Source organism: Chiloscyllium plagiosum, unplaced genomic scaffold (assembly GCF_037043375.1).
Source record: "Chiloscyllium plagiosum isolate Xiang-an unplaced genomic scaffold, Cpla_swu_hap1 HiC_scaffold_30, whole genome shotgun sequence".
Taxonomy (NCBI): domain Eukaryota; kingdom Metazoa; phylum Chordata; class Chondrichthyes; order Orectolobiformes; family Hemiscylliidae; genus Chiloscyllium; species Chiloscyllium plagiosum.
Genome location: NW_028270168.1, coordinates 60090969 through 60213852, shown reverse-complemented (window position 1 = coordinate 60213852; position 122884 = coordinate 60090969). Strand labels below are relative to the sequence as shown.

General features: G+C 47.3%; 3 pseudogenes; all 3 read left to right on the top strand.

Moving 5' to 3' along the window:
* The first annotated feature begins 5281 nt into the window (after window positions 1-5281).
* Window positions 5282-5455, top strand: LOC148142218 (U2 spliceosomal RNA; annotated as a pseudogene).
* An 11639-nt stretch (window positions 5456-17094) lies between these two features.
* On the top strand, window positions 17095-17273 carry LOC148142217 (U2 spliceosomal RNA; annotated as a pseudogene).
* An 11568-nt stretch (window positions 17274-28841) lies between these two features.
* On the top strand, window positions 28842-97101 carry LOC148142216 (uncharacterized; annotated as a pseudogene).
* The last annotated feature ends 25783 nt before the right edge of the window (window positions 97102-122884 follow it).

The window sequence follows — 122884 nt, the reverse complement described above, 5'->3', positions numbered from 1 at the left end:
GAAAGAAGTGACCAAGTGTGCGGTTTTGCACTTTGGTAGCAAGAACAATCGGGTAGACGATTTTCTGAACGAGGGAAAGGCTTTGCAAATCTGAAGCGCTGAGGGTCTTGGGAGTCTTAGTTCCAGGTTGTTTCATGATTAACATGCAGGTTCATCCGATGGTTCGGAAGGCAAATGCAGTGTCGGCATTCATTTCAAGCGGGCGAGAAAAAAGGAGCAGAGACGTGCTGCTGAGGCTGCATCAGACTCTGGTCTGACCACAGGTGGAATATCGGGAGCAGTTTTGTGCCCTGTACCAAAGGAAGGGATGCGCTGGTGTTGGAGGGAGTCTAGAGAAGGTTTACAAGCGTGTTCCCCCTGGGGCTGAAGGGTTTGTCACACGAGGTCTCTGGGTCTATACCCGATGGTGTTTCGAAAGGTAAGGCGGGATCTGACTGAACCTTACAGGCTACTGGGAGGCCTGGTCAGAGTGGATGTGAAGAAGATTAGATTAGATTACATTACATTACAGTGTGGAAACAGGCCCTTCGACCCAACAAGTCCACACCGACCCGCCGAAGCGCAACCCACCCATACCCCTACATTTGCCCCTTACCTAACACTACGGGCAATTTAGCATGGCCAATTCACCTGACCTGCACATCTTTGGACTGTGGGAGGAAACCGGAGCACCCGGAGGAAACCCACGCAGGCACGGGGAGAACGTGCAAACTCCACACAGTCAGTCGCCTGAGGCGGGAATTGAACCCGATGATCCCACTAGTAGGCGAGACGAGGACCTGGAAGTACAGCCTCAGGGTGAAGGGTCGTCCCTTCAGGCTGAGATGAGGTTGCATTTAAGACAGAGATAGAGAGGTTCTTGATTATAAGGGGATCAAGGGTTATGGGGAGAGGGCAGGAGAATCGGGGTTGAGAAACCTGTGAGCCACGACCGAATGGCGGAGCGTGGGCCGAATGGCCCGATTCTGCTCCTACGTCTTATGGGCCGTCAGACCTTCCGTGGTCTTGCGGTCATGACAGAAAGCAGTTGTTTCCCAGAGGGTGGCGGCGGTCTGGAATGCACTGCTTGGGAGGGTAGCGAGGCGGGGAACCTCAAAACCTTGAAAAACTACTTGGATGAGCACTGGAAATGTCATAACCTTTCCTGGCTACGGACCAAGTGCTGGAAAGTGGGACTAGAGCAGACTTAGAGTAGCTTTGTCAGTGCGGACTCGGAGGGCCAAAGGGCCTCTTCTGTACTGTGTGACTGTGTGGGGAAGCTTTCTGATTCCCATCTGTTGATTGAGGCCGCCCCATTGATGCTTCCTGATGCGGAGCAGCCGGATGGATCCAAGTGCGCATTGAAGGTGAGAGGGTGGCAGAGAGCTTCGGAGCCTCCGTCTGTTTGGTTCAGGTTTCGTCTCGTCCTGATGCAAGCATCGATGTACGTGCTCAGTGGCTACCAATAGAGTGAAGGTGCAGTTGATCACTGACTCCACGCGTGGTGCTGCAGGTTGTAATGTCTAGACGAAAACAGAACTCGCTGCACCCTTCGGGAGAATGGTCACTGGACTCGAAAAAGCGTTAATTCTGCTTTTTCCCCACAGATGCTGAGGTTTTGCTTACTGGGTGTTTTGCTTTATTTTGCATTTTAGACCTTGCTTTTTGATTGCACAGCCACTATCAAACCATTAGCTTGCTGTTAGCGCTGCAATTAGCACTCTTGAATCTTGATTTGCAATTCTAAGGAAGCAGACCGAATTGGAATGTTTGGAGCCGAACCAATAAAGGCTGATTTGCTGTAAATTGATCTTCACATCCCCGCCCCGTCGTGCTATTCATTTGCACGAGGTGGGTTGGGGGATGGGAGTTCACACTTTCCAAGACAAGATGGATTAGTCTGTAAGAGGTACTGTTCGTAAAGGTGAGCGAGCCGAGATTTCCTGACAGTGAGATTTTTCGGTCAGAATTCGAACCTGCTCCAATCATTTGCCTTGTGGGGAGGCAGGGATTTTTCACATTGGTAACAGCTGAGATTTTTAGAACGTCGAACAGAGCAGCGCAACAACAGGCCCTTCGGCAACTGTGAGAAACAAAACTCACTCACAATTCAGCCTGAGACAAAGCCTTGGAAACAAGAACATTTAATTCTTTACGGCCTTGCAAGAACAGGCGTTTTGCTCAAGCAATCAGGCTAGCAAAAGCGCGCGAAAACAAAACATGTAAGCATTCTTATTCAGTTTGCAAGTTGCGGAATCACGCCTCCCTTTTCCCATCCTATCATAAGCCGATTACCTCACTCGTTTTTCTCTAATTTTCCTTATCTGACTACCCTGCTGTCCTTGTCCTTGTCTGTTACAGCCTGTCTGCTATTTTATCCAGTTCCCCTTCTCATACTATAAGCTTATTGTGAAATGCCCCTACTGCTACTTTTGTGGTCAGCTACAACACTTTAAAGTTATTTCTTAGTTTACAACTATTTCTTAAACAAAAACCTCTATATTCGTTAAAATCTTAGCCTTAGGTATGCTGCAAGAATCCCGCGACCGTTTGTGTAATGTTCCCCTTCCCCTCCCCCCACAACACCCCGTCACCCATCTGCAAAAACAACATCTCTAACTGCATTTCTAATCTCCCACAAACTGTCAGGGACATTTAAGCTACTGCTCGGCGAGCACACGCTGGACGGCAGTAAATTGAGGGGTGTGTAGGTTAGGTTGATCTTAGATTAAGAAAACTGCTCGGCACGACATCGTGGGCCGAAGGGCCTGTACTGTGCAATGTTCTAACTGCAGGCACATCCACACACATCAAAGACATGGAGGGCTCGGCTGAATCTATTGCTTTCTTCTCTACGTGTCACGTTTCATCGAGGTAGCGTCCTAGGCCCAAGCATCTTCAGCGAGTGGTGAGAATATGCAGTGCACTGCCTGAGAGAGAGGGTGCTGGAGGCAGATTCAATGGTGACTTTGGTCGGAGGGTCGGATACTTATCTGAAGAGAGAATATTTGCTGCAGGGCGAGTGGGACTGGGGAAGTTGCTCGTGCAGAGAGCTGATGCAGACATGACAGGCTGAATGTATCATTCAATGCGTGCAGTTCTGCAGTTGGTTACCGCCTCCTCAAAAACGCTGTGCTGGTCACGTGAGAAGTCACGTAAGCTTAGCCCTGACCCACTTGATTGGTGAGATACTGACGATCTCTACATGACCATGAGACAGTGGTTCACTGACAGGGGAAAAAAAGCAACTGCTGTAAACGGACCTGCTGCTCTCGTTAGAAATCCTGGGAGGACTACGGCGACAGGGAAACTGTCAGCAGTGATCTACAAGTCTTTGAACAGAATCAAGCTGATTGAAAACATGGAGGACAAATGGGACTTGAGGCAGTCCGCGGTATTGTAGTTATCGCTTCTCGGCCTTTTGGCTAAGATCAAGTGTCTGTTCTTATCAGGACGGGGGTCGAGTTGCGAGTCATCAGAGCTAGTGGAGATCATCGCTGGATCGTGATTGGACGTTGGAGGATCGTTTGGTTGTGCTGACCTGCTATTGGTGGATCTTCATGCTGGCTTCGGCCTAACGCCAATTCAGGGACCAGCCAACCTCCGAGCTATGGCCTCAACAGCTGCACGCAGCCCTGGCCAGGGGGTTCGAAACACCGTCCGGGTGTCTGTCAAGCAGGTGGAGGGCCGTACACCGGTGGATCGCATCCTGTTTATTAAGAAGGTATTGCTAGGATGCTGTGGGTTCGCTGCAGCAGACGTGTACTGCCTGCAGGATTTCCCTGGGGCAGGCTACTTTGATGTGACCTTCAGGAGTGTGAAGCAGTGCGAACAGCTCCTGAAGGTCTTCAAGGAGAAGGAAGGGGAGCCGCTGTTCTCCATCTTGTCGGCGGTCCCCTTGTGTGTGCTTCCTGCACAGAGGAGTCGGGTTGTTACAATCCATATGTACAACCCCTATGTTCCAGCGGCTGATGTCCTGACCTTCCTGGGAAGGTACGTCCAAGTTGAGGGAGAAGCCACCGACGTGATCGACCCCTTTGGGATCTGGACCAGTAAGCGGCAGGTCAGAGTGACTCTGAGGGTCGATGGCAACGGGAACATTCTTCACCCACCCTCGAGCTTCGCAATTGGAGGGAACAGAGGCTACCTGACATATGCAGGGCAGCCAAAAGTGTGCCGAGCCTGCGGGAAGTCGGGACATGTGCTGGCGGATTGCAAAGTGACCATCTGCAGGAACTGCAAACAGGAGGGTCACCTGACTAAGGACTGTCAGGAAGAAAGGAGCTGCAACCTGTGCGGAGAGGCGGGCCACGTGTACAAGACCTGCCCAAGACGGGGGGGCCCCACTTACGCACAGATGGCTGGAGGTGGCAAGGCGAGCCGTGGACCCCCAAAGACCAGTAACGTCCACCTAGACAGCAGGGAAACAGAGTCTGGTGGCACCCAGAAAGAAGAACAGGCTGGAGTGGAGGAGGGGGCAGCCAGTGGAGAGACACAGCAGCTAATCCTAGCTCTCGCTGGGCAGATGGAAGCAATGGAGGAGGAGGAGGTAATCGAGCAGGCAGAGGAGTGGATACCGGTTATAAACAGGAAGAGAAAGTCCGGCCACGCCCACAAAGCCTCCCAGCAAAGGGGGAAAAGACAGCTGCACGAGGGAGGGACGGCCAGCACTTCGGATGGGGAAGACGGGCACAAAGAACATCATCACCACCAGAAGAAGAGACAGAGCGCCGTAGATAAAGAGGAGGGCATTTCCTCCCAGCCAGGAAACAACGGACCCCCTGAAGTCCACCCTCCACCCAGTGAGAACCAGGGGGTACCCACTGTCCCACAACTACAGGTAACTGAGAGCTGCGATCCTCTGACAGTCCCATTGTCAGACACAGAACTGGACGGTGCGGACCCTTGCCTTGGCTCAATGACACCAGAGCAGGTAAAGGACCCCAGTGAGGGCCTGGATAGCTACCTCAGCCCAGAGAAGGTCCAGCAGTTCGTGCACACCATGGGGATGCAGATAGCTACCCCAGAGACAGGACAGTCAAATGGACAAGGGTAACCCCATAAACTGGGGGTTAAAGAAGTTTTCCTTTGCTCTCATATAACAGGGCACCCACTCAGTAGGTGGGTTCCGCTGAAGCCACAGCTAAATAATAAGAGACTGGATGGTTAATGAAGGGAACTGTATTTAGGATAACTGTAAATTTGAGCAATTCAATCTGTTCTTTACGACATGGAATGTATATATGTATGAACGATATGACAAATTGTACAAGTACCAAAGATTTATTTATATGAATAAAGTATATTTTGAAATTAAAAAAAATCTGTTCTTATCAGTTTAATATCTGATACGTCCCTTATCTGGGGACCATATATTAAATTGATTTTTGGAGCAGGGAGATGGAATAGGGGCTTGCTCCGTCCACTCCACGCATCGACCTGGTATTGCAGTACCTCCGGGAACGGTGCACCCCTCATCTATAAATCTAAAAACAGCTTCATGTTTATAACTCAGGCTTTCGGTGCTTTGTGTCTGCTGGATGGGTTTGAGTACCAAGTGCTTCATTTCTCACACCTCACATCCAACCGGGCGTGAGTCGATTCAAACTCGTCTGTTCTAAGGTGGCTGCTCAGCTCCCGCTCCCTATCCTTCTCTCGCCATCTCTGTCTCTTGCGCACCTTGACACTTGCTCTCAATGTCATCCCCTCGGACCCCTGCTGCGTGCTGCACCTTCCCGCCAACGCCGGGCCCCGATCACACCACATGGTGTCAGAATTTGGGAGTCGCAGCAACCGTAGCTGCCCACCAGCTTTTCATACTCGCGAGCGACATTTCAGAAAAACAAGAGAAGGTCAACTGTGCTACGTTGCTGCATGCTGCTGGGGATGAAGCTATCTCGGGGTTCAGTCGTTTTGATTTTGATGACTTGAAAGAGAGATTTCGAGAACACTGTGAGCTAGGACAAAAATCATCGGGACGTATTTAAGGCACATGCTTTTCATCAGACTGCAAGGGCAGGCGGAATCGATAGGTACGTATGTGACTGACCGGAAAAACGAGGCAAAGGACTGTGAGTTTCAGCCATTTTCCGATTCACGGAGCCGCGACAGAATCGTGTGTGCTATCACGAATGACTGAGTCAGAGGCAGGTTACTCAGAGAGTCAATTCTCACTGGGAAAAGCAAAGAGACAGCACTAACTCGACAACAGCACGTGAGAAAACGTAGAACAAACAAACCAATGTTTGCTGACCGGAACTGGCCTGGAAAGATAATAAGGCAGGTAGGAGCACTGCAGATTATCCGGCACCTGGGCTGTGTACGCAGGGACTGGCACAACACCCCCTTGCCTTCTTTTGCACTTAGAATGCTGCCAGTTCTGGCTGAGGCAGCAAAGTCAGTCTCACACAAGCAGCGTGTGCCAGCTGTCTGTGACAACAAATTCCAAAGACTCACAACCCTCTGAGAGAAGACGTTTCTCCTGATCTCACTCTTAAATTGGTGCCTCTTTATTCTGTTCAGTTCTAGACACTCCCATGAGGGAAAATGTCCTCTCAGCATTTACCCTGTCGAGCCACGTAAGAATCCAATATGTTTCAATAAGATTGTGTCTCATTCATTTAAACTCAGGATCTACACTCATCTGGAGGTAGGGTTTACCGGGCTCAGTTTTACTGAAAAGCTGACCTCCGGCTAGTTCAGCAAATAGGTCGTTGAGCAAAGGGAAAGGAAACCGCCTAGCACACAGCAGCAGGTGAACTGTTGCAGCATGATATTGCGGCTCCGGCACTCAATCCCTCTACGAATGAGACCTAACAGCCTTCTTAACAGCACTATCCACTTGGGTGGCAACTTTCAGGGATCTATGTACATGGGACTCCAAGATCCCTCTGCACATCCACACTACCAAGAATCTTTCCATCGACCCAGTACTCTGCCTTCCTGTTATTCTTCCCAAAGTGCATCACCTCACATTTAGCTGCATTGAACTCCATTTGCCACCTCTCAGCCCAATTCTGCAGTTTATCCAAGTCCCCCTGCAACCTGTAACATTCTTCCACACTGACCACCACTCCACCGACTTTAGCGTCGTCTGCAAATTTACTAATCCATCCACCTATGTTATGCCTGCATCTAAGTCATTTATAAAAATGACAAACAGCAGTGGTCCCAAAACAGACCCTTGTGGCACACCACTAGTAACCGGACTCCAGGCTGAATATTTTCCATCAACCACCACCCGCTGCCTTCTTTCAGAAAGCCAGTTTCTAAGCCAAGCTGCTAAATCACCCTCAGTTCCATGCCTCTGCATTTTCTCCAACAGCCTACCACGTGGAACCTTATCAAAGGCTCCCGGCGTCCTGCTTCTCTATCCCATTGAAAACAATAGCGTGCTTCTTTAGAATTCTTGATCAGTCACTCTCAGAATCTTGACAAGTGATTGCCTTCGGCCCAGTTGAGTTTGATTCTGTCCAACCACATTCTTGCCCATAAAGCTCTAAGATTTCCTTTGTTGACGCGCAGGCTGTGTCTTCAGACTGACCGTATAACTGAACGTTCCCACCGTGAAAGCACCTGTGTGTGTTCCTCGCTCAGTTTCTGAAGGTTGCAGCGCAACGTGACTCAGCCGTATCAATGAAACCGGTGTCCACCTCCATTCTTACCGGTTTGCCGTTCAGTAAGGGAGCGACCGGGGCGTCGGCAGCTATCGCCAGTATCTGTAACAACAACACCTCATTGGTTTGTGCGCCTGGGCTTTTGTCTTCTTGCCCTTTTTGTACCATTTAGGATTTCTTCCTGTACTTTCGCTGCAGGTTATTGGTACTTTCTCCCCCGAGCGCACCCACTTAATATATTCTTTTTTAATGCTGCAGTTTCTGCACACAGCTTCTTTCCAGCAGCAATTTGCTGCTGCCTGACATGTGTTTCCACAGCAGTGGCAGTTTTGTGTCTGCGTTGGTGCTTGTCCCTGGGCCACCATTTTGTGAACTCTCAGCCACCATTTTGTGAGGTGTTGACCTTCCTTGGCTGCGAGTTCCATCACGGTTGCCATTCCCAGCACTTTCATTTAAGTGTAGTCACCTTTGCGTCAGTAATCTCTTCTGGATCGCTTCACATCTTACGGCAGGCTGCTACAAAAGGTAGAGTCTCGTGGGATCTGAGGTGAGTCGGCTAGCTGGATACAAAACCGACTCGGGGCGCATTTTTCGGAAAGGAGATCAGTAACTAGTGGCGTCCCGCAGGGCTCAGTGCTAGGACCTTTGTTGTTTGTGACGTGTAAATAAATGATCTGTACAAAGAGCTGTACAAAACTCCAGTTAGGCTACAATTGGGATATCGCGCGCAATGCTGTTCGGCACACTACCAGAAGGACGTGGATGCTTTGGAGAGGGTGCAGAGAAGGTTTACCAGCACGTTGCCTGCCCTGGAGCGCTTCTGCTGTGAGGAGAGGTTGAATAAACTTGGATTGTCGTCACTGCAAAGACGGAAGCTGAGGGGCGACCTGATAGTGGTCGACAGCATACTGAGAGGCATCGAAAGGGTGGGGTGGCGAGTCAGTGGGTACAGGTTCACGGTGAGAGGGGGAAAGTGAGAAGGGAAAAGTGCGGGGAAAGGTTTTCACACAGAGGATGGTGGGTGCCTGGAACGCGTTGCCAGTCGAAGCGCTGGAAGCAGGCACATTAGGAACGTGGGTTGGTACATTAGGAACTTGCAGCGTGGGTTGGTACCTGGGACTTCGATGTTGTGGCTATTACGGAGACATGGGTAGAACAGGGACAGGATTGGCTGTTGCAGGTTCCAGGGTTTAAATGTTTTAGTAGGGTCAGAGGTGGGGGTAAAAGAGGGGGAGGTGTGGCATTGCTTGTCAAAGATAGTATTACAGCTGTGGAAAAGACGATGGATGAAGACTCGCCGTCTGAGGTAGTTTGGGCTGAGGTTAGGAATAGGAAAGGTGAGCTCACCCTGTTAGTAATTTTTTACAGGCCTCCTAATAGTCCTAGAAACGTAGAAGAAAGGATTGCGAGGATGATTCAAGAGAAGAGTGAAAGTAATAGGGTGGTTGTTATGGGGGACTTTAACTTTCCTGATATTGATTGGGAAAGCTATAGCTCAAGTTCGTTAGATGGGTCAGTGTTTGTCCAATGTGTGCAGGAGGGTTTCCTGACACAATATGTAGATAGGCCAACAAGAGGTGAGGCCATACTGGATTTGGTTCTGGGTAACGAACCAGGCCAGGTGTTAGAATTAGAGGTAGGTGAGCACTTTGGGGACAGTGACCACAATTCGGTGACTTTTACTCTAGCGATGGAGAGGGATAAGTGTGCACTACAGGGCAAGAGTTATAGCTGGGGGCAGGGAAATTATGATGCGGTGAGGCATGACTTAGGATGTGTGGCTTGGAAAAGTAAGCTTCAAGACAAGGGCGTAACTGATATGTGGAGCTTGTTCAAGGAGCAACTATTGAGTGTCCTTGATAAGTATGTACCCGTCAGGCAGGGAGGAAAGGGTCGTGTGAGGGAGCCGTGGTTTAATAAGGAATTGGAATCCCTTGTTAAATGGAAGAGGGCGGCCTATGTAAAGATGAGGCGTGAAGGTTCAATTGGGGCGATTGAGAGTTATACGGTAGCCAGGAAGGACCTGAAGAGAGAGCTAAGAGCAGCAAGGAGGGGACATGAAAGGGCCTTAGTTGGTAGGATTAGGGAAAACCCTAAGGCTTTCTATAGGTATGTCAGGAATAAAAGAATGACTAGGGTAGGAATAGGTCCAGTCAAGGATAGTAGTGGGAAGTTGCGTGTGGAGGCTGAAGAGATTGGGGAGACATTGAATGAATACTTTTCGTCAGTATTCAATCAGGAACAGGACATTGTTGTCAATGTGAGTACTGAGTCACAATTAAGTAGAATGGATGGCTTTGAGGTATGTAGAGAAGAGGTGTTGGAAATTCTGGAAAGGGTGAAAATAGATAGGTCCCCTGGGCCTGATGGCATTTATCCTAGGATTCTCCGGGAAGCAAGGGAGGAGATTGCAGAGCCATTGGCCTTGATTTTTATGTCCTCGTTGTCTACAGGAGTAGTGCCAGAAGATTGGAGGCTAGCAAATGTGGTTCCCTTGTTCAAGAAGGGGAGTAGGGATAACCCTAGTAACTATTGGCTGGTGAGTCTCACTTCTGTTGTGGGCAAAATCTTAGAGAGAATTCTAAGGGATAGGATTTATGAACATCTGGATAGGAATAATGTGATCAAGGATAGTCAGCATGGTTTTGTGAAGGGCAGGTCGTGCCTCACAAACCTTATTGAATTCTTTGAGAAGGTGACTAAGGAGGTGAACGAGGGGAAAGCGGTAGATGTGGTGTATATGGATTTTAGTAAGGCGTTTGATAAGGTTCCTCATGGTGGACTACTGCAAAAAACACGGAGGTATGGCATTGAGGGTGAGTTGGAGGTTTGGATTAGGAGTTGGCTGGCTGGAAGAAGACAGAGGGTAGTAGTTGATGGCAAAGGTTCATCTTGGAGTGCCGTCACTAGCGGTGTTCCGCAAGGATCTGTTTTGGGACCATTGCTGTTTGTCATTTTTATAAATGACCTGGAGGAGGGGTTAGAAGGTTGGGTGAGCAAGTTTGCGGATGATACGAAAGTCGGAGGAGTTGTAGACAGTGAGGAAGGATGTGGCAGGTTACAGCGGGATATAGATAAGCTGCAGAACTGGGCAGAAAGGTGGCAAATGGCATTCAATGTAGCTAAGTGTGAGGTGATTCACTTTGGTAAGAGTAATAAAAAGATGGGGTACTGGGCTAATGGACGGATACTTGGTAGTGTGGATGAGCAGAGGGATCTTGGTGTCCATGTACACAGATCTTTGAAAGTTGCCACCCAGGTAAATAGTGCGGTGAAGAAGGCATATGGCGTACTGGCTTTTATTGGTAGAGGAATTGAGTTCCGGAGTACTGAGGTCATGTTGCAGTTGTATAAGACTCTGGTGCGTCCGCATCTGGAGTATTGTGTGCAGTTTTGGTCGCCATACTATAGGAAGGATGTGGAGGCACTGGAACGGGTGCAGAGGAGGTTTACCAGGATGTTGCCTGGTATGGTAGAAAGATCATATGAGGAAAGGCTGAGGCACTTGGGGTTGTTTTCATTGGAGAAAAGAAGGTTTAGGGGTGACTTGATAGAGGTGTACAAGATGATTAGGGGTTTAGATAGGGTCGACAGTGAGAATCTTTTTCCAAGGGGGCATAGCTTTAAATTAAGGGGGGGTAGGTATAGGACAGATGTTAGGGGTAGGTTCTTTACTCAGCGAGTCGTGAGTTCATGGAATGCCCTGCCAGTAGCAGTGGTGGACTCTCCCTCATTATGGGCATTTAAGCAGGCATTGGATAGGCATATGGAGGATAGTGGGCTAGTGTAGGTTAGGTGGGCTTGGATCGGCGCAACATCGAGGGCCGAAGGGCCTGTACTGCGCTGTATTCTTCTATGTTCTATGTTTAAGGCTCACCTTGTTAGACACGTGAACGGGAGGCGGAACGGCGGGACTGAAACCACGTCTGGGCAACAAGTAGCACGTCCAAACAAGGAGTAGGAATCGGCACAGGCTCGCTGGGCCCTGTGTTATCGACCCGACGTGCCAAAGTCTCCGGCCACGTGTATAACTTTGGTGAATTTCTGCAAATACCTTGTAGACGGGGCTGTGACAGGGACCTTATTGGGGTGTCGACGATAATGAGGGCCACGGCGGGCATTTTTGCTGAGTTTGCAGATGGCACAAAGATAGCGAGAGGGACAGGTAGTTTTGAGGAAACGGGCAGGCTGCAGAAGGGCGTGGAGATGAAGGGCGAGTGGGGAAAGAAGTGACCAAGTGTGCGGTTTTGCACTTTGGTAGCAAGAACAATCGGGTAGACGATTTTCTGAACGAGGGAAAGGCTTTGCAAATCTGAAGCGCTGAGGGTCTTGGGAGTCTTAGTTCCAGGTTGTTTCATGATTAACATGCAGGTTCATCCGATGGTTCGGAAGGCAAATGCAGTGTCGGCATTCATTTCAAGCGGGCGAGAAAAAAGGAGCAGAGACGTGCTGCTGAGGCTGCATCAGACTCTGGTCTGACCACAGGTGGAATATCGGGAGCAGTTTTGTGCCCTGTACCAAAGGAAGGGATGCGCTGGTGTTGGAGGGAGTCTAGAGAAGGTTTACAAGCGTGTTCCCCCTGGGGCTGAAGGGTTTGTCACACGAGGTCTCTGGGTCTATACCCGATGGTGTTTCGAAAGGTAAGGCGGGATCTGACTGAACCTTACAGGCTACTGGGAGGCCTGGTCAGAGTGGATGTGAAGAAGATTAGATTAGATTACATTACATTACAGTGTGGAAACAGGCCCTTCGACCCAACAAGTCCACACCGACCCGCCGAAGCGCAACCCACCCATACCCCTACATTTGCCCCTTACCTAACACTACGGGCAATTTAGCATGGCCAATTCACCTGACCTGCACATCTTTGGACTGTGGGAGGAAACCGGAGCACCCGGAGGAAACCCACGCAGGCACGGGGAGAACGTGCAAACTCCACACAGTCAGTCGCCTGAGGCGGGAATTGAACCCGATGATCCCACTAGTAGGCGAGACGAGGACCTGGAAGTACAGCCTCAGGGTGAAGGGTCGTCCCTTCAGGCTGAGATGAGGTTGCATTTAAGACAGAGATAGAGAGGTTCTTGATTATAAGGGGATCAAGGGTTGTGGGGAGAGGGCAGGAGAATCGGGGTTGAGAAACCTGTGAGCCACGACCGAATGGCGGAGCGTGGGCCGAATGGCCCGATTCTGCTCCTACGTCTTATGGGCCGTCAGACCTTCCGTGGTCTTGCGGTCATGACAGAAAGCAGTTGTTTCCCAGAGGGTGGCGGCGGTCTGGAATGCACTGCTTGGGAGGGTAGCGAGGCGGGGAACCTCAAAACCTTGAAAAACTACTTGGATGAGCACTGGAAATGTCATAACCTTTCCTGGCTACGGACCAAGTGCTGGAAAGTGGGACTAGAGCAGACTTAGAGTAGCTTTGTCAGTGCGGACTCGGAGGGCCAAAGGGCCTCTTCTGTACTGTGTGACTGTGTGGGGAAGCTTTCTGATTCCCATCTGTTGATTGAGGCCGCCCCATTGATGCTTCCTGATGCGGAGCAGCCGGATGGATCCAAGTGCGCATTGAAGGTGAGAGGGTGGCAGAGAGCTTCGGAGCCTCCGTCCGTTTGGTTCAGGTTTCGTCTCGTCCTGATGCAAGCATCGATGTACGTGCTCAGTGGCTACCAATAGAGTGAAGGTGCAGTTGATCACTGACTCCACGCGTGGTGCTGCAGGTTGTAATGTCTAGACGAAAACAGAACTCGCTGCACCCTTCGGGAGAAGGGTCACTGGACTCGAAAAAGCGTTAATTCTGCTTTTTCCCCACAGATGCTGAGGTTTTGCTTACTGGGTGTTTTGCTTTATTTTGCATTTTAGACCTTGCTTTTTGATTGCACAGCCACTATCAAACCATTAGCTTGCTGTTAGCGCTGCAATTAGCACTCTTGAATCTTGATTTGCAATTCTAAGGAAGCAGACCGAATTGGAATGTTTGGAGCCGAACCAATAAAGGCTGATTTGCTGTAAATTGATCTTCACATCCCCGCCCCGTCGTGCTATTCATTTGCACGAGGTGGGTTGGGGGATGGGAGTTCACACTTTCCAAGACAAGATGGATTAGTCTGTAAGAGGTACTGTTCGTAAAGGTGAGCGAGCCGAGATTTCCTGACAGTGAGATTTTTCGGTCAGAATTCGAACCTGCTCCAATCATTTGCCTTGTGGGGAGGCAGGGATTTTTCACATTGGTAACAGCTGAGATTTTTAGAACGTCGAACAGAGCAGCGCAACAACAGGCCCTTCGGCAACTGTGAGAAACAAAACTCACTCACAATTCAGCCTGAGACAAAGCCTTGGAAACAAGAACATTTAATTCTTTACGGCCTTGCAAGAACAGGCGTTTTGCTCAAGCAATCAGGCTAGCAAAAGCGCGCGAAAACAAAACATGTAAGCATTCTTATTCAGTTTGCAAGTTGCGGAATCACGCCTCCCTTTTCCCATCCTATCATAAGCCGATTACCTCACTCGTTTTTCTCTAATTTTCCTTATCTGACTACCCTGCTGTCCTTGTCCTTGTCTGTTACAGCCTGTCTGCTATTTTATCCAGTTCCCCTTCTCATACTATAAGCTTATTGTGAAATGCCCCTACTGCTACTTTTGTGGTCAGCTACAACACTTTAAAGTTATTTCTTAGTTTACAACTATTTCTTAAACAAAAACCTCTATATTCGTTAAAATCTTAGCCTTAGGTATGCTGCAAGAATCCCGCGACCGTTTGTGTAATGTTCCCCTTCCCCTCCCCCCACAACACCCCGTCACCCATCTGCAAAAACAACATCTCTAACTGCATTTCTAATCTCCCACAAACTGTCAGGGACATTTAAGCTACTGCTCGGCGAGCACACGCTGGACGGCAGTAAATTGAGGGGTGTGTAGGTTAGGTTGATCTTAGATTAAGAAAACTGCTCGGCACGACATCGTGGGCCGAAGGGCCTGTACTGTGCAATGTTCTAACTGCAGGCACATCCACACACATCAAAGACATGGAGGGCTCGGCTGAATCTATTGCTTTCTTCTCTACGTGTCACGTTTCATCGAGGTAGCGTCCTAGGCCCAAGCATCTTCAGCGAGTGGTGAGAATATGCAGTGCACTGCCTGAGAGAGAGGGTGCTGGAGGCAGATTCAATGGTGACTTTGGTCGGAGGGTCGGATACTTATCTGAAGAGAGAATATTTGCTGCAGGGCGAGTGGGACTGGGGAAGTTGCTCGTGCAGAGAGCTGATGCAGACATGACAGGCTGAATGTATCATTCAATGCGTGCAGTTCTGCAGTTGGTTACCGCCTCCTCAAAAACGCTGTGCTGGTCACGTGAGAAGTCACGTAAGCTTAGCCCTGACCCACTTGATTGGTGAGATACTGACGATCTCTACATGACCATGAGACAGTGGTTCACTGACAGGGGAAAAAAAGCAACTGCTGTAAACGGACCTGCTGCTCTCGTTAGAAATCCTGGGAGGACTACGGCGACAGGGAAACTGTCAGCAGTGATCTACAAGTCTTTGAACAGAATCAAGCTGATTGAAAACATGGAGGACAAATGGGACTTGAGGCAGTCCGCGGTATTGTAGTTATCGCTTCTCGGCCTTTTGGCTAAGATCAAGTGTCTGTTCTTATCAGGACGGGGGTCGAGTTGCGAGTCATCAGAGCTAGTGGAGATCATCGCTGGATCGTGATTGGACGTTGGAGGATCGTTTGGTTGTGCTGACCTGCTATTGGTGGATCTTCATGCTGGCTTCGGCCTAACGCCAATTCAGGGACCAGCCAACCTCCGAGCTATGGCCTCAACAGCTGCGCGCAGCCCTGGGCAGGGGGTTCGAAACACCGTCCGGGTGTCTGTCAAGCAGGTGGAGGGCCGTACACCGGTGGATCGCATCCTGTTTATTAAGAAGGTATTGCTAGGATGCTGTGGGTTCGCTGCAGCAGACGTGTACTGCCTGCAGGATTTCCCTGGGGCAGGCTACTTTGATGTGACCTTCAGGAGCGTGAAGCAGTGCGAACAGCTCCTGAAGGTCTTCAAGGAGAAGGAAGGGGAGCCGCTGTTCTCCATCTTGTCGGCAACCCCATTGTGTGTGCTTCCTGCACAGAGGAGTCGGGTTGTTACAATCCATATGTACAACCCCTATGTTCCAGCGGCTGATGTCCTGACTTTCCTGGGAAGGTACGTCCAAGTTGAGGGAGAAGCCACCGACGTGATCGACCCCTTTGGGATCTGGACCAGTAAGCGACAGGTCAGAGTGACTCTGAGGGTCGATGGCAATGGGAACATTCTTCACCCACCCTCGAGCTTCGCAATTGGAGGGAACAGAGGCTACCTGACATATGCAGGGCAGCCAAAAGTGTGCCGAGCCTGCGGGAAGTCGGGACATGTGCTGGCGGATTGCAAAGTGACCATCTGCAGGAACTGCAAACAGGAGGGTCACCTGACTAAGGACTGTCAGGAAGAAAAGAGCTGCAACCTGTGCGGAGAGGCGGGCCACGTGTACAAGACCTGCCCAAGACGGGGGGGCCCCACTTACGCACAGATGGCTGGAGGTGGCAAGGCGAGCCGTGGACCCCCAAAGACCAGTAACGTCCACCTAGACAGCAGGGAAACAGAGTCTGGTGGCACCCAGAAAGAAGAACAGGCTGGAGTGGAGGAGGGGGCAGCCAGCGGAGAGACACAGCAGCTGATCCTAGCTCTCGCTGGGCAGATGGAAGCAATGGAGGAGGAGCTAATCGAGCAGGCAGAGGAGTGGATACCGGTTATAAACAGGAAGAGAAAATCCGGCCACGCCCACAAAGCCTCTGAGCAAAGGGGGAAAAGACAGCTGCACGAGGGAGGGACGGCCAGCTCTTCGGATGGGGAAGACGGGCACAAAGAACATCATCACCACCAGAAGAAGAGACAGAGCGCCGTAGATAAAGAGGAGGGCATTTCCTCCCAACCAGGAAACAACGGACCCCCTGAAGTCCACCCTCCACCCAGTGAGAACCAGGGGGTACCCACTGCCCCACAACTACAGGTAACTGAGAGCTGCGATCCTCTGACAGTCCCATTGTCAGACACAGAACTGGACGGTGCGGACCCTTGCCTTGGCTCAATGACACCAGAGCAGGTAAATGACCCCAGTGAGGGCCTGGATAGCTACCTCAGCCCAGCGAAGGTCCAGCAGTTCGTGCACACCATGGGGATGCAGACAGCTACCCCAGAGACAGGACAGTCAAATGGACAATGGTAACCCCATAAACTGGGGGTTAAAGAAGTTTTCCTTTGCTCTCATATAACAGGGCACCCACTCAGTAGGTGGGTTCCGCTGAAGCCACAGCTAAATAATAAGAGACTGGATGGTTAATAAAGGGAACTGTAAATAGGATAACTGTAAATTTGAGTAATTCAATCTGTTCTTTACGACATGGAATGTATATATTTATGAACGATATGACAAATTGTACAAGTACCAAAGATTTATTTTATGAATAAAGTATATTTTGAAATAAAAAAAAAAAAAATCTGTTCTTATCAGTTTAATATCTGATACGTCCCTTATCTGGGGACCATATATTAAATTGATTTTTGGAGCAGGGAGATGGAATAGGGGCTTGCTCCGTCCACTCCACGCATCGACCTGGTATTGCAGTACCTCCGGGAACGGTGCACCCCTCATCTATAAATCTAAAAACAGCTTCATGTTTATAACTCAGGCTTTCGGTGCTTTGTGTCTGCTGGATGGGTTTGAGTACCAAGTGCTTCATTTCTCACACCTCACATCCAACCGGGCGTGAGTCGATTCAAACTCGTCTGTTCTAAGGTGGCTGCTCAGCTCCCGCTCCCTATCCTTCTCTCGCCATCTCTGTCTCTTGCGCACCTTGACACTTGCTCTCAATGTCATCCCCTCGGACCCCTGCTGCGTGCTGCACCTTCCCGCCAACGCCGGGCCCCGATCACACCACATGGTGTCAGAATTTGGGAGTCGCAGCAACCGTAGCTGCCCACCAGCTTTTCATACTCGCGAGCGACATTTCAGAAAAACAAGAGAAGGTCAACTGTGCTACGTTGCTGCATGCTGCTGGGGATGAAGCTATCTCGGGGTTCAGTCGTTTTGATTTTGATGACTTGAAAGAGAGATTTCGAGAACACTGTGAGCTAGGACAAAAATCATCGGGACGTATTTAAGGCACATGCTTTTCATCAGACTGCAAGGGCAGGCGGAATCGATAGGTACGTATGTGACTGACCGGAAAAACGAGGCAAAGGACTGTGAGTTTCAGCCATTTTCCGATTCACGGAGCCGCGACAGAATCGTGTGTGCTATCACGAATGACTGAGTCAGAGGCAGGTTACTCAGAGAGTCAATTCTCACTGGGAAAAGCAAAGAGACAGCACTAACTCGACAACAGCACGTGAGAAAACGTAGAACAAACAAACCAATGTTTGCTGACCGGAACTGGCCTGGAAAGATAATAAGGCAGGTAGGAGCACTGCAGATTATCCGGCACCTGGGCTGTGTACGCAGGGACTGGCACAACACCCCCTTGCCTTCTTTTGCACTTAGAATGCTGCCAGTTCTGGCTGAGGCAGCAAAGTCAGTCTCACACAAGCAGCGTGTGCCAGCTGTCTGTGACAACAAATTCCAAAGACTCACAACCCTCTGAGAGAAGACGTTTCTCCTGATCTCACTCTTAAATTGGTGCCTCTTTATTCTGTTCAGTTCTAGACACTCCCATGAGGGAAAATGTCCTCTCAGCATTTACCCTGTCGAGCCACGTAAGAATCCAATATGTTTCAATAAGATTGTGTCTCATTCATTTAAACTCAGGATCTACACTCATCTGGAGGTAGGGTTTACCGGGCTCAGTTTTACTGAAAAGCTGACCTCCGGCTAGTTCAGCAAATAGGTCGTTGAGCAAAGGGAAAGGAAACCGCCTAGCACACAGCAGCAGGTGAACTGTTGCAGCATGATATTGCGGCTCCGGCACTCAATCCCTCTACGAATGAAACCTAACAGCCTTCTTAACAGCACTATCCACTTGGGTGGCAACTTTCAGGGATCTATGTACATGGGACTCCAAGATCCCTCTGCACATCCACACTACCAAGAATCTTTCCATCGACCCAGTACTCTGCCTTCCTGTTATTCTTCCCAAAGTGCATCACCTCACATTTAGCTGCATTGAACTCCATTTGCCACCTCTCAGCCCAATTCTGCAGTTTATCCAAGTCCCCCTGCAACCTGTAACATTCTTCCACACTGACCACCACTCCACCGACTTTAGCGTCGTCTGCAAATTTACTAATCCATCCACCTATGTTATGCCTGCATCTAAGTCATTTATAAAAATGACAAACAGCAGTGGTCCCAAAACAGACCCTTGTGGCACACCACTAGTAACCGGACTCCAGGCTGAATATTTTCCATCAACCACCACCCGCTGCCTTCTTTCAGAAAGCCAGTTTCTAAGCCAAGCTGCTAAATCACCCTCAGTTCCATGCCTCTGCATTTTCTCCAACAGCCTACCACGTGGAACCTTATCAAAGGCTCCCGGCGTCCTGCTTCTCTATCCCATTGAAAACAATAGCGTGCTTCTTTAGAATTCTTGATCAGTCACTCTCAGAATCTTGACAAGTGATTGCCTTCGGCCCAGTTGAGTTTGATTCTGTCCAACCACATTCTTGCCCATAAAGCTCTAAGATTTCCTTTGTTGACGCGCAGGCTGTGTCTTCAGACTGACCGTATAACTGAACGTTCCCACCGTGAAAGCACCTGTGTGTGTTCCTCGCTCAGTTTCTGAAGGTTGCAGCGCAACGTGACTCAGCCGTATCAATGAAACCGGTGTCCACCTCCATTCTTACCGGTTTGCCGTTCAGTAAGGGAGCGACCGGGGCGTCGGCAGCTATCGCCAGTATCTGTAACAACAACACCTCATTGGTTTGTGCGCCTGGGCTTTTGTCTTCTTGCCCTTTTTGTACCATTTAGGATTTCTTCCTGTACTTTCGCTGCAGGTTATTGGTACTTTCTCCCCCGAGCGCACCCACTTAATATATTCTTTTTTAATGCTGCAGTTTCTGCACACAGCTTCTTTCCAGCAGCAATTTGCTGCTGCCTGACATGTGTTTCCACAGCAGTGGCAGTTTTGTGTCTGCGTTGGTGCTTGTCCCTGGGCCACTATTTTGTGAACTCTCAGCCACCATTTTGTGAGGTGTTGACCTTCCTTCCTTGGCTGCGAGTTCCATCACGGTTGCCATTCCCAGCACTTTCATTTAAGTGTAGTCACCTTTGCGTCAGTAATCTCTTCTGGATCGCTTCACATCTTACGGCAGGCTGCTACAAAAGGTAGAGTCTCGTGGGATCTGAGGTGAGTCGGCTAGCTGGATACAAAACCGACTCGGGGCGCATTTTTCGGAAAGGAGATCAGTAACTAGTGGCGTCCCGCAGGGCTCAGTGCTAGGACCTTTGTTGTTTGTGACGTGTAAATAAATGATCTGTACAAAGAGCTGTACAAAACTCCAGTTAGGCTACAATTGGGATATCGCGCGCAATGCTGTTCGGCACACTACCAGAAGGACGTGGATGCTTTGGAGAGGGTGCAGAGAAGGTTTACCAGCACGTTGCCTGCCCTGGAGCGCTTCTGCTGTGAGGAGAGATTGAATAAACTTGGATTGTCGTCACTGCAAAGACGGAAGCTGAGGGGCGACCTGATAGTGGTCGACAGCATACTGAGAGGCATCGAAAGGGTGGGGTGGCGAGTCAGTGGGTACAGGTTCACGGTGAGAGGGGGAAAGTGAGAAGGGAAAAGTGCGGGGAAAGGTTTTCACACAGAGGATGGTGGGTGCCTGGAACGCGTTGCCAGTCGAAGCGCTGGAAGCAGGCACATTAGGAACGTGGGTTGGTACATTAGGAACTTGCAGCGTGGGTTGGTACCTGGGACTTCGATGTTGTGGCTATTACGGAGACATGGGTAGAACAGGGACAGGATTGGCTGTTGCAGGTTCCAGGGTTTAAATGTTTTAGTAGGGTCAGAGGTGGGGGTAAAAGAGGGGGAGGTGTGGCATTGCTTGTCAAAGATAGTATTACAGCTGTGGAAAGGACGATGGATGAAGACTCGCCGTCTGAGGTAGTTTGGGCTGAGGTTAGGAATAGGAAAGGTGAGCTCACCCTGTTAGTAATTTTTTACAGGCCTCCTAATAGTCCTAGAAACGTAGAAGAAAGGATTGCGAGGATGATTCAAGAGAAGAGTGAAAGTAATAGGGTGGTTGTTATGGGGGACTTTAACTTTCCTGATATTGATTGGGAAAGCTATAGCTCAAGTTCGTTAGATGGGTCAGTGTTTGTCCAATGTGTGCAGGAGGGTTTCCTGACACAATATGTAGATAGGCCAACAAGAGGTGAGGCCATACTGGATTTGGTTCTGGGTAACGAACCAGGCCAGGTGTTAGAATTAGAGGTAGGTGAGCACTTTGGGGACAGTGACCACAATTCGGTGACTTTTACTCTAGCGATGGAGAGGGATAAGTGTGCACTACAGGGCAAGAGTTATAGCTGGGGGCAGGGAAATTATGATGCGGTGAGGCATGACTTAGGATGTGTGGCTTGGAAAAGTAAGCTTCAAGACAAGGGCGTAACTGATATGTGGAGCTTGTTCAAGGAGCAACTATTGAGTGTCCTTGATAAGTATGTACCCGTCAGGCAGGGAGGAAAGGGTCGTGTGAGGGAGCCGTGGTTTAATAAGGAATTGGAATCCCTTGTTAAATGGAAGAGGGCGGCCTATGTAAAGATGAGGCGTGAAGGTTCAATTGGGGCGATTGAGAGTTATACGGTAGCCAGGAAGGACCTGAAGAGAGAGCTAAGAGCAGCAAGGAGGGGACATGAAAGGGCCTTAGTTGGTAGGATTAGGGAAAACCCTAAGGCTTTCTATAGGTATGTCAGGAATAAAAGAATGACTAGGGTAGGAATAGGTCCAGTCAAGGATAGTAGTGGGAAGTTGCGTGTGGAGGCTGAAGAGATTGGGGAGACATTGAATGAATACTTTTCGTCAGTATTCAATCAGGAACAGGACATTGTTGTCAATGTGAGTACTGAGTCACAATTAAGTAGAATGGATGGCTTTGAGGTATGTAGAGAAGAGGTGTTGGAAATTCTGGAAAGGGTGAAAATAGATAGGTCCCCTGGGCCTGATGGCATTTATCCTAGGATTCTCCGGGAAGCAAGGGAGGAGATTGCAGAGCCATTGGCCTTGATTTTTATGTCCTCGTTGTCTACAGGAGTAGTGCCAGAAGATTGGAGGCTAGCAAATGTGGTTCCCTTGTTCAAGAAGGGGAGTAGGGATAACCCTAGTAACTATTGGCTGGTGAGTCTCACTTCTGTTGTGGGCAAAATCTTAGAGAGAATTCTAAGGGATAGGATTTATGAACATCTGGATAGGAATAATGTGATCAAGGATAGTCAGCATGGTTTTGTGAAGGGCAGGTCGTGCCTCACAAACCTTATTGAATTCTTTGAGAAGGTGACTAAGGAGGTGAACGAGGGGAAAGCGGTAGATGTGGTGTATATGGATTTTAGTAAGGCGTTTGATAAGGTTCCTCATGGTGGACTACTGCAAAAAACACGGAGGTATGGCATTGAGGGTGAGTTGGAGGTTTGGATTAGGAGTTGGCTGGCTGGAAGAAGACAGAGGGTAGTAGTTGATGGCAAAGGTTCATCTTGGAGTGCCGTCACTAGCGGTGTTCCGCAAGGATCTGTTTTGGGACCATTGCTGTTTGTCATTTTTATAAATGACCTGGAGGAGGGGTTAGAAGGTTGGGTGAGCAAGTTTGCGGATGATACGAAAGTCGGAGGAGTTGTAGACAGTGAGGAAGGATGTGGCAGGTTACAGCGGGATATAGATAAGCTGCAGAACTGGGCAGAAAGGTGGCAAATGGCGTTCAATGTAGCTAAGTGTGAGGTGATTCACTTTGGTAAGAGTAATAAAAAGATGGGGTACTGGGCTAATGGACGGATACTTGGTAGTGTGGATGAGCAGAGGGATCTTGGTGTCCATGTACACAGATCTTTGAAAGTTGCCACCCAGGTAAATAGTGCGGTGAAGAAGGCATATGGCGTACTGGCTTTTATTGGTAGAGGAATTGAGTTCCGGAGTACTGAGGTCATGTTGCAGTTGTATAAGACTCTGGTGCGTCCGCATCTGGAGTATTGTGTGCAGTTTTGGTCGCCATACTATAGGAAGGATGTGGAGGCACTGGAACGGGTGCAGAGGAGGTTTACCAGGATGTTGCCTGGTATGGTAGAAAGATCATATGAGGAAAGGCTGAGGCACTTGGGGTTGTTTTCATTGGAGAAAAGAAGGTTTAGGGGTGACTTGATAGAGGTGTACAAGATGATTAGGGGTTTAGATAGGGTCGACAGTGAGAATCTTTTTCCAAGGGGGCATAGCTTTAAATTAAGGGGGGGTAGGTATAGGACAGATGTTAGGGGTAGGTTCTTTACTCAGCGAGTCGTGAGTTCATGGAATGCCCTGCCAGTAGCAGTGGTGGACTCTCCCTCATTATGGGCATTTAAGCAGGCATTGGATAGGCATATGGAGGATAGTGGGCTAGTGTAGGTTAGGTGGGCTTGGATCGGCGCAACATCGAGGGCCGAAGGGCCTGTACTGCGCTGAATTCTTCTATGTTCTATGTTTAAGGCTCACCTTGTTAGACACGTGAACGGGAGGCGGAACGGCGGGACTGAAACCACGTCTGGGCAACAAGTAGCACGTCCAAACAAGGAGTAGGAATCGGCACAGGCTCGCTGGGCCCTGTGTTATCGACCCGACGTGCCAAAGTCTCCGGCCACGTGTATAACTTTGGTGAATTTCTGCAAATACCTTGTAGACGGGGCTGTGACAGGGACCTTATTGGGGTGTCGACGATAATGAGGGCCACGGCGGGCATTTTTGCTGAGTTTGCAGATGGCACAAAGATAGCGAGAGGGACAGGTAGTTTTGAGGAAACGGGCAGGCTGCAGAAGGGCGTGGAGATCAAGGGCGAGTGGGGAAAGAAGTGACCAAGTGTGCGGTTTTGCACTTTGGTAGCAAGAACAATCGGGTAGACGATTTTCTGAACGAGGGAAAGGCTTTGCAAATCTGAAGCGCTGAGGGTCTTGGGAGTCTTAGTTCCAGGTTGTTTCATGATTAACATGCAGGTTCATCCGATGGTTCGGAAGGCAAATGCAGTGTCGGCATTCATTTCAAGCGGGCGAGAAAAAAGGAGCAGAGACGTGCTGCTGAGGCTGCATCAGACTCTGGTCTGACCACAGGTGGAATATCGGGAGCAGTTTTGTGCCCTGTACCAAAGGAAGGGATGCGCTGGTGTTGGAGGGAGTCTAGAGAAGGTTTACAAGCGTGTTCCCCCTGGGGCTGAAGGGTTTGTCACACGAGGTCTCTGGGTCTATACCCGATGGTGTTTCGAAAGGTAAGGCGGGATCTGACTGAACCTTACAGGCTACTGGGAGGCCTGGTCAGAGTGGATGTGAAGAAGATTAGATTAGATTACATTACATTACAGTGTGGAAACAGGCCCTTCGACCCAACAAGTCCACACCGACCCGCCGAAGCGCAACCCACCCATACCCCTACATTTGCCCCTTACCTAACACTACGGGCAATTTAGCATGGCCAATTCACCTGACCTGCACATCTTTGGACTGTGGGAGGAAACCGGAGCACCCGGAGGAAACCCACGCAGGCACGGGGAGAACGTGCAAACTCCACACAGTCAGTCGCCTGAGGCGGGAATTGAACCCGATGATCCCACTAGTAGGCGAGACGAGGACCTGGAAGTACAGCCTCAGGGTGAAGGGTCGTCCCTTCAGGCTGAGATGAGGTTGCATTTAAGACAGAGATAGAGAGGTTCTTGATTATAAGGGGATCAAGGGTTGTGGGGAGAGGGCAGGAGAATCGGGGTTGAGAAACCTGTGAGCCACGACCGAATGGCGGAGCGTGGGCCGAATGGCCCGATTCTGCTCCTACGTCTTATGGGCCGTCAGACCTTCCGTGGTCTTGCGGTCATGACAGAAAGCAGTTGTTTCCCAGAGGGTGGCGGCGGTCTGGAATGCACTGCTTGGGAGGGTAGCGAGGCGGGGAACCTCAAAACCTTGAAAAACTACTTGGATGAGCAAGTAGTTAGGGTTAGGGTTAGGGTTAGGGTTAGGGTTAGGGTTAGGGTTAGTCCCACCTGCCAGCACCCAGCCCATGTCCCTCCAAACCCTTCCTATTCATATACCCATCCAAGTGCCTCTTAAATGTTGCAATTGTACCAGCCTCCACCACTTCCTCTGGCAGCTCATTCCATACACGTACCACCCTCTGTGTGAAAAAGTTGCCCCTCAGGTCTCTTTTATAGCTTTCCCCTCTCACCTTAAACCTATGCCCTCTAGTTCTGGACTCCAGTAACATTACCACCAGCTCCTCATACTGAGGCTTTGGTTTGAGGTCTATGAGGTGGGTCAGACCAGGGTACCATTTACCAGTTTGACTGCATTGTCTGGGTGGGGATGGCTATCCCGTGAGAGGGAAGTTAAAAAGTCAGTGGACAATGGAGAGAGGGAGGTCGATGTTTTGGGTGTGAGTATGAGATGTGACAATGTGTTGAACAAGTTGGATTGCCTGTTTGGAATCAGTCATTAGACTCCGAGGTCTCCAGTATTTGACATAAGATTCTGGAAAAGCTGAAAGATAACAGCAGGTAGGTCGTTGTGAGGATAAAGTGGAAGCTTTGATTGTAAAAGTGATTTCCCAGTGTAGTCTGACACTGACAGGACAAGGGAAGCTGTTCCCCCGAGCACTCCATCTTTCCCCAGGACAGGTGAAGGCAGGATGAATGAAGATACTCCTCAGGCTACGTTGGTGTGTGGATTAGATCAATATACAAAGAGAAAAATAACAAGGGGGGAAGATTGGGTTGTGGGGCCTAAAGAAGAGCTAGGATAGATTTTTTGGGTCCAATGGCGTCTCCGTTAACCTGTGCTATGATTTTCTGTGAGTGAGGGATGAGCTGGAGCAGGGATGGGGGGGAAGGGAAATGGAGAAGGGGATGGAGGTATGGGAGGGAAAGGAAACCAGAGAGAGAGAGTGTCCAGGGTGTTCTTCCCGATTCAGGACTGTTCTCCTCCTGGACTGAGACTAAAGGAAGTGGGAGAGGTAGCAGCCAATGGGGTGTGGACATCAGTCTCCCTGAGACTCACAGCTCAACTTGGAGACAGATTTGGAATCAGTGGTTGCAACGCTGCCGGAGTAATCTGTGTCACTGATTGTCTAATGTCTCACAGAGTGAATTCCATCATGCTGGCTCTTTCCCAGTCAGACAGTGAGCATCTCCCTGGGAGACAGCACTTTGCATCAGCTCTACTGTCTACAACCTCCACCTCATTATAACTCCACCGGCCATGTCAGACTCACACTGAGTGCCAGGCCCCTGTGTCTCTGACCTACATTAGCTCTCAGTCTAACAGTGTTTTTGCTTCTAAAGTTTTTCACACTTCTTTTGTAATCCTTTTCCAGTCTTGACTCCCCTTTCTCTAGGGAGTGTATGGGGCATGGGCTAAGGACATGGGAAAAGGTGCCTCAGGATCCAAAGTTGTTGAACCTCAATATTGAGTCCAGAAGGCTGTAGAGTTAACAGGTAGATAATGAGGTGCTGTTCTTCCTGCTTCTGCTGAGTCTCGTTAGAGCATTGCAGCAAACCCGAGACAGAGAAGCTGGCCAGGGATCAGGGTGGGGTGATAACGTGGCAGGTAACTGGAAGCTCAGGGACTATTTTGCAGACAGAATGTCGGTGCTCTGTGAAGTGGTCACCCAGTGTACGCTCTGTTTCCCCAATGTAGAGACGACCACATTGTGAGCAGCAGATGCAGTAGACTAGATTGTGGGAAGTGCAGGTGAAGTGCCGCTTCACCTGGAAGGTGTGTTTGGGGCCTTGGTTACTGATGGGGGAGGAAATGAACAGGCAGGTGTTATATCTTCGGCGGTTGCAGGGGAAGGTCCCATGAGGCTGGGGCTGGGGGATGGCGTTGAGAGTGAAGGGGGAGTGGACCTGGATGTGATGGAAGGAATGGTTCCTGAGGAAGGCTGACAGGGGAGGGGAGGGAATGTGTGTCTGGGAGTGGCATCCCACTGGAGGATGGTCCAGGTTCCTTTGGGAGTCAGTGGGTTTGTTGTGGATCACCTTATTACCGGATGTAGTGGCCCGGTGGTGCCTTCACTAGACTATTAATCCAGAAAGTCAGCTAATGTTCTGGGGACATGCGGTCTAGTCCTGCCACGGCAGATAGTGGAATTTTTAAAAAACTCTAGAATTAAGGGTCTAAGTGCAGATACCATTGTAGATTGTCAGCTTAAACCCATCCGGTTCACTAGTGTCATTTAGATAAGAGATCTGCCATCCTTACCTGGTCTGGCCCACATTGACTCCAGACCCACAGCAATGTGGGTGATCTTCAGTGGCCAATAAATGCTGACCTATCATCCTTATCCCATAAATGAATAAATAAGTCAATGGCCAGCCCTAATGGAAACGGAGATGTCAAGGAGGAGAAGGGAGGAGTCAGAGGTGGACCAGGTGAAGGTGAGAACGGGTGGAAATTAGAAGTTAAATTGATAAACATTTCCAATTCTGGACATGGGTAGGAAGCAGTGCCAATAATATCATCGATATACCAAAGAAAGAGTTGTGGGAGGGGGCTGGAAGAGGACTGGAACAAGGAATGTTCCATGGACCCCACAAAGAGACAGGTATAACCAGGACCCATGCTGGTACCCATGGCCACGCCTTTGAGAGGAGGGAAAATGGAAAAGAGAATTTGTTGAGGGTGAGGATGAGCGCGGCCAAGTGGAGGAGGGTGGGAGGGATGGGGCCTTTGTTCCAGGGTGAAGCAGACAACCCTGAGACTATCCTGATGGAGTTTGGGTGTGTCACGGGATTCCATTCCTTGATAAAGAGGGGGCTGGATCCTGCAAACTGGAAATTCTGAAAGTGAAGTGTAAGAGGAATAGAGTTGGATGATGAGAGTGGGCTCAGAGAGCCATATGCCCTACTCCTCACCTATATTCAATGTTTTTAAGAGAGGGGGGGACTGAGGAAAGAGAAATTGAAGCTAAAAGGGTGAGAGAGACTGAGAAACAGAGAGGGAGGGAGGAGGGAGACTGAGAAACGGAGAGGGAGGGGGGAGGGAGACTGAGAAACGGAGAGGGAGGGAGGAGGGAGACTGAGAAACGGAGAGGGAGGGAGGAGGGAGACTGAGAAACGGAGAGGGAGGGGGAGGGAGACTGAGAAACGGAGAGGGAGGGGGGAGGGAGACTGAGAAACGGAGAGGGAGGGGGAGGGAGACTGAGAAACGGAGAGGGAGGGGGAGGGAGACTGAGAAATGGAGAGGAAGGGAGGAGGGAGACTGAGAAACGGAGAGGGAGGGAGGAGGGAGACTGAGAAACGGAGAGGGAGGGAGGAGGGAGACTGAGAAACGGAGAGGGAGGGAGGAGGGAGACTGAGAAACGGAGAGGGAGGGGGAGGGAGACTGAGAAATGGAGAGGAAGGGAGGAGGGAGACTGAGAAACGGAGAGGGAGGGAGGAAGGAGACTGAGAAATGGAGAGGGAGGGGGGAGGGAGACTGAGAAACGGAGAGGGAGGGGGGAGGGAGACTGAGAAACGGAGAGGGAGGGAGGAGGGAGACTGAGAAACGGAGAGGGAGGGGGGAGGGAGACTGAGAAACGGAGAGGGAGGGAGGAGGGAGACTGAGAAACGGAGAGGGAGGGAGGAGGGAGACTGAGAAATGGAGAGGAAGAAAGAGTGAGGGAGAAAGTCTGAAAATCAGAGAGACAGAGACTGAGAAAGAGAGATGGAGAGAGTGAGGGGAAGACTGAGAAACAGAGAGAGGGAGAGACAGAAAGAGAGGGAGAGAGAGAGACAGTCAGAGGCTAATGGTGGTTTCGGGGGATGGGGATTTGGGTGGCAGTTGGGGGCAGGTTTCTGGCCCTTGTTACTTTCCCAGGGGCTGTAGCCCATGCCCTGGGTAGGGAGAAGCCAGTGATTGGCTGAAGACAGATTTTGGGTGAGGGGCATTGAAGAGCTGGTGTCAGACAGAGAGAACAGGAACAGATTCTCAGGCTGAGCTGATTGTGATAAATGATCAGAAACAAGTGAATGACCCCCAGTTCAGTGCCTGGTGTGAGAGGGAAGCAGCAACAGAGTTTAGCTCAGACACAGAGAGAGGGACAGAGAAAGAGAGACAAAGAAAGAGAGAGAGAGACAGAGAGAGAGAGACAGAGAGAGAGACAGGGACAGAGAGTGAGAGACAGACAGAGAGAGAGACAGAGAGAGGGAGTGAGACAGAGAGGGGGAGACAGAGAGAGAGACAGGGACAGAGAGTGAGAGACAGACAGAGAGAGAGACAGAGAGAGGGAGTGAGACAGAGAGAGAGACAGACAGAGTGAGATACAGAGAGAGTGAAACAGAGGGAGACAGTGAGATAGAGACGGGGGTGACAGAGAGAGGGAGACAGAGAGTTAGACAGAGAGATAATGAGACACAGGGTGAAAGAGAGAGAGTGAGACAGAGAGAGACAGACAGACAGGGCGACAGAGAAAGAGTGAGAAAGAAAAATAGGGAGAGACAGAAATAGTCGGAGAGAAATAGAGAGAGGGAGATAGAAAGAGGGAGAGAGAGACATAGAGAAAAGGTCAGAAAGAGAGAGCAAGGGAGAATAAAAATAGAGGCGGGAGAAAACGGACAGAGAGAAAGGCAGAGAAAAGAGACAAAAAGAGAGAGAAAAGAGACTGAGAGAGAGAAGAGGTGCTGAGGCAGGACTGAAATAAAGTGGCTGGCACAGATAACAGGGTGAGTAATAAAGGAGGGGGAATGAGGGAGGGAGGGAGGGTGAGTGTGAGGGAGGGGGAATGAGGGAGGAGGAGTGAGGGAGGGTGAGTGTGAGGGGGAAATGAGGGAGGGAGGGAGAGTGAGGGAGGGTGTGTGAGGGAGGGGGAATGAGGGAGGGAGGAGGAGTGAGGGAGGGTGAGTGTGAGGGGGAAATGAGGGAGGGAGGGAGAGTGAGGGAGGGTGAGTGTGAGGGAGGGGGAATGAGGGAGGGAGGGGGAGTGAGGGAGGGTGAGTGTGAGGGAGGGGGAATGAGGGAGGGTGGGGGAGTGAGGGAGGGTGAGTGTGACGGAGGGGGAATGAGGAAGGGAGGAGGAGTGAGGAAGGGTGAGTGTGAGGGGGAAATGAGGGAGGGAGAGTGAGGGAGGGCGAGAGTGAGGGAGGGGGAATGAGGGAGGGAGGGGGAGTGTGGGGGGGAATTAGGGAGGGTGATTGCGAGGGAGGGGGAATGAGAGAGGGAGGAGGAGTGAGGGAGAGTGAGTGTGAGGGGGAATGAGGGAGGGAGGGGGAGTGAGGGAGGGTGAGTGTGAGGGAAGGGGAATGAGGGAGGAGAGGGAGTGAGGGAGGGTGAGTGTGGGGGAGTGAGGGAGGGTGAGTGTGGGGAGAATGAGGGAGGGTGAGTGTAAGGGAAGGGGAATGAAGGAGGGAGGGGGAGTGAAGGAGGGTGAGTGTGAGGGAAGGGGAATGAGGGAGGAGGGGGAGTGAGGGAGGGTGAGTGTGGGGGGAATGAGGGAGGGGGAATGAGGGAGGGAGGAGGAGTGAGGGAGGGTGAGTGTGAGGGAACGGGAATGAGGGAGGAGGGGGAGTGAGGGAGGGTGAGTGTGAGGGAAGGGGAATGAGGGAGGGAGGGAGAGTGAGGGAGGGTGAGTGTAAGGGAGGGGGAATGAGGGAGGGAGGGGGAGTGAGGGAGAGTAAGGGAGGGGTAGTGAGGGAGGGAGGGGGAGTGTGGGAGGGGGATTGTGAGGTAGGGGGAGTGAGGGAGGGGGAGTGAGGGAGGGAGGGAGGGAGGAGTGAGGGAGGATGACTGTGAGGGAGGGGGAGTGAGGGAGGGTGTGAGTGTGAGAGAGGGAGGGAGAGGGAGGGGGAGTGTGAGGGAGGGACGGGGAGTGGGGGAGTGAGGGAGTGTGTGAGGGAAAATCCCAGTTGGGGAGAGAAAGAGTGAGGGAGTATCTAACCTCATGCTGGCCCTGTCCTGTGAGTGTTTGATGGGGGACAGAGGGTGGTGGTGGAGGGTTGTTTTTCAGACTGGAGGTCTGTGACCAGTGGAGTGCCACAAGGATCAGTGCTGGGCCCTCTACTTTTTGTCATTTACATAAATGATTTGGATGCGAGCATAAGAGGTACAGTTAGTAAGTTTGCAGATGACACCAAAATTGGAGGTGTAGAAGAAGGTTACGTTGGATTACAACAGGATCTTGATCAGATAAGCCAGTGGGCTGAGGAGTGAGAGATGGAGTTTAATTTAAATGGGAGGTGCTGCATTTTGGGAAAGCAAATCCTAGCAGGACGTATACACTTAATGGTAAGGTCCTAGGGAGTGTTGCTGAACAAAGAGACGTTGGAGTGCAGGTTCATAGCTCCTTGAAAGTGGAGTCGCAGGTAGATAGGATAGTGAAGAAGGCGTTTGGAATGCTTTCGTTTATTGGTCAGAGTATTGAGTACAGGAGTTGGGAGGTCATGTTGCGGCTATACAGGACATTGGTTAGGCCACTGTTGGAATATTTTGTGCAATTCTGGTCTCCTTCCTATCAGAAAGATGTTGTGAAACTTGAAAGGGTTCAGAAAAGATTTACAAGGATGTTGCCAGGGTTGTAGGATCTGAGCTACAGGGAGAGGTTGAACAGGATGGGGCTGTTTTCCCTGGACCATCAGAGGCTGAGAGGTGACCTTATAGAGGTTTACAAAATTATGAGGGGCACGGATAGGATAAATAGACAAAGTCTTTTCCCTGGGGTCAGGGAGTCCAGACCTAGAGGGCATAGGTTTAGGGTGAGAGGAAAAGATATAAAAGAGACCTAAGGGGCAACTTTTTCACAAAGAGGATGGTACGTGTATGGAATGAGCTGCCAGAGGAAGTGGTGGAGGCTGGTACAATTGCAACATTTAAGAGGCATTTGGTTGGGTATATGAATAGGAAGGGTTTGGAGGGACATGGGCTGGGTGCTGGCAGGTGGGACTAGATTGGGTTGGGATATCTGGTCGGCATGGATCGAAGGGTCTGTTTCCGTGCTGTACAACTCTATGACTCTGAGTTTAGAAGGATGGAGGGGTGGAGGGGGAAAAGCTGATTGAAAATTACAGAATACTGACAGGCCTGGATAGAGTGGACATGGAGAAGATGTTTCCACCAGTCGGAAAGACTGGGATCCGCAGGCACAGCCTCAGTGTGAAGGAACTGAGATGATGAGGAATTTCTTCAGCCAGAGGGTGGTGACTCTGAAACTCCTTGCTGCAGAGGCTAAGTCACTGTGTGTATTTAAGACAGGTGGCAGCTCAGTGGTTAGCACTGCTGCCTCACAGCGTCAGGGACTTGGGTTTGCACATTGTCCCTGTGTCTGCGTGGGTTTCTCCCATGATCCAAAGATGTGCAGGCCATGGGAAATTATCTATAGTGACTAGATTAGATTAGATTAGGTCCCCTACAGTGTGGAAACAGGCCCTTCAGCCCAACAAGTCCACACTGACACTCCGCAGAGTAATCCATCCAGACCCATTTCCTTCTGACCAGCATACCTAACACTGTGGGCAATTTAGAATGGTCAATTCACCTATCCTGCACATTTTTGGACTGTGGGAGGAAACCGGAGGAAACCCACGCAGACACGGGGAGAATGTGCAGGATAGGTGAATTGACCATTCTAAATTGCCCACAGTGTTAGGTATGCTGGTCAGAAGGAAATGGGTCTGGATGGATTACTCCACACAGACAGTCTGCCCGAGGCTGGAATCAAACCTGGGACCCTGGTGCAGTGAGGCAGCAGTGCTAACCACTGAGCCACTGTTCCATCCGTAGTGCTGAGGGATATGTAGGTTAGGTGCATTAGTCAAGGGTAAATGTACAGTAATTGGAATGGGTGTGGGTGGCTTACTCTTCAGAGTGTTAGTGTGGACCTGTTGGGCCGAAGGGCCTGTTTCTACACTGTAGGGTTTCGATGAAGTATATAGAGCGGTTGTTGATGAGTAAGGGGATAAAGGGTTACAGGGAGAAGGCAGGAGAATGGAAATGAGAAACCTATCAGCCATAATCGAATAGCAGAGGAGACTCGATGGGCCGAATGGTCTAACTCTGCTCCTTTATTTGATGATTGTATGGAGAGTGAGAGTAAGGGAGATGAGTTTGTTTATTGCACATGTCTCTGATTTCCTGTTTAATGCCATTCCCAAGGTCACCCCTGCAGCTTGGGGGTCTCTACAATTCCCATTCATGAATTTTGCCCCCTGGTGTGTCTTTACTCTACTCATCCAGAGTCCACATTGTCAGAGTTAATATCCTTCCTCTCTATTATATTAATTTCCTCTTTAACCAGTAAAGGCAATTCCACCAACTTGCCTTTTTGCCTGGTCTTCCTAATTACTGAATACTCCTGATATTCAGCACCCCTTCCTAGTCTCTGAACAGCCATGGCTCCATACTTCCAACCTGTTGTTATTGACTGCTGCGTTTATCTGCCCACTTTATTGTGAGTGCCCCATATATTCGGACACAAAGCCTTGAGTATTGTCTTCTTAATATTTTTAGTCTTGTTCACGTTATTTTGAACTTTGGCTTCAATTCGCTGCTAATCACTTTTCTCATTGTCGTGGTTTTGGGTATGTTCACTGATTTTAATTTGCAGACATTTTTAACCCCTGTCTAGGTGACATCTTCTGTGCTTTGGAGCCTCTTTTGAAGCAATGTTGTACTGTGTCCTCTGGAATTTATTTGGGTCTGTTCCTGCTGCTTTCGGTTGTTTGTAGTAGTGGCTGGTATACTGAGTCTAGGTCAATGTGCTTGTTGATTGAGTCCGTGGTTGAGTGCTATGCTTCTAGGAATTCTCTGGCTATTCTCTTTCTGGCTTGTGCTGTGATTGTTGTGCTGTCCCACTCGAATTTGTGGTCCCTGTAATTTACGTAATTTACAGGATTCCATGCAAAGACTGCACAAAACACAATATAGGGCAAACAGGCAGACAACTAACAGTCCACTTCCATGAACACCAACTAGCCACTAAATGCCATGATCAGATGCTCCTATTGTCATACACACAGATGACAGGGACCACAAATTCGAGTGGGACAGCACAATAATCACAGCACAAGCTAAACAGAGGGCAAGGACGCAGTTATGCTGCAGTTATATAAAACCCTGACGAGGCTCCACGTGGAGTACTGAAAGCATGTCAGGGCATCACACCTTAGGAAGGTTGAATTGGCCTCAGAGGGAGGGAGTACAATGAAGGTTCACAAGAATGATGATTGGATTTTAGAGGTTAGGTTATGCATCAAGGTGATACAAATGAGGCCTGTTTCCTCTGCAATGTAGAAGGCTAATGGGTGGTCTGATCGAAATCCGAGAGATATTGACAGGAAAAGACAGAGTAGATAAACTATTTCCATGGGTTGAGGATTCTAGAACTTGATGGCGTAGTCTGAAAGTTAGTACCAGATTATTCAGGAATGATGTTAGGAAGCAATTCTCCTCATAAAGGATGGGAGAGGTTTGGAACTCTCTTCCACAAATGACAGTTGATGCTGGATCAGTTGTTAATTTAAAATCAGAAATAGATAAATTTGTGTTAAGCAAAGGTTTTAGAACATAGAACATAGAAAAATACAGCGCAGTACAGGCTCTTCGGCCCTCGATGTTGTGCCGATCCAAGCCCACCTAACCTACACTAGCCCACTATCCTCCATATGCCTATCCAATGCCCGCTTAAATGCCCATAATGAGGGAGAGTCCACCACTGCTACTGGCTGGGCATTCCATGAAATCACGACTCGCTGAGTAAAGAACCTACCCCTAACATCTGTCCTATACCTACCCCCCCTTAATTTAAAGCTATGCCCCCTTGTAATAGCTGACTCCATACATGGAAAAAGGTTCTCACGGTCAACCCTATCTAAACCCCTAATCATCTTGTACACCTCTATCAAGTCACCCCTAAACCTTCTTTTCTCCAATGAAAACAAACCCAAGTGCCTCAGCCTTTCCTCATACGATCTTTCTACCATACCAGGCAACATCCTGGTAAACCTCCTCTGCACCCGTTCCAGTGCCTCCACATCCTTCCTATAGTATGGCGACCAAAACTGCACACAATACTCCAGATGCGGCGACACCAGAGTCTTATACAACTGCAACATGATCTCAGGGCTCCGGAACTCAATTCCTCTACCAATAAAAGCCAGTACGCCATATGCCTTCTTCACCGCACTATTTACCTGGGTGGCAACTTTCAGAGATCTGTGTACATGGACACCAATATCCCTCTGCTCATCCACACTACCAAGTATCCGACCATTAGCCCAGTACCCCATCTTTTTATTACTCTTACCAAAGTGAATCACCTCACATTTAGCTACATTGAATGCCATTTGCCACCTTTCTGCCCAGTTCTGCAGCTTATCTATATCCTACTGTAACCTGACACATCCTTCCTCACTGTCTACAACTCCACTGACTTTCTTATCATCCGCAAACTTGCTCACCCAACCTTCTAGCCCCTCCTCCAGGTCATTTATAAAAATGACAAACAGCAATGGTCCCAAAACAGATCCTTGCGGAACACCGCTAGTAACTGCACTCCAAGATGAACCTTTGCCATCAACTACTACCCTCTGTCTTCTTCCAGCCAGCCAACTCCTAATCCAAACCTCCAACTCACCCTCAATGCCATACCTCCGTATTTTTTGCAGTAGCCTACCATGGGGAACCTTATCAAACGCCTTACTAAAATCCATATACACCACATCTACCGCTTTCCCCTCGTCCACCTCCTTAGTCACCTTCTCAAAGAATTCAATAAGGTTTGTGAGGCACGACCTGCCCTTCACAAAACCATGCTGACTATCCTTGATCACATTATTCCTGTCCAGATGTTCATAAATCCTATCCCTTAGAATTCTCTCTAAGATTTTGCCCACAACAGAAGTGATACTCAGGGGCCTATAGTTACTAGGGTTATCCCTACTCCCCTTCTTGAACAAGGGAACCACATTTGCTAGCCTCCAATCTTCTGGCACTACTCCTGTAGACAACGAGGACATAAAAATCAAGGCCAATGGCTCTGCAATCTCCTCCCTTGCTTCCCGGAGAATCCTAGGATAAATGCCATCAGGCCCAGGGGACTTATCTATTTTCACCCTTTCCAGAATTTCCAACACCTCTTCTCTACATACCTCAAAGCCATCCATTCTACTTAATTGTGACTCGGTACTCACATCGACAACAATGTCCTGTTCCTGAGTGAATACTGACGAAAAGTATTCATTCAGTGTCTCCCCAATCTCTTCGGCCTCCACACGCAACTTCCCACTACTATCCTTGACTGGACCTATTCCTACCCTAGTCATTCTTTTATTCCTGACATACCTATAGAAAGCCTTTGGGTTTTCCCTAATCCTACCAACTAAGGACTTTTCATGTCCCCTCCTTGCTGCTCTTAGCTCTCTCTTCAGATCCTTCCTGGCTACCTTATAACTCTCAATCGCCCCAATTGAACCTTCACTCCTCATCTTTACATAGGCCGCCCTCTTCCATTTAACAAGGGATTCCAATTCCTTATTAAAGCACGGCTCCCTCACACCTTTCCTCCCTGCCTGACAGGTACATACTTATCAAGGACACGCAATAGTTGCTCCTTGAACAAGCTCCACATATCAGTTACGCCCTTGTCTTGAAGCTTACTTTTCCAAGCCACACATCCTAAGTCATGCCTCACCGCATCATAATTTCCCTGCCCCCAGCTATAACTCTTGCCCTGTAGTGCACACTTATCCCTCTCCATCACTAGAGTAAAAGTCACCGAATTGTGGTCACTGTCCCCAAAGTGCTCCCCTACCTCCAATTCTAATACCTGGCCTGGTTCGTTACCCAGAACCAAATCCAGTATGGCCTCACCTCTTGTTGGCCTATCTACATATTGTGTCAGGAAACCCTCCTGCACACATTGGACAAACACTGACCCATCTAACGAACTCGAGCTATAGCTTTCCCAGTCAATATCAGGAAAGTTAAAGTCCCCCATAACAACCACCCTATTACTTTCACTCTTCTCTTGAATCATCCTCGCAATCCTTTCTTCTACGTTTCTAGGACTATTAGGAGGCCTGTAAAAAATTACTAACAGGGTGAGCTCACCTTTCCTATTCCTAACCTCAGCCCAAACTACCTCAAATGGCGAGTCTTCATCCATCGTCCTTTCCACCGCTGTAATACTATCTTTGACAAGAGATAATGTTCAAAGGCAGGTATGAGGAGTTCGGCCACAGAAGAGCCATGATCTCATTGGATGGTGGAACAGGCTCGAGTGGCTGAATGGCCTACTTCTGTTCCTGTGTCACACATCCCCCAGAACCATTCCCATGCCCCAGGAATCTGAAAACTAGCCCCTAATCCCATCTCTTCAGGCATGTGTTTCTCTGATATATCTTGCTGTTTCCACTCTGACCAGCATGTGGCACTGGTAGTAATCCTGACATCACAGTGGCTCAGTGGTTAGCACTATTACCTCATCAGCGCTAGGGTCCCAGGTTCAATCCCAGCCTCGGGTGACTGTCTGTGTAGAGTGTGCACGTTCTCCCTGTGTCTGTGCGGGTTTCCTCCCACAGTCCAAAGATGTGTAGGTCCGGTGAATTGGCCATGCTGAATTGCCCACAGTGTTAGGTGCATTACTCAGAGGGAAATGGGACTAGGTGGGTTACCCTTTGAAGGGTCTGCGTGGACTGGTTGGGCCAAAGGGCCTGTTTCCATGCGGTAGGGTAGGGGAGGGAATGGAATGGAATCACTATCTCTGAAGTTTCTAAATACTTCCTACTTCTGTATGTTCTGTCATTAGGGTCACATCCCTGTTTTATCTATGTCATTGATACTGATGTGCACCACAACCACTGGCTGTTCACCACCACTGCACACCTCTGGAATGTTCTGTCACCCTTGACCCGAGCACTGGGGAAACACCATACCATCCTGTCTACTCCCTTTACAATTGAATTCCCGATAATTATTGCATTCCACACTTTCTCCTCTGGCCATGTGCAGTGAGCTAACTATAGTGCTGCAAATTCAGCTGCTGTCACTTTCTTCTGATAGACCATTCCCCCAACAGTATCCAAAGTGGTCAATGGCAACAGGAGAGGCCTGCACTTCCTGCCTTGACCAACATCTCTGCCTGGTGGTTACCCCATTCCCTTTCTTATCTTGTTGTGTGTCCACCTCTGTCTGTGCTATCCAGGACTCTCTCAGCAGGAACTACAGCTGCACACACACACTAGTCCCAGGCCCTGGGAAATGTTAGATCCAGAGAAGAACAGTTTCAAGCTCTGCGACTGTGGCTTACTCTTTGGATAAAATACTCAGATTGCCCTGAAAGTCAAATAATATTAATTACGCTAGAGTCCTTTATCTTTGCACCTCTGCATTATTGTCCGTATGATCTATAAATGCCAAATAAAGACCCTATAAACTATAATCAATAAAAATAGTAATAATACTCACCAAATTAGAACTGGGTCACCCAGTCAGCTGTGTCTGATTGCTCTGCATCGCCTTGTCAATCCTGACCTCAGGAACTATGTCACTGGATCAACACCATGTTCTCTCTCTCAGTCTGGTCTCTGCTGCTTCCTGATAAACATGTTCCTGTGTCCGATCCAGTATTTACTGTTTGTACCTTTAGATCTCATTGACTTTGTTTCAGATGCTGTGCACAGTTAGAAAAGAAATTTCAGGTGTTTGATCGATTTGGCTGTTTAATTTCCTTAAAGCCTATTGGCTCTGGGCCTGATTCTGCCTTTTACTCTATAATTAATTTACCTGTTAAATTCCCGATTTGACCCAAATTCCCAGTTCCTCACTCTTTCAGCCTCAATCCAATGAGGTCTCCCTCACTCTGACAGTGTAGCTGTCCCTGACCAGGAGGAAGATACTGAATTATTAGAGGAAGCCAGCATGGAAGGTAAATGGATGGACTTAAAAAGGGTTAGGGAAGTGAGTATTGATCCAATTCCAGACTGAGAATGGGGAGGAGGACATAATGAAGAAATGAGCAAATTTGATGTTGCTGTTTTGAGTGTAGAGGACATGAACAACACCCCAGAAATGATTATAAATCGAGAGGGGGGAGGGAAGGAGACACTTAGTGAAGTGGTGATGGGGCTGGGAGCTGACCAGTCTTGAAGTCTTGGTGCAGGTGGATAACACTATGGTGGCTTGGATAGGGTGGATAGGAAAGCACTCTTTCCATCCTTAGAGGGGACATTAACCAGGGGCTTGGATTTAAGACAAGACGGCAAAAGACAAGAGGGAAGTTGAGTAGAAATATTTTATACACAGAGGACAGTGATAGTCTGCAACTCACTGCCTGAAATGATGGTTGAGTCCAAACTCCCATAAACCTGAGGCAGTATGTAAACATTCACTTGCATTTCCATAGGATCTGGGATGATGGGCCAAGAGCTGGAAAATGAGATGAATATAATCAGATCCTTGTTGTCCTGCATGGACCTGATGGGTTGGATGTTCACCAACTGTGCTGTATGAGCCTGTGAATTACCAAGTGGAACACTGTTAATGGAGTGTACATGAACTTTCGAAAGACATTCAATACAGAGCTGCACAAAACAGACCGATGAAAAATATATAGCTGTCAGAATATAAGGGACGTGATCAAAATTGGCAGAGTGACAGGATGCAGAGAGTAATGGGTATTGGGTATTTGTTAGGCTGGAGGAAGATTTGTTGGAGGGTTTGATTAGATTAGATTAGATTCCGTACAGTGTGAAAACAGGCCCTTCAGCCCAACAAGTCCACACCGACCCTCTGAAGGGCAACCCACCCAGACCCATTCCCCTACATTTGCCCCTTCACCTAACACTACGGGCAATTTAGCATGGCCAATTCACCTAACCTGCACATTTTTGGACTGCGGGAGGAAATCAGAGCACCCAGAGAAAACCCACACAGACACGGGGAGAATGTGCAAACTCCACACAGGCAGTTGCCTGAGGTGGGAATTGAACCTGGGTCCCTGGCACTGTGAGGCAGCAGTGCTCACCACTGTGGCACCGTGCCACCCTTTCCCCAGGTGAGGATGGGGCAGTGGGGGCAGGGGAATGGAACAGAGAACATAGAACATTACAGAGCAGTACAGGCCCTTCGGCCCTCGATGTTGCGCCAACCTGTGAAACCAATTTGAAGCTCATCTAACCTACACTGATCCATTATTATCCATATGTATGTCCAATGCCCGTTTAAATGCCCTTAACCTCGGTGAGTCTACTACTGTTGCAGGTAGGCTGTTCCACATTCCTACTACTCTCTGAGTAAAGAAACTACTGCTGATATCTGTCCTAAATCTATCACCCCTCAATTTAAAGCTATGTCCCCTCGTGTTAGCCTTCACCATCTGAGGAAAAACGCTCTCACTGTTCACCCTATCTAACCCTCTGAGTATCTTATACGTCTCGATTAAGTCACCTCTCAACCTTCTTCTCTCTAATGAAAACAGTCTCAATTCCCTCAGCCTTTCCTCGTAAGACCTTCCCTCCATACAGGCAACATCCGAGTAAATCTCCTCTGCACCCTTTCCAAAGCTTCCACATCCTCCCTATAATGCGGTGACCAGAACTGTACACAATACTCCAGGTGCAGCCTTATCAGAGTCTTGTACAGCTGAAACATGACCTCGTGGCTCCAAAACGCAATCCCCCTACCAATAAACGCCAACACACCATATGCCTTCTTAACAACCCTATCAAACTGGGTCACAACTTTAAGGGATTTACACACCTGGACACTGAGTTCTCTCTGTTCATCGACACTTTCAACATTTTTACCATTAGCCCAGTACTCTGCATTCCTGTTGCTTCTTCCGAAGTGAACCTTCCACATTAAACTCCATTTGCCACCTCTCAGCCCAGCTCTGCAGCTTATTTATGTCCCTCTGTAACCCACAACATCCTTCGGCACTATCCACAATTCTGCCTACCTTTGTGTCATCCACAAATTTACTAACCCATCCTTCTTCACCCACATCCGGATCATTTATAAAAATGGCTAACAGCAGTGGCCCCAAAGCAGATCCTTGTGGTACACCACTGGTAATTGAGCTCCAGGACGAACATTTCCTATCAGCTACCACCCTCTGACTTCTTTCAGCTCGCCAATTTCTGATCCAAACTGTTAAAGCCGCTTCAATCCCGAAACTCCTTATGTTGTGCAATAGCCTACCATGTGGAACCTTATCAAATGCCTTACTGAAGTCCAAATACACCACATCAACGGCTTTACCTCCATCCACCTGTTTTGTCACCTTCTCAAAGAACTCAATAAGGTTAGTGAGGCACGACCTGCCCTTCACAAAACCATGTTGACTATCTCTAATCAAATTATTCCTTTCCAGATGATTATAAATCCTATCATTTACAACCTTTTCCAACATCTTATCCACAACTGAAGTCAGGCTCACTGGCCTATAAATACCAGGGTTGTCCAGGCTCCCCTTCTTGAAGAAGGGAACAACATTGGCTATCCTCCAGTCTTCTGGCACTACTCCAGTCAACAATGATGACAATAAAGATCGAAGCAAAAGGTTCTGCATCTCCTCACTGGCTTCCCAGAGAATCTGAGGATAAATCCCATCCAGGCCAGGGGGGGTCTTATCTGTTTACAGATTTTCCAAAATTGTTAAAACCTCCTCTTTGTTGACCTCAATCCTATCTAATCGAGTAGCCTGTATCTCCGTATTCTCACTAACATTACATTTTTCCATTGTAAATACTGAAAAAAAGCGCTTTCCCTATGTCCTCAGATTCCACAAACAACTTCCCACTACTATTTCTGATGGGCCCTAATCTTAGTCTAGTCACTCGTTTCTTCCTGATATACCTATGGAAAGCCATAGGATTTTCCTTGATCCAATCCTCAAACAACTTCTCATGACCCCTCCTGGTTTTTCTTGGCCCTCTTTCCTGATATTTATTAATGATCTGGATCTTGGTTCACAGGAGGCAATTTCAAAGTTTACACTTTGACACAAAGCTTTGAAACATCATGAATGGCAAGACGATTTTGAAGATGTAAATTAGGGGAGTTCTGAGGTATGAAAATAGAGCTGACTAAAGTGCATTGGCAAACTATCTTCAAGGACAGATCAATGGAAATGCAGTAGCAAACATTTAAGGAGATATTGGGAAATACAGTGAATAGGTGGACTCCAGTGAGTACTAAAAGACTGAGTTGACAAGTGCCCAGGGCTTAATGGATTCCACCCCAGGGTCTCAAAAGAAGTGCCCAAGTGAGATGGTCGCTGCATTGTTTTTAATTTTCCAAAATTCTCTGGACTTGAAGAAAGTTCGATTAAATTGGAAGATAATGAATATTAACATCTTTATTCAAAAAGGAGACAGAAAGTAGGAAGCTATAGGTCCATTAGCTCAACATATTCATCAGGAAAATGAGGGAAGCTATTATGAAAGACCTAATAACAGTCACTAAGATCAGTTCAAGCAGGTAGAGTCAACACAGTTTAGTGAAAGGAAAATCATATTTGACCAGCTTATTGGCTTTTGTACTTTGTGCTGAAGATAAAGGAGACCCAGGACATGTTCTGTATTTAGATTTCCAGAAGGCATTTGATAAGATGCTACATCAAAGGTTATTGGGGAAAATAAAATCTCATGCTATTTGGTGGTAACACATTAGAGAGAACAAAGAACAAAAAAAATTTTTTTTTCAAGTTTTGTGAAGGTTTGTAGCTCAGGTTGAGGTTTAGGGTGTAGGTTTGCTCGCTGAGCTGTAGGTTTGATATCCAGACATTTCAGTACCTGGCAAGGTAACATAATCAGTGGCGACCTCCAAGTGAAGCGAAGCTGTTGTCTCCTGCTTTCTATTTATATCTTTCTCCTGGATGGGGTTCCTGGGGTTTGTGGTGATGTCACTTCCTGTTCATTTTCTGAGGGGTTGATAGATGGTATCTAGATCTATGTGTTTGTTTATGGCATTGTGGTGGAGTGCCAGGCCTCTAAGAATTCTCTGGCATGTCTTTGCTTAGCCTGTCCCAGGATAGATGTGTTGTCCCAGTCGAAATGGTGTTTTTTTTCATCCGTGTGTAGGGCTACGAGGGAGAGGGATAGGCTAAGCAAAGACATGCCAGAGAATCCCTAGAGGCCTGGTACTCCAACCACAACGCCATAAACAAACACATAGATCTAGATGCCATCTATCAACCCCTCAGAAAACGAACAGGAAATGACATCACCACAAACCCCAGGAACCCCATCCAGGAGAAAGATATAAATAGAAAGCAGGAGACAACAGCTTCGCTTCACTTGGAGGTCGCCACTGATGATGTTACCTAGCCAGGTAATGAAACGTCTGGATATCAAACCTACAGCTCAGCGAGCAAACCTATACCCTAAACAAAGAAAATTTACAGCCCAGGAACAGGCCCTTCGGCCCTCCAAGCCTGAGCCGATCCAAATGTACTGTCTAAACCTGTCACCCAGTTCCTAAGCATCTGTATCCCTCTGCTCCCCACCTACTCATGCATATGTCCAGACACATCTTAAATGAATCTACCGTGCCTACCTCTACCACCACTGCTGGCAACATGTTCCAGACACCCACCACCCTCTGTGTGAGGTACTTACCGCGTGTATCCCCCTTAAACTTTCCACCTCTCACCTTGAAAGCGTGACCTCTCATTATTGAATCCTTCACCCTGGGAAAAAGCTTGTCTCTATCCACCCTGTCTATACCCTTCAGGATTTTGTAAACCTCAATCAGGTCCCCCCTCAATCTCCTTTTTTCTAATGAAAACAATCCTAACCTACTCAACCTCTCTTCATGGCTCACACCTTCCATACCAGGCAACATCCTCGTAAACCTTCTCTGCACCCTCTCCAAAGCGTCCACATCCTATTGGTAATGTGACGACCAGAACTGTACACAGTATTCAAAATGCGGCCGAACCAATGTCTTGTACAATGTTAACATGACCTGCCAGCTCTTATACTCAATACCCCGTTCAATGAAGGCAAGTATACCATATGCCTTCTTGACCACACTATCCACCTGTGCAGCAACCTTCAGGGTACAATGGACCTGCACTCCCAGATCTCTCTGCTCATCAACTTTTCCCAAGGCTCTTCCATTCATTGTATAATTCGCTCGAGAATTAGACTTTCCTAAATACATCACCTCACATTTGTCTGGATTGAACGCCATCTGCCACTTCTCCGCCCAACTCTCCAGTCTATCTATATCCTCCCGTATTCTCTGACAGTCCCTTATGCTTTCTGCTACTCCACCAAGAAGATTGGCTGGTTGGCAAAAAACAGAAAAGAGGAATAATTGGGTCATTTTTTGGGTTGGCAAGATGTTTCTTGTGGGAGAATTTAGAACTAGGAGCCACTGGTTTAAACAAAAGGGTCATCCATTTAAAACAGAGATGAGGCAAAATAATTATCTGAGTCACGAGTCTTTGAAACGCTGTTCCTGAAAAGCAGAGTCCTTGAATATTTTGAAGGCCGAGATGGAGAGATACTTGTTAAACAAGGGGGTGAAAGGTTATCAGTGGCAATGTGGGTTTGAGGAACCAGTCAGCTCAGGCATGATTTTATTGAAAATTGGAGCAGGTTGAAGGGGCTGAATGGCCTGTACTTGTCACAGAGTGTGGTCGGTTACAGCCAATCAGAGGACAGCATCAGAGTAATCATCTGATGAGAAATACATTGTAGGGCAACAGGGAAGAGGCAGGGGAGTGGAACTGATTGAGTGGCTCTTTCAGAGGGCCAGCACTGAGCCAAAGTGGGCTGAATGTTCTCGTCAGTGCTGTATAATTCTATCTGGAATGTTCCTTTGTTTAATTGCAGAGAGAAGGTTCAGGAGCACTGAACTGCTGAAGGATTAACAATGGGCAGCTGTTCCAGTCACTCACTCTGTCTTGGACATGACAGGAAACACTGCTAGGCTAGGCTGCCAGAACCTTCCGGAATTCACAAAACGGGATGCCAAACAGTGTCTGGGAATGACCACAATGGCCTGAAACTGAGCAGTGATGATCTGGAGCAGCTCACCAAAGCTTGGACATGTAGAGACACCGGATCATTGACCAAACAGAGTGATGGAGAATCCAAGGACATCAGCAAAGTGGAGCTAGTGACAGAGGATATCTCCAACATTAAACCTGATTCTCTCCATCAGTTCTGGCTGTCAGTGGGAAGGGATTGGAGGTGTGAATGTGGAACTGGATGGTCTTGGAAAACAGTCACTGGGCAAGAAGTGACTGAAATCAGGGAGGTGACTGAGACGGTCATCACTGAGGTCATTGAAGTCACTGAGTTCCCGGTCATTCAGAGGAGGAGCGAGTCAAAGAAAACCACTATGGCTGGGATCTTGCTGTGTCATAAGGAGCCTGTGCAGGTTTCTGAGCTTTGAGTTATTACTTAGCATTGTCCATTCCACCATTTGTTGCTCCATCTCGAGTGTTCTCTCCCATTGGTCCAGCCCATCTCTCTCTGACCTTCTCCCTCACAATCAGTCACTACATGGGGTTCTCTGAGTTTACCTTCCTTGTCCTGTCTGACCCTCTCTAATTCTGGCCAATCTCCTCTCTTTGAGTCTTCTCTTCCTTGACAATCGACAGACCAGAACCATTCCTTCATTGATCTTCCCGCTGTGGACTTCAGGAAGAGGCTGGAAAATTTAAACTGTTACTTTGTGATACAAAACAGAAATAACTGGAGAAACTCGACAGGTCTGGCAACATCTGTGGAGAGAAAGCAGAATTAATATTTCATGCCCAGTATGACTCCTCTTCAGGAATTTGAATTTTTGGGTTTGCTGTGAAAGAACAGACTGGAAACATTAACTCTGTTTCTCTCTCCACAGATGCTGCCAGACCTGCTGAGTTTCTCCAGCAATCTCTGTGTTTGTTTCAGATTTCCATATCTACCATACCTGGGTCTGTATTTGCTAGAGTTTTGAAAAGTGAGGGGTGATCTCATGAAAAAATGTACAGAATTCTTATAGAATCGGAAGAATGGTGTGAAACTTGGAACACAGATCATAGACAGTACAGCACAGTACAGGCCCTTCAGCCCACAATGTTGTGCCATGCATTTACCTTAATCTAAGATCAACCTTAATCTACACACCCTTCAATTTACTGCTATCCATGTGCTTGTCCTGCAGTCGCTTAAATGTCCCTAATGTCTCTGACTCGACTACCACCGCTGGCAGTGCATTCCACACACCCACCACTCTCTGTGTAAAGAACCGTCTTATGACATCTCCCCTATACATTCCTCCAATCACCTTAAAATTATGACCCTCGTGTCAGTCATTTCTGCCCTGGGGAAAAGTCTCTGGCTATCTACTCTGTCCATGCCTCTCATTACCTTGTTAAAAATCACACAACACCAGGTTATAGCCCAACAGGTTTAATTGGAAGCACACTAGCTTTCGGAGCGACGCTCCTTCACCAGGTACACCCCAGTCCAACACCAGCATCTCTGAATCATCTCATTACCTTGCACACCTTTATCAAGTCACCTCTCTTCCTCTTCTGTGCGAACAGCCCTAGCTCACTCAACCTCTCTTCATAAATCAAGCCCTCCAACCCAGGTAGCACCTGGTAAATCCCTCTGCACCCTCCCTAAAGCATCTGTGTCCTTCCTATAATGTAGCGACTAGAAGTGAACACAATATTCCCAGTGTGGACTCACCAGGGTTTTATAGAATGGTGCTGGAAAAGCACAGCAGGTCAGTCAGCATCTGGGGAACAGGAGAATCGATGTTTCGGGCAAAAGCCCTTCATCACGAATAGAGGCAGGGAGCCTCCAGGGTGGAGAGACAAATGGGGGGATGGTGAAGCTGGGTAGAAGGTAGCCAAGAGTACACTAGGTGGATGGGAGTCGGGATGAAGGTGATAGATCAGGGAGGAGGGTCGGGGAAGGTAGCGAAGAGTACAATGGATGAATGGGGGAGGGGATGAAGGTGATAGGTCAGAGAGGAGGGTGGAGTGGATAGGTGGAAAGGAGGATAGGCAGGTAGGACAGGTCATGGGGACAGTGCTGAGCTGGAAGTTTGAAACTAGGATGAGGTGGGGGAAGGGGAAATGAGGAAACTGTTGAAGTCCACATTGATGCCCTGGGGTTGAAGTGTTCCGAGGCGGAAGATGAGGCGTTCTTCCTCCAGGCGTCGGGTGAGGGAGCGGCGGTGAAGGAGGCCCAGGACCTCCATGTCCTCGGCAGAGTGGGAGGGGGAGTTGAAATGTTGGGCCACAGGGCGGTTTGGTTGATTGGTGCGGGAGTCCCGGAGATGTTCCCTAAAGTGCTCTGCTAGGAGGCGTCCAGTCTCCCCAATGTAGAGGAGACCGCATCGGGAGCAACGGATACAATAAATGATATTAGTGGATGTGCAGGTAAAACTTTGATGGATGTGGAAGGCTCCTTTCGGGCCTTGGATGGAGGTGAGGGAGGAGGTGTGGGCACAGGTTTTGCAATTCCTGCAGTGGCAGGGGAGGGTGCCAGGAAGGCAGGGTGGGTTGTTGGGGGACGTGGACCTGACCAAGTCTGTGACTACTTGCGCCTACACCCGATGCCTGGAGGAAGAACGCCTCATCTTCTGCCTCAGAACACTTCAACCCCAGGGCATCAATGCGGACTTCACCAGTTTCCTCATTTCCCCTCCCCCCACCTTACCCCAGTTCCAATCTTCCAGCTCAGCACCATCCTCATGACCTGTCCTACCTGCCTATCTCCCTTCCCACCTATATGCTCCACCCTCATTTCCAACCTATCACCCCCATCCCCACCCCCATTCACCTATTGTACTCTTTGCTACCTCCTCCCCTCCCCCCCCCATTTATCTCTCCACCCTGGAGGCTCCCTGCCTCTATTCCTGATGAAGGGCTTTTGCCCGAAACATCGATTTTCCTGCTCCTCAGATGCTGTCTGACCTGCTGTGCTCTTCCAGCACCACTCAGATCTAGACTCTGATTTCTGGCATCTACAGTCCTCATTTTTGCCAGGGTTTTATAGAGCTGCAGCATAACCTCGTGGCTCTTAAACTCAATCCTCCTGCTAATGAAAGCCAACACACCATACACCTTCTTTAACAACCCTATCCACTTGGGTGGCAACTTTGAGGGATTTATGTATGTGTATCCCAAGATCCCACTGTTCCTCCACACTGCCAAGAATTCTGTCTCTAACCCTGTATTCAACACTTGAGAGAGTTTAGAAAAGATTCACAAGGATATTGCCAGGGTTGGAGGATTTGAGCTACAGGGAGAGGCTGAACAGGCTGGGGCTGTTTTCCCTGGAGCGTCGGAGGCTGAGGGGTGACCTTATAGAGGGTTATGAAATCACAAGGGGCATGGATAGGATAAATAGGCAAAGTCTTTCCCCGGGGCAGGGGCATCCAAAACTAGACGGCGTAGGTTTAGGTGAGAGGGGAAAAATATAAAAGAGACCAAAGGGGCAACTTTTTCACGCAGAGGGTGGTATGTGTGTGGACTGAGCTGCCAGAGGATGTGGTGGAGGCTGATACAATTGCAACATTTAAGAGGCATTTGGATGGGTATATGAATAGGAAGGGTTTGGAGGGATATGGGCCGGGTGCTGGCAGGTGGGACTAGATTGGGTTGGGATATCAGCATGGATGAGATGGATGAAAGGGTCTGTTACCATGTTGTACATGCCCTTGATTCTATGACTCTAATAGCACAGTCTCACTATCAGGAGATGCAGTGGCAGACTGGTACTGTCAATGGGCTGACAATCCAGAACTCCCAGGTTAATGTTCTGGGACATGGGTTTGAATCTCAACATGGCAGTGGTAGATTTTGAATTCATGTTTTAAAAATCAGAAATTACAGAGCTTGTTTAATGGTGACAATGTATCTCCTTTTGTAAAAATCCACTTGGTTCACTCATGTCACTCACTGGTGGACATCTCCCATCCTTACCTGGTCTGGCCTACACGTGACTCCAGACCCACATCCAATGCAGTTGATTCTTGAACATCTCATGAACAAATTAAAAAGAATAGAGTGTCTTGTAACCCAATAATTGCAGCAGCTGTGGGCAATTGTAATCTCCATTTATATTGCTCAATGCAATTCTTCATTAATTTTCTTAATCCAAAGATGTACAGGTCAGGTGCATTGGCCATTCTAAATTGTCCATAGTGTTCAGGGATGTTTGGGGTAGTCAGGGGAAAATATAGGGCAATGGGTCTGGGTGGGTTACTCTTTGGAGGTTTGGTGTGGACTTGTTGGGCTGAAGGGCCTGTTTCCACACTGAAGGGATTCTGATTCTAATTCTAACAGAGTGGGCAATGGATGTATTTGAGACAATTTTCTAAATTTACAGCCAACTAGAGAACAAGATATTTCTGATTAAATCTCATTTCTTGTTTCAATCCAATTCAACATAGTCTCCTCCTCCTTTCAGTCACAGCTGCAGTTTTCCCTTCCCCCAATGAAGGCAAATCCTGCGTCTGTATTTAATACCTCGGGACTTGACTCCTTGAACGGAGTGCATCCAGCACATGAACAAGCCTCACTCATTGCTTACCAATCATTTAACTTGTTGGCTGTTGCATTGGGAGGGAAATGGGTATCTGGTGTGTGTGTGTTACTTGGGCTTGTCATAGCCTGTGGTCAGCACAGTATCTCAGTGGGTGGCACGATATCTCAGTGGGTGGCACGATATCTCAGTGGGTGGCACGGTGACTCAGTGGTTAGCTTCACAGTGCCAGGGGCCCAAGTGCAATTCCAAACTTTGGTGGAACTTTTGTTCATTCTCTCCATATCTGCGTGGGTTTCCTCCCACAGTCCGAAGCTGTGCATATGAGGGGGATTGGCCAAGGGAAATGTGGGGTTACAGGGATGGGGTACATCTGGGTGGGATGCTCTTGGGAGGGCCAGCGTGGACTCAATGGGCCAAATAGCCTGTTACAGCAATGTAGGGATCCTACGTGGATGTTAATCATTTTCCATTGTACATCAGGAGGGTTTGGAATCGCCTGGAGAATGTAGACGAGAGACGATGGAGCTGGGAAACTTACAGCTCGAGAACCACAAGCTCCAACAGACAGAAGAGGTAAGGAGAGCTGTCACCATCAGGACCTTGCATTCTCTCTGGGAAGATCGACCAGAGGGCTCCAATGTCACTCCCTACGGAGTCTGTGTAAATGGGTCAGTCTTGAATGAATTGGATGAGCTGTGAAATTACGACCAAAATCTGTCAGACAGTGAGGTTAGGCTGCATTTGTTAATCATTAGAGAAAGTGTCACTGACAAGGAATTCACAATAAATTCCTTCACATTCTCTCTCTCCGTCTGTCATTGTTTCCCTTTCTGTCCTGCACTTTCACTATTTTTATGACTCACTGATCTGCCCCTTTCTCCCATTCCCCTCCCCCACACTCCTGCATTCTTCCTGTCTCCCAGGTTACTGCTTCTCCAACCCTTCTCTCTGTTTTGCCCTTGCTCTTTTTCTCTGTCCTATTTTTTCTATCTATCTATCAGCCTTTTCATTGTTGGCCTTACACCCATTGCTCAGTACCTTTCACTTCTTTTCCTTTTTATACCATCTCTTTCTTTCTCCCTCACTCTGACCACCTTGTTTAGAGAAATGTTTTTATACCTTATACAATCTGACTGGCCAGAGTCACATATCTTCTCAAGTAGCTACTTCCACTTAAAACCGTTGTCATTAAACACACCGGATGGAACTCCCGGCTCTCTCTGTCCCTCATGGTGGCACAGTGGTTAGCACTGCTGCCTCACAGCGCCAGAGACCCGGGTTCAATTCCCGCCTCAGGCGACTGACTGTGTGGAGTTTGCACACTTTCCCCGTGTCTGCGTGGGTTTCCTCCGGGTGCTCCGGTTTCCTCCCACAGTCACAAAGATGTCCAGGTTAAGATGGATTGGCCATGGGGTAGTGTCCAGGGATGTGCAGGTTAGGGTGGATTGGCCATGGGATAGTGTCCAGGGATGTGCAGGTTAGGGTGGATTGGCCATGGGAAATTGCCTCATAGTGTTCAGGGATGTTTAGGTTAGATGGAAAATACAGGATTATAGGGATAGGGTAGAGAGTGGGTGTGTGTGGGATACTCTTGATGGGCTGAATACCTGATTCCACACTTTAGGGAATTCTATGATTCACTTTCTCACTCCCTCTCATTCTCCAGTGCTGCCTCTGAATGCCTTGAAAAATGTTCTTCTCTTTACCAGGGTCCTGGTCAGACTGGCCCTCCACTGGCATCAGGATCTCTTGATGATGGTCTGGAAAGCTGGATCAGTGACATTGAAGACGTGACAGCCAATCAGAGGCCTCCCTCCTCCAAGCTGGAGGTAGTGAAAGCACAATTACAGGGACAGAAGGTAAGGGTCTTGTTCAGGCAGACATCTCGGAGATATTCTGTGCGAGAGACCTTCCATGGACAATGTAGAGTACTCGCACCGTCTAAGACTAATGGCCACAATCTGAGGCAGTTACTCAGTCTTTAGACTGAGCTGGTCATTACTGATTCTGGACAGAGAGTGAAGGGACTGACTGCAGGGAGCAGTTTCAGCATTGAAGGAACGGCGATACATTTCCCAGCCAGGATGGGGAGTGACTTGGAGGGGAACATGCAGGGGGTGGTATTCCCATGTATCAGCTGCCCTTGTCCTTCAAGATGGAAGTGGCCATGGGTTTGGAAGGTGTTGTCTGAGGATCTTGGTCAAAACAACACTGAAGGACAATATAAAATAGAGTGTAAAATTCTAAAGGGGGTGCAGAGGGTCCTGGGGGTATATGTAATGTATCATTGAAGGTGGCAGGACCGGGGGAGAGAGCAGTTAATAAAGCAGACAGTACCTTCGCCTTTATTACCGGGGCAGAGAGTACAATAGCAGGGGGGTGATGTTGAACTTGTCCAGGACCCTTGTGGGTCCTCAGCTGGAATATTGTGTACAGGGTGTGGGCCCCACATTATAGGAAAGATGGGAATGCATTGGAGAGAGTGCAGGAAGTGATTTACAGGAATGGTTTCCGGAATGAGAAACTTCAGGGATGGGGGGGAGATTGAAGACGTTGGGACGGTTCTCCCCAGAGAGAGGGGCGACTGGGAGGGAGATCTGGTAGAGGTTTACAAAACCAAGAGCAGAGCTGGACAGAGCAGACAGGGAGAAACAGTCCCTGCTTGTACCAGGAAGAAGAACATGAGGGGCATTGACATAAGGAAAAAAAAACCTTTCTCACTTAGTGAGTAGAGTCTGGAATGTACTGCCTGAGAGTGTGGGGAACTGGACAAAGTGGCTAAAAGGGGAAACTATGGATGGTTGCAGTGTGAAGTCAAGAGACAGCCACTGACTGAAGTACTCCTTCAGTGAGCCAGTACAGACACTGCAGGATAAATCGCCTCCTTCTGGCCGATGTTGACCCAGTGGGTGTGTACAACAATGAGTGACTGTGGGTGTGTACAGCAATGAGTGAGTGTGTACAGCAGTGGGTGTGTACAGCAGTGAGTGAGTGTGTACAGCAGTGGGTGTGTACAACAATGAGTGACTGTGGGTGTGTACAGCAATGAGTGAGTGTGTACAGCAGTGGGTGTGTACAGCAGTGAGTGAGTGTGTACAGCAGCGAGTTTGTACAGTAATGAGTGAGTGAGAGTGTGTACAGCAGTGGGTGTGTATAGCAGTGGGTGTGTACTGCAATGTGTGAGTGTGGGTGTGTATAGCAGTGGGTGTGTATAACAGTTGGTGTGTACAGCAGTGAGTGAGTGAGAGTGTGTATAGCAGTGGGTGTGTTCCACACTGAGTGAGTGTGGTGTGTATAGCAGTGAATATGGGTGTGTAAAGCAGTGGCTGTGTATAGCAGTGGGTGTGTATAACCGTGAGTGAATCTGGGTGTGTATAGCAGTGAGTGTGTATAGCAGTGAGTATGTACAGCAATGAGTGAGTGTGAGTGTGTATAGCAGTGAGTGTGTATAGGAATGAGTGAGTGAGAGTGTATACAGCAGTGAGTGTGTCCAGCAGTGTGTATGAACAGTAATGGGTGAGTGTGTTAGCAGTGAGTGTGTGTAGTAGTGAATGTGTACAGCAATGAGTGAGTGTGATTGTGTATAGCAGTGAGTGTGTACAGCAGTGGGTGTGTACAGCAATGTGTGAGTGTGTACAGCAATGAGTGAGTGTGTACAGCAATGAGTGAGTGTGGGTGTGTATAGCAGTGGGTGTGTATAGCAGTGGGTGTGTTCAGCAATGAGTGAGTGTAAGTGTGTACAGCAGTGCGCGTGTGTCCAGCAGTGTGTGTGAACAGCAATGAGTGAGTGTGTTAGCAGTGAGTGTGTACGGCAATGAGTGATTGTGTACAACAATGGGTGTGTACAGCAAAGAGTGGGTGTGGGTGTGTGCAGCAGTGGTGTGTACAGCAATGAGTGAGTGTGATGTGTATAGCAGTGGGTGTGTGCATCATTGAGTGAGTGTGAGTGTGTATAGCAGTGGGTGTGTACAGCAATGAGTGAGTGTGTACAGCAATGAGTGAGTGTGGGTGTGTATAGCGGTGGGTGTGTATAGCAGTGGGTGTGTTCAGCAATGAGTGAGTGTGAGTGTGTACAGCAGTGGGTGTGTACAGCAGTGGGTGTGTACAGCAATGAGTGCGGGAGTACAGCCATGGGTGTGTACAGCAGTGAGTGTGTACAGCAATTAGTGAGTGTGTATAGCAGTGTGTGTGTATAGCAGTGGGTGTGTATAACAGTGGGTGTGTACAGCAATGAGTGAGTGTGGGTGTTTACAGCAATGAGGAGTGTGTATAGCAGTGTGTGTGTACAGCAGTGAGTGAGTGTAAGTGTGTACAGCAGTGCGCGTGTGTCCAGCAGTGTGTGTGAACAGCAATGAGTGAGTGTGTTAGCAGTGAGTGTGTACGGCAATGAGTGATTGTGTACAACAATGGGTGTGTACGCAAAGAGTGGGTGTGGGTGTGTGCAGCAGTGGTGTGTACAGCAATGAGTGAGTGTGATGTGTATAGCAGTGGGTGTGTGCATCAATGAGTGAGTGTGTGTGTGTATAGCAGTGGGTGTGTACAGCTGTGGGTGTGTAAAGCAATGATTGTGTGTGAGTGTGTATAGCAGTGAATGTACAGCACTGAGTGAGTGTGGATGTGTATAGCAGTGGGTGTGTACAGCAGTGGGTGTGTACAGCAATGAGTGAATGTGAGTGTGTATAGCACTGGGTGTGTACAGCAATGAGTGAGTGTGAGTGTGTACAGTAGTGGGTGTGTACAGCAATGAATGAGTGTATATAGCAGTGAGTGTGTATAGCAGTTGGTGGGTACAGGCATGAGTGAGTGACAGTGTGAATAGCAGTAGGTGTGTACAGCAATGAGTGAGTGTGAGTGTGCATAGCAGTGGGTGTGTACAGCAGTGTATGTGTACAGCAATGAGTGAATGTGAGTGTGTGAGTGTGTATAGCAGTGGGTGTGTATAGCAATGAGTGAGTGTGGTGTGTATCCAGTGGGTGTGTATAGCAGTGAGTGTGTACTGCAATGAGTGAGTGTGAGTGTGTATAGCACTGGGTGTGTACAGCAAGTGAGTGTGGGTGTGAATGTGTATAGCAATGAGTGTGTATAGCAGTGGGTGTGTACAGCACTGAGTGAGTGTGGGTGTGTATAGCAGTGGGTGTGTATAGCAGTGCGTGTGTACAGCACTGAGTGAGTGTGGCTGTGTATAGCAGTGATTCCTGAAGAAGGGCTTATGGCCGAAACATCGATTCTCCTGCTCCTTGGATGCTGCCTGACCTGCTGCGCTTTTCCAGCAACACATTTTCAGCTGTGTACAGCAATGAGTGAGTGTAAGTGTGTACAGCAGTGAGTATGTCCAGCAGTGTGTGTGAACAGCAATGAGTGAGTGTGTTAGCAGTGAGTGTGTGTAGTCGTGAATGTGTACAGCAATGAGTGAATGTGAGTGTGTATTGCAGTGGGTGTGTATAACAGTGGGCGTGTACTGCAATGAGTGATTGTGAGTGTGTATAGCAGTGAGTGTGTATAGCAGTGGGTGTACAGCAATGAGTGAGTGTGGGTGTGTAAAGCAATGATTGAGTGTGTACAGTAGTGGGTGTGTACAGTGGTGAGTGTGTAAAGCAGTGAGTGTGAGTGAGTATAGCAGTGGGTGTGTATAGCAATGAGTGAGTGAGAGTGTGTCCAGCAGTGTGTGTGAACAGTAATGAGTGAGTGTGTTAGCAGTGAGTGTGTGTTGTAGTGAATGTGTACAGCAATGAATGATTGTGAGTGTGTATAGCAGTGAGTGTGTATTGCAGTGGGTGTGTACAGCAATGAGTGAGTGTGTACAGTAGTGGGTGTGTACAGCGGTGAGTGTGTACAGCAGTGAGTGTGTATAGCAGTTGGTGGGTACAGGCATGAGTGAGTGACAGTGTGATTAACAGTAGGTGTGTATAGCAATGAGTGAGTGTGAGTGTGTATAGCAGTGTGTGTGTACAGCAGTGTGTGTGTGTACAACAATGAGTGAATGTGAGTGTGTATAGCAGTGTGTGTGTACAGCAGTGTGTGTGTGTATAGCAATGAGTGAATGTGAGTGTGTATAGCAGTGCGTGTGTACAGCACTGAGTGAGTGTGGGTGTGTATAGCAGTGGGTGTGAATAGCACTGGGTGTGTACAGCAATGAGTGAGTGTGGGTGTGTATAGCAGTAGGTATGTACAGCATTGGGTGGGTACAGGCATGAGTGAGTCACAGTGTGAATAGCAGTGGGTGTGTACAGCAATGAGTGAGTGTGATTGTGTATAGCAGTGAGCGTGTTCAGCAGTGAGTGTGTACCGCAATGAGTGTGTGGGTGTGTACAGCAATGAGTGAGTGTGTACAGCAGTGGGTGTGTACAGCAGTGAGTGAGTGTGTACAGCAGTGAGTATGTGCAGCAATGAGTGAGTGAGAGTGTGTACAGCAGTGGGTGTGTATAGCAATGAATGAGTGTGGTGTGTATCCAGTGGATGTGTATAGCAGTGGGTGTGTACTGCAATGAGTGAGTGTGGGTGTGTATAGCACTGGGTGTGTATAACAGTGGGTGTGTACAGCAGTGAGTGAGTGAGAGTGTGTATAGCAGTGGGTGTGGGTGTGTAAAGCAGTGGGTGTGTATAGCAGTGGGTGTGTATAACCGTGAGTGAATCTGCGTGTGTATAGCAGTGAGTGTGTATAGCAGTGAGTATGTACAGCAATGAGGGAGTGTGAGTGTGTACAGCAGTGGGTGTGTACAGCAGTGAGTATATACAGCAATGAGGGAGTGTGAGTGTGTATAGCAGTGAGTGTGTAAAGCAGTGAGTGTGAGTGAGTATAGCAGTGGGTGTGTACAGCAATGAGTGAGTGAGAGTGTGTACAGCAGTGAGTGTGAACAGTAATGAGTGAGTGTGTTAGCAGTGAGTGTGTGTTGTAGTGAATGTGTACAGCAATGATTGAGTGTGAGTGTGTATAGCAGTGGATGTGTACAGCAGTGGGTGTGTACAGTAATGAGTGAGTGTGTATAGCAGTGTGTGTGTATAGCAGTGGGTGTGTATAACAGTGGGTGTGTATAACAGTGGGTGAGTGTGGGTGTTTACAGGAATGAGGAGTGTGTATAGCAGTGAATGTGTAAGCTGTGAGTGAGTGTAAGTGTGTACAGCAGTGCGCGTGTGTCCAGCAGTGTGTGTGAACAGCAATGAGTGAGTGTGAGTGTGTACAGCAGTGGGTGTGTAAAGCAATGGGTGTGTGTGGGTGTGTACAGCAATGAGTGAGTGTGATGTCTATAGCAGTGGGTGTGTACAGCAATGAGTGGGTGTGGGTGTGTGCAGCAGTGGGTATGTACAGCAATGAGTGAGTGTGGTGTGTATAGCAGTGAGTGTGTACAGCAATGAGTGAGTGTGGGTGTGTATAGCAGTGGGTGTGTACAGCAGTGGGTGTGTACAGCAATGAGTGAGTGTGAGTGTGTATAGCAATGAGTGTGTATAGCAGTGAGTGTGTACAGCAATGAGTGAGTGTGTGTCCAGCAGTGCGCGTGTGTTCAGCAGTCTGAGTGAACAGCAATGACAGAGTGTGTAGTAGTGAATGTGTACAGCAATGAGTGAGTGACAGTGGGAATAGCAGTAGGTGTGTACAGCAATGAGTGAGTGTGAGTGTGTATAGCAGTGGGTGTGTACAGCAGTGGGTGTGTACAGCAATGAGTGAATGTGAGTTTGTGTAGAGTGGGTGTGTATAGCAATGAGTGAGTGTGAGTGTATATAGCAATGAGTGTGTATAGCAGTGGGTGTGTACAGCAAGAGGTGTGTACAGAGGTGAGTGTGTACAGCAGTGAGTGTGTTCAGCAATGAGTGAATGTGAGTGTGTATAGCAGTGGGTGTGTACAGCAGTGGGTGTGTATAGCAATGAATGAGTGTGGTGTTTATCCAGTGGATGTGTATAGCAGTAGGTGTGTACTGCAATGGGTAAGTGTGAGTGTGTACAGCAGTGAGTGTGTGTATAGCAGTGGGTGTGTATAGCAATGAGTGAGTGTGGGTGTGTACAGCAATGAGTGAGTGTGTATCGCAGTGGGTGTGTACAGCAGTGAGTGTGTACAGCAATTAGTGAATGTGAGTGTGTATAGCAGTGGGTGTGTACAGCAATGATTGAGTGTATATAGCAGTGAGTGTGTATAGCAGTTGGTGGGTACAGGCATCAGTGAGTGACAGTGTGAATAGCAGTAGGTGTGTATAGCAATGAGTGAGTGTGTATAGCAGTGGGTGTGTACAGCAATGAGTGAATGTGAGTGTGTACAGCAATGAGTGTGTACAGCAGTGAGTGAGTGAGAGTGTATACAGCAGTGGGTGTGTATAGCAATGAATGAGTGTGTGTGTATAGCAGTGAGTGTGTATAGCAGTGGGTGTGTACAGCAATGAGTGAGTGTGGGTGTGTACAGCAATGAGTGAGCGTGTACCTCAGTGGGTGTGTACAGCGGTGAATGTGTACAACAATGAGTGAATGTGAGTGTGTATAGCAGTGGGTGTGTACGATAATGAGTGAGTGTGGGTGTGTGCAGCAGTGGGTGTGAACAGTAATGAGTGAGTGTGAGTGTGTATAGCAGTGAGTGTGTACAGAGTGGGTGTGCACTGCAATGAGTGAGTGTGGGCATGTACAGCAATGAGTGACTGTGTACAGCAGTGGGTGTGTACAGTAATGAGTGAGTGTGGGTGTGTGCAGCAGTGGGTGTGAACAGTAAAGAGTGAGTGTGAGTGTGTATAGCTGTGGGTGTATACAGCAGTGGGTGTGTACAGCAATAAGTGAGTGTGAGTGTGTATAGAAGTGAATGAGTACAGCAGTGGGTGTGTATAGCAATGAGTGGCTGTGGGTGTGTACAGCAATGAGAGAGTGTGAGTGTGTATAGCAGTGTTTGTATAGCAGTGGGTGGGTACAGCAGTGGTTGGGTATATGCATGAGTGAGTCACAGTGTGAATAGCAGTGGGTGTGTATAGCAATGAGTGAGTGTGATTGTGTATAGCAGTGAGTGTGTTCAGCAGTGGGTGTGTATAGCCATGAGTGAGTGTGTGTACAGTAGTGAGTGTGTCCAACAGTGTGTGAACAGAAATGAGTGAGTGTGTTAGCAGTGAGTGTGTGTAGTAGTGAATGTGTACAGCAATGAGTGAGTGTGACAGTGTATAGCAGTGGGTGTGTACAGCAGTGAGTATGTACAGCAATGAGGGAGTGTGAGTGTGTATAGCAGTGGGTGTGTACAGCAATGAGTGTGTACAGCAATGAGTGAATGTAGTGTGTATAGCAGTGAGTGTGTACAGCAGTGAGTGAGTGAGTGTATGTACAGCAGTGGGTGTGTTTAGCAATGAATGAGTGTAGTGTGTATCCAGTGGGTATGTATAACAGTAGGTGTGTACTCCAATGAGTGAGTGTGAGTGTGTATAGCAGTGGGTGTGTAGAGCAATGAGTGAGTGTGGGTGTGTACAGCAATGAGTGGGCGTGTACAGCAGTGAGTGAGTGAGAGTGTGTACAGCAATGAGTGGGCGTGTACAGCAGTGAGTGAGTGAGAGTGTGTACAGCAGTGGGTGTGTTTAGCAATGAATGAGTGTGGTGTGTATAGCAGTGAGTGTGTACAGCGGTGAGTGTGTACAGCAATGAGTGAATGTGAGTGTGTATAGCAGTGGGTGTGTACAGCAATGAGTGAGTGTATATAGCAGGGAGTGTGTACAGCAGTATGCGTGTATAGCAATGAGTGAGTGTAGTGTGTATTCAGTGGGTGTGTATAGCAGTGAGTGTGTACTGCAATGTGAGAGTGTGAGTATGTATAGCAGTGGGTGTGTACAGCAATGAGTGAGTCTGAGTGTGTATAGCAGTGAGTGTGTACAGCAGTGGGTGTGTACAGCAATGAGTGAGTCTTAGCGTGTATAGCAGTGAGTGTGTACAGCAGTGGGTGTGTACAGCAATGAGTGAGTGTGGGCATGTACAGCAATGAGTGAGTGTGTACAGCAGTGGGTGTGTACAATAATGAGTGAGTGTGGGTGTGTATAGCAGTGAGTGTGTACAGCAGTGAGTATGTACAGCAATGAGTGAGTGTGAGTGTGTATAGCTGTGAGTGTGTAAAGCAGTGAGTGAGTGTGGGTGCATATGGCAGTGGGTGTGTATAGCAATGAGTGAGTGAGAGTGTGTATGGCAATGTGGGTGTACAGCAGTGTGTGTGAACAGAAATTAGTGAGTTTGTTAGCAGTGAGTGTGTGTAGTAGTGAATGTGCACAGCAATGAGTGAGTGTGACAGTGTATAGCAGTGGGTGTGTATAGTAGTGAGTGTGTACAGCAATGATGGAGTGTGAGTGTGTATAGCAGTGAGTGTGTACAGCAGTGAGTGAAGTGAGAGGGTGTACAGCAGTGGGTGTGTTTAGCAATGAATGAGTGTGGTGTGTATCTAGTGGGTATGTATAGCAGTAGGTGTGTACTGCAATGTGTGAGTGTGAGTGTATATAGCAGTGGGTGTGTACAGCAATGAGTGAGCATGTACAGCAGTGAGTGAGTGAGAGTGTGTACAGCAGTGGGTGTGTTTAGCAATGAATGAGTGTGGTGTGTATAGCAGTGAGTGTGTACAGCGGTGAATTATGTACAGCAATGAGTGAATGTGAGTGTGTATAGTAGTGGGTGTGTACAGCAATGAGTGAGTGTATATAGCAGTGGGTGTGTACAGCAATGAGTAGGTCTGAGTGTGTATAGCAGTGAGTGTGTACAGCAATGGGTGTGTACAGCAATGAGTGAGTGTGGGCATGTACAGCAATGAGTGAGTGTGTACGGCATTGGGTGTGTACAATAATGAGTGAGTGTGGGTGTGTGCAGCAGTGGGTGTGAATAGTACTGAGTGAGTGTTAATGTGTATAGCAGTGAGTGTGTACAGAGTGGGTGTGTACAGCAATGAGTGAGTGTGGGCGTGTACAGCAATGAGTGACTGTGTACAGCAGTGGGTGTGTACAGTAATGAGTGAGTGTGGGTGTGTGCAGCAGTGGGTGTGAACAGTAATGAGTGAGTGTGAGTGTGTATAGCAGTGGGTGTATACAGCAGTGGGTGTGTACAGCAATAAGTGAGTGTGAGTGTGTATAGAAGTGAATGTGTACAGCAGTGGGTGTGTACAGCAATGAGTGGCTGTGGGTGTGTACAGCAATGAGAGAGTGTGAGTGTGTATAGCAGTGTGTGTATAGCAGTGGGTGGGTACAGCAATGAGAGAGTGTGAGTGTGTATAGCAGTGTGTGTATAGCAGTGGGTGGGTACAGCAGTGGTTGGGTACATGCATGAGTGAGTCACAGTGTGAATAGCAGTGGGTGTGTATAGCAATGAGTGAGTGTGGGTGTGTACAGAAATGAGTGAGTGTGTACAACAGTGGGTGTGTATAGCAATGAGTGAGTGAGAGTGTGTACAGCAGTGAGTGTGTCCAGCAGTGTGTGTGAACAGAAATGAGTGTGTGTTAGCAGTGAGTGTGTATAGCAGTGGGTGTGTACAGCAATGAGTGAGTGTGACTGTGTTTTGCAGTGGGTGTGTACAGCAGTGAGTGTGTACAGCAATGAGGGAGTGTGAGTGTGTATAGCAGTGGGTGTGTACAGCAGTGAGTATGTACAGCAGTGAGTGAGTGTGGGCGTGTACAGCAGTGAGTGACTGTGTACAGCAGTGGGTGTGTACAGTAATGAGTGAGTGTGGGTGTGTGCAGCAGTGGGTGTGAACAGTAATGAGTGAGTGTGAGTGTGTATAGCAGTGGGTGTATACAGCAGTGGGTGTGTACAGCAATAAGTGAGTGAGAGTGTGTATAGAAGTGAATGTGTACAGCAGTGGGTGTGTACAGCAATGAGTGGCTGTGGGTGTGTACAGCAATGAGAAAGTGTGAGTGTGTATAGCAGTGTGTGTATAGCAGTGGGTGGGTACAGCAATGAGTGGCTGTGGGTGTGTACAGCAATGAGAGAGTGTGAGTGTGTATAGCAGTGGGTGGGTACAGCAGTTGTTGGGTACATGCATGAGTGAGTCACAGTGTGAATAGCAGTGGGTGTGTATAGCAATGAGTGAGTGTGGGTGTGTACAGCAGTGGGTTTGTACAGCAGTGAGTGAGCGTGTACAGCAATGAGTGCGTCAGAGTGTGTATAGCAGTGAGTGTGTATAGCAGTGAGTGTATACAGCAGTGTGTACGTGCAGCAATGAGTGAGTGAGAGTGTGTACAGCAGTGGGCGTGTATAGCAATGAATGAGTGTGGTGTGTATCCAGTGAGTGTGTATAGCAGTGGATGTATACTGCAATGAGTGAGTGTGGGTGTGTATAGCAATGTGTGAGTGTGGGTGTGTATAGCAGTGGGTGTGTATAGCAGTGCGTGTGTACAGCAATGAGTGAGTGTGGGTGTGTATAGCAGTGAGCGTATATAGCACTGGGTGTGTACAGCAATGAGTGAGTGTGAATGTGTATAGCAATGAGTGTGTATAGCAGTGAGTGTGTACAGCACTGAGTGAGTGTGGGCATGTACAGCAATGAGTGAGTGTGTGCAGCAGTGGGTGTGTACAATAGTGAATTAGTGTCGGTGTGTGCAGCAGTGGGTGTGAACAGTAATGAGTGAGTGTGAGTGTGTATAGCAGTGAGTGTGTACAGCACTGAGTGAGTGTGGGTGTGTATAGCAGTAGGTGTGTACAGCATTGGGTGGGTACAGGCATGAGTGAGTCACAGTGTGAATAGCAGTGGGTGTGTACAGCAATGAGTGAGTGTGGGTGTGTACAGCAATGAGTGAGTGTGTACTACAGTGGGTGTGTACAGCAGTGAGTCAGTGTGTACAGCAGTGGGTTTGTACAGCAATGTGTGAGAAAGAGTGTGTACAGCAGTGGGTGTGTATAGCAATGAATGAGTGTGGTGTGTATCCAGTGGATGTGTATAGCAGTGGGTGTGTATAGCAGTGAGTGAGTGAGAGTGTGTATAGCAGTGGGTGTGTTTCGGAGTGAGTGAGTGTGGTGTGTATAGCAGTGGATGTGGGTGTGTAAAGCAGTGGGTGTGTATAGCAGTGGATGTGTATAACCGCGAGTGAATCTGGGTGTGTATAGCAATGAGTGTGTACAGCAGTGAGTATGTACAGCAATGAGGGAGTGAGAGTGTGTATAGCAGTGAGTGTGTAAATCAGTGAGTGAGTGTGGGTGTGTACAGCTGTGGGCATGTATAGCAATGAGTGAGAGTGTGTATGGCAGTGTGTGTGTACAGCAGTGTGTGTACAGCAATGAAGGAGTGTGAGTGTGTGTAGCAGTGAGTGTGTAAAGCAGTGAGTGAGTGTGGGTGTGTATAGCAGTGGGTGTGTACAGCAATGAGTGAGTGTGAATGTGTACAGCAATGAGTGTGTATAGCAATGAGTGAGTGTGGGTGTGTATAGCAGTGGGTGTGCACAGCAGTGGGTGTGTACACCAATGAGTGAGTGTGAGTGTGTATAGCAGTGGGTGTGCACAGCAGTGGGTGTGTACAGCAATGAGTGAGTGTGAGTGTGTATAGCAGTGAGTGTGTACAGCAGTGAGTGTGTATAGCAGTGAGTGTGTACAGCAGTGGGTGTGTACCGCAATGAGTGAGTGTGGGTGTGTACAGCAATGAGTGAGTGTGAATGTGTACAGCAATGAGTGTGTATAGCAATGAGTGAGTGTGGTTGTGTATAGCAGTGGGTGTGCACAGCAGTGGGTGTGTACAGCAATGAGTGAGTGTGAGTGTGTATAGCAGTGGGTGTGCACAGCAGTGGGTGTGTACAGCAATGAGTGAGTTTGAGTGTGTATAGCAGTGAGTGTGTATAGCAATGAGTGAGTGTGGGTGTGTATAGCAGTGCGTGTGCACAGCAGTGGGTGTGTACAGCAATGAGTGAGTGTGAGTGTGTACAGCAGTGAGTGTGTATAGCAGTGAGTGTGTATAGCAGTGAGTGTGTACAGCAGTGGGTGTGTACCGCAATGAGTGAGTGTGGGTGTGTACAGCAATGAGTGAGTGTGTACAGCAGTGGGTGTGTACAGCAGTGAGTATGTACAGCAATGAGTGAGAGTGTGTACAGCAGTGGGTGTGTATAGCAATGAATGAGTGTGAGTGTGTACAGCAGTGGGTGTGTATAACAGTGGGTGTGTACAGCAGTGAGTGAGTGAGAGTGTGTATAGCAGTGGGTGTGTTTCGCACTGAGTGAGTGTGGTGTGTATAGCAGTGAATGTGGGTTGTGTAAAGCAGTGGGTGTGTATAGCAGTGGGTGTGTATAACCGTGAGTGAATATGGGTGTGTATAGCAGTGAGTGTGTACAGCAGTGAGTATGTACAGCAATGAGTGAGTGTGAGTGTGTATAGCAGTGGGGGTGTGTGTACACTAATGAGTGAGTGTGTGTATAGCAGTGAATTTGTAAAGCAGTGAGTGAGTGTGGGTGTGTATAGCAGTGGGTGTGTACAGCAATGAGTGAGTGTGGTTTTGTATGGCAGTGGGTGTGTATAGCAATGAGTGAGTGAGAGTGTATACAGCAGTGTGTGTGTACAGTAGTGTGTGTACAGCAATGAGGGAGTGTGAGTGTGTATAGCAGTGAGTGTGTAAAGCAGTGAGTGAGTGTGAGTGTGTGCAGCAGGTAGTGTGTACAGCAATGTGTGTGTACAGCAGTGGGTGTGTATAGCAGTGGGTGTGTATAGCAGTGGGTGTGTACGGCCATGAGTGAGTATGTGTAGCAATGAGTGAGTGTGGGTGTGTATAGCAGTGGGTGTGTAGAGCTGTGAGTGTGTATAGCAGTGTGTATAGCAGTGGGTGTCTAAAGCAATGAGTGAGTGAGAATGTGTACAGCAGTTGGTGTGTGAACAGCAATGAGTGAGTGTGTACAGCAGTGAGTGTGTAAAGCAGTGGGTGGGTACAGCCAAGAGTGAGTGACAGTGTGAATTGCAGTGAGTGTGAGTGTGTATAGCAATGTGTGTGTGTATAACAGTGGGTGTGTATAGCAGTGAGTGTATATGGCTATGAGTGAGGGTGTATCGCAGTGATTGTGTACAGCAATGAGTGAGTGTGGGTGTGTATAGCAGTGTGTGTGTACAGCAATGAGTGAGTGTGGGTGTGTATAGCAGTGGGCGTGTATAGCACTGGGTGTGTACAGCTATGGGTGAGTGTGAATGTGTATAGCAATGAGTGTGTATAGCAGTGAGTGTGTACAGCACTGACTGTGGGTGTGTATAGCAGTGAGTGTGTACAGCATTGGGTGGGTACAGGCATGAGTGAGTCACAGTGTGAATAGCAGTGGGTGTGTACAGCAATGAGTGAGTGTGATTGTGTATAGCAGTGAGCGTGTTCATCAGTGGGTGTGTACAGTAATGAGTGAGTATGTACAGGAGTGGATGTGTACAGCAGTGAGTGAGTGTGTACAGCAGTGAGTTTGTACAGCAATGAGTGTGTGTGTATAGCAGTGTGTATATAGCAGTGAGTGCGTGTGTATAGCAGTGAGTATGTACAGGAATGAGTGAGTGAGCGTGTGTATAGCAGTGAGTGTGTACAACAATGAGTGAGTGTAAGTGTGTATAGCAATGGGTGTGTGTAGTTATGTGTGAGTGTCGGTGTGTATAGCTGTAGGCACGTTCAGCAATGAGTGAGTATGAGTGTGTATGACAGTGAGTGTGTATAGCAGTGACTCTGTATAGCAGTGGGTGTGTGCAGCAATGAGTGAGTGTGGGTGTGTATTGCAGTGAGTGTGTATAGCAGTGGGTGTGTACAGCAATGAGTGAGTATGAGTGTGTATAGCAGTGAGTGTGTACGGCAATGAGTGAGTGTATGTATAGTAGTGACTGTGTGTACACAGTTTGTACAGCAATGAGTGAGTGTGAGTGTGTATAGCAGTGAGTGTGTACGGCAATGAGTGAGTGTATGTACAGCAGTGAGTGTGTGCATCAATGAGTAAGTGTGTGTATAGCAGTGAGTGTGTATAGCAGTGGGTGTGTACAGCAATGAATGAGTGTGAGTGTGTATAGCAGTGAATTTGTACAGCAATGAGTGTGTGTGAGTGTGTACAGCAGTGAGTGTGTACAGCAATGAGTCAGTGTAAGTGTGTATAGTAGTGGGTGTGTACAGCAGTGAGTTTGTACAGCAATGAGTGAGTGTGGGTCTGTACAGCAGTGAGTGTGTACAGCAATGAGTGACTATAAGTGTGTATAGCAGTGGGTGTGTACAGCAGTGAGTGTGTATAGCAGTGGGTGTGTACAGCAATGAGTGAGTGTAAGTGTGTATAGCAGTGGGTGTGTACAGCAATGAATGAGTGTGTACAGCAATGTGTGAGTTTGTATCACAGTGAGTGTGTATCTCAGTAAGTGTGTACAGCAATGAGTGAGTCTGGGTGTATATAGCAGTGAGTGTGTCTAGCAGTGAGTGTGTATTGCAATGAGTGCGTGTGTATAGCAGTGAGTGAGTATAACAGTGAGTGCGTGTGTATAGCAGTGCGTGTGTACAGCAGCGAGTTTATACAGGAATGAGTGAGTGTGAGTGTGTATAGCAGTATGTGTGTACAGCAGTGAGTATGTACAGGAATGAGTGAGTGAGAGTGTGTATAGCAGTGAGTGTGTACATCAGTGAGTATGTACAGCAGTGAGTGTGTGCAGCAATGAGTGGGTGACAGTGTCAATAGTAGTGGGTGTGTATATGGCAGGGGGATTGGATCCGGACTTGTAGTCCAGCAAGTAGGCTAACTGTTTGTCAGGATGTCCAAGAATGTAGGGAGGCTGTGAAGAAGGTAGCACAGACAGGGAATACTTGCGGACACAGAGATGGGTTCAAGTGCGTATACTTCAACGCAAGGAGTATCAGAAATAAGGTGGGTGAACTTAAGGCGTGGATCGGTACCTGGGACTACGATGTTGTGGCCATCACGGAAACGTGGATAGAAGAGGGACAGGAATGGTTGTTGGAGGTTCCTGGTTACAGATGTTTCAGTAAGATTAGGGAGGGTGGTAAAAAAGGAGGGGGGTGGCGTTGCTAATTAGAAATGGTATAACGGCTGCAGAAAGGAAGTTTGAGGGGGATCTGCCTCTGGAGGTAGTATGGGCTGAAGTCAGAAATAGGAAAGGTGCAGTCACCTTGTTGGGTGTTTACTATAGGCCCCCCAATAGCAGCAGAGTTGTGGAGAAACAGATTGGGAAACAGATTTTGGAAAGGTGCAGAAGCCACAGGGTAGTAGTCATGGGCGATTTCAACTTCCCAAATATTGATTGGAAGCTCTTTAGATCAAGTAGATTGGATGGGGTGGTGTTTGTGCAGTGTGTCCAGGAAGCTTTTCTAATGCAGCATGTAGATTGTCCAACCAGAGGGGAGGCCATATTGGATTTGGTACTCGGTAATGAACCGGGACAAGTGGTGGGCTTGTTAGTGGGTGAACATTTTGGTGATGGTGACCACAATTCTGTGACTTTCACCTTGGTTATGGAGAGATAGGTGCGTGCAACAGGGTAGGTTTTACAATTGGGGGAAGGGTAATTACGATGCTGTAAGACAGGATCTGAGGAGCAAAAGTTGTGAGCATAGGCTGTCAGGGAAGGATGTCGTGGAAATGTGGAACTTTTTCAAGGAACAGATACGACGTGTCCTTGATATGTATGTACCTGTCAGGCAGGAAAGAAATGGTCGTGTGAGGGAACCTTGGTTGACAAGGGAGGTTGAATGTCTTATAAAGAGGAAGAAGGAGGCTTACATAAGGTTGAGGAAACAGGTTCAGACAGAGCAGTGGAGGGATACAGGATAGCCAGAAGGGACCTGAAGAAAGGGATTAGGAGAGCTAAGAGAGGGCATGAAAAATCGTTGGCGGATAGGATCAAGGATAACCCAAAGGCATTTTATGCGTATGTGAGAAACATGAGAATGACGAGAACGAGGGTAGGTCCGATCAAGGACAGTAGTGGGAGACTGTGTATTGAGTCGGAAGAGATAGGAGAGGTCTTGAATGAGTACTTTTCTTCAGTATTTACGAACGAGAGGGACCGTATTGTTGAAGAGGAGAGTGTGAAACGGACTGGTAAGCTAGAGGAGATACTTGTTAGGAAGGAAGATGTGTTGGATATTTTGAACAACTTGAGGATAGACAAGTCCCCTGGGCCTGACGGGATATATCCTAGGATTATGTGGGAAGCAAGAGAGGAAATTGCAGTACCGTTGGCAATGATCTTTTTGTCTTCACTGTCAACGGGGGTGGTACCAGGGGACTGGAGAGTGGCGAATGTTGTGCCCCTGTTCAAAAAAGGGACTAGGGATAACCCCGGGAATTACAGGCCAGTTAGTCTTACTTCGGTGGTAGGTAAAGTAATGGAAAAGGTACTGAGGGATAGGATTTATGAGTATCTGGAAAGACACTGCTTGATTAGGGACAGCCAGCACGGATTTGTGAAGGGTAGGTCTTGCCTTACAAGTCTGATTGAATTCTTTGAGGAGGTGACCAAGCATGTGGATGAGGGTAGAGCAGTGGATGTAGTATACATGGATTTTAGTAAGGCATTTGATAAGGTTCCCCATGGTAGACTTATGCGGAAAGTCAGGAGGCATGGGATAGAGGGAAATTTGGCCAATTGGATAGAAAACTGGCTAACCGGTCGAAGTCAGAGAGTGGTGGTAGATGGTAAATATTCAGCCTGGAGCCCAGTTACAAGTGGAGTTCCGCAGGGATCAGTTCTGGGTCCTCTGCTGTTCGTAATTTTTATTAATGACTTGGATGAGGGAGTCGAAGGGTGGGTCAGTAAATTTGCAGATGATACGAAGATTGGTGGAGTTGTGGATAGTGAGGAGGGCTGTTGTCGGCTGCAAAGAGACTTGGATATGATGCAGAGCTGGGCTGAGGAGTGGCAGATGGAGTTCAACCCTGTCAAGTGTGAGGTTGTCCATTTTGGAAGGACAAATAAGAATGCGGAATACAGGGTTAACGGTAGGGTTCTTAGTCAGGTGGAGGAACAGAGGGATCTTGGGGTCTATGTTCATAGATCTTTGAAAGTTGCCACGCAGGTGGATAAAGCTTGTAAGAAGGCCTATGGTGTATTAGCGTTCATTAGCAGAGGGATTGAATTCAAGAGTCGTGAAGTGATGTTGCAACTGTACAGGACCTTGGTTAGGCCACATTTGGAGTACTGTGTGCAGTTCTGGTCGCCTCACTTTAGGAAAGATGTGGAAGCTTTGGAGAGGGTGCAGAGAAGATTTACCAGGATGTTGCCTGGAATGGAGAATAGGTCGTACGAGGATAGGTTGAGAGTGCTAGGCCTTTTCTCGTTGGAGCGGCGAAGGATGAGGGGTGACTTGATAGAGGTTTATAAGATGATCAGAGGAATAGATAGAGTAGACAGTCAGAAACTTTTTCTCGGGTACAACAGAGTGTTACAAGGGGACATACATTTAAGGTGAAGGGTGGAAGGTATAGGGGAGATGTCAGGGGTGGGTTCTTTACCCAGAGAGTGGTGGGGGCATGGAATGCACTGCCTGTGGGAGTGGCAGAGTCAGAATCATTGGTGACCTTTAAGCGGCAATTGGATAGGTACATGGATGGGTGCTTAAGCTAGGACAAATGTTCGGCACAACATCGTGGGACGAAGGGCCTGTTCTGTGCTGTATTGTTCTATGTTCTATGTATAGCAGTGAGTGTGTACAGCAATGAGTGAGTGAGAGTGTTTATTGCAGTGGGTGTGTATAGCAATGAGTGAGTGAGAGTGTGTATAGCAGTGGGTGTGTACAACAGTGAGTGTGTACAGCAGTGAGTGAGTGTGTATAGCAGTGGGTGTGTATGGCAATGAGTGAGTGCGAGTGTGTATAGCAGTGGGTGTGTACAGCAATGAGTGAGTGAGAGTGTGTATAGCAGTGGGTGTGTACAGCAATGAGTGAGTGAGAGTGTGTACAGCAGTGGGTGTGTACAGCAGTGAGTGTGTACAGCAGTGGGTGTGTACAGCAGTGAGTGTGGGATGAATTTGCATTTGCAGACACATTGTATTTTTGCTCAAAAAGCACACAGTCTGCAGGCAGTCAATTTATAACATTTTATAAATTCCTACTTTGGAAATGGAACCAGTCTGACTCAAGATTGGGATACAGACAGACTCTAACCTCACACCTTTAATACATTTTCTGAGCTAAGATGTCACTTTTTTAAATGAAACTTTGTTATCTCGGGAATAAGACTTAAAAGTGGTGGCACGGTGCCTCAGTGGTTAGCACTGCTGTGTCACAGCACCAGGGTCCCAGGTTCAATTCCAGCTTCGGGCAACTGTGTGGAGTTTGCACATTCTCCCTGTTTCTGCGTGGGTTTCCTCTGGATGCTCCAGTTTCCTCCCACAGTCCAAAGATGTGCAGGTCAGGTGAATTGGCCATGCTAAATTGCCCATAGTGTTAGGTACATTAGTCAGAGGGCAATGGGTCTGGGTGGATTACTCTTCGGAGGATCGGTGTGGACTGGTTGGGCTGAAGGGCCTGTTTCTACACTATAGGTAATCTAATCTACATAGTAATGAACTGAAACCTGCAACACATTTTAAAAGATGAAAGACTTAATAGCAAGCTAGGTTTGTTCAATATATCATTTTAATGGCGTGACACTGTGATCTTTTGCTATAAATTCTGTGTCTTATGACCCTGCCCCACTCGTTATCTGATGAAGGAGCAGCGCTCTGAAAGCTAGTGCTTCCAAATAAACCTGTTGAACTCTAACCTGACGTTGTGTGATTTGTAACTTTGTCCACCCCAGTCCAACACTAGCTCCTCCACATCACAGTCTCTGATGGTTCTGCCCCTTTATGCAGCAACTCCAAGGGTCTCTGGAGGAACTGGAGCCCGTGTGCGCTGAGCTGATCTCTGTCAGTTCCCAGTTGGTCCTACTCAATGCTGCTGATGGCCTGTATTTCAGTAAGACAGCAATCAGGCTCCAGGAGGATTATCACCTTCTACAGCACCAACTGCAAGAGGCAGTGATCTCACTGGAGAAGACCTTCCGCCAGTATCTGCAGGTATCTCCGTATAGAGTCGTAGAGTCATAGAGATGTACAGCATGCAAACAGATCCTTCAGTCCAACTTGTCCATGCTGACCAGATATCCCAACCCAATCTAGTCCCACCTGCCAGCACACGGCCCATATCCCTCCAAACCCTTCCTATTCATATACCCATCCAAATGCCTCTTAAATGTTGCAATTGTACCAGCCTCCACCACTTCCTCTGGCAGCTCATTCCATACACGTACCATCCTCTATGTGAAAAAGTTGCCCCTTAGGTCTCTTTTATATCTTTCCCTCTCACCCTAAACCTATGCCCTCTAGGTCTGGACTCCCTGACCCCTGGGAAAAGACTTTGTCTATTTATCCTATCCGTGCCCCTCATAATTTTGTAAACCTCTATAAGGTCACCTCTCAGCCTCTGATGCTCCAGGGAAAACAGCCCCATCCTGTTCAGCCTCTCCCTGTAGCTCAGATCCTCCAACCCTGGCAACATCCTTGTAAATCTTTTCTGAACCCTTTCAAGTTTCACAACATCTTTCCGATAGGAAGGAAACCAGAATTGTACGCAATATTCCAACAGTGGCCTAACCAATGTCCTGTACAGCCGCAATATGACCTCCCAACTTCTGTACTCAATACTCTGACCAATAAAGGAAAGCATACCAAACGCCTTCTTCACTATCTTATCTACCTGCGACTCCACTTTCAAGGAGCTATGAACCTGCACTCCAAGGTCTCGTTGTTCAGCAACACTCCCTAGGATCTTACCATTAAGTGTATAAGTCCTGCTAAGATTTGCTTTCCCAAAATGCAGCACCTCGCATTTATCTGAATTAAACTCCATCTGCCACTTCTCAGCCCATTGGCCCATCTGGTCCAGATCCTGTTGTAATCTGAGGTAACCTTCTTCACTGTCCACTACACCTCCAATTTTGGTCTCATCTGCAAACTTAATAACTGTACCTCTTATGCTCGCATCCAAATCATTTATGTAAATGACAAAAAGTAGAGGGCCCAGCACCGATCCTTTTGGCAATCCACTGGTCACAGGCCTCCAGTCTGAAAAACAACCCTCCACCACCACCCTCTGTCTTCTATCTTTGAGCCAGTTCTGTATCCAAATGGCTAGTTCTCCCTGTATTCCATGAGATCTAACCTTGCTAATCAGTCTCCCATGGGGAACCTGGTCGAACGCCTTACTGAAGCCCATATAGATCACATCTACTGCTCTGCCCTCATCAATCCTCTTTGTTACTTCTTCAAAAAAACTCAATCAAGTTTGTGAGACATGATTTTCCACGCACAAAGCCATGTTGACTATCCCGAATCAGTCCTTGCCTTTCCAAATACATGTACATCCTGTCCCTCAGGATTACTTCCAACAACCTGCCCACCACCGAGGTCAGACTCACCGGTCTATAGTTCCCTGGCTTGTCCTTACCCTTCTTAAACAGTGGCACCACGTTTGCCAACCTCCAGTCTTCCGGCACCTCACCTGTGACTATCGATGATACAAATATCTCAGCAAGATGCCCAGCAATCACTTCCCTAGCTTCCCACAGAGTTCTCGGGTACACCTGATCAGGTCCTGGGGATTTATCCACTTTTATGCATTTCAAGACATCCAGCACTTCCTCCTCTGTAATCTGGACATTTTGCAAGCTGTCACCATCTATTTCCCTACAATGTATATCTTCCATATCCTTTTCCACAGTAAATACTGATGCAAAATATTCATTTAGTACCTCCCCCATTTTCTGTGGCTCCACACAAAGGCTGCCTTGCTGATCTTTGAGGGGCCCTATTCTCTCCCTCGTTACGCTTTTCTCCTTAATATATTTGTAAAAAATTCTTTGGATTCTCCTTAACTGTATTTGCCAAAGCTATCTCATGTCCCCTTTTTGCCCTCCTGATTTCCCTCTTAAGTATACTCCTACTTCCTTTATACTCTTTTAAGGATTCACTCGACCTATCCTGACATATGCTTCCTTCTTTTTCTTAACCAAACCCTCAATTTCTTTAGTCATCCAGCATTCCCTGTACCTACCAGCCTTCCCTTTCACTCTGACAGGAATATACTTTCTCTGGATTCTTGTTATCTCTTTTCTGAAGTCTTCCCATTTTCCAGCCGTCCGTTTACCTGCGAACATCTGCCCCCCAATCAGCTTTCGAAAGTTCTTGCCTAATACCATCGAAATTGGCCTTTCTCCAATTTAGAACTTCAACTTTTAGATCTGGTCTATCCTTTTCCATCACTAATTTAAAACGAATAGAATTATGGTCGCTGGCCCCAAAGTGCTCCCCCACTGACACCTCAGTCACCTGCCCTGCCTTATTTCCCAAACGTAGGTCAAGTTTTGCACCTTCTCTAGTAGGTACATCCACATACTGAATCAGAAAATTGTCTTGTATGCACTTAAGAAATTCCTCTCCATCTAAATCTTTAACACTATGGCAGTCCCAGTCGATGTTTGGAAAGTTAAAATCCCCAACCATAACTACCCTATTATTCTTACAGATAGCTGAGATCTCCTTACAAGCTTATTTCTCAATTTCCCTCTAACTATTGGGGGGGGGTCTATAACACAATCCCAATAAGGTGATCATCCCTTTCTTATTTCTTAGCTCCACCCAAGTAACTTCCCTGGATGTATTTCTGGGAATATCCTCCCTCAGCACAGCTGTAATGCTATCCCTTATCAAAAATGCCACTCCCCCTCCTCTCTTGCCTCCCTTTCTATCCTTCCTGTAGCATTTGTATCCTGGAACATTAAGCTGCCAGTCCTGCCCATCCCTCAGCCATGTTTCTATAATTGCTATGATATCCCAGTCCCATGTTCCTAACCATGTCCTGAGTTCATCTGCCTTCCCTGTTGGGCCCCTTGCATTGAAATAAATGCAGTTTAATTTATTAGACCTACCTTGTCCCTGCCTGCCCTGACTGTTTGACTCACTTCTGTTCTCAGCTGTACCCGTCTCAGATCGATCTCTTTCCTCACTATCTCCCTGGGTCCCACCCCCCCCCCCCCCCCCCCAACTTACTAGTTTAAATCCTCCCAAGCAGTTCTAGCAAATCTCCCTGCCAGGATATTAGTCCCCTTTCAATTTAGGTGCAATCTGTCCTTCTTGTACAGGTCACTTCTCCCCCAAAAGAGATTCCAATGATCCAAAAATGAGAATCCTTCTCCCATACACCAGCTCCTGAGCCATGCATTCATCTGCTCTATCCTCCTATTCCTGCCCTCACTAGCTCATAGCACTGGGAGTAATCCAGATATTACTACCCTTGAGGACCTCCTTTTTAAATTCCTGCCTAACTCTCTGTAATCTCCCTTCAAAGTCTCAACCTTTTCCCTTCCAATATCGTTGGTTCCAATGTGGACAATGACCTCCTGCTGGCCCCTCTCCCCCGTGAGAACATTCTGCACCCTTTCTGAGACATCCTTGATCCTGGCACCAGGGAAACAACACACCATTCTGCTTTTTCTCTGCTGGCCACAGAAACGTCTGTCTGTACCTCTGACTACAGAATCCCCTAACACAATTGGTCTCTTGGAAGCCGACGTACCCCTCATTGCATTAGAGCCAGTCTCAATACCAGAAACTTGGCTGTTCGTGCTACGTTCCCCTGAGAATCCATCACCCCCTACATTTTCCAAAACAGCATACCTGTTTGAAATGGGTATATCCACAAAAGACTCCTGCACTAGCTGCCTACCCCTCTTAGGAGAAAGTGAGGTCTGCAGATGCTGGAGATCAGAGATGGAAATGTGTTGCTGGAAAAGCGCAGCAGGTCAGGCAGCATCTAGGGAACAGGAGAATCGACGTAAAAGAAGGGCTAATGCCCGAAACGTCGATTCTCCTGTTCCCTAGATGCTGCCTGACCTGCTGCGCTTTTCCAGCAACACATTTCCATCGCCTACCCCTCTTACCCTTCCTGGAGTTAACCCATCTATGTGACTGTACCTGAGACTTTCTCCCCTTCCTATAACTGCCATCCATCACATACTGTTGCTGTTGCAAATTCCTCATCGCTTCTATCTGTCTCTCCAACCGATCCACTCGATCTGATAAGATTCGCAACCAACAGCATTTATGACAGATATAATCCGCAGTAACCCTTAAACTCTCTTTAAACTCCCACATCTGGCAAGAAGTGCATATCACTGCAAAGGCCATTTTTGCTCCTTCACAATCTACAGACCCAGAAAATAACACCATCTTATTCCTCTACAAACACAGCCCCAGGTTAAATTAATAGCTATGGCTTATATTTTAAGTTTAATCAAGAGACTTATCTCCAAAAACATATAATCAAGAAAGAATCCACTATACTCACTACTGCAGCCTTTCTCTTGGACAGACTTAAAACAACAATTAACTTATCTGATTCTGTGCTGTGAACTTCGCCCAACAGTTCCTCCAAGATTAGTTGTGATATTCACTGGTTGTTAATTTTCCCAGATGCACTCCGATGTCCAGCGATACACGAATTCAAACAGCAAAGGCAGTAACTGTGCAGGTTCTCTCTCTCTCTCCCCCCTGCACTGTCCTCACCATGTGCTTCCTTTGTCTGCTCTTCTCCCTTTTGAACTGCTGTTGTTTTGACTTTTTTTCCCAAAGTTCCAAAACAATGCAACAGCAAATAAAATAGGAATTGCTGCTCCTGGGATTCAAGGAAATCACCTAAAATACCTCAAAAAAAGGAGCAGCTCTTACAGCCAGAGATTTTTCCTGTCCTCCATCTTGGATTACCCAGAATCCTATATCAAACCATCTCCCAAAAAGAAGAGTGACTCCTCGGTCCATCCTCAGGGCCTGGGATGAGCTGGTTCTGGGGCTGGGAGGAGAGTGAGGGAGCATCCTCCTGAGGGATCCACCTCCTGAGAAATCTACCTCCTCAATGGATCTACCTCCTGGAAGGATCCACCTCCCTCAGGATAATCCTCCTGAGGGATCCACTTCCTTGATAGAATAAAATCTCAAGGGATCAACCTCTTTGAGGAATCAATCCTCATAAGGGATGGACCTCCTTGAGGAATCTTACCTTGGGAGGGATCAGTTGTGAACTCTCTGTTCCTGACATTTCTCTGTTGCCTACAGTAACCCTGATTGATTGATTGATTGATTGTTTTTCCAGTTCTTGGAGCAGGTGGCTGTACTTTCTGATTCGCTGCAGAAGGTCCAGGACCGAATGTGGAATCCACCAGGAATACCCAGTGTCTCTGAGAGAATCCAAGAACAGATCGAGGAAAACCGACTGATCTTTGAGAAGCTGGGCAGTTTGCGGAGAGCTCTGGATAATGTCACTGCCCAGAGGAAGGAGCTGCTGGCAAACAACCAGTGCCCATCAACTGATGCCAGGAACAGAGGCAAGTTAACAACACAAACACTCTGTCACTGAGGAGCAAAGGGAGGACGAGGATGGAAGGGGATAGGGTGCTGAAGGAGGGTCTGAGGAGGACAACATAGGGGAAGTGGCTGAAAACATGACAGAGGGTAAGGACAGAGAACACAATAGGACCTAAAGTCCAGAGGAGCAAAAGGGTCTGAGTTCAGCAATTTGCAGGAGAGCATCATCAGGACAGAGAGAGGTGGGAGACCGAAAGAGAGAGAGAGGCCGAATGGACAGACACACAGAAACATAGAAAATAGGTGCAGGATTAGGTGGTATATTTTGGTAAGTCAAGTACTGGAAGAAATTATACAGTGAATGGCAGAACTCTTAGGAGTATCGACATGCAGAGGGATCATGGTGTGCAGGCCCACAGATCACTGAAGGTGGTAGCACAGGTAGATAAGGGAGTAAGAAAGGCCTATGGCACGCTTGCCTTCATTGGAAGGGGCACTGAGTAAAAGGATAGACAAGCTACACTGTTGCTTTACACAGCTTCAGTTAGGCCGCACTTGGAATACGGTGTACAGTTCTGGTCACCACACTACCAGAAGGATGTGGATACTTTGGTGAGGGTACAGAAAAGGTTTACCAGGATGTTGCCTGGTCTGGGGGATTTTAGCTCAGGAGAAAGGTTGGATACACTGAGTTTGTTTTCACTGGAACGCAGGAGGTTGTGGGGCGACCTGACAGAAGTTTATAAGATTGTGAAAGGCATGGATAGAGTGGAAAGTATGAGGCGTTTTCCCCAGGGTGGAGGGTTCAATTACTAGGGGACACAGGTTCAAGGTGTGTGTGTGGGGTGGGGCGGGGGGGAGGATGCTGTTTCAAAGAGATGTGTGAGGCAGGTTTTTCACACACAGAGGGCAGTGAGTGCCTGGAACCTACTGCCTGAGGAGGTGGTGGAAGCAGACACACAATAGCAGCATTCACGATGCACCTGGACAGATAGAATCCCTACAGTTTGGAAACAGGCCTTTCAGCCCATCATGTCCACACTGACCCTCCAAAGAGTATCCCATCCAGACCCACCAGCTCTACCCCTGCATACCCATGGTGAACCAACCTAACCTGCCCATCCCTGAACACTATGGGATAATTTAACACGGCCAACTCACCCTAACCTGCACATCCCTAACACTATGGGGTAATTTAAGACGGGTAACTATTGGCCAACTGGCCAAATATCTATTGTTGGAAAAGAATTGGAATCAATTATGACATAAGTAATAGCAGGACATTCGGAAAATCATAATCTAATCATGCAGAGTCAGCAGGACTTCATGAAAGGGAAATTGTATCTGACTAATTTATTAGAATATTTGAGGAAGTTTCAACCAGAGTGGATAGAGTGAACCAGTAGATGTGTTACCATGGATAAGTCATATGATAAGAGCCCATGGTGTGGAGGCAGTATAGTGGCATGGATAAGGAATTGGCAAATTGCCAGGAAACAGCAAGTGGGATGTCGGGTTCCTTTTCAGGTTGGTGAGCTGTGACCAGTGCGGTTCCATGGGATCAGTGTTGGGACTGCAACTGTTTACAGTATATGTTAAAGACTTGGAGGAGGAAGTGAATGTACTGTAGCCAAATTTGGTCGTGGGTTTGGAAGGTGTTGTCTAAGGATCTTTAGTGATTTTCTGCAGTGCATCTTGTAGATGGTACACACTGCTGCTACTGAGCATCAGTGGTGGGGGGAGTGGGTGTTTGTCGATATGATGCCAGTCAAGTGGGTTGCTTTGTCCTGGATGGTGTCAAGCTTCTTGTGTTGTTGGGGCTGCACCCATCCAGGCAAGTGGGGAGTATTCCATCACACTCCTGACTTGTCCCTTGTAGATGGTGGACAGGCTTTGGGGAGTCAGGAGGTGAGTTACTCACTGCAGTATTCCCAGCCTCTGACCTGCTCTTGTAGCAATTGTGTTTATGTGGTGAGTCCAACTGAGTGTCTGGTCACTGGTAACCCCCAGGATGTTGACAGTGATGGTAATACCGTTGAATGTCAAGGGCGGTGTTTAGAATGTCTCTGATTGGCGATGGTCATTGTCTGGCAGGGTTAAGGAGAATCCCAAAGCCTTTTGTTTGTATATAAGGAGCAAGAGAGTAACTAGGGAAAGGATTGGCCCACTCAAGGACAAAGGAAGAAAGTTATATGTGGAATCAGAGAAAATGGGTGAGATTCTTAATGAGTCCTTTATATCGGTATTCACTGAGGAGAGGGACATGACTGATGCTGAGGTCAGAGATAGATGTTTGATTACTCTAGGGCAAATCGGCATAAGGGAGGAGGAAGTGTTGGGTATTCTAAAAGGCATTAAGGTGGACAAGTCCCCAGCTCCGGATGGGATCTATCCCAGGTTACTGAGGGAAGCGAGACAGGAAATACATGGGGCCTTTACAGAAATCTTTGCAGCATCCTTGAACATGGGGGAGGTCCCAGGGGACTGGAGAATTGCTAATGTTGTCCCTTGTTTAAGCAGGGTAGCAGGGATAATCCAGGTAATTACAGACCAGTGAGCCTGACATCAGTGGTAGGGAAGCTGCTGGAGAAAATACTGAGGGATAGAATCTATTCCCATTTGGGAGAAAATGGGCTTCTCAGTGATAGACAACATGGTTATGTGCAGGGAAGGTGATGTCTTACCAACTTAATAGAATTCTTCAAGGAAGTGACAGAGTTGATTGATGAGGGAGGGGCTATAGATGTCATATACATGGACTTCAGTAAGGTGTTTAATAAGGTTCCCCATGGTAGGTTGATGTAGAAGGTGAAGTCATGTGGGGTCCAGGGTATTCTAGCGAGATGGATAGAGAACTGGCTGGACAGCAGGAGACAGAGAGTAGGAGTGGAAGGGACCTTCTCCAAATGGGGACCTGTGACCAGCGATGTCCCACAGGGATCCGTGCTGGGACCCCTATTGTTTGTGATAGACATAAATGATTTGGATGAGGCGATAAGTGGTCTGATTAGCAAGTTTGCAAATGACACTAAGGTTGGTGGAGTAGCAGATTGGGAAGGGGACTGTCAGAGACTACAGCAGAATACAGATAGATTGCAGAGCTGGACAGAGAAACAGCAGCTGGGGTTCAATCTGGCCAAATGCGAGGTGATGTGTTTTGGAAGATCCAATTCAAGAGCAAACTATACAGTAAATGGAAATGTCCTGAGGAAAATTGATGTACAGAGAGATCTGGGTGTTCGGGTCCATTGTTCCCTGAAGGTGGCAATGCAGGTCAGTAGAGTGATCAAGAAGGCATACGGCATGCTTTCCTTCATCAGACGGGGTATTGAGAACAAGAGCTGGCAGGTCATGTTACAATTGCATAAGACTTTGGTTTGGCCACATTTGGAATACTGCGTACAGTTCTGGTAGTCCCATTAATAAAAGGATGTCGGTGCTTTGGAGAGGGTGCAGAGGAGGTTCACCAGGATGTTGCCTGGTATGGAGGGCACCAGCTATGAGGAGAGGTTGAGTAGATTAGGATTATTTTCATTAGAAAGACGGAGGTTGAGGGGGGACCTGATTGAGGCCTACAAAATCATGAGAGGTACAGACAGGGTGGATAGTAAGAAGCTTTTTCCCAGAATAGGGGATATAATTACTACGTGTCATGAGTCCAAGGTGAGAGGAGAAAAGTTTAGGGGAGATATATGTGGAAAGTTCTTTATGCAGAGGATGGTGGGGGCCTGGAATGCATTGTCAGTGGAGGTGGTAGGGGTGGGAATAATAGTGTCATTTAAGATGTATCTAGACAGATACATAAATGGGCAGGGAGCAGAAGGATACAGATCCTTAGAAAATAGGTGACAGGTTTAGATAGAGGATCTGGATCGGCACAGGCTTGGAGGGCCGAAGGGCCTGTTCCTGTAATTTTCTTTGATCTTGGTTCTTTGCATCCTGATTTGCTTGATGTTTTGTGGATGTTGTTCCCAATGATGGTGATCCTGATGAAATATCTCTTTCCTGCAGACCTGCAGTGACATGGTTATCCTGGAGAGAGATTGAGGTTGTTTCTGTTGTTATCTTTGTTTGATAACTGGACAGTTTTGACACAATGAGATGTATATACCCTGAACCCTCCCCCACTTTTTTTAAACAATAATGAAACATGATTATATGAATCCCAAGTGGCAAGTGAGGTTGGGTTCAGAGGCCTGTTATGCTCCAACCTCTGTTTCTCATGGTAGGGGTTAGGAGTGTTTAAACGCCCTGACCATGATGTGGTTAGGAAGAAGAACCTGAGATACAGTGGTCATGAAGACCAGTGTTTCAGAGACGAGTGATTATGCAGAGGACTGCAAGAGATCAATCATTTTAAATAAAAGTGAAAATGGAGCTGACCTGTCAGACAGAGACCACTTTAAACGTAGGTAATAGAAATGAGGGTGAAAGCAAAGGGGAGGTAGGAATCTGATTTGGAGACTATATCCATTGTGGAGAAAATAGCTTGGTTAAATCCTATCCAGAAATAGATTTGGAAGAGGTGTAAGATGCATGTGAGTTTTGATATATCAGAAACAGTTACACCTTGTCTTGTCTGGCTGTCAGGAGCTGTTTCATCACTTGGATCACTGAATCAGCGCCTCAGGCGACTGACTGTGTGGAGTTTGCACATTCTCCCCGTGTCTGCGTGGGTTTCCTCCGGGTGCTCCGGTTTCCTCCCACAGTCCAAAGATGTGCAGGTCAGGTGAATTGGCCATGCTAAATTGCCCGTAGTGTTAGGTTAGGGATATGGGTGGGTTGCGCTTCGGCGGGTCGGTGTGGATTTGTTGGGCCGAAAGGCCTGTTTCCACACTGTAATGTAATCTAATCTAATTTGTCAAACAGGCACCAAACAGAGGGTCTGAATCCTTTCTCTCTGGGGTGTCTGTATTAAATCCTCCCTGTACTCCTGTTGGTGTGTTGTCAGTCCCCCCTATTGGAGAAATGTGGAATTGCCGCCTCGGTGTTTGAGTTAGTTGTTTCGTCCATCATTCTCTCGGTTCCCATGTTTGTGCTGTGCCATGCCCCCTGTTGGAGATATTGGGAATTACCATCTGGGAGTCTGAGCTACACTGTCATCATAATTCTCTCAGTTTCCCTGTTGGGTTACTATTCTGTGTCCTTTGATCCTACTCCACAGCTACCTGATAAAGACACGGTGCTTTGAAAGCTAGTGCTTCCAAATAAGGTAAAAACAATGACTGCAGATGCTGGAAACTAGATTCTGGATTAGTGGTGCTGGAAGAGCACAGCAATTCAGGCAGCATCTGCTCCTCGGATACTGCCTGAACTGCTGTGCTCTTCCAGCACCACTAATTCAGTGCTTCCAAATAAACCTGTTGGACTATAACCTGTTTAATTTTGCCCCCTCTATTGGGTATATCAGGAACTGCTGTCTGGCAGTCTGAGTGAGTATGCTCAGTCAATACTAATCTTTTTGCATTGTCTCATATCCATGGTGTGGGGATGTCATTAGGGGTCTGCGTTATAGCGAGTCGGGAATGTTCAGTTTGCCTGTCTGTCAGGGAGTTCTTGGGAATCTATGAAATGTTCATGTTGTCACTGAGTAGCGAGTGATTTACAATCTGTCAGACAAGTCTCCTCATGGGCCACTTAAAGTAGTCCGGATTCCCTTGGATGTGGAAGCTGCGGTTGGTGACACTGACAGAAGTGTATCATTTCCATCAGTGGGGTCACTGTGAGGATGTGTCATGGGGTGTCTTCTCTTCTCGAGTCACTGCCCTGAGTGGGGTTTTGTGGTGAATCTTATCCTTCTGAGTCTTCGTGTGATTTTGAGAGGGTCTTGAGGATCTGCCATTGGATTGATCAGGTTCGATTACCCTGATCAATCAGACCCAACCAGGTGTTGGTACATTGATAGCAGGGTGGCCTTTGGGTGTCCATTATGGTAGGTGCTGGGTGCATGTAGCCACCTCCAAATAAGGGTGCCAGGCCGCTCTGTGTCTAGCAAATGACTTGCTGCTCCTGATTGTCCTGAGGGTGATATTCCATTGTCCTGTTCAAGTCCAACTCCAGATGGGTGTTGCAGGGTCTGCAGCTTTTGGATTTATTTGCAAACTGTCTGTGAGCAGCTGCAGCCTGTCTGCATACTGCGGCAGGTGGATTGACACTTTAGTCAAGGCTGGGGTTTATTTCCCAGCATGCTTTAATCATTGTCCATCTTTTGTTATTCCACGATAAGTGTATTATTGTCCATCATAAGTTCATTACTTCTGGAGGCCAATTCAGCCACAAAGGACAGGAAAGTGGACACGAGGAATGTCAGACCAGCCTCGAGGGGCCGAATGGCCTACTCCTGTTTCTTATGGTCTTATCGATTCTGTAATTCCCAACTGTCTCACTCTACCCCATAAGTGGCCAATCCATGCCTGGAAACTATTTGGCGATTTGTGATTGAAAATTTTTCAAATGCTGACTGTTGTGTAAAATTCTTTTCTTGAGCAGACATTCAGGAGAAGCTTGACCATTTGGTGCGGCTCTGGACTGAGTTACAGTTTCACTCTCAGGAGCAGGAGTCCAGGCTTCAGGCCAAACTTTGCCAGGCCCAGCAGTTTGAGATAGCTCTGACTGATCTCACTGTTGTCTTGAAGACCACTGAGCAGAGGCTGCAAGATCTGAGTACACCATCATCCAATCCAGTGACTCTCCAACATCGTCTTGGCTGCCTCCAGGTGAGTGAGGATATCACTGAGGGTGACCTTTATTACCTTCCTGCTCCTGACCTGCTGTCGGGGTTTAACTGGACTGGCTCTGGAGGCAGTTCACAGATAGTGAGAGGCAGGGGTTTGGCAACCCAGGGTTCAGTTCAGTTCAGGTGAAATCTGAAACAGAAATGAAGGCAGCAAGTTAGTGAATGAGTCTGGAAAAGGAGAGGAAATAAATTAGGCAACAGACTACGTGTTTGCTGGGGCATGGGTTTCTGACTTCACAGTCCAGAGTTCATCAAATAAAGCAACCAAACTGAGGGCACTTCTCATCAATATTGCCCTGATGCTAGGAATGTGGCTGAGAGAGGGAGCTCAGTGTTCTTGCTTTCAGGGTTTTCAGATGGAATGGGTGGGGTGGAATAACAGAGGAGGGAGTTTGGAGGAGACTAAGGCAGCTGTGAGGAGGGATGATGTGCTGAAATGGTCAACAAATGAGGCCACAGTCAAAAGGTGTGGTGCTGGAAAAGCATATCCGGTCAGGCAGCATCCGAGGAGCAGGAGAGTTGACGTTTCGAGGTACCTGGACTACACCTCCTCCCACCGTGCCTCCTGTCAAATCATTATCCCTTACTCCCAATTTCTCTGCCTCTGCCACATCTGCTCTCAGGAGGACCAATTCCACTCCAGACCATCCCAGATGGCCTCCTATTCCAAGGGCCATAATTTCCCCTCCCACGTGGTTGATGTCCCCTCCAGCACATCTCCTCCACTTCCTGCACCTCTGCCCTTGAACCCCACAACAAGGACAGAACTCCCCCAGTCCTCACCTTCCACTCTACCAACCTCCACATACATCGCATCATCCTCTGCCATTTCAGCCACCTACAAACGGACCCCACCACCAGAGATATATTTCACTCCCCACCCTTATCTGTGTTCCGCAGAGACCATTCCCACTGCGACTCCCTTGTTAGGCCCGTGTCACCCACCAGCCCTCACACCCCCTCCCCTGCCACCGCAGGAATTGCAAAACCTGTGCCCATACTTCCCCCTTACTTCCATCCAAGGCCCCAAAGGACCCTTCCAAATCCATCAGAAATTTACCTGTACTTCTACAAATGTCATTTACTATATCCGTTATTCTCAATGTGATCTCCTCTACATTGGGGAGACAGGACGCCAACTTGCGGAAAGTTTCAGAGAGCATCTCTGAGACACCCACACCAACCAACCCCACCGCCCCATGGCCGAACACTTCAGCTCCCCCTCCCACTCCGCCAAGGACATGCAGGTCCTGGGCCTCCTCTGTTGCCAAATCCTAGCCTGGAGAAAGAACACATTACCTTCTGCCTTGGGACCCTCCAACCACATAGGATCAATGTGGATTTTGCCAGTTTCCACATCTCCTCTCCTCCCACCTTGTCCTATTCCCAACCCTCCAACTTGGCACCACCCTCTTGAACTGTCCCATCTATCCATCTTCCTTCCTACCTATCTGCTCCACCCTCCTCTTGACCTATCACCATCACCCCAACCTTCATCTACCTTTCATATGCCTAGCTACCTTCCCCAGCCCCAACCCCTCCCATTTATTGCTCAGCTCCCTCCGCCCCCCCCCCCCCCTCCCCCCCCGTGGCCCCACATTCCTGATGAAGGGCTTATGCTCGAAATGTCAACTGTCCTGCTCCTCGGATGCTGCCTGATCTGCCGTGCTTTTCCAGCACCACTCTAATCTAGCCTCTGATCTCCAGCATCTGCAGACCTCACTTTCTCCTATCAAATGAGGCCGTGCAGACAATGAGCTGAGGAACAAGAAAAGGGGCAGTTACATAGCTGGGGAGTGGGCTGTACTGTAGATCTTCAAGGCTTCTTCTCAAACCATGACCGTGTCCATCTCGAAGGAAAAGGGCAGCAGATACATGGAAACATCACACTAATAGAAGTCAGAGAATTGGGATAAGGGGAGCATTTTCAAAATGGCAACCTGTAACTAGTGGAGTGCCCCAGGGGTCAGTGCTCAGCCCACAGTTATATCCTGTACAAGGCAGTCCATCCTGTTTGCAGGATAATGGAAGACAGGAAATGTTGGATCATTAAATTGCATCCTTGTATGGGATTGCTTTCACAGGTATATGGACAAGAATAGAATAATGGAGATGGGTTTCAGGTTGGTTCCACAGGTCAACGCAACATCGAGCCCTGAAGGGTCTGTACTGCACTGTAATGTTCTATGTTCTATTACGAGCATTTGTAAGGTAGATGTTCATAGATCGGGGACCTTTTGGGTATATTAACAATGTGTGAGGAAAGTAATCACCAGGTTTACAGATGAGATAGAAATGGGTGGGGAGGCAATGGGTGAAGGTGACATAAGGAGTTATCCGAGGGATTTAGAAAGCTTAGGCGAATGGGCACAAATTTGACAAATGGAATATAGTGTAGGAAAAGGTAAGGTTATGGACTTTGGTGGGAAGAACAGAGGAGCTGAATCTTATTTAAATGGAGAAAGACTGCAGAAAGCTGCAGCACAGAGGGATTTGGGAGTCTCGTGTGTGAATCACAATTATTGATTTTAATTTCAAAGGAAATGGAGTATAAAAGTGAGGAAGTTTTGCTAAAACTATACAGGCAGTAGTCAGACCACAGCTGGGATACTCTGAACAGGGTTAGGCCCTTGTCTAAGGGAAGATATTCCGACATTGGAGGCAGTCCAGAGAAGGTTCACAGGAATGGAGGAACTGTCTTATGAGGAGAGGTTGGATAGGCTGGAACTGTACTCACTGGACTCTAGAAGAATGTTCCAACCTTATTGGAACATCCAAGATTCTTAAGTGATTTGACAGAGTTGATATGGAGAGGTTGTTTTTCTTTGTGTGGGAGAGTGTAGGACCGGGAGTATCATCTCAGAATAAGAAGTCACCCATTTAAGGCAGAGATGGGGAGGAATTTTTTCTCTCAAAATGGAATGAATCTGAAGATTTTTATCACAGAGGGCTGTTGAGGCAGGGCAGCATGGTGGCTCAGTGGTTAGCACTACTGCCTCACAGCACCAGGGTCCCAGATTCGATTCCAGCCTCAGGCAACTGTCTGTGTGGAGTTTGCACATTCTCTCCGTGTCTGCGTGGGTTTCCTCCGGGTCATCCAGTTTCCTCCCACAGTCACAAAGATGTGCAGGTTAGGGTGGATCGGCCATGTTAAGTTGCCCGTTGTGTTAGGTGCATTAGTCAGAGGGAAATGGGTCTGGGTGGGTTACTCTTCGGAGGGTTGGTGTGGAGTTGTTGGGCCAAAGGGCCTGTTTCCACACTGTAGGGCATCTAATCTAATCTAATTAGTTATATTCAAGGCTGAGACAGAGAGAGTGTTACTCAGGAAAGTAATTGGGGGTTACGGGGAAAAGGTAGGAAAGTAGAGATGAGAACAGCCATGGTCTCATTGAATCTTAAAGCAGACTTGATGGGCTGAATGGCCTACTTCTGTCCTACATTTTATGGTTGAATGGCAGGACTTGAAGCACCTCAGCCAGTGTGGTCCTTGGAAAAGAGGTTTGGGATGGTACCGCTCCATACCAGACCATTATGGAGTGGTGGATAGACCCCTACAATACTTAATATTCCTGAGGACGTGCACTGGATAGAGTGACAGGTTAATCACCTTCCACTCAGCAGATGTGGAGCTGATCATTTCACTCTAGGGATTTGCCTCACAGCGCTAGAGACCCAGGTTCAATTCCCGCCTCAGGTGACTGACTGTGTGGAGTTTGCACGTTCTCCCCGTGTCTGCGTGGGTTTCCTCCGGGTGCTCCGGTTTCCTCCCACAGTCCAAAAATGTGCAGGTCAGGTGAATTGGCCATGCTAAATTGCCCATAGTGTTAGGTGAATAGGGTAAATGTAGGGGAATGGGTCTGGGTGGGTTGGGCTTATTGGGCTGAAGGGCCTGTTTCCACACTGCAAGTAATCTAATCTAATCTAAAGCAGATACCCTAGCCCCTTTCCAGACAGCTCCAGATGATCTCTCTGTTGCAGATTCATATGACCAACTTTCATTTCTAAACCTCAACTTTACCTCAAACTGCATCTTTATATTGAATGAGAAAGAATTTTTAATCTCCTGTAAGAAACAATTGCCTCTTTCTCTTGTATGAATGCTTTATCCAGAGAATTTCCACAAATGCCGTATGTTTGTTTATTTCTTTTGAACTCGAGCACAGCAGGTTAGAGTGGTGAAGGAGGTATATGGGACACTTGTCTTTATTAACTGAAGGATGGAGTTTCAGAGCAGGGAGGAACTGAATAAAACATTGGTTAGGCAACAGCCAATGTGTGCAGTTCTGAATCCACATTCTAGGATGGAGGTGATCACATCCAGTGGAGAGTGTGCAGAGAAGATTTATCAGGATGTTGCCTGGGCTGGAGAGTTTCAGTTAGGAAGAGAGATTGGACAGACTGGGAATGTTTTTCCCCAGGGCAGGATTGACTGGCACAAGGGGCCATAGTTTTAAGATATTAGGAGAATGGTACAGAGGAGACATCAGAGGAAGGTTCATTACGCAGAGAGTTGTGAATGCATGGAATACATTGTTAGCGGTGATGGTGGAAGTAGAGTCAATGGGGACAGTTAAGCGACTGCTGGACGTGCAGATGGAAAGCAGTGAGTTGAGGGGTGCATAGGTGAAGTTATTTTACTTTACATTAGGATTAATCCTTGGCACAATACCGTGCTGTACTTTTCAATGTTCAATGGGAGCAAAGGAGACTGAGAGGGGACATGTTTGAGATGCAGAAAATTGGACAGGACAGACAGGAAGGAACTTTTCCCCTTAACGCAGGGATCAATGACCAGGGAGCTGGGGTTTAAGGTAAGGGGCAGGAAGTTTAGAGGGGGATGTGAGGATAAATCATTTCACCCAGAGGGGGGTGGGGAACCTGGACCTCACAGCCTGAGAGGGTGGGAGGGACAGGAACCCTCATCACATTGAAGAGGAATTGAGATGTAATAAGGTGATGGGCCAAGTGCTGAGAAATGGGGCTAGAATCATTAGGTGGTTGTTTATGACTGGTGTAGTCAGACCGAGCTGAAGGGCCTTTCTCTGTGCTGTACATCTGTAATGGAATTCAATGTAGCTAAATGTGAGGTGATTCACTTTGGGAAGAATAACAAAAAGATGGGGTACTGGGCTAATGGTCGGATACTTGGTAGTGTGGATGAGCAGAGGGATCTTGGTGTCCATGTACACAGATCTCTGAAAGTTGCCACCCAGGTAAATAGTGCGGTGAGGAAGGCATATGGCGTACTGGCTTTTATTGGTAGAGGAATTGAGTTCCGGAGTCCTGAGGTCATGATGCAGTTGTATAAAACTCTGGTGCGGCCGCATCTGGAATATTGTGTGCAGTTTTGGTCGCCATACTATAGGAAGGATGTGGAGGCACTGGAACGGGTGCAGAGGAGGTTTACCAGGATGTTGCCTGGTATGGAAGGAAGATCGTATGAGGATAGACTGAGACACTTGGGGCTGTTTTCATTAGAGAAAAGAAGGTTTAGGGGTGACTTGATTGAGGTGTACAAGATGATTAGGGGGTTAGATAGGGTTGACAGTGTGAACCTTTTCCCGCGTATGGAGTCGGGTATTACAAGGGGGCATAGCTTTAAATTAAGGGGGGGTAGATATAGGACTGAAGTTAGGGGTAGGTTCTTCACTCAGCGAGTCGTAAGTTCATGGAATGCCCTGCCAGCAGCAGTGGTGGACTCTCCCTCTTTATGGGCATTTAAGCGGGCATTGGATAGGTATATGGAGGATAGTGGGTTAGTGTAGGTTAGGTGGGCTTGGATCGGCGCAACATCGAGGGCCAAAGGGCCTGTACTGCGCTGTATTCTTCTATGTTCTATGTTCTATGTTCTATCTCTACAACACTGACATCACTCTTGCTTCATTTGCATATCACTTTAAATCTATGTCCATTGTGTTTACAATCCTGGTACAAGCAGGGACTGTTTCTCCCTGTCTGCTCTGTCCAGCTCTGGTTTTGAAAACCTCTATCACATCTCCCTCTCAGCTGCCCTCTCTCTGGGGAGAACTATCCCAACGTCTTCAACCTCCCCCCCCATCCCTGAAGTTTCTCATTCCGGAAACCATTCCTGTAAATCACTTTCTGCACTCTCTCCAATGCATTCCCATCTTTCCTATAATGTGGGGCCCACACCCTGTACACAATATTCCAGCTGAGGACCCACAAGGGTCCTGGACAAGTTCAACATCACCCCCCCTGCTATTGTACTCTCTGCCCGGTAATAAAGGCGAAGGTACTGTCTGCTTTATTAACTGCTCTCTCCCCCGGTGCTGCCACCTTCAATGATCTGTGACGTATACCACCCAGCCCCCTGTGCTCCTACTCCCCCTTTACAATTATCCCCGTTATTTTATGTTGCCTTTCAATGTTCTTCCAACCAAAGTGCATCACCTCACACTTCGCTGCACTGAACCTCGTTTATTCACTCCACCAACTTCCTTTAACACCCAGGGATGGAAGCCATCAGGTCCTGGGGATTTGTCATTTCTCAGTTCCATTAATTTCCCTTCTTTTGATGATTTAGTTTAATTTTATTTTGACTCAGTCCCTGATCCTCTGATAATTTCTTTGGGATTTCCCGCAAGCTCTCCGCCTTTCCTGCTTCCCCGTAGTCACTGACAATATCCCTACTGTTAGCCTTCACTGGGACCAGCGGCTTTCCCTTTATAGAACTGTAACATCTCCTCTTATTGTCTATTATGGCTTTTGCAAGTTTCAGTTCATAATCCTTTGTAGCCGCTTTTAAAAAGATGCTTGGTGGATCTTTGTTGGTCTTTGTATTTGACCCGTCCTGTGGGATCCACACTGTTCTTTATGTTTTTATAAGCTCTTCCTTTTAATTGTATGCCGTACCTTCCCTGCTCCGATGTCCGTGGCTGTATTTTTGTGAGAGTGAGGTGGAGATTCTCCATCTCCTGGGGACAACCTGCCCCTGAACAGCATTAAATGTTTCTCCAAACACTCTCCTCTGTTCCTCAGTAACTTTACCCTTTAGCAAATATTCCCAGTTTACTGTGGACACTCTCTGCCTCATCCCTTTAAAGTCTGCCTTACCTAAACCCTAAATTCTATTATCCAATTTTTGCCGATCTCTCACAAACGCTACATGAAACTCGATTATATTGTGATCAAAATTTGCAAATACTCACAAACTAGGTCATTAGTTAAACTAGACTTATTGCTCATGACTAGATCCAATATTGCTTGTCTCCTTATTGCATCTAGACATATTGTTGGAGGAATCCATCCTAGAAATTCACAACTTCCCTGGTATTTGCTTGTCTTCCTCTCCCACTCTGGGTTCAGATTAGAATCCCCCCATTAATACTGCTCTATCCTTGCTATGTAGTTGTCTAATGTCAGCTTTTAGACAATCTAGCAATTCTCAGCTGCTACCAGGTGGTAACATTAGTCACTTTATTGGGAGTTTTCTACAGTCCCCTCAATATTAACAGAGACATGGAGGAGCAGATTAGGAGGCAGATTTTGGAATGGTGCAAAAATAACGGTTGTTGTTATGGGTGACTTTAACTTCCCTAATATTGATTGGAATCTCCTTTGTTCAAATAATTTGGATGGAGCAGTTTTTGTTAGATGTGTCCAGAAAGGATTCCTGACTCAATATGTAGATATGCCGACTAGAGGGGAGGCCATATTGGATTTGGTGCTCAGCAACGAACCATGCCAAGTGTCAGATCTCCCAGTGGGAGAACATTTCTGTGATAGTGATCCCAACATTCTGACCTTTATTATAGTCATGGAGAGGGATAGGAGCAGACTGTATGTGAAAATATTTAATTGGGGTAGAGGCAATTACAATGCTATTAGGCAGGAACTGGTGTGCCTAAATTGGGAACAGATATTCTCAGGGAAGTACATGACAGAAATGTGGAGGTTCGATTTTGCCTGTCCTCGGATGCTGCCTGAATTGCTGTGCTCTTCCAGCACCACTGATCCGAAATGTGGAGGTTGTTTAGGGAGCACTTGCTGATAGTGCTGGATAGATTTGTCTCACTGAGGCAAGGAAGGGATGGTAAGGTGAAGGAACCTTGGGTGACGAGGGATGTGGAACATCTAGTCAAGAGGAAGAAGGAAGCGTACACAAGGTGAAGGAAGCAAGGATCAGGCAGGGATCTAGAGGGTTACAAGCTAGGCAGGGAGGAACTGAAGAATGGACTTAGGAGAGCTAGAAGAGGGCATGAAAAAACTTTTTAGTGGATAGGATTAAGGAAAACCCCAAGGCATTCTACACTTATGTGAGGAACAAGAGGATGGCCAGAGTGAGGGTTGGGCCGATCAGGGATAGTGGAGGGAACTTGTGCCTGGAGTCGGAGGAGGTAGGGGAGGTCCTTAATAAATACTTTGCTTCAGTATTCACTACTGAGAGGGACCTTGTTGTTTCTGAAGACAGTGCGAAACAGACTGACATCCACAAACAGCTTGATGTTAAGGAGGAGGATGTGATGAAAATTTTGAAAGACAGAAGGATAGATAAGTCATACAGGATATACCCAAGGTTACTACAGGAAGCAAGGGAAGAGATTGCTGCGCCTTTGGCAATGATCTTTGTGTCCTCACTGTCCACTGGAGTAGTGCCAGATAATTGGAGGGTGGCAAATGTTATTCCCTTGTTCAAGAAAAGGAATAGGGATAATCCTGGGAATTACAGACCAGTCTTACATCTGTGGTGGGCAAAGTATTGGAGAGGATTCTGAGAGACAAGATTTATGATTATTTGGAAAACCATAGTTTTATTAGAGATAGGAGAAAGTGAGGACTGCAGATGCTGGAGATCAGAGCTGAAAAATGTGTTGCTGGAAAAGCGCAGCAGGTCAGGCAGCATCCAAGCATTCCAGCAACACATTTTTCAGCTTTGATTAGAGAGTCAGCATGGCTTAGTGAGGGGCAGGTCATGCCTCACAAACCTTATTGAATTCTTTGAGGATGTGACAAAACACAATGATGAAGGTAGAGCAATGGATGTGGTGTACATGGATTTTAGAAAGGTGTTTGATAAGGTTGTCTATGGTAGGCTCATTTAGAAAGGGAGGATGCATGGGATACAGGGAAATTTGCCTGTCTGGATACAGAATTGGCTGGCCTATAGAAGACAGAGGGTGGTAGTAGATGGAAAGTATTCAGCCTGGAGCTCGGTGACCAGTGGTGTTCTGCAGGGATCTCTTCTGGGACCTCTGCTCTTTGTGATGTTTATAAATGACTTGGATGAGGAAGTGGAAGGGTGGGTTAGTAAGTTTGCCGATGACACGGAGTTTAGTGGAGTGATGGATAGTGTGGAGGGATGTTGTAGGTTGCAACAGGACATTGACAGGATGCAGACTTGGACTAAGAAGTGACAGATGGAGTTCAACCTGGAAAAGTATGAAGTGATTCACTTTGGAAGGTGAAATTTGAATGCAGAATACAGGGTTAGAGGCAGGATTCTTGGCAGTGTGGAGGAACAGAGGGATCTTGGGGTCCATGTCCATAGATCCCTCAAAGTTGCCATCCAGGTTGATAGGGTTGTGTTGGCTTTCATTAACAGAGGGATTGGGTTTAAGAGCTGCGAGGTTATGCTGCAGCTCTGCGAGGTTATGCTGCAGCTCTGCGAGGTTATGCCGCAGCTCTGCGAGGTTATGCCGCAGCTCTGCGAGGTTATGCCGCAGCTCTGCGAGGTTATGCCGCAGCTCTGCGAGGTTATGCTGCAGCTCTGCGAGGTTATGCTGCAGCTCTGCGAGGTTAGCCCACACTTGGAATATTGTGTTCAGTTCAGGTCGCCTCATTATTGGAAGGATGTGGAAGCTTTAGAGAGTGTGCAGAGGAGATTTCCCAGGAAGCTGCCTGGACTGGAGGATGTGTCTTATGGAGAAAGGTTGAGCGAGGTAGGGCTTTTCTCATTGGAGCAAAGAAGGAATGAGAGATGACTTGATAGAGGTGTATAGGATGATGAGAGGAGTAGATAGAGTGGATAGCCAGAGACTTCTTCCCAGGGCAGAAATGGCTATCACGGGGAGGGATAATTCTAAGGTGATTGGAGGGAGATTTAGGGGCAATGTCAGAGGTCGGTTCTTTACACAGAGAGTGGTGGGTGTGTGGAATGCACTGCCAGCAGTGGGAGTAGAGTCGGAGACATTAGGGACATTTGGATAGGCACATGGATGATAAGGGGATGTAGGTTCGTCTGATTTTAGAGTAGGACAAAAGGTCGGCACAACATTGAGGGTTGAGGGGTCTGTACTGTGCTGGACTGTGCTGGACTGTGCTGGTCTGTTCCATGTTCTGACATGGTTTATGAATGGAATTGGTATCAGATCTGTTTCAAGTTAACACAGACCAGCATCAAGCTTCACAGTTAAAAGGATAATTGATTCAAAGTCCTTTCTGGATTTTCATTGGGAATAAAGAGATAACATTGTTCACAAGAAACTACAGACACGAAGGTTATAACAGGGCTTTTGCCCGAAACGTCGATTTCGAAGCTCCTTGGATGCTGCCTGAACTGCTGTGCTCTTCCAGCACCACTAATCCAGGATTAGCCATAAGAAAGTCCCAAGATGTTTCTGAGCTAAACCAGGGGCCTGTGTTTCAATTAGTTTTTTGCAGAAGTGAAGAAGTTAGCATTTGAATCCAGATCCATTAGCTGCGATGGATTTGGTCGTTGGATAGTTTTCTTGCTGATTTTCCAGCTCAGTGAGTGACAGCGAAGATTATTACTGCATTCTGCTTCTGTATTTATGGCCCTTCCAGCCTCCCAGTTACCTAACAACAGGCCAGTGAGATATCACTGATGTGCTTCCACTGTCGGCCTGGAACAGTTTCCTGTAGATGCTCCAAGGTCTCCCTTTGTCTGAGCTGCTTGCCTTCAGAATCAGTCTTGGCTGGAAAGCAAAGGTGGCTACTGTTACTGGGTGACCTAAGCAGGAGCTAAGTCAAGTTCCACCTGAAATAGTCCTTCTAGAGGGACAGCTCCTTTCCCACCTGTCACTCTGGACTTTCCACCTGGTCTTTGCCCAGTCGATGTCCTTAAACAACTCATCAAGGAACTCTGAAAACCCTTGATGGGGTTTTAGCAATATTTTTACCGTAACCAACGACCTTCCCCATTGATTTCCTGAGAATGTTCTGGACGATGATGACACTGGCAGGGTAATCTGCCTGGAGAACGTCTCTGGAGTTGCTTTCGTGTTTAGTACCAATCTATTCTCCAGTTGTCTGTCTACCTCTCATTTCTGTTCCTCAGTTCTCTATAGTGTTTATATTCAACCTGATTCTATTATGAAACTGGCATCTGTTTTATGATCTTTCTTCTGATTTATCTGACCATCCATTTCTTTCATCTTCCAGGGAGTTTGTTCTTTGTTACCCCTCCCTTTGATTGTCAGAGAGATGCACTTCGACTCTGCCCCTAACCATCTCCTCTCCAAAGACAGATTTCCAATATCCCTTTCCATCACTAAACTGAACGTAACTGAATTATGGTCACTCTCTCCAAAGTGCTCACCTACAACTAAATCAAACACCTGGCCTGGTTCATTACCAAGCACGAGATCCAGTGTGGCCTCCCCTCTTGTCGGCCCTTCGACATACTGTGTCAGGAAACCCCCCCGTAGACATTGGACAGAAACTGATCCATCCGACACACTAGAGCTATAACATTTCCAATCAATGTTGGGGAAGATAAAGTCCCCCATAATGACCACCCTGTTCCTTTCACTCCTACCTAGGATAATGTTGCTAATCCTCTCTTCCACATCCTGGAACTCCGTGGAGGCCTATAAAAAACTCCAAGCAGTCTGACCTCTCCGCTCCTGTTTCTAACCTCAGCCCACACTACCTCAGTAGATGAGTCCTCATCAAAAGTTCTCTCAGCCACCATTATACTATCTTTGACTAACAAGGCCACGCCTTCCCCTCTTTTCCCGCCTTGCCTGTTTTTAATGAAACATCTATTGCTCACCCTGCTCTATCCATGTCTCCGAAATGGCCACAATATTGAAGTCCCAGGTACCTATCCATGCTGCAAGCTCACCTACCTTATTTCGGAGACTTCTGGCGTTGAAGTAGATGCACGTCAAACCAGCTTGTTGCCTGCCAGCACATTCCTGTGACCCTAAAATCCTGTCCCAGTCTTCCCTACTCTCATCCTCCTGTGCACTGTAGTTACACCTCCGGTTCCCACTCCCCTGCTGAGCTAGTTTAAACCCACCCGAATAGCACCAGCAAATTTCCCACCCAGGATATTAGTACCCCTCTGGTTCAAGTGAAGACCGTCCTGTTTGTACAAGTCCCACCTTCCCCAGAATGAGCCCCAATTATCCAAGAAACTAAAACCCTCCCTCCTGCACCATCCCTGTAGCTGATATCTCTCCCTATTCCTTGCCTCGCTATCACGTGGCACAGGTAACAATCCAGAGATAACAACTCTGTTTATTCTAGCTAAACTGGAAGGGGACTAATATACTGCAGGGAGATTTGCTAGAGCTGCTCAGACGTTTGCAGCAGCAGCAACAGTATGTGATGGATGGCAGTTTTCGGAAGGGCAGCTAGTGCAGGAGTCTGTTGTGGATATCCCCATTTCAAACAGGTATGCTGTTTTGGAAAATGTAGGGGGTGATGGATTCTCAGGAGAACGTATCTCGAACAGCCAAGTCTCTGGTATTGAGACTGGCTCTAATGCAACGAGGGACACGTTGGTTTTGTTTCTCAATTTCCCTCTGACTCTTGGGGGTCTATAATACAATCCCAATAAGGTGATCATCCCTTTCTTATTTCTCAGTTCCACCCAAATAACTTCCCTGGATGTATTTCCGGGAATATCCTCCCTCAGCACAGCTGTAATGCTATCCCTTATCAGAAATGCCACTCCCCCTCCTCTCTTGCCTCCCTTTCTATCCTTCCTGTAGCATTTGTATCCTGGAGCATTAAGCTGCCAGTCCTGCCCATCCCTGAGCCATGTTTCTGTAATTGCTATGATATCCCAGTCCCATGTTCCTAACCATGTCCTGAGTTCATCTGCCTTCCCTGTTGGCCCCTTGCATTGAAATAAATGCAGTTTAATTTATTAGTCCTACCTTGTCCCTGCCTGCCCTGACTATTTTACTCATTCCTGTTCTCAGCTGTACCCGTCTCAGATCGATCTCTTTCCTCACTATCTCCCTGGGTGCCCCCCCCCCCCCACCTTACTAGTTTAAATCCTCCCGAGCAGCTCTAGCAAATTTCCCTGCCAGTATATTAGTCCCCTTCCAATTTAGGTGCAATCTGTCCTTCTTGTACAGGTCACTTCTTCCCCAAAAGAGATTCCAATGATCCAAAAATGAGAATCCTTCTCTCATACACCAGCTCCCCAGCCATGCATTCATCTGCTCTATCCTCCTATTCCTGCCCTCACTAGCTCTTGGCACTGGGAGTAATCCAGATATTACTACTCTCGAGGACCTCCTTTTTAAATTCCTGCCTAACTCTCTGTAATCTCCCTTCAGAATCTCAACCTTTTCCCTTCCTAAATCGTTGGTTCCAATGTGGACAATGACCTCCTGCTGGTCCCCCTCCCCCTTGAGAACATTCTGCACCTTCTCTGAGACATCCTTGATCCTGGCACCAGGGAAACAACACACCATTCTGCTTTTTCTCTGCTGGCCACAGAAACGTCTGTCTGTACCTCTGACCAGAGAGTCCGCTAACACAATTGATCTCTTGGAAGCCGACGTACCCCTCGTTGCATTAGAGTCAGTCTCAATACCAGAAACTTGGCTGTTCGTGCTACGTTCCCCTGAGAATCCATCACCCCCTACATTTTCCAAAACAGCATACCTGTTTGAAATGGGGATAGCCACAGAAGACTCCTGCACTAGCTGCCTACCTCTCTTACCCTTCCTGGAGTTAACCCATCTATGTGACTGTATCGGAGACTTTCCCCCCTTCCTATAACTGCCATCCATCACATACTGTTGCTGTTGCAAATTTCTTATTGCCACCAACTGTCTCTCCAACCAATCCATTCAATCTGATAGGATTCGCATCCAACAGTATTTATGACAGATATAATCTGCAGTAACCCTTAAACTCTGCTTTCACTCCACAGATGCTGTCAGACCTGCTGAGTTTTTCCAGCTATTTCTGTTTGTGTTTCTGATTTCCAGTATCCAAAAGTTCTTTCTTTTTTTTTTATCCTGGATAGATCCCTCCACAATTTGCAGGAATTAACTCATCTCCAGTTAACATTTTTATCCTACATTGCTCCTTTTCGTTCTCCAAATATAATACGGACCTGATGATACTATGATCACTGTTCCCAATACTCCATCCCAGTTGGCATTCTGCACTTAACCAATTTCGATCCTCATGACTAGCTTCAATAATGTCACCTTCCCCACTGGGTGAAAATGCTTCTTTCCTCAATGGCCTGCTTCAGAAGTTCCTCCCTTTTCTGACCTTAACATAATTATAGGCCATTCATGACTTGGGTCATTCCAATCTTCTACTGTCATAAATCTCATAAATCCCGACCAATTCCAAGCAAATCTGTCCTTCTATACATTTTCCACCGGATCATGGCCTATTGAATACAGCTGGTCCAGCCTTGGTACCTTGTTTCTTAGCTCTGACCAATTAGAAACCTTAAGCACATTGTCTCACTTCATTGAATTACTGCCTTTAATCAATTGTAGCTCTGTGCCCTTAGCTGCTGTTGTTGTTGGGTTTCTATGGTTTTGGTTTCTGTATTCCAGGAGGTCTGTGAGGAGATTGAAACTCTGCAGAATGATGTGAAGTCATTGAGGAGCCTTGGAGAGGGACTGATAGACTCCATCAGAAGTGAAGACACGTGTGAGGTAGTGAAGCATCAAGATGAGGTGAGCAAGTGAATTGACTAATGAGGAGGAAACATTGGAAGCAGTTCAGGGGAGGTTTATCAGACTAATCCCTGGAATGAGCGGTTATCTTATGAGGAAAGTTTGAACAGACTGGGCTTGTATCTGCTGAAGGTTAGAAGATTAAGAGGCAACTTAATTAGACAACCCTGGGGGGTCTTACTCGAGTAGATGAGGAGGGGATGCTTCCTCCTGTGGGAGAATCTAAAACTAAGGGTCATTGTTTAAATCTCAGGGTTCACCCGTTTAAAACAGTATCTGAATCATCTCTTCCTCAAAGATCACCCATTGTTCATTAAAATTCGACTTGCCATCTCTGGTTCCATTTTATTCTGGCAAGATGCCCCCCTTTCACATTCCACTTAACCCTCTTCTAATTTAATAGCTCAGTTTGTTTCCTGTTAATCTCTGTTACTAATCACAACTTTGTACAGTGATCAGTCTTACCCCATTTCTCCCCCTCAAACCCGTGTCTCCTTGACCCACCTCATTCCCCAACACCAGCTCCAGCAAAGCCTCCATTCCAGTTGGACTGATCAAGGATGTTCTCCTGAAATTACCATCAGAAATTACTGCCCCTTTTTATCTAATGCTATCCCAATTGATATTCAAGATCACAAGAACTAGGAACAGGAGTAGGTCATTCAGCCCCTCGAGCCTGCTCTGCCATTTAATGGAATCATGGCTGATCGGACATTCCTTCCACCCCTTTTCCCTGTAACCCTTGATTGTCTGAATGATCTGTCTGACTCAGCCTTAAATATACACACGGTCTTTGCCCCCAATGTTCTTTGTGGCAAGGAGTTTTAAAGACTCTCAACCCTCTGAGCCCCTTGTGTCTGTCTGAGACTTCCCTTGTCCCTGTCTGAGCCCCTTGTGGCTTTCTGAGACTTCCCTTGTCCCTGTCTGAGCCCCTTGTGGTTTTCTGAGACTTCCCTTGTCCCTGTCTGAGCCCCTTGTGGTTTTCTGAGACTTCCCTGTGGAATTGGTCCTCTGTAGCAGTCTCGTGATTTGAAATTTGTAGAACACCTTGATGCAGTGACCTGTACCTCAAGGACATCCCACCATTTCAACGTGACAATACTCAATACAACATTACTGGGGCACATTGACAACCATCTTCATATTGACTGCAGAACTCAAGACCGAGCAGATTGCTCTGGGAAATGATATGGGGTTGAAGAGAAATCAGAGTTAACAGCTCTGAGGAAGGGTCACCGGACCCAAAACCCTGGCTCTGACTTCCCTTCACGGATGCTGCCAGATCTGCTGAGCTTTTCCAGCAGCTTCAGTTTTGTTTCTGATTTCCAGCATCTGCAGTGTTTTTGATCTTTATTTGATTATTCAGTAGTGGATGTGTCACAAGGGCTGCTGCCTGGGCTGCAGTGGTTCAGTGGGTCACGGTTTATCTGTTGCTGTGTGATAAAAACAATGACTGCAGATGCTGGAAACCAGATTCTGGATTAGTGGTGCTGGAAGAGCACAGCAGTTCAGGCAGCATCCAAGGAGCTTCGAAATCGACGTTTCGGGCAAAAGCCCTTAATCAGGAATAAAGGCAGTGAGCCTGGAGCGTGGAGAGATAAGCTAGAGGAAGGTGGGGGTGGGGAGAAAGTAGCATAGAGTAAGAGCTTCAGGGCAGAGGAAATGAGCTGGGAGTTGCAGTGGGAGAGGGACTCCCTGAGATTCTTGTAGAGAGAGGAGGAGAACTTCTTCAAGGCAGGCATCCTTGCTTGTTCAGTCAAATCCTTGTCAAAAAGGGAAAGTGGAAATGGCATTCGAACTGCTGCGCTGGTTTCTTTGATCACTGGAGATCCTCTAGATTCTGAGAGGAGTCTCAACCACTCAGTCTGTGTGTGTCTCTGTGTGTCTGTCTCTGTGTGTGTGTGTGTCTGTCTCTGTGTGTGTGTGCGTGCGTCTGCCTGTCTCTGTCTGTCTGTGTGTCTGTCTCTGTGTGTGTGTGTGTGAGACCACTGAGCTCTTTACTAATGCCTACATTTCCTCTCTCTCTGTCTCTCCTCAGTTAGACACCCTGTACAGGAACGTAAAAAAGATCTGGAGAGAATCCCATGATCAGGTCAACGAGACTCTGCGTGAGGCATTGCAGCAGGAGGAGGCCATGAAGGTAGGAAAGCAGTGGGTTACTGTCTTTACAGGAGTTGGGAACAGTACCATACTGACCACGTTGGAATGCTGAGTACACAGTAATAGTTGTCAGATTGTAAGGTACTCAGTAATGCTGGGTACAATGTGATACACATGTATTAACATAGAACATTACAGAGCAATACAGGCCCTTCGGCTCTCGATGCTGCGCCGACCTGCCATACCAATCTGAAGCCCATCTAACCTACACTATTCCATATACGTCCGTATGCTTGTCCAATGACGACTTAAATGTACTTAAAGTTGGCGAATCTACTACCGTTGCAGGCAAAGCATTCCATACCCTTACTACTCTCTGAGTAAAGAAACTACCTCTGACATCCGTCCTATATCTATCACCCCTCAATTTAAAGCTATGCCCCCTCGTGCTCGCCGTCACCATACTTGGAAAAAGGCTCTCCCTGTCCACCCTATCTAACCCTCTGATTATCTTCTCTCTAATGCAAACAGCCTCAAGTCCCTCAGCCTTTCCTCGTAAGACATTCCTTCCATACCAGGCAACAGCCTAGTCAATCTCCTCTGCACCCTTTCCAAAGCTTCCACATCCTTCTTATAATGCGGTGACCAGAACTGTACACAATACTCCAAGTGCGGCCGCACCAGAGTTTTGTACAGCTGCAGCATAACCTCATGGTTCCGGAACTTGATCCCTCTATTAATAAAAGCTAAAACACTGTATGCCTTCTTAACAAACCTATCAACCTGGGTGGCAACTTTCAAGGATCTGTGTATTGGACACCGAAATCTCTCTGTTCACCTTACCATTCGCCCAGTACTTTGCATTTCAGTTACTCCGACCAAAGTGAATCACCTCACACTTGTCCACATTAAACTCCATTTGCCACCTCTCAGCCCAGCTCTGCAGCTTATCTATGTCTCTCTGCAACCTACTACATCCTTCATCACTATCCATAACTCCATCAACTTTAGTGTCGTCTGCAAATTTATTAACCCAACCTTCTACGCCCTCATCCAAGTCGTTTATAAAAATGACGAACAGCAGTGGACCCAACACCGACCCTTGCGGTACACCACTTGTAATGGACTCTAGGATGAACATTTCCCATCAACCACCACCCTCTGCCTTCTTTCAGCAAGCCAATTACTGATCCAAACTGCTCTATCTCCCACAATCCCATTCCTCCGCATTTTGTACAATAGCCTACTGTGGGGAACCTTATCGAACGCCTTGCTGAAATCCATTTACACCACATCAACCGGTTTACTCTCTACCTGTTTGGTCACCTTCTCAAAGAACTCAATAAGGTTTGTGAGGCACGACCTACCCTTCATAAAACCGTGCTGATGATCCCGAATCAAATTATTCTTTTCTAGATGATTATAAGTCCGATCTCTTATAACCTTTTCCAACACTTTACCAACAGCTGAAGTAAGGCTCACTGATCTATAATTACCAAGGTTGTCTTACTCCCCTTCTTGAAGAGGGGAACCACATTTGCTATCCTCCAGTCTTCTGGCAGTATTCCTGTAGACAATGACGATTTAAAGATCAATGCCAAAGGCTTGGCAATCTCCTCCCTGGCTTCCCAGAGGATCCTAGGATAAACCCCAACCGGCCCAGGGGACTTATCTATTTTCACACTCTGCAAATTTCTAATACCTCTTCCTTGTGAACCTCAATCCCACCCCTAGTCTAGTAGCCTGTACCTCCGTATTCTCCTCGACAACATTGCCATTTTCTAGAGTCGAAAAATATTCATTTAGTGCTTCCCCTATCTCCAGTGACTCCACACACAACTTCCCACTACTTTCCTTGATTGGCCCTAATCTTACTCTCATCATTCTTTTATTCCTTAAATCCCTATGGAAAGCCTTAGGGTTTACCCTGATCCTATCCGCCAACAACTTCTCATGTCTCCTCCAGGCTCTTCTGAGCTCTCTCTTTAGGTCTTTCCTGGCTACCTTGTAACTGTCAAGCACCCTAACTGAGCCTTCACATCACATCCTAACATAAGCCTTCTTCTTCCTCTTCTTGACCAGAAATTCCACTTCCTTCGTAAACCATGGCTCCCGCGCTCTACAGCTTCCTCCCTGCCTGACAGGTACATACTTATCTAGGATACACAGTAGCTTTTCCTTGAATAAGCTCCACATTTCTAATGTGCCCATCCCGTGTAGTTTCCTTCCCCATCCTATGCTTCCTAAATCTTGCCTCATCGTAATTGCCTTTCCCCCAGCTGTAACTCTTGCCCAGTGGTATACACCTATCCCTTTCCATCACTAAAGTAAACATAACAGAATTGTGATCGCTATCACCAAAGTGCTCACCTACTTCCAAGTCTAACACCTGGCCGGGCTCATTACCCAGTACCAAATTTAAAGTGGCTTTGCCCCTTGTTGGCCTGTCTACATACATTCCTGAAGAAGGGCTTATGCCCGAAACGTCGATTCTCCTGTTCCTTGGATGCTGCCTGACCTGCTGCGCTTTTCCAGCAACACATTTTCAGCCCTGTCTACATACTGTGTCAGGAATCCCTCCTGCACACACTGGACAAAAACTGGCCCATCTATAGTACTCGTACTGTAGTGATCCCAGTCAATATTTGGAAAGTTGAAGCCCCCATGACAACTACTCTGTCTCTCTCACTCCTATCGAGAATCATCTTTGCTATCCTTTCTCTCATGTCTACTCCATCTTTCAATAAAATCAAGGCTTCTCTGATTGGTTACTCAAATCCACATTGCCGCCTACTCCTGATAATCTTTCACCCCCTTGTTTAACAAGAATCTCTCCACCTCGGCCTTCGAAATATTCAAGGACTCTGCTTCCACAACTTTTTTTGCAGAGTTCCAAAGACTCATGACCTTCTGAAAAAAATGTTTTTACCTCATCTGTTTTAACCAGGTGAACCCTGAGATTTAAACAGTGACGCTTACTTTTAGATTCTCCCACAGGAGGAAGCATCCCATCCTCATCCACCTGGTCAAGACTTCTCAGCCTTAAATTACTGTCCTTTTCTGCTGAGACTAAGCAGTCTTGCCCTGGACTCTCCGATGAGGGGAAAATGTTCCAACATAATTTCTCAGCTCTTACATTCTACACCTTAGCTAATAAAGGATTTTACTCTGAGGAAGGGTCACTGGACCCTAAACATTGACTCTGATTTCTCTTCACAGATGCTGCCAGACCTGCTGAGCTTTTCCAGCCTTTTCTGTTTTTGTTTCTGATTTCTAGCATCCACAGTTCTTTCAGTTTTTGTAAAGGATTTTTAATCACCCTACCAACCTGTCAGGCTACCTTCAGGGATCTGTGGACATTCACCCTTACTTCCTATACACCTCTCAGTACTCTCTCATTAACTAAGGCAAAGAAATCCCCAACAATTAATCTCCCAAATGTCTCATTTCACTCTTCTCCAGATTAAATTCTGTTTGCCACTGCCCCAGCCACTGACCAGTTCATTGAAATCTTCCTGCCATATCCACTCCCCTCTTCACTGTCACACATCAAACTTCTTGATCATAGCTCTTGCATTTAAGTCCAAATTGTTATTTATACTAGAAAGAGCAAAGGACCTAATGCTGAATATTGTGGCTGACAAAGGAAGTCAGGAAATCTATCAAAGAAAAAGAGAGATCCTATAAAGTGGCCAAGAGCACTGGGAAATCAGAAGATTGGGAAGGCTACAAAAACAAACAGAGGATAACAAAGAGAGAAATAAGGAAGGAGAGGATCAAATATGAAGGTAGACTAGCCAGTAATATTAGAAATGATAGTAAAAGTTTCTTTCAATACATAAGAAACAAACGACAGGCAAGAGTAGGCATTGGGCCACTTCAAACTGATGCTGGAAGCCTAGTGATGGGAGATAAGGAAATAGCTGGAGAACTTAATAAGTACTTTGTGTCAGTCTTCACAGTGGAAGACATGAGTAATATCCCAACAATTAAAGGGAGTCAGGGGGCTGAGTTGAGTATGGTTGCCATTACAAAAGAGAAAGTGCTAGAAAACCTAAAAGGTCTTAAAATTGATAAATCTCCTAGCCCTGATGGGCTACATCCTAGAGTTCCGAGGAGGTAGCTGAGGAAATAGCGGAGGCGTTGGTTGAGATCTTTCAAAAGTCACTGGAGTCGGGGAAAGTCCCGGATGATTGGAAGATCGCTGTTGTAACCCCCTTGTTCAAGAAAGGATCAAGGCAAAAGATGGAAAATTATAGGCCAATTACCCTAACCTCGATTGTCGGTAAAATTCTAGAATCCATCATTAAGAACGAGGTTTCTAAATTCTTGGAAGATCAGGGTCGGATTAGAACAAGTCAACATGGATTTAGTAAGGGGAGGTCGTGCCTGACAAACCTGTTGGAGTTCTTTGAAGAGGTGACAAGTAGGTTAGACTGGGGAAACCCAGTGGATGTGGTCTACCTAGACTTTCAAAAGGCCTTTGATAAGGTGCCACACGGGAGGCTGCTGAGCAAGGTGAGGGCCCATGGTGTTCGAGGTGAGCTACTGGTATGGATTGAGGATTGGCTGTCTGACAGAAGGCAGAGAGTTGGGATAAAAGGTTCTTTTTCGGAATGGCAGCCGGTGACAAGCGGTATCCTGCAGGGTTCAGTGTTGGGGCCGCAGCTGTTCACATTATATATTAATGATCTGGATGAAGGGACTGGGGGCATTCTAGCGAAGTTTGCCAATGATGCAAAGTTAGGTGGACAGGCAGGTAGTACTGAGGAAATGGGGAGGCTGTAGAAGGATCTAGACAGTTTGGAAGAGTGGTCCAGGAAATGGCTGATGATAAATTGATAAATTCTTGATGTCACAAGGAATTAAGGGCTATGGGGAGAATGCGGGTAAGTGGAGTTGAAATGCCCATCAGCCATGATTGAATGGCGGAGTGGACTCGATGGGCCGAATGGCCTTACTTCCGCTCCTATGTGTTTGGTCTCATGGTCTAACTCCACTGGAACTAGCCTTCCAGTTACAAAATGAGCAGTAAACTGCACACATCATCCTTTCTTGGTACCTTAGTTCTCATGAAGGCTTTTGATCTTGTCAGCAGAAAGTGACTCTGAAACTACTGCATAAAATCAGCAGTCTACCTGGACTTTGTTTCGTCTTTGCATGAGAACCTGCATAGTTTCCTCAGTTATAATTGAGCAGCATCAGTCACTGCCCAGATGAGAAGTTGGGGAAAGCTGGACTGCACCTTGCTGCCCACATTCTTTGGCATATTTTCCTCTACCCTTGACCATAAGAAGTAGGGACAGGAGTAGGGAAATGGGAACAGGAGTAAGCCATTTGGCCCCTGGAGCCTGCTGTGCTATTCAGTTTGATCATTGCTGATCCAGCTGTTCTCATGTGCTACCCTTCAACTGTAACTCTTGATTCCCCTATTGATGAGGAATCTATCTATCTTAGCCTTAAATATACACAAGGACTCTGCCCCACAGCTCTCTGTGGCAGGGAATTCCAGTGACGCTCAAGATTCTGAGAGAAGAAATTCCTCATCATGCTCAGTCTTAGATTGGTGCCCCTTAATTCTGAGACTAGGCCCCCTCTGGTCCAACCCTTGCCCATGCAGGGAACATCCTTTCAGTGTTTGCCCTGTCAGGTCCCTTAAGCATCCTGCATGTTTCAGTATGTCACCCCTCATTCTTCTAAATTTCAATGAGTGACGTCCCAACCTGTATAATCTTTGCTCATAAGAAAGTCCCTCCATGCTGAGAATCATCCTAGTGAACCTTCTCTGAATTGTCCCCAATGAAATTATATCTTTCCTTAAATAAGGGAACCCAAACTGCTCAGGTACTCCAGATGTGATCTCAGTATCACTGTGCACAGTGAAGACTACCATACTTAGGAATGATGAAGGGCTTTTGCCCAAAACGTCGATTTTCCTGCTTCTCGGATGCTACCTGACCTGCTGTGCTTTTCCCGCACCACACTCATCTCGACTCTGATTTCCAGCATCTGCAGTACCCTCTTCTGCCACAGGATTAGGCCATTCAGCCCTTTGAGCCTGCCCCACCATTCAATAAGATCATGTCTGATCATGCAACCTCAGACTGCAGCGATTCAAGAAGACAGCTGGCCAGCCAGTAACACCCAAGTCCCACAAATGGAGAAAAAAAGTATCACATTCCTAGTTTCTCCCCTAGATCTCTTTAGCTACAAGGGCCACATCTTGCTCCCTCCTGAACATATGTAATGAACTGGCTCTGACTGCTTTCTGTGGTAGAGAATTCCAAAGGTTTAGAACCCCACTGTCACTGATTATCGACCTGCAAAAGAGCTCCTCATCCCCATTCGCTGTTTCCTCCCCATTGAACAATCGACCTGTAGTTCCCTCCTTTTTGCCTCTTTCCCTTTTTGGATAAGGGTATTAACATATTTAGTTTTCCAGTCCTCCGGTACTGCTTTAGAATCCAAGGATTTTTGGAATATCATCTACCACTGGATGATGAGCGATGTTTGGGGCATTTGGAATTCTCTGCCCTAGTAGGCTTTGGATTCTCCATTGAGGACTTTAAATGGTCAGTTAGGGAATAGAGAGTTATAGGAATGTGGAGTTCATGTTTAAAAAAAAAACAGCCTTGATTATATTGGAGAGCAAAACAGGCTCGATGGCTCCTCATGGTCCTGCATTCCACTTAGAGCACGTTTTCAGATGGTGTTCCAGATTTCACATGTGCCTTGTGCTCCCTTCACTCTTGTTAACCTCTCCGTCTGCACCTTCACTCATCCTCTGGCCTCTGTGTTGTCCTCACCCTCATTTTCTCATTTTGGATTTCAGGACCCAGCCACATGCTGTGTTTGCAGCCCCAGAGACCGAGGAAGAGTTGGAGGATGATGAGCCTGAGTGGAAGAAACGCAAACTGTGAGCACAGTATGGACCAATGAGATTGGCAGCAGCTTGGCTAGTTTCACATCTCTGTTACTTCTTTCTATGGTTGGCAGAGCACAGGGATTGTTGGGGTCATCAGTTGAGGGAGATGGATAATGAATGAGTGAGTACAGGATACTGAGGTGTATGGATTATATCTGGTGAAGGAGTGGGTTTTAGAGGGTTAGATGAATGAGTTGACATGGGCAGGATCAATAGGTGAGGGGAACAGAGGAGATTAATATACTATCCTTTTCTCTTTGCAACTGTGTCACGTGTCCTGTTGTTAAATTTTAATATTTTCTGATGTTCTTATTTTATGTTAATAAAATCTGATGCTGAAAGATCCAGCCTCTGAGCTTAAACTAAATACTGTTCTTTTTGTGGTTCTCATTCCTGATGAAGGGCTTATGCCCGAAATGTTGATTCTCCTGCTCCTCGGATGCTGCCTGACCAGCTGTACTTTTCCAGCATCACACACTCGATTCTGTGTGAGTGGTTCAATTACAACTTGTCCTGGCCTTGAGGATGATATATGCCTTGATTGAGTGAAAAATGCCACTTTCGGAGCATGGCAAAGAGCCAATATTCAAAGATCAAATTATTTTTACCCATTTTCAGTGCAGAGAAAGGGGATTCAGCCTGTTGCGTCTCCAATCATTCCACAAAAATCTGATGTGTTTTCCAGCTCATGGTACACAGCCCTGAAGGCTATAACAGTGCAAGTGAATATCTAATTACTGGTTCAATATGATAAGAACTCTAACTCAACTACCCTTTCTTTTAAGCACTGAGTTTCAACTCTCATCACAGTCAGTTTAAAACTTCTCCTCAACTCTCCTGCCTTCAATCTATTGCTCCTGGTTAGAGATCTCTCTACAAATAAAAAAATGTGCCTTCCTGTCCACTCTGTCTATTCCCTTACTAACCTTAAACACTTCTATCAGTTTCTTTCTCAACCTTTGCTGTTCAAAGGAAAACTACTCGAGCCTATGCAAACTTTCCTCACTGCTTAGACCCTCCAGCCCTGACAGCATCCTAGTAAATCTCTCCTGCATCCTCTCTTGTACAATCATTTCCTTCCTATTAGAACAGTAATGGCCATGCTAAATTGCCCGTAGTGTTAGGTGCATTAGTCAGGGGTGAATATCGGGGAATGGGTCTGGGTAGGTTCCTCTTTGGAGGGTTGGTGTGGACTTTTTTGGGCGGCACAGTGGTTAGCACTCCTGCCTCACAGCGCCAGAGACCCAGGTTCAATTCCCGCCTCGGGCAACTGTCTATGTGGAGTTTGCACGTTCTCCCCGTGTCTGCATGGGTTTCTTCTGGGTGCTCCGGTTTCCTCCCACAGTCCAAAGATGTGCAGGTCAGGTGAATTGGCCATGCTAAATTGCCCATAGTGTTAGGTGAAGGGGTAAATGTGGGAGTAGGGGTAAATGTGGGAGTATGGGTGGGTTGCTCTTCAGAGGGTCGGTGTGGACTTGTTGGGCCGAAGGGCCTGTTTCCACACTAAGTAATCTAATCTAAACAGTACAGCACAGGAACAGGCCCTTCGGCCCACCATGTCCATATCAGCCATGTTGCCATTTCATATCAATTCCATCTGTCTGCACACAGTTCATATCCCACTATTCTTTGCCTATTCACATGTCTGCCCAAATGCCTCTTAAATGTTGCTGTCCTATCTGCTTCTACCTCCACCCCTGGCAGCAGGTTCTAGGCACCTACCATCCTTTGCATAAAATATTTGCCTTGCACATCTCTTTTAAACTTTCCCCTCTCACTCTACCATCATTTTATATATTTCTTTCAGGTCACCCCTCAGTCTCTGATACTGTAGCAGAAACAATCCAAGTTTGTCTAATCTGTCCTTATAGTCAATACAGTCCAATCCTGGCAACCCCTGAACCAGGGGACCAATATCCTTTGGGGGGGACATTTGCTAATGCTCTTCAGGTGGGTTTAAACTAATGCAGCAGGGGGATGGGAACCAAAATTATAGTTCAAGTAGACAGGGGGATGCGAGTAGTGAAGTCAGAATTAAGATTTCAAGAGCAGAAGAAGGCACTAGCAAGCAGGAAGGTGGTTTTAAGTGTGTCTACTTCAACACCAGGATCATCCAGAATAAGGTGGGTGAACTTGCAGCATGGGTTTGTACCTGGGATTTCGATGTTGTGGCCATTTCGAAGACATGGATACAGCAGGGACAGGAATGGTTGTTGCAGGTTCTGGGATGTAGATGTTTAAAATGGTAGAAGATGGTAAAAGAGAAGGAGGTGTTAGTCAAGGACAGCATTACAGTGACAGAAAGGACGTTTGAGGACTCATCTACTAAGGAAGTATGGGCTGAGATTAGAAACAGGAAAGGCAAGGTCATCCTGTTGGGAGTTTTCTATCGGCCTCTGAATCATTCCCAGGATGTAAAGGAAAAGATAGCAAAGGTGACCCTCGATAGAAGCGAGAGTAACAGGGTAGTTGTTATGGGGGACTTTAACTTTCCAAATATTGACTGGGAAGACTATAGTTCAAGTACTTTAGATGGGTCAGTTTTTGTCCAGTGTGTGCAAGAGGATTTCCTGACACAGTATGTAAACAGGCCAACAAGGGGCAAGGCCACATTGGATTTGTTAGTGGGTAATGAACCCAGCCAGGTGATAGATTTGTAGGTAGGTGAACACTTTGGTGATAGTAACCACAATTCAGTTATGTTTACATTAGTGATGGAAAGGGATAGGAAGATACAGCAGGGCAAGTGTTCTAGCTGGGGAAAAGGCAATCATCATGCGATTAGGCAAGATTTAGCATGCATAGGATGGGGAAGGAAACTGCAGGGGATGGGCACAATTGAAATGTAGAGCTTATTCAGGACCAGCTCCTGCAATGGGAAGTTGTGTGTGGAGTTAGGGTAGATAGGGGAAGCACTAAATGAATACTTTTCGTCAGTATTCACACAAGAAAAAAACAATTTGGTCGAGGAGAATACTGAGAAACAGGCTACTAGACTAGATGGGATTGAGGTTCACAAGGAGGAGGTGTTAGCAATTCTGGAAAGTGTAAAAATAGATAAGTCCCCTGGGCTGGATTGCATTTATCCTAGAATATCTGGGAAGCCAGGGAGGAGATTGCCAAGCCTTTGGCTTTGATCTTTATGTTGTCATTGTCTACAGGAATAGTGCCAGAAGATTGGAGGATAGCAAATGTTGCTTCCCTGTTCAAGAGACAACCCTGAAAATTATAGACCTGTGAGCCTTACTTCGGTTGTGGGTAAAGTGTTGGAAAAGATTATAAGGAATAAGATGTATAATCATTTAGAAACATGGTTTTGCCAAGGGCAGGTCATGTCTCACAAACCTCACTGAGTTTTTTGAGAAGGTGACCAAGCACGTAGATAAGGGTAGGGATGATGTCAGCTTGTACAAAGGGACATAACCACAAATTGAGAGGTGATAGATTTAAGAAAAATGTCAGAGGCAGGTTCTTTATGGAGAGAGAGGTAAGGGCGTGGAATGCCCTACCTGCTAATGTAGTCAACTCAGCCACATTAGGGAGATTTAAACAATCCTTAGGTAAGCACATGGATGATGATGGGATAATGTAGAGGGACTAGCTGAGAATAGTTCACAGGTTGGCACAACATTGAGGGCCGAAGGGCCTGTTCTGCGCTGTATTGTTCTATGTTCTAATAAGTTGATTAAGGATAGTCAACATGGTTTTGTGAAGGGTAGGTCATGCCTCACAAACCTTATTGAGTTCTTTGAGATGGTGACCAAACAGATGGATGAGGGTAAAGCGGTTGATGTGGTTTATATGGATTTCAGTAAGGCGTTTGAAAGGTTCACCACAGTAGGCTATTGCACAAAATATGGAGGCATGGGATTGAGAGTGATTTATCAGTTTGGATCAGAAATATGTTAGCTGAAAGAAGACAGAGGGTGGTGGTTGAGGGGAAATATTCATCCTGGAGTTCAGTTATTAGTGGGTCACCACAAGGATCTGTTTTGGGTCCACTGTTGTTTGTCATTTATATAAATAATGTGGGTGAAGGCATAGAGGGATGGGTTAGTAAATTTGCAGATGACACTAAGGTCGGTAGAGTTGTGGATAGTGATGAAGTATGTTGTGGGTTACAGAGGGACATAGATAAGCTGCAGAGCTGGGCTGAGAGGTGGCAAATGGAGTTTAATGTGGAAAAGTGTGAGATGATTCACTTTGGAAGGAATAACAGGAATGGAGAGTACTGGGCTAATGGTGAGATTCTTGGTAGTGTTGATGAGCAGAGGGATCTCGGTTTCCAGGTACATAGACCTTTGAAAGTTGCCACCCAGGTTGATAGGGTTGTTAGGAACGTATACAGTGTGTTAGCTTTTATTGGTAGAGGGATTGAGTTTCGGAGCCATGAGATCATGCTGCAGCTGTACAAAACTCTGGTGTGGCCACATGTGGAGTATTGCATACAGTTCTGGTAACCGCATTGCAGGAAAGATGTGAAAGCGCTGGAAAGAGTGCAGATGATATTTACTAGGATGTTGCCTGATATGGAGGGAAGGTCTTATGAGGAAAGGCTGAGGGACTTGAGGCTGTTTCATTACAGAGAAGAAGGTTAAGAGGTAACTTAATTAAGACATATCAGATAATCAGAGGACGAGATAAGGTGGTGAGTGAGATCCTTTTTCCTCAGTGGTGATGGCTAGCACAAGGGAACATAGCTTTAAATTGAGCGTGATAGATATGGACAGTTTCTTTACTCTGTGTCCTGGGACGTCCTGCCTGCAACAGTAGTAGACTCACCAACATTTAGGGCATTTAAATGGTCATTGGATAATAATGGAACAGTGTAGGATAGGACAAAGAACAAAAAATTTACAGCCCAAGAACAGGCCCTTCGGCCCTCGAAGTCTGTGCCGATCTAAATGTACTGTCTAAGCCTGTCGGTTAATTCCTAAGGATCTGCATCCCTCTGCTCCCCACCTACTCATGCATCTGTCCAGACCCACCTTAAATGAGTCTACCATGCCTGCCTCTACTACCTCTGCTGCCAACACATTCCAGACACCCCCCCACCCTCTGTGTACTTTCTGCGTGTATCCCCCTTAAACATTTCATCTCTCACCTTGAATGCGTGACCTATCGCTATTGAATCCTTCTTCCTGGGAAAAAGCTTGTCTCTATCCACCCTGTCTATACCCTTCATGATTTTGTAAACCTCAATCAGGTTCCCCTCTCAATCTCCTTTCATCTAATGAAAACAAACCTAACCTACTCAACCTCTCTTCATAGCTAGCACCTTCCATACCAGGCAACATCCTCGTAAACCTTCTCTGTACCCTCTCCAAAGCGTCCACATCCTTTTGATAATGTGGCGACCAGAACTATACACAGTATTCTAAATGTGGCCGAACCAATGTCTTGTACAATTTTAACATGACATGCCAGCTCTTACACTCAATACCCTATCCGATGAAGGCAAGCACACCATATGCCTTCTTGACCGCTCTATCCACCTGTGCAGCCACATTCAGGACACAATGAACTTGAACTCCTACATCTCGCTGTTTATCAATTTTTCCCGAGGCTCTTCAGTTTACTGTATAATTCGCTCTAGAATTAGACTTCACAAAGTGCATCACCTCACATTTGCCTGGATTGAACTCCGTCTGCCACTTATCCGCCCAACTCTCCAGTCTATCTATATCTTCCTATATTCTTTGACAGTCCCCTACGCTTTCTGCTACTCCACCACTCTTCATGTCATCTGCAAACTTACTGATCATACCAACAGTGCCCTCTTCCAGATCATTTATGTATATTACAAACAACAGTGGCCCCAGCACTGATCTCTGTGGAACACCACTGGTCACCTTTCTCCATTTCAAGAAACTCCCTTCAACTACTACTCTCTGTCTCCTGTTGCTCATCCAGATCTTTATCCACCTAGCTAGAATACCCTGCACACCATGTGACTTCACTTTCTCTATTGGTTTACAATGGGGAACCTTATCAAACACCTTACGGAGTCCATGTATATAACGTCAACAGCCCTTCTTTCATCTATCAACATGGCCACTTCCTCAAAGAACTCTAATAAGTTGGTAAGGCACGATCTCCCCCACATAAAACCATGTTGCCTATCACTGATGAGCCCATTATTTTCCAAATATAAATAGATTGTATCCCTCAGTACCTTCTCCAGGCTCACTGGTCTGTAGTTACCTGGAATATCCCTACCACCCTTCTTGTACAGGGGGACAACATGAGCAACCCTCCAGTCCTCCGGCACCTCACCTGTGTTTAAGGATGCTACAAAGATATCTGTCAGGGCCCCAGCTATTTCCTCTCTCGCCTGCCTCAGCATCCTGGGATAGATCCCATCTGGTCCTGGGGACTTGTCCACCTTAATATCCTTTAGCCTATCCAACACATCTTCTCTACTTGCGTCAATGTGATCCAGACTAATCAAACTTCTACCTCTAATCTCAACATTCATCATGTTCCTCTCTTCAGTGAACACTGATGCAAAGTAATCATTCAGAATCTCACCATTCTCTCAGGTTCGGCACTCAACCTTCCTTCCTTATCCTTTAGTGGACCAACCCTTTCTCTAGTTACCCTCTTGCTTCTTATGTATGAATAAAAGACCTTGGGAATCTCCTTAATTTTACTCACTAAAGTTGTCATGACCCCTGTTAGTCCACTTAATTCCTTGTTTAAGATTGATTCTACTCTCCCAATATTCCTCCAAGACCCGTTCTGTTCTTAGCTGCCTGGACCTTATGTATGAACCTCAGTAAGACTGAGACTACACGATTTCAAGACCCTCCCCCTTCCTAGCTTACTCCGAGCAAATGTACAATCTCTGGAGAACAAGGTGGATGAACTCAGATCACAGCTCAGCTTCCAGCGTGAACTGTGGGACTGCTGTGCACTCTGCTTCACAGAAACCTGGCTAAACCCATCCATTACCCACTGCGCACTTCAAGCTGATGGTCTTTCTATCCATCGTACGAACCATACAGCATCCTCGGGTAAGACAAAGGATGGAGTTGCTTTTTAATCAACAACTTGTGGTGCATGGACATTGCAACCCTGGGCAGCCATTGCTCCCCAAACCTTGAACTCCTCACCATCAAATGCCGCCCCTTCTATCTACCACAGGAATTTCCCGCTGCTATACTAACTGCTGTGTATATACCGCCACAAGCAAAGGTTGAGGAAGCTCTGGAGGTGCTATACTCCACCACTAACACCCTGGAGATGGAACACCCCAAGGCCCTGTTTATTGTAACTGGCGACTTCAATCAAGCCAATCTAAGGAAGGTGTTGCCCAAGTACCACCAGAACATTACCTGACCCACAAGGGGCCCGAACATTTTAGACCACTGCTATACCACTGTGAAAGATGCCTACTGCTCCATCCCTGGTCCTCATTTCGGGAACTCTGACCACAATGTCGTGTTTCTCTCCCGGCTTACAGGCAAAAGCTCAAGCAGGAGACCCCCTCAAGGATACAGGTCTAGTGCTGGTCGGAGGAGGCAGGGGATCAATTCCGGTGCTGTCTGGAATCGGCTGATTGGGCAGTGTTCAAATAGGCTGCAAGTACCTTGGACGAATACGCCACCACCTTCACAGCCTTTATCAGCAAGTGTTTGGAGCACTGCGTACCGAGGAAGTCAATCCTCGGTGTTTCCCAACAGGAAACCCTGGATGAACCAGGACATATAGAACCTGCTAAAAAAAACAGGCACGAGGCCTTCAGATCAGGAGAGCCACTCAAATACAAGGAATCCCAGTATGATCTTCGCAGAGCCATTAAGACAGCCAAGGACCAATACCGATCCAAACACGAGACCCAGACAGACATCCGGAGACTATGGCAAGGACGGAATGACTTCACAGGTTCTAAAAAGAGACAGTGCAAGATAGCAGACGATGACATATCCCTCCCAGATCGTCTCAATGCCTTCTATGCTCGTTTTGAGCAGAATTTCGGCGGAGAAGTAACACCTATTCTGACAAGTCCTGACGAACCTATCCCAACAGTCAAGGAAAGCGATGGGACCAGATGGAGTCCCAGTCCATGCAGTCAGAGCATGCGCAGATTAACTGTCTTCTGGGACATCTTCAACCTCTCCCTGCAGCAGGCCACTCTCCCTGCCTGTTTTCAAGAGGGCCAACATCATCCCTGTGCCTAAGGTGGCTCATGCAGCATGTCTCAATGACTACCGCCCAGTGGCCCTAACTGCGGTGGTCATGAAGTGCTTTGAAAGGTTGGTCATGGCATTAAGCAACTCCAGCCTCCCCCACTACTCTTGACCCACTCCAATTTGCCTATCAGACTAACAGATCCACGTCAAATGCTGTATCACTTGCCCTTCCCTCCTCTCGAGAACATCTTGACACTAAGAACATCTACCTAAGAATCCTTCTCACTGACTACAGTTCAGCCTTCAACACTATTATCCCCTCGAGACTGATTACTAAACTTAGTGATCAAGGGCTAAGCCCCACTCTCTGCAAATGGATCCTCATTTTCCTGACCCACTGGCCACAATCAGTGAAGATTGGGGACAATATTTCATCCTCACTAACACTCAACACAGGAGCCCCCCCCAGATGTGCATACTCAGCCCCCTACTGTACTCACTGTATACCCATGACTGCATCGCCAAATACCAAACTAATGCCATTTACAACTTCGCTGATGACACCACCATAGTCAGTCGAATCTCAGATGGCGACAAAACAGACTATAGATGGGAGGTGGAAGACCTGGAAAAATGGTGCACTGAGAACAACCTAGCTCTCAATGCCGGCAAAACCAAGGAACTCATTATTGACGTTCGGCGGGATGTTACTCATGCCCCCCCTACACATTAACAGCACAGAGGTGGAAGGAGTGGAGAGTGTCAAGCTCCTGGGAGTGGTCATCCACAACAAGCTTTCTTGGACTCTTCATGTGGACGCACTGGTTACAAAGGCCCAACAACATCTCTTCTTCCTCAGGCAGCTGAGGAAATTTGGGGCATGACGGTGAATACCCTTACCAACTTGTCTCGGTGTGCCATCGAGAGCGTTCTATCTGGATTATCACTATCTGGTAGTGATACATTGCTGATGTCACACGCTCAGCGACTTCCACCCCCCCACTCCTGTGTTCACCACCACTTCCACCCCCACTAATGCCACTCACCTGCATACTGCCGACACGCCCCTCATGGATCCCACTGTCACCATCCCCGCCCTCCAGAACCCTGAGGGGAACATCACCTCTGCTCATGACTCCACTCCCAACCCCCCTACCACCATGCCCACTCCAGTTACAGGCTCCACCCCCCACCCCCCATTCCCAGCTCCCCACCCTGCCAAGTTTTCACCATTCCCTCACCGAGGACAAACAATCAGTTCTCAGCAAAGGCCTCACCTTTATCCCCCTCCGTCCACGCATCAATTAATTTAATACACGCTGTGATGTTGAACACTTCTTCCACCGCCTCCGCTTCTGAGCTTACTTTTTCGATCAGGACTCCCTCCCACCTTCTGAGGGCCTCTTCACTCGCCTCCAACACATTCCATCCACCTGGACACCCCGCGCTGGCCTATTACCTGCCCTCAATCTCTTCATTTCCAACTGCCGCTGAGATATTAACCGCCTCAACCTGTCTACCCGCCTCCCACTCCAACCTCTCACCCTCAACACGCAGCCCTCCACTCCCTCTGCTCCAGGCCCAACCTCCCCATCGAGCCAGCAGATAAAGGGGGTGCACTGGGAGTGTGGCGCACTGACCACTACACCGCTGAACCCAGACGCCAACTTGAAGACACCTCCTCCTACCTCCCCCTCGACCATGACCCCACCCCACATCACCAAACTATCATCTCTCAGACCATACATAACCTCAGCACCTCAGGAGACCTCCCACCCACAACTTCCAATCTCATAGTTCAGGAACCACCTGATTCTACCTCCTTCCCAACATCCACAAGCCTGACCACCCCGGCCAACCCATTGTCTCAGCCTGCTCCTGCTCCATTGAACTCATCTCTATCTACCTCGATACAATGTGTCAGGAAGGCTTTTTATGGCCAGTGTGGTTAACTTAGCGACATTAGGGAGAGTTAAACAATTCTTGAATAAGCACATGGATGATGATGGGATAGTGTAGGGGATGGGCTGAGATGAGCTCACAGGTCAGCGCAACAGAGGGCCGAAGGGCCTGTTCTGCGCTAGATTGTTCTATGTTCTAAACTGTTTTTCTAAGCCACACTCTCTGGCACCAGAGGTTTCTCTAAAAGCCGAACCCGAGACTCCAGGCACCAGTGCAAGGGATTCTGACAGAGGATACCACACAGAAAAATGCACTCTGCCTCCCCAACCCCTGTATTGACAAACCCGGTGTGTCACACAAGAATTACCAGTGATTTCGGGATGGGATCGGGAGCAATTCAAATCGCCTCTCTGTCTGACACATGCCTGCAAGCTGCCCCCTCCTTTCACCCACTTGCTAGAAAACCCTTTTAGTTTCCATATCTTCCAGTGCAACGGATTCCTTGCGGGTCATGATCTCCCTGAAAAGCACTACAGGGCAACCCTGGAAAAGCTGACAGACAGCAGAGGCTTAACTCACAAGAACCAGCATTGCAGAGTATCTGGTACCCTTTTTGTCCTTTCACTGCAGTGGAGGCAAGATGGTTTATCCTCCTCAAACCCGGACCAATACCTTGCATATTCCAACTAAAAACAGCGTTTGAACGTGACACAAATTGTATTATGTCATCATGATAGAATTGACAGGTATATTTGGTATGCCCATCATAAGGCCATACATCTCTAGTTGCTGTCATTGGCAGGCTGAGGCGGCCCAGGAATTGCACCCACAGGGTTTTCATCATTCACTGTAGTAGTTGCTGAGTTGGTGGCGTTATGTATTTTACAGTTATTTACATGCGCCCACTCCTTTACCTCCTTCAGGTGGTCAGTAACGCTTCTTCCGTCCCTTCCATCTATGAGAGAGAGAGAGCCTTTGTTAAAAGACAATGTACACTAAATGGCCAGGTCAAAAAGGGTGTATGTTTGACCCATGGGGTTTGGCATGGTCTCTATTACCTTTGAATGGTTTGTCTAGGCTGCTTCGCTCAGAGTTTGGGTGTATTGTTGGGTTTTCTCATCTACCCCCCATCAGGGTTATATCCGATGTAGACAGAGGGGGTCAGGTACCAGTCTTCCCATTAGAGTTTCTATTAACCTGGTTTCAGAGAGTGTGCAGGGTAATAGGCAAGCCTTTAGGCCACTTTAGTCCAGTTTCCTGGCAAGTCTTTGTGAGGGTATTTTTTAGCATCCCATTGTTCATTCTACTATTCCCGAGGACTGGGGTTGATCGGGAAGATGAACCTTCTGTACAAATCCCAATATTCCACACAGTGCTGTTACTATTTTCCCACAAAGGTAGATATCCCTGTCACTATTCATTTGTCTTGATATTCCAAATCGGAAGATTATATCTTTCATAAGACATTTCACTACTGTTCGGGCATCATCCCTTCTGCTGGGAAATGCCTCTATTCATTAGAGAACATATCAACTATGGCCAGCATGTATTTAAACCCTCCTGAGGGAGACATATGGACAAAATCAATCTGCAGGTTCCCAAATGGCCCTTGAATGATTGGTAGGTGATCAAAACAGGCAGGTGTTCTTCCTCTGTTGAAATGTTGACAAATAACGCAAGTTTCAACTATTTTAAAATAGTAGATATGCTGAGAGCAAACCATTGTTGGGCAATTTGATGTAGAGTCATAGAGATGTACAATGTGGAAACAGACCCTTCGGTCCAACCTGTCCATGCCGACCAGATATCCCAACCCAATCTCGTCCCACCTGCCAGCACCCGGCCCATATCCCTCCAAACCCCTCCTATTCATATACTCATCCAAATGCCTCTTAAATGTTGCAATTGTACCAGCCTCCACCACGTCCTCTAGCAGCTCATTCCATACACGTACCACCCTCTGCGTGAAAACGTTGCTCTTAGCAGCCCTCCTTTTCCTACATGCCCCCACCCATGCGCCAGCCAGACAAGGGCATGGAAGAGAGTACACAGACAGACCACCCTACTATCAGGATGCCTCCAAAGACCAGAGACATCGGGGATCATACAGTACAAGCCCAGAACCCACGCTCCGTCCTGCACCTGGAGAGTTATTGTAATGTGGACGGTGGAGGGGACCATGACCACAAACGTCCAAGCTGCCTCGGCGGAGGCAGTATCTGTAGCAGCATTGCAATGCAACACCTCATCCTTAGAGCTAGTATGAGCTTCACATTTGACAACCATGACACGTGCAGGTTAATACACTGCCTGCGGGAGATTCAAGATGGCGGTGACCCAGCAAGTCTGAGTCTGTAGTGCTCTGCCTAAGACTTGGGCAAAGTGGGGCATCTGCCTTCACCTCACCCTTTAAATCATTTAAGATAACTTTTGCCCAGCATAGTTAGTCATTTTACATCAAACTTGGATAGTTTGGTGTTGTTTCTAAAATGACTAAGGGCCAAAATTCCCACAGCTTGCAACAGGCAGAGACCCCTCCCCCACCTCCTCCCACAGCAGCAGAGACGTCCGCAGCCACTTCGGGGGACTTACCTGCGGCGGCGAGCCTGATCTCTGGGATCAACAAGCTGCAGGAGAAGATCAACATTCTTATTGAGGAGTCCAGGTCCAGGTGGGAGTCAATCTCAGTCATGCTGCAGAGAAACAATGCCTGGGTCGAGGGCAGGGCCCGAGCGAGGAGAGGTTACGGTGGGGTTGTCAATAGGTAGTTATGTCCCCTGGGAGCAAAGGGCAAAGTCTCCTTTCAAATATGTTTTGCATTTTTTTAAATTAGGAATAGTTTTTCATGGTGTTGGTTTAAACGTTTTAAAGAATTTTTGTATTTGTGAATTTCCTATGTTTTTATTCAAGGTTTTCTGAGTGGGGTTCTTCTTCCTGGGGGGTCTCGGGCTTGCCTGGATGATCATGGCTGGCCATTTGCTTAAGGTGGTGCACCTGGAATGTCAAGGGGAGTAATTCAGAGAGGTAAAAACAATGACTGCAGATGCTGGAAACCAGATTCTGGATTAGTGGTGCTGGAAGAGCACAACAGTTCAGGCAGCATCCAAGGAGCTTCGAAATCAACGTTTCGGGCAAAAGCCCTTCATCTGATTTATTCCTGATGAAGGGCTTTTGCCCAAAACGTCAATTTCAAAGCTCCTTGGATGCTGCCTGAACTGCTGTGCTCTTCCAGCACCACTAATCCAGAAAGAGGAGTAATTCACCAATCAAAAGGAAAAAGATATTATCAAGTATCAAAAAGAAAAGGGTTGATGTAGCTCTCTTACAGGAGACACATCTACTTGACAAAGAACATTTAAAGCTACAACAGGTTGGATTTGATCAGGGTTTTTTCTCATCTTTCAGTTCAAAAAGTAGGGGAGTAGCCATTCTTATTCAGAAGAATCTTCCTTTCAAGATGTTAAACCAGATAAAAAAATGAGTCTGGATGGTATATATTGATCAAAAACCTAATACATGGAGAGGAATATGGGATTTTGAATCTTTATCGCACCCCCCCCCCCCCCCGGCGCATCCCTTTAAATTCGTAATGGAAGCGTTCTCCAGGTTAATGGCTTTTGGGGTCTGCCATGCAATTATAGGGAAGATTTTAACTGTATTATGGACCCAGAGACAGATAGGATACCTAAGAGCACTGCAGGTGTATCTCTGAGATCTAGACAACTGGCGGATCTGAATAAGGAGCTCGGGCTAGTAGATATATGGAGGGTAGAGACTTTCTATTCTAACCCACACAAGTGCCATACCAGAATTAATACGTTCTTTGCTTCCCTCAACCCTTTTGAATTCCATACTGTCTTGTAAAATAGGTAATATAGCTATTTCTGATCATGCCGCAGTATATATGGAAGTCAAGACTAGGGATGATGGGATAGGCCCTCGACATTGGTGTATGGATCCCTTCTTATTGAAGGGTAGCAAATTTATAAAGTATTTTTTGCAGGAATTCAAAATCTTCTGTGAAATTAATTCAGGCCAGTAACCCGGCGATGATGTGGGAGACCACTAAGGCATATGCGCGAGGCTTGATCATCTCATATTCTGCATCTTGGAAAAGACAAAAGGGAGAGCAACAGCACCTGCTTGAGGCTCGCTTGAAGGCAGCTGAGACGGCGTATCTTAACAGGCCTCCCATTACTAAGCTACAGAGGATCACAGCCCTAGGGCAGCCTTGAAAACTGCAGTTACCCAAACAGCAAAGAGGGAAATACTATTCGCAAAGCAGAAATTATTTGAATATGGCGGATACCTTACTAGAAAGAAAAAGGCTCCTCAAGCCATTACGTCCATTAGAGAAAGTGCTGCTACTCTGACTTGTGATCGTAAAAAGATCAGTGCAGCCTTTAGAAAGTTCTATTTTGAACTGTATAAATCGCAGGACTGTGAGGATAGAACTGAGAAGATGGAATCCTTCTTTAAAAATTTGGCCCTTCCGGGCTTGAATGCCCCCTGATAACCCAGGAGATACTCGACGAGGTTAGGCAGCTTCAGAGTGGCAAAGCGCCTGGACCAGACGGAGTCCAGGTTGAGTTCTATAAAGAATTTATAGGGGAACTGGCCGGGCCACTCATAAATATGTATAATTACTCACACATTCAGGGTTGCTTCCTGCCTTTTCTGAGAGAAGCAAATATTTCTCTCATTCTTAAAAAGGGAAAGGACCCAGAAGATTGCTCATCATATAGACCCATATCTTTACTAAATGTGGATATCAAACTTCTTTCTAAAATGTTAGCATTACGATTGGAGAGGGTCTTACAATGCATCATAAAAGAGGACCAGATGGTGTTTATAAAGGGCTGCAGATCAACTAATAATATTAGAAAGATCTTAAATATGATACAAGCCTGTCAACAGGGTCTAGCTGTCTCCTTGGACGCAGAGAAGGCATTTGATTGGGTAGAATGGCCATATGTTTTTTATGCACTGGAAAGGTATGGGGGAGGTATTTACTAAATGGGTTTCAGTATTATCTAATGATCCCAAAGCAGCGGTGAGCACCAATGGTTTAAGTTCGGATAGCTTTAGTGTTGGCAGGGGCTGTTGTCAGGGATGTCCTCCTTCACCGTTACTATTCACGCTAGTGATTGAACCACTGGCGGAAGCTGTACGAGCTGACCCTAACATAATGGCTCCGAGGGTTGGATCGGGCAAACATTAAATCACTCTCTATATGGATGATGTCCTCCTCTTCTTAAGTGATCCTTTGATATCCGTGCCCCGTCTAATCCAAGTGATCAATTTATTTGGGATGTTCTCAGGCTATAAAATCAATTTTGTGAAACCTGAGGCCATGCCGTTGGGAGGTCTTGCCAGTGTATCCAATTTACTGGACGGATCTTGCTTTCCCTTTCAGTGGTCACTAAAAGGTTTCTGTACTTAGGTATTTTTATCACCCCAGTATTTGGTGAGCTGAATAAAGCTAATTTTGTGCACCTATTAGAGAAAATAAGGCAGGACCTTCAACACTGGGGCGATCTCCCAATATCCTGGTTAGGCAGAGTAGCCCTAGCGAAGATGAATATTCTACCTCGTCTTCTATATCCTATGAGACTGCTTCCTCTGATGTTGCCGAGACAGGCGTTACGCAAGCTCTACGGCTGGCTTGGTTCATTTATTTGGAATGATAGACGGCCCCTTATCAAATTAGAAAAGCTGCAGCTCCCACAAGCAAGGGGGGGATTGGACTTGCCAGATTTTAGGAGGTATCAGTTGAGCCCTTTATTATCTTATGTAGCTGATTGTGGGTCACAAAAGACCCAATCAATCTGGTTGGATATTGAGACCTCCCAAGCTAAGTGTCCCCTCATCAATCTTTTGTTTATGGACAAGATGAGAGCTGTTATGGACTATTGTAAAAACCCTGTTGAATTAAATGCAATTAAAGTGTAGAGGATAATGGGACAACATGAGGGTAACCTGCAATAAACCTCCCCTTATACTCCTATCATGAGAGCACTGGAATTTCAGCCAAGGATGACAGATGCTACATTTAAAACTTGGGAGTCCAGAAGTATCTCTTGCTTGGGGATCTGTTCAACGGGGAGGTTATGATGTCCTTTGAGCAGTTGCACCAGAAGTTTGGACTGCCTAACAGGGACCTTTTTCGGTGTTTCCAAATAAGAGATTATATACAAAAGAAGACCACACTGATAGTCAATCCCTACAAATCAGATAGGGAAAGGAGAGTGCTATGGCCAATAAGGCCGCCCTCAGTTAGTACACTTTATCATTCTTATATAATAAAGTATCCAAGGACATGGAACGATTATTTAAAACCTGGAATCAAGAATTAGGATTGGAAGTCTCATTAGAAATGTGGGCGGACATCTGGGAAATGCCAGAAAGATCTCTATTTGTAATAGAACTCAGGCTATTCAATTAAAGATACTCCATAGGGCTCATTTGGCACCTGAATGACTCAGAAAATTCAAGGCAGGAGCATCCCCAATGTGTCCTAAATGTAAAATAGAAGTTGGCACTCTCACGCATTGTCTATGGACATGCCATAAGATCCACAGGTATTGGGATAGAATAGCGAATGCCTTGATAGAGATCTTGGGTATGGAGATTGGATGGGATCCAGTGTCCCTGCTTTTGGGCTCTTCAGACCTCCCCTACCTGGACATGCACGAGAGGACATTATTTACCATTCTTTCTT